This window comes from Kogia breviceps, chromosome 1 (genome assembly GCF_026419965.1).
Source record: "Kogia breviceps isolate mKogBre1 chromosome 1, mKogBre1 haplotype 1, whole genome shotgun sequence".
Taxonomy (NCBI): domain Eukaryota; kingdom Metazoa; phylum Chordata; class Mammalia; order Artiodactyla; family Physeteridae; genus Kogia; species Kogia breviceps.
Genome location: NC_081310.1, coordinates 47,716,613 through 47,860,791, shown reverse-complemented (window position 1 = coordinate 47,860,791; position 144,179 = coordinate 47,716,613). Strand labels below are relative to the sequence as shown.

Sequence of the window (144,179 nt, the reverse complement as noted above, 5' to 3'; positions counted from 1 at the left end):
ATGATGATTAGTCTATTTTGTTCAATTCTATATCCCCATCTCCTAGAACAGTCCCTAGTACATATCATGCATTCAATAAATATTTGAATGAATAGAGTTCAGGTTATATTTGGTATATCCTTACAGATTATGTTAATCAGCAGAGACTAGACTTGTCCTCTCACGCATTTGAGGTCTGACTCAGGCCAAGTGTCTCCCACTCTGATTTGATCTGGGATTCGGTACAAAACCTCAGCCTCATGCTTCCAGTAACCACAAGGGTCTGCTTCTGGAAGAGAAGGAGCATTTGCAGTCATGCAGGGGAGTGGCTGCCCAGTAGGAAAAGTTGATGTAATGAACATGGAAGAACAGGCCCGCACACGTGGCCACGTCACTGTAGAATACGATTGCCTGCGGGGGACAGCCGTGGTTACCACAGAAGCCTCTTGCAGGATTCTCTTTCTTCCTTTTGCTTCATTTAGTTATCCTTTGCCCCTCAATAGTAATAGGTTGGGTTTTGATTAATGTTGATTTTAATATGGGGGAAGAATCAGAGAGGATTGTCACCAACTAGTCCTTGTTGGTCATATTTGGATTCATTGATCTTGGTGATAATTGTTTCCTCTGAGAAGACTCAGACTTCTCAGATACAGACATGAATTTGTTCATCTTGTAGCGCTCTAACAAGGCCTAAAAAGCATTAGCTCTATTTTTTTGGATGGTGACACCAAAGCATGGACACTGACCTGAGGCCAGTAAAACCAGTCCTGCCCTTGTGGTCCTTTATCCCAATCCCCAGGCCCTCCTGAGCTCCTATTGCCAGAAAGCAGTAGGCCCTTGGCTTGCTGCTATTATCTGATGGAGACAGTAATGTGCTCTGTGATTCTAATATTATCTTGTTTTTTTACGACTTATGTTTCTTACCACTGGAATAAGAGCTGAGGCAAAAGTGATCATCTATAAAGTTCCTTGAATTTAGGATCTGCTCAATTCTACAGGGAAACAGAAGGAAATAGGGAAAATGAACTGATGGATATTATGTAGCTTTAAAAAGTTTAAAAATAATCAGGGGTCTCTGGCCCGTACACTGGGGGCACGCTCAAGATGCTTTGTCCTTAGTCTTCAGTCCTGAGGGTGGGATGTGTTAGAAGGTGCAGGTTTGGAGACAGATGGTGTTGGTTCCACCATCTACTCGCTCTGGGACTTTGCCCAAGTTACATGAGCTGTCGGTACATTGATTGAAGTCCTTACCTGTGATAGTACCGCCTCTCTATGTTATTGTGAGGATGAAATGATTTAGCACATTTCCTATTAAAAGCCCTTAAAACAGCACCTGGATGTTTGTGTTCAATAAATGCTCTATGATGATTATGATGACGATGATTTCCCTTCTCACTGTATGCCACTGTATCCTCTCCTCCAATATTGCCTCATGTCACAAAATGGCAATGTCTATATCTTGTTGACATCCAGATTATTGGACCTTACCTCAAAATGAAACTCCCTGGTCATTCCCAGCAAAGGAAAAGAAGAATAAGCTTTAGGAAGAAAGCAGGGGAATAGTTAGAAGGATACAAATAGAAAAAACTAACTAACCCTTGTGTTCACTCAGCGAGCTTTATTATTATCTGTTATATGCAAAATGCTCTACAGGACCTTGGGGAATATAGATTATACACCTGTGCATGTGTGCACACGTGCGCGCACACACACACACACACGTGAGCACACAATGTTATTTCTGCCTTCAAAACACCTATACCTGTCTTCTTCAGGAGGCTCTTTTCTGGGGACCCCAGATAGGGTTTGGGCTGTTCCTCTATTGGTTCCTAGTGCCCTAGACCTGCAGCATTCACTGTGTTAACAGACTTTTAGGCGCCTGTTTGTCTAGAATACTGTGAGCTCCATGAGTGCAGGAACCTTGTCTTTTGGATTTGCAGAACCCAGAAGGATGCCTGATGCCCTGTGTGTGTGTTGGACAGGACAGGACTGGGTAGAACTAGCAGAGGTTGTCTCTTTGGTGCATCTCTTCCCCTTTCACCCTGGCTTTGACACCATACCCTTAGCCTTAGACCTCACTTTTAGGGCTAATTATTATCCTTGACCCTTTCTTGGTCCCTCTTTACCTGTGACTTTCCCTCTCGCTGTTTTGCCTCCTCGATTTCACTAAACATATTGGGCCTCACCACGGAGTCAAGAGTCAAGAGGGGCCTGTCTTCTCCAATAAGGCACATCTTCTCAACTTTTTTTTAAAAAAATTGAAGTATGGTTGATTTCCAATATTGTGTTAGTTTCAGGTGTACAGCAAAGTGATTCAACTGTAGATTTTTTCAGATTATATTCCATTGTAGGTTATTGCAAGATACTCAATAGTTTCCTGTGCAGTACAGTAAATCCTTGCTACTTATTGATTTTATGTATAATAGTTTGTATCTGTTAATCCTATATTCCTAATTTATCCCTCCCGCTCTCCTGTTCCCTTTTGGTAACTATAGTCTATTTTCTATGTCTGGAGTCTTTTTCTGGTTTTTGTTGTTGTTTGTTTTTTATCTGGGGTATAGTTGCTTTACAGTGTTGTGTTAGTTTCTGCTGTGAAGTGAATCAGCTATGAGTGTACATATATCCCCTCCTCTTGGACCCCCCCACCCCACCCCTCTAGGTCACCACAGAGCACTGAGCTGAGCTCCCTGCGCTGTACAGCAGATTCCCACTAGCTATCTGCTTTACACTTGGTAGTGTATATATGTCAATTCCAATCTCCCAATTCATCCCACCCCTCTCCCCCTGCCCTGTGACCACACATCCATTCTCTATTAGTTTATATTATTTTTAGATTCCATATATAAGTGATATCATATAGTATTTGTCTTTCTCTGTCTGACTTAACTTCACTAAGTATAATATTCTCTAGGTTCATCCATGTTGCTGCAAATGGCAATATTTCATTCTTTTTTATGACTGAGTAGTATTCCACTATTAGATTCCATAATATTCCATATACACACTACATCTTTTTAAGCCAATCATCTGTTGATGGGCACTTGGGTTTTTTTCATGTCTTGGCTATGTATATAATATTGCTATAAACATTGGGGTGCATGTATCTTTTTGAATTAGAGTTTTCACTTTTTTCTGGATATATACCCAGGAGTGGGATTGCTGAGTCATAAGATACCTCTATTTTTAGTTTTTTAAGGAACCTCCATACTGTTTTCCATGGTGGCTACACCAGTTTACATTCCCACCAACAGTGTTGGAGGGTTCCCCTTTCTCCACACCCTCTCCGGAATTTATTGTTTGTAGACTTTTTTTTTTTTTTTTTTTTTTTTGCGGTATGCGGGCCTCTCACTGTTGTGGCCTCTCCCGTTGCGGAGCACAGGCTCTGGACGCACAGGCTCAGCGGCCATGGCTCACGGGCTTAGTTGCTCCGCGGCATGTGGGATCTTCCCGGACCAGGGCACGAACCCGTGTCTCCTGCATCGGCAGGCGGATTCTCAACCACTGCGCCACCAGGGAAGCCCTGTTTGTAGACTTTTTGATGATAGTCATTCTGACTGGTGCGAGTTGATATCTCATTGCAGTTTTGATTTGCATTTCTCTAATAATTAGTGATGTTGAGCATCTTTTTATGTTCCTGTTGGCTCTCTGTATGTCTTTGGAGAAATGTCTATTTAGGTCTTCTGCCCATTTTTTGATTGGGTTGTTTACTTTTTTGCAATTGAGTTGTATGAGCTGTGTGTATATTTTGGATAATAACCCCTTGTCATTTGCATCATTTGCAAATATTTTCTCCCATTTTTGTTTTGTTGATGGTTTCTTTTGCTGTGCAAAAGTTTTAAAGTTTGATTTGGCCCCATTTGTTTATTTTTGCTTTTATTTCTTTTGCCTCAACAAGGCGCATCTTGAGGACACTTAAAGGGATCAACCACAGGCTTCTTGTGCTTCAGAACATCAGCTACTCATGCTCTGGCTTTTGCATCCCTCAGAGGTGGCCTCTCTCCTTAAAAGCCTTCTCTGCCTGTTCACTCACCTTCCTCTAGAAGTGAAACTGGGGACTGGGGAGCGAGTTGACCAAAAGCTTGGAACAAAGAGCCTCCTATTCAACTGGGCTTACCTTGCTCTTTCTTCCCTATTCTCCCCAACAAGGCTCTCAAGCACAGAGTTCTCAGGGCCAGCCCATTTCCCCAAGGGCAGCAGACCTGTCCAGCTCATCTCCCAGCCAAGAATCTGCAGCTTCTGGCTTCTGTCAGTGGCTGGAACCTTAGGGCATTCTGAAAGCAACCACACAATGTGTGTCTGCAAAGTGTTTATGCCAAGTGTGTCTCATGCAGACATTCACAAACACACTGCCAGTTGCTAACCATCATTGGTACTCTTTCCATTGGTCTGAATTGCTGTTCATTTTTCCAATCTACACGGAGAGATGTAGACTTCTGTGACATGCATGCTCCCTAATATGCACTACCCACCAAGACATCTGCTGAGGCGCCTTCCTGGACATTCAGGTTCACAGATTCACCATACATCCTGATGCCTTATGCAAAGATCCAGCTCATCTTCCCCTCCCTCTGTGGTTATGTTTAGCCAGATCCTTAGTTTGTAATTGTTTTTGAAGCTTAGCTTCAAATCTCTCCCCAAACCACAGTGGTATGGTAGAATGTACAGCTGCCAGGGTTTAGAAGAGTCATGGTACCTGTCTTCCCTTGCCTCAGGCCATCTTCTTCTTCTTCTGGAACACTGTAATGGAAAGGAGGACAGACATTTTTTCTGCACTTGTCTGATGGCTCCTTCTGGAACATAAACTAACACATGGTTCATGTGGTGCCAAAGAGGCTATCACGGAGGCTATTGGAGGCACTGTGGTTGGTTTTGGAGTTGGCTAGACTGGGAGGATTCCTGGGGGATGTTTTTTGTCCTTTGTCTTTGCTGAGGGTCTGGCTATAAGAACCAACCAAAAATAATGATGGCCTTTGAAATTCTGGGTTGTACTCTTCAGCTTACTCAAGTCAGTGGTGACTTGGGTTAGATGACATTGTTTAAGACATATATTAATGGGCCACTCTCTACTTCCTGTCTCCAAGTCTTGACCATGTGGATCAAGATTTTGGACCCTTCACCTACTGATGTTTCTCAATTTCCCTGCAGGGCTGGGAGGCTCAGTCAGGTACAGCCAGAACATATACACGGTCACCACCACTAATCATGAAGGCTCTGGATAAAGAGTCAACTTCTTTACCTTGCATTCAAGGACCTCCAAAATCTGGCTTCTATTACCACTCCAATGTAATACTCCCTTATTTGAACTCTTGTTTTGATCAAAATGGCACTCCTTGTTTCATGTAATCTGATATTCTCACTCCTCTGAATCCCTCTCAATCTCTTTTTAGGGCATCTCTTCTTCCATAAATATCAGTTTCTCAAGGGTTTGATGTTGGTATCTTTCTGCCCTTCTCATTTTGTACATGCTCTCATTCACCCGATGGGTTCAACTACCACCAGTAAGTCTGCATCTCTGTCTCTGTCCAGAAATCTCTCATGAATTCTAGACCCCGATAATCTCATTGGATATCTTGGATGTCTCAGTGAACACCTCAAACTCAACATATCCAAAACTGGATTCATATTTCTCCTCAAGCTTGGTTCACCTTCTGTATTTCCTGCCTAAGAGAATAACTCCCTAACCCAAATTGGCAATTTCCCCTACATTTCTCCCCCATCGTTACTTTTCATCCAAAATTGCAACTCTTGATCCCTCCCTCCACAAATGCTTTTTCCATCTCAGGAAATTGTATCATGATATACCCAGCTGCTCAAGACCAAAACTCCTGAGGCCTTCTTGGTAGTTCTTTTTCCATCATTCTCACGTTTAATCCATCAGCAAGTCTTATAAGTTCTTCTGCCAAAAAATTCCCCAGACTGTTGCTTCTTGTTGAAAGAATCCAGGAAGAAGTCACTACGTTCTGCAGATTTGATATCATAACAACTCCACAGGCTGGTTCCTCCCCTTCATTGCTTTACCCTTTCTTTAGTTTAGTTTGTACAGGCTATCATAATCACCTTCTTACTAATCTGCCTGTCTCCAGTCTTACATCTTTTATAGAGGTAGTTGATCATTCCAACAATATTTATGGAATGACCAATGTACTTGGGAAACAGCTGTGAACAAGGTCAGTATGATGCCTTCCCTATGGGGATTACATTCTGATGAGAAAGATGGGCATCAAGCCCATACCTGTAAAAATAGCAAGTGGTGGGGGACACTCCCAGGGGCTGAGAGTGTCAAACATGGACACCTAACCTAGCCTTAGGGGGCAGGCAAGTCTTTCCAGTGAAGGACAGTTTCAACTGAAAATGGAGCAATGACTACAAGACAACAAGGAAGAGGAAGAAAGTGAAAGCAAAGGAAGGGTATCCCTACAGAAAAACATCAAATGACAAATGTGTGATGAATTTCTTTCACATTGTTACCAGTTTGATCTTTCTATCTTCTTTCTTAAAACTTTTTTTTTCTGATAAAATGCTATACACATTTATTGTGGGATATTTGGAAAATACTGAAAGATTTAGAAAAGAAAATAATATTTATTCACAATCTCACCATCCAAAGACGAGCACTGATTACACTGAAGTGCATTTCCTTTCAGTTGTGTCTATGCACATATGCATTTTCATAATGATCTCTTTACAACAAAAATCTCATCATATTATTTCCTTTCTTAGAAACAGTCGTGGCTCCTCACTGTCTAGAAGCCCAAGTGCCTAGCCCAATGCTTGACAATAAATATTCACTGAATGGATGACTAAATGCATGAGTCAATGAGTAAATAAATGTATGTCTACTCACTGCCATGTGTTCTTCCTCTTTTTCATTACCTATCTGATGAAGTCTTGTCTTGGGGTTTGACTCTATCCAAAGCCTTCTTCAAAGGCTCCAACTCTCATGCCGATCCTGATCTTTTTTCAAAACCTTATTATTTTTTATTGAGTTATAGTTGGTTTACCTCATTACTATATTGGAATATTATATTAGTTTCAGGTGTACAGCACAGTGACTCACAATTTTTATAGGTTAAACTCCATTTATAGTTATTATAAAGTATTGGCTAAATTCCCTGTGCTGTACAATAATCCTTGTAGCTTATTTATTTTATACATAGTAGTTTGTCTTAATGACAATGCTTGTCTTTAAGCACAGATTGTGCTGCTTCTCAGGTCCTTAGCACAGGTTAACTGCCTTCTAATGTTGTTTTTCTAAATTTACCTTAGAAGCCTTTCATGCTGAATTGTCTGTTGACAACTCAACATCATTCCATCCCTTCTATACTCTGCCCTTATCTCAGGGGTTGGAAGCCTGAGAACCACACTCCCCAGAATCCTCTACTGCCTGTGTTCCCAGTTGGATTCCACAAATGAGAAGCATTCGCCTGAGATTTTGAGTGAGAAAGACAGGCAGAAATGTTTTTATTGCTCCTCTGACTGTGGAAGCACTTGTGTGGCTGAGTGGTCCCCTGAGAATTTCCTACCTTGATGCTGGAGGCAGCTGGGATCATCAGTGTTGATTTCTTGGAGTCCTGGAAGCTCTTGATTTTCTAAAGGGTAGAGGCAAACGTGAGAGTTGGCCTTTGCTCTTTTGTCCCTTCCTCTTGCCTTCTGTTTTAGGGCTTCTGTTTTTCTGATCAAAGCCTTGCTGAGCTCTCCCATGGGCTGGTGTCTGGTGCCTCTTTGTACCCTCTTAACCTGGCTTATTTCCTCATGCATACTTGCTGCTGCTGTGAATGACAGTAAACCTGATACTTCATCACTGCAGGCAAAACAACTTACTTAGTGGACACAGCTGCATTTGTTTAGTGATTTCACCTTCTCCTCTACAGCAACATATTGAGGATATGTGTCCTTACACAAACATAACAGAAAAGTACTTAAGACAGGTGAATACCTGTCAGTGACTCAGCTCACTGAGGCTAACACCGATTTTGCAGCACAATAATTGCTCGAAGTACCCACCAATATTTTTTAACTATCTATTGCATGTCTAGAGCCTGCATTAGGCCTAATGGGGGGCTGGATGCAGGGGAAAATTAAAACAAACTCGTGTCTATTTGTTAAGTGCCTGTATGTACCAGGCATGATGCTAGAGCAGCAGCTGTCTGACCTTCCTGAAATTACCATCTAGCCATCTCATTGCTTGATGGTGTTGATGAAAATAATCAATAAACAGTCAACAGTAATAATAGAAAAGTGTTTTATTTGAGCCAAACTGAAGACTAGCCCAGAAGCCAGCTTCTATCTGAGAAGCTGCTCCAGAAAAGCAGGGTTTTCAGCTGTTTTATATCTTGTCAGAGTAAAGAATACTAAACAAGTCAGGGATACATTTCTTCAAGGTTTCAAAAAACATGTCAGCACATACACATACAGCATGGACAGTATGGCCTTGGCACCTGGGAAGGGAGCCTTATCATCAAAGAAATACTAGCATTGGCGTCCCAGGAAGAGGGGCATTTAATCTTTATTTTTAACATGGACATTCTTTACTTTTAGTCAATATGCCCTTTTCTTTAATAATTAAAGCAGATGTACAATGTATGTTTGATAGGCCACAAACAGGATGTTTCATTTAGCATAAAATTCAAGTTAACTCATGTGTAAGCCAGAATGACTTCCCTATATCTCAATATGTGAAATTTTCTTTTATCAATGGGTATTACTGAAAAGAAATGAGGCCCTTTGCTCACTATTCCCACCCCCTCTCCCTGTGACCTTGGCGTGAATGTCATCAAGCTTACCAGGCCTACTTAATCCCCAGCACAGCACTAGTCTTTCTAGGAGATGAGGCTGCAAACCAGGCCATGCCTGGGGTTCCCCCAGCTTGCTAACATCTCCATGGTCAGATTTGGCTTGGTCTTTTCAGCATTGCTTGCTTCTTGCTCAGCATTTCATTCATTGTGGAAAGCTAGCCTGAAAGCCATTGGCATTCAACCCTAAATACTAGAAAAAAGGCAAGGAGAGTAATAATGTGATTGTTATCAGGCAGGGTTGGGGGTTGATGAACTTTTACAAATGAAATAGAGCGGTATTCTGTGCCAGGACGCAGGGTGGAATACAGGGGATAGGGTAACACTTAAATACCATATTCTGAGATTTTTTTTTTTTTTTTTTTTGTGGTACGCGGGCCTCTCACTGCTGTGGTCTCTACCGTTGCGGAGCACAGGCTCCAGACGAGCAGGCTCAGCGGCCATGGCTCATGGGACTAGCCGCTCTGTGGCATGTGGGATCTTCCCGGACCGGGGCACGAACCCGTGTCCCCTGCATTGGCAGGCGGACTCTCAACCACTGCGCCACCAGGGAAGCCCATATTCTGAGATTTTTAAGGAAAAAGAAAAAGAAAAAGAAAAAAGTAAAAACCCATTAAGTAACTGAATGGTAGTGCAAAGGTGGCCATTCCATGGGCTTAGCTAATGTTTATTGTGTGCTTACTATGTGCCAGGCACTGTTCCCAATAAGTTACATCAGTGATTCATTTAACCCCACTCATGAGTATGTGCTACTATGATTCCCATCTGACAGATCAGGCCACTGAGGCTGGAGAGAGGAAGCACCTTACCCAAGGCCACTTAAGTAAGTGGGGTGTGAACCTGGGTAGTTTGATTAAAATAAGGGGACACATATGTATATGTATAACTGATTCACTTGGTTATAAAGCAGAAACTAACACACCATTGTAAAGTAATTATACTCCAATAAAGATGTTTTTTTTTTAAAAAGAATATGTAATAAATGCTATAAAAAATAAAATAAAAAATAAAAAGATGCTTGATTGGAATGGTAAAAAAAAAAAATAAATAAGGGGACACATCAAGTCCCCATCTTTTGGAATTTCTCCTGGTTCCATCTGAGCTAGTCTGATCTGGATGCTCAGAGAAAAGTGGTATTTATATATATTTTAATATTTATTTATTTATTTTGGCTGCATCAGGTCTTAGTTGTGGCACACGGGATCTTTGTTGCAACATGTTTACTTGCGGCATGCAAGTGGGATCTAGTTCCCTGACCAGGGATCAAACCCAGGCCCCCTGCATTGGGAGCGTGCAGTCTTACCCACTGGACCACCAGGGTAGTCCTAGAAGTGGTATTTTTAAAAGGAAGCTGTAAAGGGGTTGTAGATGGTTCCCATTACTGTTGGGATCTGAGAAGATGTTAACACTCAGACCCCAACAGTCACATTTATTCCCTGGGCCTAAACTTTTGTCTTAAAATGTGAATGTGCCATCTGATTGATAATTAACCATCAGCATCTTGGTGTGAATCACCACATGACTTCACTTTATTTTTAAGACATGGGGCTCAGAACAGATAGGTTGTATTGAAGGAAGAGGAGTGAGAAGGGACCAGAGAAAGAGGGGGAAGGAGAGGGATTTACTGAGCTTGTGCTACAGGATGTCAGGTGGCAAAACTCCTTCAAAAAAATGTACAGTATATCCTTGCAACTGCAGAAGCATCACCTTGAAGATCAAGATCAAAACAAGGATACCAGCTTTCAGTGCTTCTATTCACTTATGTCAAAAATTATAAAGATAGGAAAGAAGGAAATTAAATGGTCATTATTTAGATGATATTAGTCCCTATGTAGAAACTTGTGAAAATTTATGAAACAATTGTTGGAATTAAAAGAGAATAAAAACAAAAATATAAAGTACCTTAGAGTAAATCTAACAAAAGATCTATAAGATCCCTATGGAGAAAATTGTAAAACTTTCTTAACAGAAGATCTGGATAAATGGAGAGATAGCCTACGTTTGTAGGTAGGAAAACTCAGTGTTGTGACTCTGTCAATGTTCTCTGTATTAGTTTGCTTGGGCTACTATAACAATGCCACAGACTGGTTGACTTAAACAACAGAGAATTAATTTTTTCATAGTTCTGGAGACTAGAAGAGGTCAAGCTGTCAACAGGGTTGGTGTCTGCTGAGGCCTCTCTCCTTGGCTTGTAGATGGTCTTTTTTCTCAGTGTCTTCATATGGTCATGCATATTTGTGCCTTAATCTCTTCTTCCTGTAAAGCCACCAGTCATACCAGATTAGGGCCCACCCCATGATCTGATTTAACTTTACCTCCTTAAAGATTCTATCTCCAAATACAGTCACATTTGAGGTACTGGGTATAAGCACCTCAACATCTAAATTTTGGGGGAATAATATTCAACCTATAACATTCCCTAAATCAATCTACAAATTGAAGACTACCCCAGTGAAATCCCAGCAAGGCTTTTCATGGAACTTGACCTTCTGAATCTAAGTTTACATGAAAGAGCAAAGGTCACATATAGACTAAAATTATTTTTGAAGAGAAGAATTGCATGGTAGGGAAGGTCTGATTGGGTATTAAAACTTATTAGATCTCACCCTAACATAAAATTGTAATAATTAAGGCAGAGTATATTGGTATAGGAATAAACAAATAGATCAAGGGAACAGGATAGACAATTGAGAAGCAAACCCACAAATATATGAAAACTTGATAATTGAGAGATGACATAGCATATTAGAGGGGCTAACATGGCTTATTCAATAAATGATGCTAAAACAACTAGGTATCTGCATAGAAAAATAGAATAAAATTGGATGCTTTCTTTTACCCTAGGAAAAATAAATAAATTCCAGGTATACTATAAATCTAAATGTGTTAAGAAAAACTTTAAAACCTTTATAGCAAAATATAGTGATTACCTTTTTGACCTCAGGATAGGAAAATATTTCTTAAATAAGTCATAAAAAGAACAAATCTTAAAGGGAAAGACTGATACATTTTACCAAATTAAAATGAAAAACTTCTGCACATAAAAATACCAGAAAAAAGTAAAAAAGAGAAGCACAGATAAGAAGAAAATATCAGTAGTGCAATAAGGCAGACAAAGAATTAAGAACCAGGATACATAAAGAAGTACAAATCAATAAGAAAAATACACAAAATCCAGGACAGTTCCCAGAAGGAGAAAACAAAATATGAAAAATACTCAACCTCAGTATTAATTAGGGAAATAAAAATTAGAACCAGCAGATACTACTTCACACATATTAGACTGCCCATAATATAAAAAAATTAAAGTAATTCTGTCAATTTCAAGGGTAGGAGAGTCATACACTTCTGGGTAGAATGGAAATAGGTATAACTACTCTGGAGACTAACTTAGCCATATCTAGTAAAGTTGAAGATGTGCATACTTCAGGGTCTAGAAACTTTTTTCCCATGTATAGAAGAGATCTATAAAAATTATTAAGCACAACATTATTTATAATTGCAAGTAACTGGAATCACCCTAACATAATCATTAACAGCAAAATGGGTAGATTTTTGTAGTATATTCGTACAATGCATACAATGTACATAACAACAGAAATAAATGGACCAGAGTAACATGTATCAACACTGTGTCAGGTAGATCCTAGGCAGACAGATCTCAATAATTCCCATATACTTGTGTCCACACCTTTATGCAATCCCCTCCCCTAGAATGCAGGCAGAACCTGTACCTTGATTCTAATCAATAGAATATGACAAAATTGATGAAATAAATCTTATACATTACATGACTCCATTTTAGCAGACTAGAGTGAGAGATTCTGCTGGCCTTGCAGTGAAGCAAGCTACTATGACATGACCTGCCTAGGGAGCAGGCGACATGGCAGGGAAGTGGGTGTACCCTAGGATCCAGGACTCTCAGCCACACAAACTCAAGGAAATGAATTCTGCCAACAACCTGAATGAGCTTGGAAGCAGATTCTTCCCCAGTCAGGCCTCCAGATGAGAACGCAGCCCAGCCAACACCTTGATGGTGGCCTCATGAGACCCCGAGCAGAGGACCCAGTTAAGTTACATTTGGACTCCTGATCCACAGAAACTATGAGATAATAAATGTGTGTTGTTTTAAGCCCCTGCATGTGGGATAGTTTGTTACACAGCAATAGAAAACTAATACAGGTAGCTGCCTGGTGGTCTGGTGGTTAGGATTTGGTGCTTTCACTGCTGTGATCCAGGTTCAATCCCTGGTTGGGGAACTGAGATTCCAGAAGCTGTGCGGTGTGGCAAAAAAAAAAAAAAGAAAAAAAGCCTAATACAAACATGGATAAAAACATAATATTAATAGATATAAATCAAGGTTCAGGAAGAGACACACAATATTTATAATATCTTTAACATAAAGCTTAAAAATATACAAACCAATTCTGTATACTGGTTTTAGGCTTATGTATAGATGTATACAGTAAAAGTATATAGACATGCACTAGAATAATAGTCCCAATTTCAGGAAGGTGTTTCTCTCTTGGAAGGAGGGGAATATGATCAGAGAGGCACATGCAGAGACTTTAACAGTGTTTATAATGTGGTTTTTTTTTTTTTTTTTTTTTTTTTGTGGTACGCGGGCCTCTCACTGTTGTGGCCTCTCCCGTTGCAGAGCACAGGCTCCGGACGCACAGGCTCAGCGGCCATGGCTCACGGGCCCAGCTGCTCCGCGGCATGTGGGATGTGTCCCCTGCATCAGCAGACAGATTCTCAACCACTGTGCCACCAGGGAAGCCCATTTATAATGTTTTATTTCCTAAGCTGGGTAGAAGTACAAGAGTGTTTATAATACTCTTCTCTATACCTTTTTGTATATCTAAAATATTCCACAATTCAAAAAAAAAATTCTGTCTTCAGATTTAGACTCCAGTGGAAATGATGTTGTGTTGACAATGAATTTTTCCCACTTTCCCAAACTTGTAATTGGGAAGGAGTGGGAGAAAGAGGAGCCTGTAAGGCCTGGCTGGGGATGGATTTGGGATAATAGAGATGGAAGGAGATGGGAGGAGAGTGGGCCAGAGGGATGGCAGTCTACAGAGGTACCCTCAGTCACCAGGGAGCCACCCATAGACTCATCTCCCAGAGACCACAGTTGGCCTTAAATGGGTGACCTCAGCAGTTCCACAGTAAACCTTATCATTAGTTGTGGCTTTGCCCTTGCTTGCAATGGAACAGTTACTGCACAGCAGCCTTGCTGTAATCCTACACTCTGAGAATACAACAATTAAAAAAAAAAAAACCTTAAATGAAAATGCTGACAGTTAGGCCATTAGACAGAATCAAAGTTGCATTAAAAATAAAAACAAAAACCATAAAACAAAAGCCTGAACAGCCTGGCCTTAGACGAAAATTTGAGATAGGAAGTTATGACTCAGTTTGTGAAGAAATTGATTGAATTTTCCTATCGTATATCAGCAGTCAGTCATCTTCAGGGAAGGACAGTGGCATCTATATTTTCTTTGATTTACAGCCATGAAGTTTAGAGATGTTATGATATCTTGGTTGTATAAAGGAACCTCTAATCCCCAGAATGACCGAGAGAGGAATTTCCAGTGGTGTGCTGGTAACGTTGAACACCTGGTTCTCCAGAAAGAAAAAGCTCCTTGCGGATTTCCATGCTATAAATACTCTCACTGATTTTTAAGCTACCAATGTGATGTCACTGAGTATGGAACTGGGAAGAGTTAGGAACCTCTCAAAATCCCATACATGCTGGCTTCAACAAACAACTGAAATTTCCTTCCTACCATGGTGGTGAGTAGCTCTGGCTGGAGGTCTCAGCTGTAGGCAGGATGACTATTATCAGGGAGGAGACTCCATATGTATGGCTTCTCCTGGCTCCCTCTCATGCCAAAGATGTTGAGATTTCATTGTTCCACCTGGAACGTAAAAGCACTTCCTTCATAGCCAAACATTTTTAGAGCATAAGAATATACTAAACACATTAATACCATAACTATTCCTTTTTTAGAAAAGCTGTAGAGATGAGCTGTCCTTCTTGAGGAAGCCAGGGACTCAGTGCTGAGATGAAGTTCAACCTAGGTACAATACTTTTGCCATCATCATCAGCCTAGAAGGCAGGTCTGCTTGCAGATCTCAGGGAAGCTCATTGAGGCTAAGTTTGGAAACTCCCTTTGGAGAATGTCAAGTCCCTGGGTCACTGTGCTCAGTTTTACAGTTCCCTTAAAGTTTTGCAGTTTGAAGGCATTTTCTGTGAAGAGTCAGGAGGTCTAGGTTGGTTAGAATGATTTGAGTACAAAGCACTCTGACCCAGTTGGCTTAAAATAATGAAGAAATATATTATCTCAGATAATGAGAAGTCCCAAGGTAGGAAATCACCAAGATGGGTTAATTCAGGGGTTCAAGAATGTCATTAAGGACCCAGATTCCTCTCATAGTTCTGCTCTGTCATACATTGTCCTATTTAGCTCCCCTCACGGTTATAAGATGGCTGCCATACCCCAGGCAAGAATGGCAACAGCCTCTGGAAGGAGAAGGACCAGTTCTTCTGATACAGGAATATTTTTTCCTGTATCAGGAAAACCCATTTGACAGAAGTGGGTCAAATATTCTTTCCTAAATCAAACCATTTCACAGAGACTGAAATTACTATGATTAGCTTAGAATAAATCAGGATTTAACCAGAGAGAGAGGTAAACACAGACGATATTGTAGTCCTGTTTGATAGGCAACTGTCATCCCAAGGATTCTTTTACTGTTATTATCCTAAGACTGTTGACTTGTACAGGTCAGTTTGGTCCTTTTGACTGATTGGAGAGAGCCACTTGAATCAGGTCAATCAACTTGATAAGAAACAAGTTATGCTATGTTTACTTAAATTGATTAATCTCAAGATCAGTTTATCAAAAAGTATTTTTTAAAGACCTAGTGGGAACCTGGCACTTAAAAGTCACAACTATTAGGCACTGGACCCACAGATGTGTGGACATGGCCAATTGGACTGAGAGCTCCTAACCAACTGATAGAATAAGTAAACATTTCTTCCAGGTGAGCAGAGTTAAATACTCAAAAAAATACATGACTGTGATTTTCAAGATGGGTGCCAGGACAATTTAATTGGGGGAAAGAATAGTCTTTCTAACAAATGGTGCTGAGACAACTGGATATCCATGTGCAAGAGGGTAGAGTCGAACCCTTACCTTACACCATATACCAAAATTAACTCAAAATGGATCACTGACCTAGATGTAAGAGCCTAAACCATAAAAAACTTAGAAGAAAACTTGTAAATCTCACGACCTTAGGTTAGTCAATGATTTCTTATATTTGACACCTAAAGAATAAGCAACAGAATAAGAAATAATAAAAAATATTTTATTTTTAAAAATTAAAAATTTTTGTACTTCAAAGTACACTATCAAGAAAGTGAAAAGACAATCCAAAGAATGGGAGAAAATATTTGCAAATCATATATTTATTGAGTCTCTTGTCCAGAATATATAATGAACTCTTACAACTCAACAATAAAAATATAAATAATTCAATTTAAAAATGGACAAAGGATTTGGACAGACATTTCTCCAAAGAAGATATACAAATGGCCAATAAGCACATAAAAAGAAGCTCAACATTATTAATCATTGATGAAGTGCAAATCAAAACCTCAAGATATTACTTTACACACACTAGGATGACTATAATAAAAAAGACAGACAATAACAAGTGTTGGAGAGGACATGGAGAAACTGGAACTCTTATACACGGCCAGTGGGAATGTAAAATGGTGTAGCCACTTTGGAAACCATTTGACAGTTCCTCAAAAAGTTAAACATAATAAAGTTACCATATGGCCTAGCAAGCAATTTCATTCCTAGGTAAATATGAAGAGAAATGAAAACATACATCCACACAAAAACTTGTGCACAAATGTTCATAGCAGTAACATTCATTATAGGCAAAAAGTGGAAACAATCTAAATTTCCATCAATGGATGAATGGATAAACAAAATGTGATATATCCATATGATGGAATATCATTTGGCCAGGAAAAGGAATGAACTACTGATATGTGCTATAGAATGGATGAATTTTAAAAACACTATGTTAAGTGAAAGAAACCATTCACAAAAGGTCATATATTGTATGATTCCATCTATTTGAAATATCTAGAATAGATAAATTCGTAGAGACTGCAAGCATATTAGGATTTGTCATGGGCTGGGGGAGGGGGAAATGAGAAGTGACTATTAATGGATATAGGGTTTGTTTTTAGGTTGAAGAAAATGTTCTCAAAGTAAATAATAGTGACGGCTACACAACCTGATGAATATACTAAAAACCACTGAACTGTACACTTTAAAAGGATGAATTCTATAGTATTTGAGTTATATTACAACAAAAATATTTATAGGACTGTCTCAGGCCTTGGTGGGGGGGTGGGTAGAATTGGACAAAAAATATCAGTGGGCTAATAAATGTTTAGTTTGCAAAATTTACAAAATTCTTTTATGATTCTGAAATTTACACATTCCATTTTATCTCCTTCTGCCTCTTTGGTCCAAAGAATTATTGTGCAGACCAGTGGTTCTCAACCCTGGATGCACATTTTGGAAATCACCAAGGGAGCTTTCAGAAAACATAATACCTTGTTCCGACCCATGGCCAATCAAATCAGAGTCTCTGGTTTCCTTCCCCAAAGCCCTGGCATCTTATTTCATTAAAAACTCCCAAGTGATTCCCATGTGTTGCCAAGACAGAAATTAAAAAGTAGACCAAGATCTGGGCAGCACTGGTTCATAGTTTGAGGTGGTTCTTTAGCTGATTCTTTTTTCCCCCTTGAGTTTATTGAGAAATAACTTATATACATTAAAATTTACCCTTTTAAAGTATACAGTTTAATGAATTTTGACAAATGTATACAGTCCTATGATAACCACCACAATCGAGATAGAGACCGTTTCCATTACTCCCCCAAATGCCTTCATTTCCCTTTGTAATCAGTCCTTTCCCCCATGTATTAGATGCATGTACTAGAATACTACGCAACATTAAAAAGCAGGTCCTTGAAAATACATGTAAGAAAATGGAGAAAAAATTTATTGTGTAAAGTTAAGAGCAAAGAGCAGAAAAAATATATAATGTAATCTTAATTTAATCTTTTTTTTTACACGTGTGCACAGATATATACATCTCTTCATATAGGTATACATTTGTACAAAAAAAACCCAGTGGTTATCTCAGGTTGTGGGAATTTTAGGAAACGTTAATTTTCTTCTGTACATTTTTCTCCATGTTCTAGTTGGTCTATAATAATATTACTTTTATAATGAAAAAAGCAATGATATCTACAAAACAGTGATCTATGGGCAAGTGATACATGAAGAGCCTCTTATAGACCAAACTGCCATCCCCTACATGGTTCCAGGCCCCTAGCTGCAAATCTAGCCCTTTGACCCCATCCACTTCAGGTCATTGGCTCATAGCAACTGTTATAGCCAAAAGAGATTAATAAGAAGATATTGACTTCTACTGAGATAGATATCAAAAAATATTGAACCAGAGAAGAAAATACTGATGGAAGAAGAATCAGGGTCTTCCATTGCCTTGAAGGGAGTAATAAACCTGCCTGTTTGTTGAATGCCATATTCTGTTTATTTCGCAAACACTTGTGCATTCAAAGTCAAAGATGGCACATTCCTGTAAATGTTATTAGAATTCAGAAACTACCACGAAGGGAAAGTGTCCCTATGGGTACAGAACAGATATAATTTATAATGGAGAGAGTGAGCAAGTGAGTTGAGACAAGGTCTTGACAGTGGAGGTCTATTCGGGTTTGGTTTCAGTTCCTTTAGATTCAGCAGAATCCTAATTAAAGATACTAAGACATATTTTCCAACCAGCTCAAACCAGACCCAAACCAGCTGAAACCAGCTCCAGGTCTCCAAACTAGACACAATTGATTCAAGCTCCCTCAGAGCCAGCACACTGGTCTTCTGGATTTGGGGTGATTTCTTAGGACAAATAAAATTGGATATGACTGCAGTTGGCATGCTTTTTCCAACATTTTTCTCAAATAAAAGAAGATGATATAATAACATGTTGGTTGAACCACCATTTGATCCAGCAACTTTTTTTTTTCCAGGTTGTTCTGGAATGGGTTACACTTATTTGGATGAAATAAAGGGGTGAAATTAGTTTCTAGTTAAACTATTCCTCTAGCTTGGGTATAGGCTCTGTATCATTTTTCCATCGTTGCATAGCAAACCTGTCCAAAATACAGACTTAAAATAATTCCTTATTTGCTCATAATTCCGTGGGTTGGCAGTTTGGTGTAGGCTGAACTGGGATGGCTCACATAGTATTGGTTGGGCTCATTCATGTGTCTGCGGCCTCAGCTAGGATGGTGAGGCCTCTTTCTCCTTGTGCTCCGTCATCCTCAGAAGGCACTTGTATTCCAAGAGGGTGAGAGTAGAAGCTGCAAGGCCTCGTAAGGCCCAAGCTCAGGTTCATAGTGTCACATTCTATAGCGCAAAGGAAATCACAAAGGTAGGCCAGGTTCAAGTGGTGGGGAAATAGACCCAACCTCTTGCAGGGAGAAGCTGCAAAGAATCTATGGCCATTTAAAATCCACCATGGACTCTCAAACTGAAGGCAATACAGTGTACCTAGAAGAACAGAAAGCTTTGGAAATGGGCTTCCCAGACTCCAAGTTATGGCCTGTCCCTGGCTGTAATGATTTCTTCCTGGAGTTCCCTACATCTCTCTATGTTCTCAACAGGATGTCAATAAATCTCTTTGCTACCAAGAAATTAACTGAGCAATGTGGAATCCCTTAGAATGTTTTCAATTCTAAGAAACAAAATCCTAACTCAAGAAAGTTCTGAAGTAGAAAAACTTGAGGGGCAGTGAATTCAGTAGCTCAGTAGTGTCATAAAAAACCCAGATTCCTTCCATCTTTCTGCCTGGGCACACTTGATACATTTTCTTTGTCTTTGGCTAGGACCCCTTACATTTGGTTGCAAGGTGTCTGACACAGTTTCAGGCATTATATAAAGACGTAACGATGTCTGCCTCCTCTTTGGGTCATTTATTTATTTTTTGAGTGAGGACCTTTCCTTGAAGCCCTGCCAGTAGCCTCTCCCCACAACTCACTGATCCCAAATGCATTGCATGTTCCTGTCTGAATCAGTCAGTGGCAAAGACCATGGGATTACTGGTTGGTTTAGGTCAGTCAGAAGTCACCTCCTGGAGCCCAGGCTCCCCTGAAGCCCAAGATCAGGAAGAGGTGAGTGAATATCTAAACAAAATTGGGGTTCTCTTGGGAAAGAGGAAGGGCAAGGCTGTTCAATAGGCAGACAAACCAATGCCTTCCACTGTGGATTAGCCCTGATATGTTTGGGGAATTTGCTTTGTCCTTAGGCATCTTGAGGCATAAATGATGGAATTTAAGGGAACATATTATGTACTTTGCAATACCATAGATAGTGAGGGGAAAAGAGGAAAACTAAGTCCTTATTCTCCAGAAGCTCATATTGAAGTTACGGAGCCTCTGCATAAACACATGGAAAAGCCAACCAGCACTACGGGTCTCGATATGAGGGCTACTGAGAAGAAATCCTGTAACTCAGGTTCCAGCTGAAGTCACCTTTCTTAGAGAGTTAACTAAAATCAGCTCCAACGTCCCCCTAACAACCTGTGGCAAATCCAAAGCACCCTCTACCCCTGTTCCCATCACTAATCTCTGTGAATTCTGTCTTGGATAGGGTGAAGGGGCTTATGGCCTGTGGTCACATCTGGCTCTGGATTCTTGCTTCCTCTGAACTTGATTGCACTGTGTCTTACATCTTATGGCTGTTTCCTTCTCTTTGTGCAATGCTGACCTGATGAAGGACCCAACTTCTCTCCTTTAATTTTTTTCTTCCCTTCAGGCCAGTGGGGGAAAAAAAAATCCTTTTCAGGTTCTTTTCCATTATAGGTTATTACAAGATATTGGGGTTATTTTGTTTTTATTTTTTGGCCACATCGCACGGCACACAGGATCTTAGTTCCCTGACCAGGGATTGAACCCGCACCCTCTGCATTGGAGGGGCAGAGTCTTAAACACCGGACCACCAGGAAAGTCCCTTTTACAAGATATTGAATAAAGTTCCCTGTGCTGTACAGTAGGTCCTTGTTATTGATTTTATATATAGTAGTATGTATCTGTTAATCCCAAATTCTTAATTTATCCCTACCCACCCACCCCCGAAACTAACGTTTATTGAACCATCATTGTGTCCCTGGGACTAGTCAAAATTCTTTACATGTATCAATTCATTTAATCCTCACCATAACCACATTATTCCTCTTTTAGAGAAACATAAAAGGAGGCAGGAAGGCATTAATCAAAGGTCATTTGCAAGTAGCAGACACAAGCTTCAGACACAAGCAATCTGGCTCTGGACACATCCTCACACTTCTGGGGGCAACTCCTTGATCCCCTATCTCTCCTGTCCTCTTCCTTCTCCTTCTCTCCCTCCGACAACATTTGATTTCTATGGAGGTGAATGGAAAACACATGGGCTCCTTCCATCACGTTGTAGATCTGTGCTCCAGAATCTGCCTCAGGCAGGGCAGGAGAGGGGTGGAGGGTACGGCTGTGACCTGTTGGAATAGCTCTAGTTCATGGAAAGAGTAAAGGCCTGGCCATCTGATGGCAAAAGGGGAAGGGTGCTGTGAAAGGGCACCTCTATGCTTTCCTGGTGATGGGGGTCTTCTGTGGCTGGTGTGTGGGAGGCCTCTGGGAAGGGGTAGGCGTCAGAATGGGCTGTGGAATGGACTCCTTGGGCCTGTTATTGCTCTCAGGTGTCCTCAGAACCCCTCCACTCCCAGCTGTGAGCTGATGGAGGGAGGAGGTGGGGGAATCACAGGAAGTTCTGTCTCTGAGGGTCTCTGCTCATTTCTTTCTGTGATGAAGGTATCTTCCTATTTTAAAAATGGTAGGCAATAAATCCCAGAATGGCTGAAACAGAAAAAGAGAGAAAGAGACTTTATGACCGCACTTTCAAACCAAGCTCTTGGCCAGAAGACATGCAAACTCTTTCAATAACCTTATTCTGGACCTACTTAAATGGAAACAGCCTCCTGTATTTTTAGCTGCTGTGTAATTGAAGTAAAAATGAAGGGGGAAATGTGTATGCATTTTTTCCTTTCCTAGTTAGAGTAAGAAAGAGTTGCTCATTATCTCTTAATAGAATTTTTGCCTGGAAGAGAAGGGAAGACCCAAGAGTCCTTGTTGGCTCCTCTCCTCGTCTGGATGGGATTTAAACCCAGAGAGGGAAGCCAAGGAGAGGAGAGAACGAGGGACAGACAAGCATCAAGGTCTGCAGCCCTAGGAGCCTGGCTCCCGGGTGGCAGAATTGTTGGAAGTGGTGCCCAGCAGCCTCCGAGGTAAGAGCACCAACCTCTGAAGATTTTTACCTGTGCAAGGGAGGATGGTGGCCAGGTGGGATGAAATTCACGTGCCTCAGTTCCTGAGCCTGAATATCCAGGCAGTGTAACTGGTCTCCTATCACCTCCATAAGGAGTGAAAACTCAATTATGAAATATTTCCCAGGACCTGAGTAATGTGTCCTTAGATAGTAGTATACTTGGTTCCGCGACTGGGTTAAGTACAATATTCTTCTTACTTGGCCAGATGCAGTCTGTGTTGTAGGGAAATTTCTACCTGGAGTAATAGATTTTTATGTTAAATGTTTCTTTTAAGTCTAGCATGTTCTCATCTCTATTTTTTTTTGTTGTTGTTCGCTTCTTTACAATGTCAAAGATCTCTTTTTTTTTTGTAATTTATCTGTTATAGCTCACTTTTTAAATCCTAAAATGGCACTTTTATTTCAATTGTGATTAGGAAACTATTATAACTTTTCCTTTTTCTGGATTTTGTATATACCAATTAAGATGATGTTTGTGAATGTACTTGAAGAGCTTTGAAGTTTATTCAAATATTTAATTTTATCAGTTTTGATTCTTATTTGTAAGAGGACAACTTCTCAACATTCTCATGCTATTACCCTCACAATGCCGCAAAGAAAACATTTGGAAACATTTCAAGAAATGATATGGTGGGCTAATTTTTGGAGGTCTTTTTATTTATTTATCTATATATTTATTTTTATGTTTGAGAGAGAGCTGGGGGAAGGAGAGAGAAAGAATGAGTCAGAACAATCACTTAAAAGCACAAAACTGAGTTGCTTATATGAGCAATAAAAAAAGAACAAGTCCTAACATAAAAATGAGAAACTGCCCACATCTGGACATAGGTTAACCACAGCACCCAAAGTCCATTGGTTCTTGGAGAAGCCAAAGTATCACTAAAGTATCAGGTGACACTTGCTTAGCCAGGACTATAGATTGGTAGCTGGCAGAACACAGGATCTTCATGGAAAAAAAATCAGTGATTTTTCGCCTTTGGGCATTTGTTGGAGACTCAGAGTTAAGGTGTTGGGAGAAGGGACTCAGGAAGGAATAGAGAGTACCAACATCAGTATCATTTTCCCAGGGAGGAGGGCAAAAAACCACCTGACATTCTTTTATTCAATTCTGAATCCTGCTATGTCCCCAAGTATGTGGGCTGCAACTGACTCCTAGAAGAGGGAAAATAGGACAGCATGACTTCAAATCATCTTGTGGCTTCTGTTTCCATTCTAGCCCTGTTCTGTGGTTTGAAATGAAGGGTACACTGAGGTCTGTTCTTGAGAAGATGCCTGAGGAAATGGTGCCCAGACCCAGTGGAAACTCTTGTCCACCCAGTGCTCATTCCAGAGCCTTTGTTCCTATAGGGTCTGGATACAGACATGAGATCATGGTTTAGGTTCTGCAGCAGCATCTGGAGCTGCCAGTCTGTGAGCTGATGATGCTAAGATCTCATACCTGATCCCTGGATGGGCAGGGACTTTGCTGGGTTTTCACTGCAGTAGACTCACTGCTAATGCCAACCAGCCACCATCTGAATATGTGCTGTGGCTTCAGAGAGACCCAGGGAGAGTGGGTGGAGCAGTGCAAGTCCTCGGAAATTAACAAGGAAAAGCCTCTCCTCTTTGACAGAAGGCTGGAACTTTAAAGTTATTTCCATATGTGGAAAACCACACACTAAACTAAAGAAAGGAATTGCAACTTTTTCATCATGTGCCTCTCTTCATTATCAATCAGTTGAAGTAGGGTTTGTCATCAGATGCCCTAAGGACCATGGGGAATAAGGCTAATTGTATATAAGGTAATACTTAGTCATTTTGGATACTGGGTATTTGGTTTGATGTGGTTTGAGGTCCCTGAATTTTTGCCCTTGTGTCCATTTTATCTCCTCCTTGTGCATGAGCCTGTGCCTTCCCATGAAAGCAAAAGGTCTTTTTGTGACCTTCCTGTGGGATAAATGAACATCTTTGCCTTATGTCCAGGAAGAGCTTTTAAAAGTGCTTAGCACAGAGGTTGGCACATGATAAGTGCTTAGAAAATTGTAGCCACCATTCTCATCATCCATTTGAGCCTTTGCAAGGTGGACCAAGATTCAGTTGATAGAACAAAACAATCACACAAGCCTGTGGCCACCTGTGAAAAAGTGATTGAGTGCTGAGGCTGGGTCAGCAAGTGCCACCCTTTATCTTTTCCAGCCTATGGCATATGGCAGACTTGATGGAAAGAGTTCTTTTGGGAGAAGGGGTATTGCATGGTAGTGTGAGGTCTCCACAGAGATTTCTTGGGCATTCATTGGGTGTATTCTACTGAACTAGAAGAGTGGCCGGGGTGGGATTGGGCGGAGAAATGATGCCTGTAAGCCTTATCACATGAAATCAATTTTTCATTCTCACCCACACCCAGCTGCCTTGTGTCTTATAGGGCAGGGGTCCCCAGCCCCCAGGCCGTGGACCGGTTGAGCCATCCCCCTCATCGCTCGCGTTACTGCCTGAACCCTCCTCCCCCCACACCTTCCCTGTCCGTGGGAAAACTGTCTTCCACGAAACTGGTCCCTGGTGCCTAAAAGGTTGGGGACCACTGCTATAGGGAATGCCTGTGTAGAGAGTTCAATGTTGCAGAGATTAGAAATAAAAGTGTTGTATATAATTGGTCTGTCTGGAGTTGGACCCAACAGAAACAGTACGGCCTTGTGCATCATATGTGTTTGCAAACTGAAGGAGAAAGAGACCCAGAGGTGAAACCCGTTACCTAAGGTCTCCAGTCCAGGATGAGTTGAGCCAGGGCAAGTCCTCAGTTGCACGAGAACTTGCTCTCCTAGACTGAGTATCTGGGGCAAAAGGCCCTAGATTCATTCAGTGTCCAGGCTGTAGATCACTGGTGGAATACGCCCATGGGAGTTTGGGGAAGGAGTAAATTTTCCAGGGGACTTTTGTGACATCGATGTATCCCTAGCTACCCACCTCCTTCACTTTTCCTTCATAGTTCAGTGATGTCCACCCTGTCATTTGGGGATAGAATATCTTCTTTTTAAGTGATTCCACTAGAAACCCAAGATAATACAGTCTTTCTAAAGCCCAAAGTAGTGCTCTTATTTGCTTGTGGTTAACTGTAAGGGCAAGATGAAGTCATAAGGGAACCAGATAAAGCCCCAAATTTAAGTAGAAAGATCTGTAACGGTGGCTAAGGAATTGACTGCCACTGTCTTTGGTGTAAGTAGTATATTTTATTCCTGCCCTTCTTTGGAGAAAATGAGGTGACACGAAGATCATCAGCCCTGGGCTTCCCTGGTGGCGCAGTGGTTGAGAGTCCGCCTGCCAATGCAAGGGACATGGGTTTGTGCCCCGGTCCGGGAAGATCCCACATGCCGCGGAGCAGCTGGGCCCATGAGCCATGGCCGCTGAGCCTGCGCGTCCGGAGCCTGTGCTCCACAACGGGAGAGGCCACAACAGTGAGAGGCCCGCGTACCACAAAAACAAAACAAAAACAAAAACAAACAAACAAAAAAGATCATCAGCCCTAAGATTGGAGAGGACCATCTGGGATCAGAGTCCATCCTTCTCCTCTGGCCAAAGGCTTGGTTGGTAACTGTCCCTACAGACAGAAGTCTTTGTCTGCTTTGTGTTTCCTAGGAAGGGAATTTTCCAGCCTCTCATGAGAAGTGACTAGAATTTAACCTCTCTATGGGACAAACACTAATTTATCTTTCCAGGGGATCATCCTTGGTACTGCACAGAGAAAAGTACAGGCATAGGATTTAGTTACTGAGCAACTAATGTTTAACTGAGCACTCAGTATGCCTTGGGTTTCCTTTATTTCCATGAGAACCCCTCTCTTAAATATCCAGGAAGGAGGACATTTGGTCTCTTTTTCACATGTAGTAATCTTCTCATTGGATTTTTTTCATCTGAGGCAGTACATATAGCAAAGAGATAAAGAACACAGATATGGGGAATAGACTGACCTGGTGTTGATCCCAGCTTTGCTGCTTATTAGCTGTGTGTCCTTAGGAAACTTAACCTCTCTGAGCACCTGTAACAAATAATGACATCAATTGACTCCCAGGATTTTGAGGATTAAATGAGAATAATGTCTAAACTGTCCAGCATAGTACCTGTCATCTAATAAAGACACATGCAGAAAACCCAGTGGATATTATTATTTACACAAAATATTACTTAGACCGGGAATGTGCTGTGAGGCTGTGAATATACAGGGGATCAACACAGTCATGGCCACTGTCATCCCTGAGCTTACAGGGATGTCTGGGCTAGGAACTCATGCACAGATTTGGGAGCTGTCAGTGTCTGGCTGGAAGTTAAAGCCACAGGGGTAGATGTGGCTGCCAAGAGAGAATGAATAGGGCATAGATGTAGAGGCCAGTGACATCAGTGTGCCTTCAGGGCCGGACCAGGAGGACTGTCCACCCTTTTCATGGTGCTTCCAGTTCATCATCACCAGAACACACCCCAAAGAGCCTTTCTCGAAATAGCAATAGCAGACAGCATTTGTCCTGAGTCTTAATGTGCCCCGGCTTCCATTTCCCACATCACCTACCACCCGTTCTGCAGTCAGAATTAAAGACACGTTCAGTCAATGACACTGATTATTATTTTTTTTTTTTTCATGGTACGCCGCCCTCTCACTGCTGTGGCCTCTCCCGTTGCGGAGCACAGGTTCCGGACGCACAGGCTCAGCGGCCATGGCTCACGGGCCCAGCCACTCCGCGGCATGTGGGATCTTCCCGGACCGGGGCACGAACCCGTGTCCCCGGCATTGGCAAGCGGACTCTCAACCACTGCACCACCAGGGAAGCCCAATGACACTGATTCTTGTGGACGTCTGGTTTCCTGTGTGTACATTCCCAGCATGCAAATGCCCTTTGGTACATTCCTTTAGCAGTTACCTCTCTTTCCGCGGGAAACTATTCCTCAACAGAATAATCATCCCCATTTAGAAACTTCTTATCCCGCGTTTCTCTGGGTGACATTAGCTGCCCTCACCACCCCTCCCCATCCTCGTAGAGCTCGGTCTGTGGTCGCTGTGCATAAAAGAGTTGGTGAAGTCATTCCTTCCTTATGTCGATCCTCCTGCCATGTGTCGAAGGGAGAGAGCCAGAAGGCTTCTCCTGCTCATTACCCTTGACAGAAGTGCTAGGTTGAAGACTTCCCTGCTCTCATCTTCTTTGGAGCAATCACCCTGCCCAGGAAAATCTGAGCTCAATGTGTGGCATCCGAGAGGCTGTAATTAACGAGAACATCTTGCTATAACTCAGAAGGACGGGTGACAGTGAACTCTCCTACAAGGGCTTCTGGGGTTACTCCTATTCCAGGCTTCAAACACATACACTGTGAGACGGCTATGCACAGCCCTGCTGCGGCTTATGGCAAGAGTCCATGGCTTTTTTTGCATTCGTTCAGAACTGCTGAAAACCATCTGCACTCCATTTATATCTCGGAGAATAGTGAGCCACAGGCTGGGGTTGGGGGGTTGGATGCCAACAGTGGACAGAGAGGTCTGAAGCCTGCCTTTTTAGCTCTGTTGTTGCCTGGGAAGGGGAGTTTTGACAGTGCAGACTTGCGTGTAGCCCATCCATAGTAGGTGCTTTTCAGATCTATCGGTGTGGTTATTGGTGATGGCAGAGCGCCCAGGTGTTAACAGCTCAGTTAGCAGACACCATGTGTCTGGGTTCCAATCTGCGATCTTGCACTCTCATTGCATAATCAGGGGCACATTGCTTGTTGCCTCTGAGCCTCAGTTTCCATCCTAGGGAGCAAGCAGAGAATGAGTGTGTGTGACTGATTTATCATTGGGCTGAACTTTTGAAGACAGCAATGGTGAAATATCATAATTTTTATCCTATACCTGCCTTCCAATCATTCTACTGGTGCTCTTCACCTCCCCCATCCTCTGACAAAAGTCTCAAGCAGATTCCAGAGCTTTTCTGGTCATTTTGGGGTTTTGGAAGAGAGCCCTTTTGTGAAAGCCAGGTCCATTCCCCATATCAGAGCCTCAGTGTCCTATCCAGACCACGTCTTTTCTTTTCACCCAGTTTAGGCCGATGCTGGAATCCACAGATGAGAGGGAGAGCAGGGGACCTTGGTTGGCCCGGTGCTTTCTTTCCTGCATCCCCCCAGTCCAACTGGCATGTTGCTGAATAAGGCAGGGAGGGATATCAGAAGAGAAGGGAAAAGGTGTCTTTATTGAGCGGGGGCTGGTGCAGTTCCCTCTGGTTATCAGAAGCCCTTGTTATGGCAGCTGCTCTCAATGCTGGCTCCACCTGCCCCCTCTTTTATTCAGACAGTCCGCATTCTACCTTCTGTCACCCTCCTCTGGTAGTTCGCCCACTGGGGTGACCTGTGGGGCTGCACCGTAACTCTGGCCCCAGTGGCATTTTTTCTGTGCCATGGACTTGACCTATGGCAGGACTTAGATATCCTTGTCTCCCCACACTCTGGGGTGCAAGCCCCTCCCTCTGTGGCCTCCCTCCATTGTCTGCTATGCAGCCTGTTCCAGGCAAAATCTCATCTCTGAATTCCTCCAGGCACGGGGGCAGGCACTGGTCTCTTACCCTCCACCTCCTATTTACCTCAACCTCCCAGCCCCAGAAAAACCTTCGGTAGAGCAGCTTTCTTTAAACTGTGTGGACACTTACTAACTACTGTCCAAATCACCTGACAACAAGAAATGTCTCACTGACCATTCCATTACCTCTGCAAGGTGTTGCATCCAGTTTCTGGGATGTAGTAAGTGCTCAGAAAAGGTGAGCTATTACTATTATCAATAATACATGTTTCAGATAATAGAAAGAGCCAAGAAGGAGCATGGGGCAAAGGGGTAACATGAAGAAGAACTTTCCTTTGGAGTCATTCTGTTTAGTCCGCAGTGGTGGCATGACCTTTGGGTACAACATGCAGGACATTTTTCCAAAGGAGGGGATTGCATAGAAATGGTATACACTGAACTCATTTGTTCTTTGTATCAGAATGTCAGTCGTATCGATGCAGAACAAGCACAGGCTTGCAACCAAATGCACTTAAATTAGAATGCTTACTGTGCTGCTTACTAGTTGAGCAACTAGTGCCTCTTACTAGTTGAGCAACTTACTACTGGTAAGTGAGTTTACTTTCATCACCTGGTTCCTCACCCAGGGTAAGGAGAGTAGCACCAATCTTACATGAGGATTAAGTATGAGGATTAATGCAGGTAGCCAGTGCCTGGCATGTAGCAGCAACTTGACAAATAACATTTAATATTATTGTAATATTATTATTTTTTTACATAACAATTCCGCCAGGGTCCTTCAGCCTCTATTTCCTCCACTTTCTGGTACTGAATAAATTATGACTATTAAGAATTAAAGATTTTACACAGTATTAGAATTTGGTTTCATGACTAGGAAGTTTTCTTCCTTTTCTGAAGTTATCTGCCCAGGTCAATTCTTTTGATGATGTTTTGCTGACTTCAACTACGTATTTGGAGAAGAGGCAGCATCATATGAGGGCACATGGGGGACTTCTAGGAGCTAGCAATATTCTAGTCCTTTTTTTTTTTTTTTTTTTTGCGGTACGCGGGCCCCTCACCGTTGTGGCCTCTCCCGTTGCGGAGCACAGGCTCCGGACGCGCAGGCTTAACGGCCATGGCTCACAGGCCCAGCCTCTCCGCGGCATGTGGGATCCTCCCAGACCATGGCACAAACCCGTGTCCCCTGCATCGGCAGGTGGACTCCCAACCACTGTGCCACCAGGGAAGCCCTCTAGTTCTTTAAAAAAAAATTTTAACTGAAGTGTAGTTGACTTACTACATTATATTAGTTTCAGGTGTACAATGTAGTAATTTGATATTTTCATAAGTTACAAGCCATACAAAGCTATAAAATATTGACTATATTCCCTCTGCTGTATGTTATATCCTTGTAACTTATTTATTTTATACCTAGTAGTGTGTACCTCTTAATCCACTTCACCTCTTTCGTTCCTCCCCTAACCCCACACCCTCTGGTAACCACTAGTTTGTTCTCTGTATCTGTGAGTCTATTTCTGTTTTGTTATATTTATTCACTTGTTTTGTGTTTTAGAGTCCACATATAAGTGAAAACATACAGTATTTGTTTTTCTCTGTCTGACTTATTTCACTAAGTATGATACCTTCCAGGTCCACAATATTCTAGTTCTTAACTTGGGTGGTGGTTCCATGGCTGTTGCGTTTATAACAATCCATTAAAACTATACAATTTATGTTGTATGTTCTTTTCAATATTGATATCACCCTTCCCAGTAAAAAAAAGATACAGAGAAAAGGAAGTCATACTCAGTAGTTGATTAAAAACCAAACAAACCTCAAAACATTTATGGGGGGGGCTTCCCTGGTGGTGCAGTAGTTGAGAGTCCGCCTGCCGATGCAGGGGACACGGGTTCGTGCCCTGGTCCGGGAAGATCCCACATGCCGCGGAGCGGCTGGGCCCGTGAGCCGTGGCCGCTGAGCCTGCGCACCCAGAGCCTGTGCTCCGCAACGGCAGAGGCCACAGCGGTGAGAGGCCCGCGTACCGCAAAAATTAAAAAAAAAAAAACATTTATGGGCCCTTACTATGAGCTTTCCACATACAATGTAGTCAAGCAGGCACTGTCTTTCCCACTTTATGGCTGAAGAGACTAAAGCTTAGGATAAGGTAGCCTTCGTAAGGCTAGACACCTAGGACCTGTCCGATTTGCCCTTTCAGTACGTCGCAGTTGCCTTGCACGATGGGGAAGGAGAGCCCGGGCTTGCATGGGACACCAGGAAAGGACTAGGCTTCCTGACTTCTTCAATCTCTGGTCCAAAGGCTTACAAGTCTCAAGTTGGTCACAGAAGTCCATTGTCAAGAGGCAGCTCTGCAGATTGGTTTCTGGATGACAGCCTGACTGAGAGATGTCCTGGTGACTGAGTGCCTGTAAGTCAATGGGAGGCACAAACCCAGTCCCTGTGGTCTGCCCTGACTCGGCTTGTTAGTGGTCGAGGATGTGCCATCCCAGAGGGGGGCCGGGGGCACCAGGGGAGAGGGGTCCTCTTACACACTGATGGTGCTGGAGGCCCTCACCTCCTGCTGGCGGTAGAGGTGGCAGAACCTCACAGCCAGTTCTGGTCCGGATGGTCTGACTTACTAACCACCTGAGCGCTGGAGGAGTGGAGGCTAACTGAACCCCTCAGCACATGGGCCTCTGTGCTGCTGCCTTGGGAGGTCCCCGAAAGGAATTGGCCTTGGGTCCTGTCCTTAAGAGGCTTCCAGCCTCTTGCATGGACATGAGCTGCATACAAGAGTGATTACAACACAAGAATAACTGCCAAAAGATGAACAGACGGACCAATACATTCTTCTGAATGCTTAGCAGAAAGAGAGCTAGTTTCCAGCTGGGGTGAGGCAGGGGGCATGAGAGAAGACTTCGTGCAGAAGGTATTTTTATTAGAAATTCTCTTCTTTTGCTGGCTTGTGGGCAGAGGTGGTAAGCAGCACACTGGCCCAGGGGCTGAGTACAGACTCTGCCCTTTCCTACCACGGTACCCAGGTCAACGTGCTCTATCCCTTGAGCCTTTGCCTCCTCATCTGTGTGAGGCAGTATGATGTTATTGTGACCAGAACAGACTCTGGAGCCAGATTTCCTGGGTTCAAATTCTGCCACTCTCAGCCGTGTGCCTGCGGGCAAGTCATTTGAGGTAGCTGTGCCTCAGTTTCCCTATCTCTAAAATGGGGGTAACAGTATATTCCATGAAGGGTTGTTGTGATGATTGAATGAACTTATAAATGTAGAACATTTAGAATAGTGCCTGGCACACAGCTTGTGCTCTATGTGCAGCTATGATTGCTGGTGTTGTTAGTGTGGGGGTGGTATTAGGGTCAATGTATAGATCAGGGATTAGGGCGAGCAAAGCCTGGCACACAGTATGCCCTGACTACAAGACGTTGTTCTTGTTATTACTGCAGTGCAGGTGAAATACAGAATTAGAAATGAAGAAGAGGGGGCTTCCCTGGTGGCGCAGTGGTTGAGAGTCCACCTGCCGATGCAGGGGACACGGGTTCGTGCCCTGGTCCGGGAGGATCCCACATGCCGCGGAGTGGCTGGGCCCGTGAGCCATGGCCACTAAGCTTGTGCGTCTGGAGCCTGTGCTCTGCAACGGGAGAGGTCACAACAGTGAGAGGCCTGTGTACCAAAAAAAAAAAAAAAAAGAAATGAAGAGGAGGGCCTTGAGGGAGTAGGAACAGTGTCAGCAAAGACAGGAGGCAAGAATGCGCAATGTGTGAAGAAGGAACAAAAAATAATCTAGTTCAGGTCCTCCATACAGGAGGAAATCTCTCTTCTGGTTTCTCAGCTTCTGTGGACTCTTAGAATCTGTTAAAAAGGCCAATTTCCATTAGCTAATCTCCATGGCTTGCTTTTGCATGTTTTTCTGGATGCAGGCCTCCTGGAGCATCCACTCCCCATCACTCCAAGGATGGGTCTCCAGGGGATGTTCTGCTTCCCCCTGGGGCTCCTGTTTGGCTCTGTGCTCTTGGTGGCCTCAGCCCCGGCCACTCTCGAGTCTTCTGGCTGCAGCGAGAAGGAGCAACAGGTCACTGTCAGCCATACCTACAAGATTGATGTGCCCAAGTCTGCCCTGGTCCAGGTGGAGGCTGACCCTCAGCCCCTCCGTGATGCTGGAGCCTCACTCCTGGCCCCGGGGGAGGTTGAGGAACAGAGCATCGTCTTCAGGCACAACATCCACCTGCAGACACCCCAGAAGGACTGCGAGTTAGCAGGCAGCATCCAGGACCTCCTGGCTCGGGTGAAGAAGCTGGAGGAAGAGATGGCGGAGGTGAAGGAACGGTGTAGTGCCCAGCGCTGCTGCCCGGGAGCTGCTGGTGAGCTCACCACCTGGTATCCATTCAACAAACACTGAATGAGCACCTTCACGTGTTCCGCCAGCCTCACGAGCACCCTGCCTCTCACTCTGGGTTTTCTCTAGGGGGTGCCACCATTGGCACTTAGCTCCAGGGGTTATCTTCAAGCCTGAGAGGGGAGGGACCAGCGACTCTTAAAGTGAGTCTGGACTCTTGGGGCAGTGCTTCCAGATAAGAACGCTTTTGGGTGCAGTTTTACCTGGGGATCCAGTCTCTGTTGTAAGGGAAAGCAATGGGTTAGAGAGGAAAGCTTGGCCTTGGAGCTAGAGAGGACTGGGTACAAATCCCAGTTCTGCCATTCTTTAGCTGTGTGACTTTGGGCAAATACCTTAAGTTCCCTCAACTGTCCATTGAGGACAATTCTATGAGCTAGTCTAGTTCTGAGAACTACGGGTGATGTACAGAAGATTCCCAGCCATTAGCCAGAAAATTGTGAACTCTTTTGTCAGTAATAAAGTACTACAATTTGATTTTACAAATAGTGAGCCCCCCATCACCACATTTTCTTTTCAGCATAAACTGCCACGCTGATCCAAATGATAATAACCAGTGATACTCTGGCATATATTTTAATGCCTGAAGAAATCGCTACCGTTAAGAGCACCTATTATAAGCCAGACACAGAACTAGGCACAGAGGATGCTGTCATGAATAAAACAGCATGGAATTGACCCCGAGGGACCTCAATGTCAAAAGTTTTAGGAAGGAGAGAGGGTGTTCTGAGACAGGAGCTGGGGCTGGTGAAGAGACAGGGCTGACTGGCCCGCCCTCCAACTGCCTCTTGCTGTCTGGGGTTAGAGAGAGGAGCCTGGTTAATCCTCCCATCCATCACCCCCATAATAAGACTGGGCTATTTTATAGCTTCTGCAGGTCCACTTTTCCAGGCTTCAATTTGGGATCATTTCCCAAGAACCCAGTCTTGCTAGGTTCAGCCCCCTCCAACCAAGGCAAGCCCCCACCCAGCCTGGAGCTCCCCTGCCTGGCCCAGGAGCCCTGTCCCTTGGTGTAAGCTGGCCCCCTGACATCCAGGTTGGAGCATTTAAAGTGCCTTCATAGGAAGGTACTAAACAATTAGCACCTTTCACAGGGGAGGGAACCAAGAGAAGTCAAAGGAGTGCTCGGGATGAAAAGGGAAAGGCAAATGTGGTCCCTGTGGCTATTCAGGAATAAAATATATCAATAGATTTCGCAGGTCCTCCTCTGGCCCAGGTTGGAAAGGGCAGACTCCTTGTCTTCCCCATAGGCCCTACCCTCCTCCACAGAAAGAGCCGTGCAGGATCCTGAAATCACCAGCCTGCTCTTAGGGTCCCCAGGGAAGGAGATTCACCGCTCACAAGCCCTCAAGTCCCAGCTGACTGTTTTCCTCTCTCGGGCAGGTCTGAGCCGCCACTGCAGCGGCCACGGGACCTTCTCCCTGGACACCTGCAGCTGCCACTGCGAGCAGGGCTGGGAGGGCGCCGACTGCGAGCGGCCCGCCTGCCCTGGTGCGTGCAGCGGCCACGGGCGCTGCGTGGACGGCCGCTGCCTGTGCGAGCAGCCCTACGTGGGATCCGACTGCGCCTACCCCGCCTGCGCGGAGAACTGCAGCGGGCACGGCGTGTGCGTGCGCGGCGTCTGCCAGTGCCACGAGGACTTCATGTCTGAGGACTGCAGCGAGCGGCGCTGCCCCGGCGACTGCAGCGGCCACGGCTTCTGTGACACGGGCGAGTGCTACTGCGAGGAGGGCTTCACCGGCCTCGACTGCACCCAGGGTGAGAGCAGAGATGCGCCTTGGCCCGCCTCTCTTCTTAACTTGCCCCGGCGGTCCCCACGGCACCGTTTAACCATCAATTACATTTTGTCCTAAGAAGGGCACCCTCCACCTTTCGCCTATATCAGAATCCCCTGGAGGGCCTGTTAAAACACAGATTCCTGGGCCCCTCCCGGAGGTTCTGGTTCAGCAGGTCTGAGGCACGGCCCGAAAACTTGCATTTCTAACAAGTTCCAAGGTGATGCTGATACTGCTGGTTTGAGGACCATTGTCTTACCTGATGGTGTGTGCCTGTGTTAGGTGTTACTGAATGAAGTCTTATGGCCCCTGCTCGGGCCCTAGCCCTGCTGAGGCTCTCTGCCTGGTTAGGGGAGGGTTCTGGTTCTCGCAGCCAGTAACAAAACTTGAGCTGAAATCCGCAAAGCACAAGCTTTATTCAGTGGCCAAAGAATGGAGAAGTGGGACCTAAATTCACAGATCAGCTTCTCGCACACCTGGCAAGAGAGATTTAATCCTCATGAGTAAAGACAAAGGGAGTAGGAGTGAGGCTAATGGTGGGGAGGCCTATGCTTTAGTCTGCCTGAGAAGGAGTAGTGCTTTTCCAAGGGAGTGGGGAGCCACTCTCTTTTCATCCTTTTTTGGTCCTTAACGTCCCAGTCATGGCTGCTGGTAGGTGTGTCATTTAATATGCTAATGTAGTAAAATCAGCATAGAGTGAAACTCAGGGTCTGCCAGAGTTCAGATTCACCATCTTGGTCCCATCTGGTTCCATCTTTTTTGTTTGTAGCTTACTTTCTCATCCCTGGACCATTTAATTTGAAGATTTATGTTAACTCCTGCTAAAGGTGGAGGTTGGAGGGTTTTGAACAAAGACTTGGAGCAGCTCTGGCAACATAGGAGGTCAATATTAACTCCTAACCAGATAATAACTTTTGGGGGTCCACAATGGTGCCTTACACAGGCTCTGTATCCTCCGCACCCACCATCATAGTGTTAAGTATAAAGTAGGTGCTCAATGAATACATATTGGCTATGGATTCCCACCCTTCTTTCCTCACCGTCTGCATGCTTGTTCCTGTTCTGTGTGCAGTGGTCGCCCCCCAGGGTCTGCAGCTGTTCAAAAGCACAGAGGATTCCCTGCTGGTGAGCTGGGAGCCCTCCAGCCAGGTGGACCACTACCTCCTCAGCTACTACCCCCTGGGTAAGGAGCTCTCTATCAAGCAGATCCGAGTGCCCAAGGAGCAGCACAGCTATGAGATCCTTGGTTTGCTGCCTGGAACCAAGTACATAGTCACCCTGCGCAACGTGAAGAAAGAGATTTCCAGCAGCCCACAGCATCTACTTGCCACCACAGGTGAGGAAGCAGCCAGATGCCCCAGGTTTCCCAGTAGAAGCTCTGTTTTAAGCATTTTCTTCCATTGTCCCCACAAGTACCCTTCTACTACCCCAGGCCATTGCCCTGTTTCGGGGTTTGGAAAACATAGCTGCTGCAATCCTAGGTTCTGAAGAAAAGTCTCCATTCTTGTTCCTCTCTCTTTCCTCCATAATTATTGGGTCCTCCAAGCCAGTGATAGAGCCTGCTGGTTTGGGGCTCACAGCATCTTCTCCATCCCTGAGATTAGTCATCTCTGATTGCCCTGCACCCACATGCAAGCAGCCGTGGAGTACACCTGCATCCGCAGGCCCTCACTGAGCCACAGGGAGCATTCAGCAAGATCAAGCTGGTATGGATGGGGGTCTGCTGAAGTCACCGGTATCAATTAGATTCATCTCAGCAGAAAAGAGAAGGTACAAACAGGGTAGCTGAAGAAAGTTTAATGAAGAGGTTATTTATAGAGGTATATGTAGGGTTTGGATGATGAAACACTCCAGGACTAGCATCAGTGGGGATCCACCCCAGTCTGAAGGGGCAGGGGATGGAAGTTGGTACTGGGACCCAGAAAGGGCTTTAGGAGAGGGCTGCCTGATGGTAGAGAGATGCAGGCAGTCTACTGTGTCCCCACCAGGAGGGACTGAAGGAGATCAGTTGCCCTCTTCTGGTGACTCTCAATGGCTGAACATGACCAGAAACCAGAGGTCCAGGGAACCAGGCTAATGCATTTCATAGAGGTCATAATCTGGGATACAGAGCCGGAAGGAGGATGGATCTGGAGGTATGGAGTCTCCAGGGCACCACTAAATGCTATCAAAGTGCTTGGAAGGACAAGCATCATTGCTTATTCTTTAGAAATTCTTATTTTCTCATGAAAGTACTTGAGGCAGCCTAGATCTTCAAGGGTTTGGAGAAACCTAGTTGTTTGAGTGATTCGGATTCATTCCTTTTCTCAGCATACTTTATTGAACATTTACTATGTGCCAGGCACTGTCCTAGATGCTAATAAAAATGAACTGCCTCCATCTTTCCCTAAACTCTTGAGGGAAATCCAGGGACATCCAGGTGGATGGACCTTTGACATGCAGTGTCTTTGGAGAATCATCAGACTGCCTGTCCTTTTTGGTGGTAAGTGTAGAATAGGGTAGGGATAGCTCAGTGTTGGAAAGAGCCACAAAGGACTTGTCATGCTTAGGAGGGCAATTTGTGATTGCCCTCCAGCCAAAGACCCCTCAGGGCATCCCTGTAGTTGAACAAGTTGGGTTTATTGATGGTTGCAGCATCGGAGCACACACACCATGGGGGACCACGGATGTCTCAGTAAGACAGTGTAAGAGAGGACTGGTGTAGAAGTTGGACTTGTGTTAGGTGATTTGGGAGAAGAGTTAAGGAAGCAGGGATTTGCTTTGGATTGCATGCTGTCAGGAACTGGGGGTAATCCTTTGATTGGTATCTTAGTGAATCTTATGTAGAAAGAGGGCAGACTAGATGGAGGCTAAAGCTGTCATTGGTAAAAAAAGGAACAGTCACTCATACCAGTCAGGAGGGAGGAAGTTTAGTCATTTTTGTGAATTGGACAATGTTTCATTCGTGTTTTGCCTGGGTGCAGACGTGATCTTGGAATCGTCTTGTTTGGTCTTAATTTGGCATGGCCACAGAGCACCTTGTCTGCTGTTGATGTCCTGTAGAATTGTTTATGTTCAACAGGAGAACACCAAGGCCCACCTGTGAGAGCCAGGCCAGCTCCCAGCTGTCGGGCTCCTTTTCTCTTTCCCCATTTTTGTCTGTGGCTGCCTCTGCATTTAAACAGGACGGTGCTCACAGCCTCTCAATGAAAAGCTGAGACACCTGTTCTGAAAGTCTTAGCAACCCCTCTAGGCTTCTTGCTCTAGGGACTTGTAAAATCCTGTGACTGTGAAGTCTTCTTTCTAATCTGATTCAAGTGAAACCCATTCTTGTTTGCTCCTCGGGGAAGCCTCAGCCGGAGAGACACTTATCCCCATAATCGTCTTGAACATTTCCATTAAGATCCTGCTTTTTCACTTGTGAGCCATGTAGGGCCCCTTCTGTAATCCTTGAGTCACTTTCATTACTCGCCTCTTGACCTGTTCCCTCAAGGAATTCCCATCTTTGAGGGAAGAACCTGGAGGCGGGCAGGTAGAAGGCAGAGCTTGGGCAGGAGTGCTTCAGAGAAAATGCTCCGTGAGCTTCTTTATCCATAACAGAGGGAAGCAGAAACATTCAGAGCCATGGGACCTTGAGAGCGTAGAGTTCATCCCTTGACTGATGCACAAATTCTCTGTCCTACGTCCTTGACAAGGGGCCAGTAAGTTTGGTGGGAACACCTTCAGAACCAAGGCACTCACTGGAGGTGAGGAAGGGGCGAGGCTGAAAGTCTGGGGGCTTGTCTTTCCTGTTCCAAACTTCAGGCCAGGTGACATTGGCCTGGGATATGGACATTGGAACTCAAAGTGTTCCCAGAGACCCCAGACCCCTCTTCAACACCACCCAATGGTTCTTCCCACAGAGCCACATCAGCGATCCATTCCTTTGTAATAAGCATTATATTTTCATCTTTTTCTGAGTGGAGGGGTGAACATTTAGCCATTAATACTTTATTTTACTATGGGAGGTCCCTGGTGGTCTAGTGGTTAGGATTGCAGAGACCTGGGTTTGATCCCTGGGTTTAGCTCAGCATGGCCAAAGTACAAATGAAATAAAATAGAACACTGCACTCTCTTTAAAAAGTACTTTACTATGAATAAACGTGCACAGTAACTCTCTTCCTTCACAGGATGGACAGCTGAGGACACCAGGTACCTGGTGGAGGTGCTAAAATTGGTAGAAGGTGCAAGAAGAATACTCAGAATGACCAACTTAAAATTCTCCTACTTTATAGTTTTGCCTATGTTTAATCCTTATAGGAGAATTTGAGAGAAGGGGAAGGAGCTGTAATTTGGGAGACTGAGGAAAGAGCTGGTTGTATTACTAGTGTTATACTCCAGAAAATTGGAAATGCATTTCCCAAACTCTACATGGAGGGGCCTTGAGCTTCTCATCCTGAGGTTGAGTCTCTGTGGGCAGGGGCTCTGCAGCTAAAGGGTGATTGTTTAGTTCAGAGCTGTGTGAACCCTGGCCGAGTGGGTTGGATGGCTGGCCTAGGAGGCAAGGTTCAGGGCTTGGCCACAACAGCATGGACAGGGAGGACTGCGTGGTATCTGATGGGGTGGGATGGGGAAGAGGCTTTCCTGAAGGACAGTCTATCCTCCGTGGACAATGTGAAAACCAACAATTATTTGATCCTTTGGTAGTTCTAGGACACCTTCTAAGGACTGTGTCCTGGGGCTGAAGCCTGCTTTCAGTGTGTCAAGAAAGGGAGCTGACCTGGTAGCCAGTGTTTTGTTACAGACCTGCGGGCCCCTGCTGTTCACTGCTTTCTCTTGCCCTCCCTGACCCCTGCCCTAGATCTTGCTGTGCTTGGCACTGCCTGGGTGACAGATGAGACTGAGAACTCCCTTGATGTGGAGTGGGAGAACCCCCCGACCAAGGTGGACTACTACAAGCTGCAGTATGGCCCCCTGACAGGGCAAGAGGTGGCCGAGGTCACTGTGCCCAAGAGCAGTGACCCCAAGAGCCGATATGCCATCACAGGTAAGAGTCAACACTGGGGATGTGAGATGTTTGCTGGTGGATGCTGAGGCAGGGAGAGTGTGTGCAGAGGGGACCAGCATCTGTAGTGCTCAGGTGTGCACAGAGGGTCCTGGGGCCTTGGGAATCACCTGAACCCTGACCCGGGAACTCCCAGAGGTGAGCCCACTCTGGGAGCTCGAGATCTCTGCTCCAGCATTCCAGCACTGCCTCTGGAAGCTCGGAGCACCTGGGTAACACATTACACATCTGAAATGCTCTCTCAAGTCAGCTAACCCTCTGGAAGCCCCTGTCTGTGTCTCGGGGTGGATTTGATGGGACACAGACATTCCTTTTGGAAGAGCTGTGTGTGGTGTGTGTGTGTGTGTGTGTGTGTGTGTGTGAGAGAGAGAGAGAGAGAGAGAGAGAGAAAGAGAGAGAGAGAGAGAGAGAGAGAGAGAGAGAGAGAGAGAGAGAGAGATAAATTGGTTGACTGAGGTTGGTTTGTTCAGTGCCATATGTGGAAGGAGTTGAGATAGGCGGCCTGGGGTAGGGCGCTCCTATCCCAGGTGACTGAGCTAACTCTGGGAGAGCTGGAAATCAGACGGCTGCAAACAGAACGGGGCCACGTAGGGCTGGATAATGTTTTGTGACACCTGAAGTTTGTACAATTTTCAGTGTCCTCTTTAAGAAAAGTAATACACAAGCATGAATACTCAATTCAGCACATGGCCTTGGAAGGGGCTGGTGCAGGTGAGGGGCCCTGAGGCTTTTTAGCTCCACGGTGAGTCCTCCTCTGGGGCCTTGTCCTGCCATCTACTCCCTGCATTCTGTCTTGAGAGGTCATCTTGGGGTTCTCAATGTTTTGTGGGATGGCAAATCACACGTGAGCCTCATACATGCTGCTGTTTGCCTGCAGTTCACCACCAGAGTCTGAATATTTGTGTCATGAGGAACAATCATTCAAGTTGCCGCTACAGGGAAACAACAAACAAAGATAAAGAAAAAAAGAAAAAGAAAGGGCAAATTAAAGCAAAGAAAATAAAGAGGGAAAAATTAAGCTAATTATTACAATGGGGAGGAAAGAAACTTTTGAGGGAAAAGGATTGTTGGGAGCAGAAGAACATTTGGGCTGTAAATACAATTGGGAAATAAGTTCTCAGTGGTCCAAGGAAGGAACTGGAACTCCATTAACTTCATCTCATCCACTCTGGCCTGCGCTTCATGACTGATAAGCTCCGCAATGATGCCTCGTATTCCACTGGTCCTGCAGCTCTTTAGCTGCCTTAGGTAGATTGTAGTCTTGAGGACAGAAGCATAGCCCTCTCCACACCCTCACAGGAGAAATCCTGGGGAAGAGGAGTGCTGGGACTCGAGGGTCTGGAGCCTGTACTCACACCCAGCGCTGGCTGCTTGTTTCTAGGTCTGCAGCCGGGGACAGAATATAAGATCACAGTTGTCCCCATGAGGGGAGACCTCGAGGGCAAGCCGATTCTCCTGAATGGCAGGACAGGTAAGAACGACGGAGATGCACTATGAATGCATCTCATGTTTGTATTCTGATATTTTCTAGGCTGGCTCCTCTTTGGATAAAAACTCTGGGATCTGTGTGTAGAGACAGCCTGTCTCTTTGTGTACTGACATCTTTTGGGGGGCGGGAGAGGGGAAGCAAACTTCTTCTATTTCAAATATGTTTTGCCATTGAAAATCTCCTCCAGGATCCTGGAGTCAAGGGGAAAGGCCATTTCCAACACCTTTCTGCTTATTTTAATAGCTTCAGTCACTGGGTTATCTTTAAGGCATTTATTATCTTGGACCTAGGCACACAGCTCCACATTACTTAAGACAGGTGATTTATAATTTTTTTCTTGTCATTCCTGTGGTGTTTTCATGACAAACACACTCAGGGAGTTTGCTTTAAAATGTCAAAAGATATTAAAGACTTTCACATGGGAGTAGCAATAGATTTAGCATCTGCAGATTGAGAAAATATACAATGACAAACGTTGCTATAAATCAGTAACATTCGACAGTAGGTTTGTAATTTATTAATCAGAAAAGAATTTGAAATCCTTGTAGTTATATATGCAAGATATCCTATGTAAGTTTTAGTTTTTAGGCAGTGCTTGAGCCTGTATTGAATTGTGAGCCTCCTGCGGTCACCCTGTGCTCCTGCCAAGTCAAGTCAGGAGGTGGTGCTCTAAAGCCTACAGCCACCCGCTAGAGGCTAATCCTTGGAGCTGGCAAAGAAGGGATCTTTGAATTTTGAGACTTCCTTGAAAAGTTTCGTAGTTCTTTTCAGTTCAGTCCTGGCAGTAGCTGGTTAGGGTGGTGAGAATAAGGGTGAGATGGTGCAAGAATTGAATTCACTATTTCAGCTGCCGAATAGGTTGCATATCTGGAGTGTGAAAGAGTTATAGAGTTGGGCAATTATAAAAGATAAAATATACTTTAATTTTCAACCATACAGTATAGACTGTGTAGCCTGCCTGAATGGTGAACTAGTGAAACACGTTGGTGACTTGGAAAATGGCAAGTCCTTCCTTGCTTCTAGTGCCTTTCTCTTTAGCTGTAAATTAATTGAGAGTCTACCATGCACCCGGCATTATACCACTAAGCACGTCTCATAAATTATCTCATTTAGTTTGCATCATAATCCTGTGTGGTAGGTCCTATTATTATTTCCAAGTCACATATAAGACAACTGAGGCTTGGAGAAATTCAGCTCAAGGTCTCCCAGCCAGGAAATGATAGGGCTGGGATTTGCACCCAGGATGTCCACTTTGGTGGACCCAAAACTAAAATTCCACCTACTTTTACTTCTCTGTCCATTATTTCTGGTTAATTTTCATACTGTTTACTCCCTAACTAAAAAAAAAAATTCTGTGAGTCCTCGTTGTCTTTGGATAATATAGACTTCTTTTATCTTGGCCTCTGTGGACCCCTCCAACCTGGGCCATTGTTCTCAAAACTTCCCAACAGGAAGCCTTCCTGCATCTGGACTGTTCTTGGGGCTCCCTAACACAGAAGGCTTATCTCTACCTCGTGGGTTTGGTCATGTTGTTACCCCTGCCTAGAAAATTCTCCACTGTTATCTCTAACTATCAATTCATTCAGTTCAACAAACATTAATTGCAGAGTACCACTGGGTCCTAGAGACACAAGCCCTTTAGATACTTCCAAAGGTGATGAGCCCTGGTCCCTGCCCTTCAGGGGCTCGGAGCAGTAATATCACTCATCCTTCTGGGTCATCTCCAACGTTGGCTGCTCCACTGAGGCCTTCTAGGACAATATTAAATGGCAGCTATCTTTGCCTTTGAATTTCTAGAGCATTTAATTACATATGGCCTTGAATTGCTAGTTAACCTTTCAAGCATATTATCCCAACTAGAAGTTGAGCATTCAAGAAATGTTTTTTTATTGTCAATTCTATTCTAAAAGCAGGATGGGTTATTTTATTGGATGGCAAATAAATTTGTGTTATGTGTCTTACCAACATGAAAATAAAGGACACAATAATTTCTGAGGTCAGGAAGCACTCTCAAACCTGGCTAGACAATTAATGTAAGGGGGGAAAAATAAAGAATCTCTCTTTTCTCCAGGTGTTTTGCATTCCGTGAGATGGAAAAACACACTGGAATATAAGAATGGCATAAGCATGTGCAGGGAGGAAATGGCACAGTTCAGGTATTAACGAGTCACTCAGTGGAACTAATACCACGGAAGTGAAAGGGTCGATTGAAAACGCTCACCCTGTTAACATACTCAAAGTGCACTGAAAGGCACCTTCTAGAAAGGCAAGGCTTTAGAAACAGATCAGTTTCTGGAGAAGCAAGCACCGGCCAGGCCAGTGTCTCCAGGGAGAAATGTCCCTGAACTCCTCCATCAGACTGTCACAGCCACTTCACATCAAATGACAAGAGAGGCAGGCCCCTAACTAAGAGGTGATGCTATCCCTTTATTCTTCATTTCTCCATCTGTAAAATGAAAGGATGGACTAAATGTGTTTCAAGTCCCTTCTCTTGTTTTTTTTATGATTATGATTTTTTAATCATGTCTATAAGTCATGCCTTCCATGGTGAGTCTAAAACAAAGGACCACTTGCTTTGTTGTAATCTCCCACACTCCCACGCACAGCAGAGCATACAGCCTAGCATCTTTAATTGTTAACAATTTTCTCAGAACTTTTCTCCTTACACTATGTTATGAAATAGAAGTTTTGGCAACTCTTATTATCCTGTTTGCTTTTTATTGCTTCCCAAACACAATGCTTCATTTTGAAATGGCCCAGCCCCCAAAACTTTCCTTCTCAAACTCCTTCATGTTTCAAGATAAGCTCCTGTCAACACTCAGAACTCCTGTCTCTCATAGCCTCCCCACACATACTCCCAATAGCTGCAAAACAATGAGGCTCTCTAGCATTTGTGTGTTCTAGGTACCATGGGGCTTCATAAACATTGTATTCGGTCCTTCTAAAAGCATTGTAAGCATTATTATTCCCATTTCACAGGTGAGAAAATTGAAGCCTACAAAGTTTAGGAGATTCAGAGTGAACTAGTGAATGGCATTTGAATTTAGGTTCGCTTTCCAGAAGCAAAGCTAGAGGATAGCAGGAAGGGGGGTTGATCTCTTTGCATACATCCTCTACAAATGGTGCCTTTTGAATAATTTTATTACCACAATGAAAAGCAGTAGAGGAGACCAGAGAAAGCATAGCTACTATAGTCCAGAGGTACCTCTTCCGTGAACTCACCTTCAAACCAGTAGCATAGGCCCTGTCCCCCATCTCTGCCTCCAAACCCATAATATCCTCATGGATTTCAGACCTTGGTTGTTCCATTTTGCACTATGCCAACTGGGTGACTCACAAGTGGCCGTTGTGAATGGAGAAGGCTGTCCCTAATGCCTGTGGCCGTGGGTTGGAGTGTGGACCTGTGCTGCTGGGTTTGCCAGCGTAGACTGAAGACAGCCGTGCCCTACCCAGTCCTGTGGTGAATCTTGTTATAAAGTGGAATCATCTTTCCTGATGTGTCTAGAGCTCTTAATTAGCCTTTTCTGTATCCTCGGTTTCGTAAATTAAATCTCTGACATGGGGCTTACCTTTATTCCAATACATGCACTCAAAAATGAATCCTACCTATCAAGCCTCTTAAATCTTGTTTTAAATCTCCCTAACCTCAGTGGCCCTGAGAAAGGTCCCACCAGGGCAGCTAGTGTCCAGCAGGTGAAGTTGCAGCCTGAGGAGGAAGTTGGAGCCGGGGCGGCAGGGCCTGTCTCCCAGTTGAGGCTGCTGCTGGGACTCCTCTAGGATTTGGCCAGCTGCTGCAGCTACAAGAAGACTTTGTTCCACGGCAAAAACTATTTATGATCCTCACATTCCTTCTTGCCAGAGAGGGAGGTTTTGGTCCTGCTAAGCTGGCTTCTTCCAATGATGTGGAGTATTGTGCGGGGTCACAATATCACTGAGGCTTTCCTTCTACATCTGTATCTTGGTGTCTGATTCCCATCCTGAAATTTATCAAGGAGAAGAGCAGCTCTTTGAAGAGCCTCCTACTGACTTAAGTTGTTGTTGTTAGGGAGTTGAGAGAAAAGGGGCAGGGAGTCCTGAGTTCCAGGCTGGCCCAGCCTCTCACTGGCTTTATGGGTTTGGAGAAGTCACATCTCTCTGGGCTTGGTCTCTGTAACCCTGACATGGTGTGATTCTATTTTTTCTTCCTATCTTCTCACTCTTCATAGCCAAGATGCCTTTTCCTGGTTCTCCTCCATTCCTGGGGGTTCTGGGACTGTTGGCAGGGAAAGGAGCTTCAGGGCTATGTGTCAGAAATCAGGCCTTGTGTCAGAAATCTATACTCTCCTGAATCGCTTCCCATAATCACTGGTGGCAGCTTATCCCTGTTCAGCCAAGTGGGATGGACTGGCCTCAATCCATAGAAAGTGATGGAAAGACAACATTCAGTTTCTTCTTTGAGGGTCATTCTCTCATCTTTCTGATCTCTGCTTTCCCAGATGTTAGAGTATTATAGTGGCTGCCACAGAGCTAAATTGTGTAATTCCCAGAGATAGCCCTTCACCTCACGTTCATTCCTATGTGCTTTTTATCTCTAAGAAAAGGTGTGTTACGTAAGCTCACTTATTGCAAATAACCTACAAAACTCTAATGTGTCTAAAAAACCAACTGCCATTGATTGACCACATACTATGTGCCAGGAGCTTTTCATACATTACTCTATCAAACCTCATAATAATAACATAATATGTCCTCCATCCACCCAGGTGGATGTGATGGATCTTGAAAGTGCTGCACACACAGGCAGCCCTGACCCTTCAAAGGCATGGGCCTGTGCTGAGGGTCCTGGCAGCCGTGTTGGCACACACTGATCTGGGGCAGGGAGAGGTGTTGGGTTGCACTTCTGGGACTGCGGGTCGTACAGATGTGGGAGAGGATGAGGGCCAGGGACTTCAAGAGGCAGGACTTTCTGGGTGTTCCCCATCTTCACATTTCCAGTCCAAATGTCCCCACTCCCGATTTGGCACCAGTTTCCCCCTATTGACATATCACTGTTGCAGGCTCTCTTCATTACCTCCCCGTCATGTGCAGAATCCTGCTGTGCACAGAAAGGGACAATGGAATGAGGTGGGAGTCCTCTCCCCTGCTGTGTACACTTTCTTCTGAGCATCCTCTTAGAGCCTGCTCAAGCCCCTAGAGGCCCAGGACATGGCCCTGTTGGTGTCTGTGTTCTGACTGCACTGCCCTTTCATCCCAAGAGGCCCACTCTACCAAATGGGTATGAGGTATGACCAGCCTCTGTCTCCCAGAGGCAACAGTCTGGAACCATTTCCTCTTTCTAGTTGCCATTCCAAGTTCCAATCCACTAGTGCTTCTGGGTTTCAGGTTGCAAGAAATTTTCAAATCATACTTTCTCTATTTTATTTGTAGTTTAGTATTATCATTCTTAGTAGTAGTCATAGTTCCATAAGAAGAGGCCGATGGTAGTGCTGCTTAGCCTATAGTCGTATAAGGTGGAAATGTGTCGTCTTTGGTAGATAGGACTGGGTTCAGATCTTGGCTCTACCAGTTAATCTGTCCAAAAGTAAACCCTTGGTCCCATTCCTCTCCCTAGCTTCTACTGCAAACCCTGCCCTCCCTCAGATCTCCCCATCTCTGTAAATGGTCACCCCTTTCTGCACATTGCTAAAGACTCAAACCAACAAGTCATTATAGCCCACATCAAATTCATGAGCAGATTCTGGCAGCTCTATCTTTGAAATCTCCCCAACCCACTTTCATCTGCCACAGTTGTCCATGTTCCTGTCATCTCATGCATAAACTGTTATAGCAGCTTCCTAGGTGACCTCCACTCTTGACCTGTAGTAGTTTGTACTCCCTGCAGCAGCCAAAGGGGTCCTTTTATAAAACAAGTCAGATCATGTCATCCTCCTGTGAAAACCCCCCAGAAGCTTCTCAGCTCATTCAGTGCAAAAGCCAAGTTGTTACAATGACTTTCAAAGGCATCTACTTGCCTCCTCACCTCATTGGCCTCACCTCCAGCCACTCGACCTCCTCACTTACTCTGTCCGGATGCACTGGCCTCCTGCTATTCCCCACATACATGGAGCAGGGTCTTTGAACTTGCTGCTCCCCTCTGCCTGGAGTGAGGTTGCCCAGATTGCACATGGCTCATTTCATTTCAGTCTTTGCTCAGCTGTTACCTTCTCGCTGACCTTCCTTCTAAAATCACAAATATCTTTTGTTCCTCACTTTCTAATTCCTTTACCTTGCCCTATTGGGCTTCCCAGTACTGTCCCCACTTGTTTATTGTCTGGCTCTTCCAGGAGAACGTAAGCTCCCCGGTAGAGAGTCTTTATTCTCTTCATTGCTTATATTAGTTTCCTAGGGCTGCTATAACCAAGTACCAAAAACTGGGTGGCTTAAAACAGAAATTGAGTGTCTCACAGTTATGGAGGCTAGAAGTCTGAAATCATGATGTCAGCAGGGCCATGCTCTCTCTGACAGCTCAAGGTGTTCCTCCTTTGTCTCTTCCAGCCTCTGGTGTTCATTGGCAATCCTTGCGTTCTTTGACTTGTAGATGAAACACTGCAATCACATGGCTGTCTTCTTCCTGCTTGTCTTCATCTTGTCTTTCCTTGTATGTGTCTGTCTCTGTTTCCAAATTTCTCCCTTTTATAAGCACAGCAGTCATATTGGATCAGGCCCACCCTAATGACCTCATTTTAACTTGATTATCTCTAGAAAGATCCTATTTCTAAATGAGGTCACATGTTGATGTACTTACTGCGGTTTAGCACTTAGATATACCTTTGCAAAGGGCGGGGGACACAACTCATAACACTGCTGAGTCCCCAGCTCTAAGTAGGCACTCAGTGATTGTTTAAAGAATGAGTCAGGGACTACCATTTACTATCTGTGTGACCTTGGGCAAATTATCTAATCTCTCTGAGTCTTGCATATAATTAGTGATCTAAAAATGGTAACCAGGGATTCCCTGGTGGCGCAGTGGTTGAGAGCCCACCTGCCGATGCAGGGGACACGGGTTCGTGCCCAGGTCCAGGAGGATCCCGCGTGCCGCGGAGTGGCTGGGCCCGTGAGCCATGGCCGCTGAGCGTGCGCGTCCGGAGCCTGTGCTCCGCAACGGGAGAGGCCGCAACGGTGAGAGGCCTGCGTTCCGAAAAATAAATAAATAAATAAAAATAAAAATAAAAATGGTAACCATTATTAATTTCCCAAATTAGTACATGAAGAATCTGATAAATGCCTTATGTTGTTGCTATGAAGTCTGCTAAAGTAATGTATTAAAAGCACCTGGCACTTGATATGTGGTCAGTAAATGGCAGTTGATTTATTAAATAAAATATGTATTGTCTCTGATTATGGAATGTATTTCATTTCCTTGCACACAAATAGAACATGGCCACTGTGCTTAAGAAAGGTGCATTGTAGCTGATGTTAAAGAATGTAGCTATGTAAAGTTGTAACATCTCTGCTGGAAAACTCTTGGCCAAGAGAACTACAGCAAGATGGGGAAGAAGAAAAATGCTTAGGTTTCTGAGAGTAAGAGACTTTTTTGTGTGTCTTTACCCAAAAGGATCCCGATCTATTTGTAAGTAGGGTTCTCAGGGCAAGCATCTTTATTAGTGACCTTGATGGGTGCACTCAGATGGTCTGCAAATGATAAGAAGCTGGAAAGGAAAGTGGCCATGTTGGATGAAAGACTAAGTTATAAATGGAATCCATAAGATAAAATATAGCAAGGATAATTGGTGGATCCAGAACATGTATTATATGCAAAAAATGGGGAAGATGTGGCTTAATGTGAAGGTTCTCAACCTCTGAGGTACATCAGAATCACCTGTAGAGTTTTGCTTACTTGTTTTTATTTTATTTATTTTATTTTTTATTTATTTATTTTTATGCGGTACGCGGGCCTCTCACTGTTGTGGCCTTTCCTGTTATGGAGCACAGGCTCCAGACGCGCAGGCTCAGCGGCCATGGCTCACGGGCCCAGCCGCTCTGCGGCATGTGGGATCTTCCCAGACCGGGGCATGAACCCGTGTCCCCTGCATCGGCAGGCAGACTCTCAACCACTGCGCCACCAGGGAAGCCCTACTTGTTTTTAAAATAGAGATATCAGGGTGTATTTCAGACATGCTGAAGTAGACCCTCTGGTGGTGGTATTTAGTAGGTGTCCAATGTTGGCAAAGGTTGAGCGCCCCTGGGGTAACTGGGACAAGTATGAAAAACTTAGGGATTTTTCTGAGACTGTGGGATGAGGCTATGTTATTGGGGGGTAAAGTGTCTGGGACATGGAGGGCATTTTGTTCTGGGTTGGTGCTTCTAGAATATAAAGTCTTCATGAGCAGGGATTTCTGACTGTTTTGTTAATTGGTGATTCCTGAGTGCCATCACATGGCCATGGCATGGGATGGATGCTCAGTGAATTGTTGAACGAATGAACTGAGTTTTGGGAATTTTTCTCTGAAAAAGGAAAGACAAGAGCATGTTTAGATATAAGTGCCAGGTCTAGAAACTCTAAGTTGGAAGTTGATAATATAAATTTATAATATAATATAGTATGATATGATATAATTATTTTTATAAGTTGGAAGTTGGGAAGTTGATAATATAATATAATATAATTAATATGATATAATTAATATGATTAATATAATATAATATATAATATAATTAATATAATATAATAGTTTTTAACTCTTAAGTGCATAAATTAGCGAGGTGAAGCTGTTTAATTAAAGGAGAATTAGGAAGGAGAATGAGAATTATTCTTGAATACTTGCTGGATGGTCTCCAGGAAGAGGAATCAGGTGTATTCTATATGCCCACTGAGGGCAGACATACTCGAAGGAGTAATACTTTAAGTGGCCACACTTGGAGGAGTTTTCTCTAACGTGCTCAGTGATTATAAAATGGAAGTCCATCAGGAAGACTTTTCTCAGCTTAGGGTTCAAGCAGAGGCCAGTTGTCCACCTGTCACAGATGATGGAGGGGGCCTCTTGTATTGCATAGACTGTGGAACCAGGTCACCCAGATGCACTCGATCTTGAAACATTTGTGATCTTGACCAGCCAGATGCCTTCTCTAATTTTTCTTTCTCATACATTTTTATGAAGAAATTGATAGTCCAACCAATGTGGTCACTGATCGAGTGACAGAAGACACAGTGATGGTCTCCTGGAACCCAGTCCGGGCTGTCATTGATAAGTATGTGGTGCGCTACATCTCCACTGATGGGGAGATGAAGGACACAGCTGTGCACAGGGAGCAGAGCAGCACCGTCCTGATGGGCCTGAAGCCGGGAGAGGTGTACAAAGTCTATGTGTGGGCTGAGAGGGGCAACCAGGAGAGCAAGAAGGCTGACACCAAGGCCCTCACAGGTAACAGGAGGATGGGAGTCTTCTCTCATTCTTACTGTCTCCCATCTCTAAAGAAACAGGTTTCCTCATGGCAAGGAGAAGATTGATTTTTGAATCAGGAGGCTGATGCCCACCTAGCATCAACCTTTTTGTTTGCAGGTGTTGGGGTGGGGGGTTGCAAAAGCAATTTCAAATTTTATAATTATGAATTTTTTTCCTTTTTAACCTCAAGCAAAAGAGTCCATCTTTTTTATTTGATACAGAAGGTCATACTTATTTGGGTTGGAATTCCATATGCAACTACCTTGGAGTAGAGGAACACTTTCTAATTTTCATTTTTTGGACGTTAAAACTCAAAACATTTGGCTGACAGTGAATTTGAATGCTCACCTCAGTTTGCAGTGACAATACAGGCATGTTGCATGTAATCTGGAGCTCTCTTTCAGACCATGGAAATGGTTTGCCTCCTGAGTCAACATTTACCAAATGTACCAATTCTGACTTGAAGCTTTCAGAAACTGTGAGGGCTCCCTTACTCCATCCAGTTGTTCTGCCTGACTGGGGCCTGCGGGTGTGCTGAGGCTGCATGGGGGTGTATCCCAGACATTCCTTCTGCTTAAAACCTCCTCTGGCGCTGTCCCTGAGTTCAGAGAAGCCTAATCCTGGAGTCCACTTGAGGTTCCAAACACTTGACAGGAATCATAGAAAACAATTCGCATATTGATTGGCCTTTGTTGTGGACACTTAGTGTAGAGACTCTCAGAGAAGCTGATAATTGGTTAGGAATATGGTTTCAGAAGCTTGACTGTCCAATTTTAATCTCACCTCTACCATTTACTAGCTGAGTGATTTGGGGCAAGTTGCTTCACCTCTGTTCCTCAGATTCTTGTCTGTAAAATGGGGCATATGAATGTCTACATCACTGGGTTAGTGTGAGGGTTACATGAGTTAATTCATGTAAGTGCCTGACATAGAGAGTGCTACATAAATGATAGTCATGCTTATTTCTTAAAATGTGTCTTAGTCTGTTCGGGCTGCTATAGCAAAATACCATAGACTGGGTGGCTTAAATAACAGAAATTTATTTCCAGCAGTTCTGGAGCCTGGAAAGTCCCATGATCTGGGTGCCAGTTGGTTCATTTATTGGTGAGAGCTCTCTTCTTGGCTTACAGATGGCCACCTTCTTCCTTACATGGTGGAGAGCGGAAGTTCTGGTCTCATCTTCTTCTTAGGAAGGCACTAATCCCATCGTGGGGGCCCCCATCCTCATGACCTCTTCTAAACCTAATTACCTCCCAAAGGTTCCACCTCCAAATACCATCAAATTGGAGGTTAGGGCTTCAACATATAAATTTTTGTTGGGGGACACAGACATTCAGTGTACAGATATGTTAATCTGCATTTGGCCTTGAAGCACTTTGTGTTGCATAGCCTCCTGGGGCCAGATGGGCCTTGTCTCCTCCAGGGGAAGGAGAAGTTGACAGTAAGGATGGTGAGACCTACTTTGTTTAAAGTCGAGGTCAGGAAACCTTCTGTAAAAGGTGAGATGGTAAATATCTTCAAGTTTGGGGACCATACAGTCTCTGTTGCAACCGCTCAACTCTGCCATTGAAATGAGAAAACAGTCATAGACAGTATGGAAATGAACTAGCATGACTGTGTTCCAATAAAACTTGATTTATAAAAATAGGCAGTGGGTCAGATTTGGCCCATGGGCTCTAGATTACCAGCTCCTGGTTTATATTACACACGGACCTCCATTCACTAGGATTTTGAGTGCTGTGAAAAGAAAGAGCATGTGGGTCAGCCTTTTTAAGACAGTGGAAGTTGGAATGGAGAAGAGGCTTCCCCTTTCGCAGATGGGCATGGTGCAAGTAAAGCACCCCAGATCACGGAGAGCCACTGGGGTGTGGTATTGCTGGGGGTGTCAGTCACAGAGCTAGGCTCTGGGGGTACAGAGGTAAAAGCACAGTTTGTGCTCATATGGCATTCACAATCCTCTGGGTAGAGGAGAGAATTGAAAAAGACAAAGTGCAATGAGTTATGTTCCAGAGCAAACAAATAACCCTGGAGGTATGGGAACCTGAAAAAAAGTGGGGGTAAGTGGCAGCCTATAGGAATAGGTGACCTCTGAATGGAATCTAGAAGGATGTACGGCTGTTAACAGTGGGAGCAGCATATGCAGGGACCTAAGGTGTGGGAACATGACAGGTTGGTTTTCTGTCATGTCTTAATATGCATTTATGTTAATAATGTCATCTTTAGTGGTGTTTATGGTGGGTAGGTCTGTGAGGGGGTGGAGTAGGGAAAGATGAGGCTGGGGTGTTGACGCCAGCATAGAATCCCAGGGTAAATTGTTTGTCCTTTCATGTCAGCTGTCTGTGTGTCTTTCATGTCAGGTGTCCTGTGCTCCTTCTAGCAAGGCCTCCTTGGCTGTGTATCCCACTGAGCTGGCCTGGCTGAGCTGGCAAGCGATGGTGCACAGGTTTGAAATGCAGCTGCTATCACAGAAAGCTCGGTTTTTCAAGGAGGTGGTTTTTGAAACAGGATCATAAAGGCATGCTAATCATTGCACCCAATTCCTTGTTTTATTGACTTTTTAAGAGTTTATATTTTTGAGGAGAAAGTGATATTTCATACCTCAAGTGATGTTAGTAATAAAAAAGAGCTCATATTTTAGCACTTACTGTGCAATATTTCATGTACTATTCACCATAACCCAGAAGTAGGTACTGATAGTTTCTTCTTTGTAGAGATGAGGAGACCAAGATTTAAGTTATACAGTTTGTCCAAAGTTAGCAACCAGGAAATAGGGTAGCCCACGTTTCAACCCAGTTTAACTGCCTAGAAACCCAGACAGATTCTACAAGTAGGATTATTTTTTATCAGCCTAGACCTCAAATACCTTCACTTTAAAAGTCTCCCATTTCTCTGGCCTCAGACATAATGTTTTTTATGGAAAGAACTGACAGGTCCTACTTCTGGGATATTTTTCTTCCAAAAGAAAATATTAAAGCAGATGCACAGATTTATTGAAGTATAATTGCTTTCAGGTACAAGGAGCCAGGAACTAAAAGAGTTTATTATGTAAATCCAGGGTAAAGGAGAAATTTGTATATGAAGACGAATTCTTTTTATCCAAAGGCAACTTGTGGAAAAAGTTTATAGTGTTGAGACTGAATATTGGCTTTGTCTGAATGCAAATAGCTCATTCTTAGAAATTTCAGACCGCTTGCTTAATTAAACCCTTAAGTTATCCTAACCATTGGCATATAACAGACTCTGAAATTTGTTGAGGTCATCATTTTGATTGTTTGTGTGCTGGCCTTTCACGAATTACAGAGTTGGCAAATCATACACTCTTTCATCTCTCTTAAAGAAATTGACAGCCCCCAAAACCTGGTGACCGACCGGGTGACAGAGAACACGGCCACCGTCTCCTGGGACCCAGTGCAGGCCGTGATTGACAGGTACCTGGTGCGCTACACCTCTGCTGATGGAGACTCCAGGGAGGTTCCGGTGGGGAAGGAGAAGAGCAGCACCATCCTGACGGGCCTGAGGCCAGGCGTGGAGTACACAGTCCACGTGTCAGCCCAGAAGGGGGACCAGGAGAGCAGGGTGGCTGAAACCAAGGCCCCGACAGGTAATGGAACATGCATCATCACTGTGTCACTGCTAAGCTGATGTCCGTCTAGGTTGGTTTTCCTTCTCTGACCTTGGCTGAAAGGGAGGCTCAAGGATGAACAGGCTGGTATCCTTGCATAGTAAATTGTGTACCCCTTTCTTCCATTGAATGGCTTCTCTTAGAATGCATAGCTTGTCCTGTTTGGTTAAAGACCAAAGTTTGGTCTTTAAACATTGACATTATTGCTCATTGTCCTTTGTTCTCTGCCTGTGCACCTGCTTTGTTATTAACGCCTAAATCCTTCCCCTTCATAAAGAATATATACGAAGAAAGCACAAGTAACTATCATGCTGAGGGATGGTTGATCCAAAACCAAATTTTCTTCACTCCTCACCGGTTTTAAAGCCTTTCTGTGAAAGACCTACAATAATAACCCCAAAACAATTAAGAAAATGGTAATAGGAACATACATATCGATAATTACCTTAAATGTAAATGGATTAAATGCTCCAACCAAAAGACATAGATGGGCTGAAAGGATACAAAACCAAGACCTGTATATATGCTGTCTACAAGAGACCCACTTCAGACCTAGGGACACATACAGACTGAAAGTGAGGGGATGGAAAAAGATATTCCATGCAAATGGAAATCAAGAGAAAGCTGGAGTAGCAATTCTCATATCAGACAAAATAGACTTTAAAATAAAGACTATTACAAGAGACAAAGAAGGACACTACATAATGATCAAGGGATCAATCCAAGAAGATGATACAACAATTGTAAATATTTATGCACCCAACATAGGAGCACCTCAATACATAAGGCAAATGCTAACAGCCATAAAAGGGGAAATCAACAGTAACACAATCAGTAGGGGACTTTAACATCCCACTTTCACCAATAAACAGATCATCCAAAATGAAAATAAATAAGGAAACACAAGCTTTAAATGATACATTAAACAAGATGGACTTAATTGATATTTATAGCACATTCCATCCAAAAACAACAGAATACACTTTCTTCTCAAGGGCTCATGAAACATTCTCCAGGATAGATCATATCTTGGGTCACAAATCTAGCCTTGGTAAATTTAAGAAAATTGAAATCATCAAGTATCTTTTCCAACCACAACGCTATAAGACTAGATATCAATTACAGGTAAAAATCTGTAAAAAATACAAACACATGGAGGCTACACAATCCACTACTTAATAACCAAGAGATCACTGAAGAAATCAAAGAGGAAATCAAAAAATACCTAGAAACAAATGACAATGAAAACACAGCAACCCAAAACCTATAGGATGCAGCAAAAGCAGTTCTAAGAGGGAAGTTTATAGCAATACAATCCTACCTCAAGAAACAAGAAACAGCTCAAATAAACAATCTAACCTAACACCTAAAGCAATTAGAAAAAGAAGAAGAGGGGCTTCCCTGGTGGCGCAGTGGTTGAGAATCCGCCTGCCGATGCAGGAGACACGGGTTCGTGCCCTGGTCCGGGAGCATCCCACATGCCGCGGAGCAACTGAGCCCGTGAGCCATGGCCGCTGGGCCTGCGCGTCCGGAACCTGTGCTCCACAACGGGAGAGGCCACAACAGTGAGAGGCCTGCATACCGCAAAAAAAAAAAAAAAAAAAAAAAAAGAAAAAAAACAAACCGCAGAGTTAGTAGAAGGAAAGAAATTATAAAGATCAGATTGGAAATAAATGAAAAGGAAATGAAGGAAACGATAGCAAAGATCAGTAAAACTAAAAGCTGGTTCTTTGAGGAGATAAACAAAATTGATAAATCATTAGACTCATCAAGAAAAAAAGGGAGAAGACTCAAATCAATAAAATTAGAAATGAAAAAGGAGAAGTAACAATGGACACTGCAGAAATACAAAGGATCATGAGAGCTTACTACAAGCACCTAAAGTTTACTAAAATGGACAACCTGGAAGAAATGGACAAATTCTTAGAAAAGCACAACCTTCCAAGACTGAACCAGGAAGAAATAGAAAATATAAACAGACCAATCACAAGCACTGAAATTGAGACTGTGATTAAAAATCTTCCAGCAAACAAAAACCCAGGACCAGATGGCTTCACAAATAAATTCTATCAAATATTTAGAGAAGAGCTAACACCTATCCTTCTCAAACTCTTCCAAAAGATAGCAGAGGGAGGAACACTCCCAAACTCATTCTGTGAGGCCACCACAGCTCTGATACCAAAACCAGACAAAGATGTCACAAAGAAAGAAAACTACAGGCCAATATCACGGATGAACATAGATGCAAAAATCCTCAATAGAATACTAGCAAACAGAATCCAACAGCACATTAGAAGGATCATACACCATGATCAAGTGGGGTTTATCCCAGGAAGGCAAGGTTTCTTCAATATACGCAAATCAATCAATGTGATAAACCATATTAACAAATTGAAGGAGAAAAACCATATGATCATCTCAATAGATGCAGAAAAAACTTTCGACAAAATTCAACACCCATTTATGATAAAAACCCTCAAGAAAGTAGGCATAGAGGGAAGTTACCTCAACATAATAAAGGTCATATATGACAAACCCGTAGCCAACGTCATTTCAATGGTGAAAAACTGAAACCATTTCCTCTAAGATCAGGAACAAGACAAGGTTGTCCACTCTCACCTCTAGTATTCAACATAGTTTTGGAAGTTTTAGCCACAGCAATCATAGACGAAAAAGATATAAAAGGAATCCAAAGAGGAAAAGAAATAAAGCTGTCACTGTTTGCAGATGACATGATACTATCCATAGAGAATCCTAAAGAGGCTACCAGAAAACTACTGGAGCTAATCAATGAATTTGGTAAAGTAGCAGGATACAAAATTAATGCACAGAAATCTCTTGCATCCCTATACACTAATGATGAAAAATCTGAAAGAGAAATTAAGGAAACACTCCCATTTACCATTGCAACAAAAAGAATAAAATACCTAGGAATAAACCTACCTAAGGAGACAAAAGACCTGTATGCAGAAAACTATAAGACACTGATGAAAGAAATTAAAGATGATACAAACAGATGGAGAGATATACCATGTTCTTGGATTGGAAGAATCAACATTGTGAAAATGACTCTACTACCCAAAGCAATCTACAGATTCAATGCAATCCCTATCAAACTACCAATGGTATTTTTCACAGAACTAGAACAAAAAATTTCAAAATATATATGGGAATGCAAAAGACCCTGAATAGCCAAAGCAATCTTGAGAACGAAAAACGGAGCTGGAGGAATCAGGCTCCCTGACTTCAGACTATACTACAAGTCTACAGTAATCAAGACAGTATGGTACTGGCACAAAAACAGAAATATACATCAATGGAACAGGATAGAAAGCCCAGAGATAAACCCACACACATACGGTCACCTTATCTTTGATAAAGGAGGCAAGAATATACAATGGAGAAAAGACAGTCTCTTCAATAAGTGGTGCTGGGAAAACTGGCCAGCTACATGGAAAAGAATGAAATTAGAACATTCCCCAACACCATACACAAAAATAAACTCAAAATGGATTAAAGACCTCAATGTAAGGCCAGACACTATCAAACTCTTAGAGAAAAACATAGGCAGAACACTCTATGACATAAATCACAGCAAGATACTTTTTGACCCACCTCCTAGAGAAATGGAAATAAAAACAAAAAGAAATGGGACCTAATGAAATTTAAAAGGTTTTGCACAGCAAAGGAAACCATAAGACAAAAAGACAACCCTCAGAATGGAAGAAAATATTTGCAAATGAAGCAATGGACAAAGGATTAATCTCCAAAATATACAAGCAGCTCATGCAGCTCAAATCAAAAAAACACACAACCAAATTCAAAAATGGGCTGTAGACCTAAATAGACATTTCTCCAGAGAAGATATACAGGTTGCCAATAAACATGTGAAAAGATGCTCAGCATCACTAATCATCAGAGAAATGCAAATCCACACTACAATGAGGTATTATCTCACACTGGTCAGAATGACCTTCATCAAAAATCTACAAATAATAAATGCTGGTGTGGGTGTGGAGAAAAGGAAACCTTCTTGCACAGTTGGTGGGAATGTAAATTGATACAGCCACTATGGAGAGCAGTATAGAGGTTCCTTAAAAAACTAAATATAGGGCTTCCCTGGTGGCACAGTGGTTGGGAGTCCGCCTGCCAATGCAGGGGACGCGGGTTCATGCCCTGGTCCAGGAAGATCCCACATGCCGTGGAGCGGCTGGGCCCATGAGCCATGGCTGCTGAGCTTGCGCGTCTGGAGCCTGTGCTCACAACGGGAGAGGCCACAGCCGTGAGAGGCCCGTGTACCGCAAAAAAAAAAAAAAAAAAAAAACCCAAAAAACAACACACACAAAAAAAACTAAATATAGAACTATGATACGACCCAGCAATCCCACTACTAGGCATATACCCTGAGAAAACCATGATTCAAAAAGAGTCATGTACCACAGTGTTCATTGCAGCTCTATTTATAATAGCCAAGACATGGAAGCAACCTAAGTGTCCAGTGACAGATGAATGGATAAAGAAGATGTGGTACATATACACAGTGGAATATTACTAAGCCATAAAAAGAAACGAAATTGAGTTATTTGTAGTGAGGTGGATGGATCTAGAGACTGTCATACAGAATGAAGTAAGTCAGAAAGAGAAAAACAAATACCATATGCTAACACATATATATGGAGTCTACAAAAAAAAAAAAAGGTTCTGAAGAACTAGGGGCAGGACAGGAATAAAGGTGCAGATGTAGAGAATGGACTTGAGGACACGGGGAGGGGGAAGGGTAAACTGGGACGAAGTGAGAGAGTGGCATTGATATATATATACACTACCAAATGTAAGATAGATAGCTATTGGGAAGCAGCCGTATAGCACAGGGAGATCAGCTCGGTGCTTTGTGTCCACCTAGAGGGATGGGAAAGGGAGGGTGGGAGGGAGATGCAAGAGGGAGGAGATATGGGTATATATGTATATGTATGGCTGATTCAATTTGTTATACAGCAGAAACTAACACACCATTGTAAAGCAATTGTACTCCAATAAAGATGTTAAATAAATAAATAAAGCCTTTCTGGGGTGCTTAGTTTTGTTTCTGCTCTTTGGATGAGCGTTTTATGCAGAAATAATAATGTTTTATTAGCTCAAACTAAGCAAATGTCTAGTCACTTTTAGCCTCAAATATGTATCATTTTAGTAATTAACATGTCTACATCCATGTAATTGTACATACTTTATGTAACTTTAAACCTGCTCCTCTCCATCATCTTGGGCCATTTGTGGGCTAACTGCTTGCCGTTGAAGGGGGCGTGCTCGGCTTCTCTTGTATTTCCAGTCCATTCTTTAAGCACTGTCCTTCCAGAGTGCTAACTCGAGTTCCTGACCCATTTATGTTTGGTACGTGCGAGGTAAGTGGTGTAGGGAGGAGGAGAGGTGAGGGATCTTGCTTGACAGTAATAGTCACAGCTGGCTTGGGTCTTCCATGGGGCCTAACAAGGGTTAAAACTAACTTTTCTTTCATGGAACACTTCCTCGTGTTCTTCAGAGACACCACATTTGTCCTCTTTGACTGTAGTGATTCTGTAGATACATGCATGTCTCCTACTGGTTTCCTGCTCCCCTCTGCCCATACATGTGGGGGTGCCCTCCAGTGCCCTTCTCTGGTGAGGGGTGAGGTGACCCCACCTCACCCCTCTGGGTGATCCTCTTGGACAGCTTCTAAAACAGTCCCAGGTGGGCTTTCCTTTCTTCGGCCCATATCTGGTCCATGGGGAAGACACATGCATCCTTTGTCCACGCAACCAGATGTATGGGTCTGTTGCAATGCTGCAGCCTCTTGTTGCTCTGCAGCAGCAGAACCAGCTATTTTCTCACCTCTCAGATATTTTAGGCACATGTCAGACACCAGCCCATGGTGTTCCCCAAGCTTTGGGCAGGGTTTCTCAACCTCGGCACTGTTGATAATTCTTTGTTGCAGGGGTCTGTCTTGTGAATTGTAGGATGTTTAGCAGCATCCCTGACCTTTACCCATATGATGCCATGAGCCTCCCCATTCCACAATGAACTGAGAGAACCAAAAATGTCTTCAGACATTGCTGATCACCCCCGGTTGAGAACTTCTGCTCTGGAGTATACATAAGCAGCTCTGTAAGGGATCCCATTGCAACTGCTTATTCGAGGCTTGGCTCTCACCCATGGGACTCACGGTGTAACTCTCTCCAAAGAAATCCACTCTTTTCAGTCCCACCTGTTTGTACTCTCCAGCCTCTTTCGTAGTCTGGAGTTGGTTGGTCAATCAAAGGCCACAAAACTGTTGGTCCTGCCTTGGCTGTGGGCCCTCAGGTTGGAAAGTAAATACCAATTTTCTTGGGAGTCACAGCCTAAACCAAGATAAGAATAGTCCCACTTGAACATACCGTTGCATATATGTGATAGGACCTTAGGGTAATGACTTTTGAAATGAACTGTAGGCATACCTCAGAGATGTTGTGAATTCAGTACCAGACAACCACAATAAAGTGAACATCACAATATAGAAAGTCACATGAATTTTTTGTTTCCCAGTGCATATAAAAGTTGCATTTACATTGCACTGTATCTATTAAGTGTGCCATAGTGTTATGTCTAAAAAAGTATATAGCTTAATTTAAAAATATTTTATTGCTAAAAAATGTTATTCATCATGTAAGCCTTCAACAAATTGTAGTAACATCAAAGATCACTGATCACAGATTACCATAACAAATAAAATAATAATGAAAAAGTTTGAAATATTATGAGAATTACCAAAATGTGACACAGAGACTCAAAGTGAGCAAATGCTATTGGCACATGCAGAATGGTGCCAATAGACTTGCTGGATACAGGGTTGCCACAAACTCTCAATTTGTAAAAAGTGCAATATCTTTGATTCATAATAAAGAGAAGCACAATAAAATGAGGTATGCCCATATGTGGAACAAAGAAACGCTATTATTTTCTTGGTGAATACATGTTCGAACACCTTCCCTGTGTGTGGTATGGAGGAACATAATCCTGTACATTCATAAAATATCAACAAACTGATATCATTTAAAATAGCTTATGGTCATTGGACATCCACTCTGTGCCAGGAGCTGTCGTAAGGGGCATGTTATTAATTCACATAATACCCATCTCTACAGAGTATACACTAATATTATCTCTGCCTGCTTTTTTTTCCTATAATAACTGTGATACTTTAATATTTTCAAGGCCCCTTTCTTCTTATTTATTTGTTTATTTATTTATCTTTGGCTGCATTGGGTCTTCATTGCTGTGCACGGGCTTTCTCTAGTTGCAGCGAGCAGGGGTTACTCTTTGTTGCGGTGTACAGGCTTCTCATTGCAGTGGCTTCTCTTGTAGCAGAGCATGGGCTCTAGGCATGCAGGATTCAGTAGTTGTGACATGTGGGCTCAGTAGTTGTGGCACCCAGGCTTAGTAGTTCCACGGCATGTGGGATCTTCCCGGACCAGGGCTCGAACCCGTGTTCCCTGCATTGGCAGGCGGATTGTTAACCACTGCACCACCAGGGAAGCCCTCAAGGCCCCTTTCTACATGACATTTTTTGTCTTGGTTTTCAGAACTACTCAGAGAGATATGTATAATAACTATTAACAACTCAACATTACAAATGCGGAGAAGTGAAGTGCCTTGCCCAAGTTCACAAAACAAGTTAGTAATTTATGAAATGAGATGCATGCATGGCACATTAGTTCTTGAAGGAACCTTGGAGTCCATCCAACCTGGAGTTCAGGTTTACAGATCAAGAAACTGAAGCCCAGCTGGAGGCAGCAGAGTTGTCCAGGGCCACAGCTCTTCTGACTCTGGTCCTACTACTCATTCTGCTGTCCTGTTCTGCCTCCTTGAAAACCCACAAGTCCAGATGTAGAAAGAGGTCTACATCCATGAAACAATTGGAAACTGACATGTGAGATAGGAAGATTTTAAGAAAAGGAAGCTGCCCCAACCCAAACAGCATGGCCACAAGATCTCACTCTAGTAATAGTGTTTTTGATCCTCATTTTCCTTTCAGACATTGACAGCCCCCAAAACCTGGTGACCGACCAGGTGACAGAGAACAGGGCCACAATCTCCTGGGACCCCGTGCAGGCTGTCATCGACAGGTACCTGGTGCGCTACACCTCTGCTGACGGAGACTCTGGGGAGGTTCCGGTGGGGAAGGAGCAGAGCAGCACCGTCCTGACGGGCCTGAGGCCGGGCGTGGAGTACACGGTGCACGTGTGGGCCCAGAAGGGGGACCGGTGCACGTGTGGGCCCAGAAGGGGGACCGGGAGAGCAGGAAGGCCGACACCACGGCCCCGACAGGTAACAGGAGAGAAGAGAAAAGCAAACTAGGGTTTTTACTGTGGGCTGATATACTACTGTTGAATTATTGGCACTGCTGCTTTTGTGGCCCGTGACCTCAAGGACTGTAGACTATTTTAGGAGAGTTTGCTGTAAAAAGAACTCTGTTCACCTAAAGAAAGAACAAAGCACAGTAATGGACTCAGTACTGAGCAGTTCCATGAATGTCTTAAAACTGTTTTCCAAAGCCTGTGTTTTTAATCAGTTATAGGAAATCATAGGGAATAAGTTAAAGCCAATATAAAATTCTTAAAAACACTGGGTTAAAGTACTTTTTTGTGGCAAGCTATTTTATTTTTTACTTAATATATGGTGCTTAGTTTAAAGGAACAAGTGTTACCCTTGGCAGCTGGAGCTCTGTGTTCATTTCAACCCGTAGCTAAATTTTAATGAACATTTATAAGTGCCAGGCCTGGGCTACAGCAGTGAACGAAATAAATATGCTTCCTCCTCTCTTGAAGTCCAGTGGGAAAGACAATCAACAAGCAAACACATTTATAAGTATAAATTATAATAAATTCTATGAACAAGTTGAACATGGTGTAGGTGTAGAGAATAACAGGGCAAGGATGGAATGGGGGAGCAATAGTTAAGATACACATTGACAGAAACACCCAAGTAACAGTGGCTTAAATAAGAAAGAAGTTTATTTCTCTCTTGTGGAATGGTCAGAGTGTAAGGGACCAAGGCCGATAGGGTATCTCCGTGGTACAGGAGACCTATGCTCCTTCTGTATTGTTGCTCAGCCATTCCTAGGGAGATGCCTGCATCTACATGGTCATCACCTATCCTCACTCCAGCCAGTGGAAAGGGGTAATGGAAAGGGAAGAGCATGACTGCACTGCACACATCACTTCTCACATTCCACTGGCCAGATCCAAGACACAGTGCCAGACCTCAGTACAAGGGGGGCTGGGAAATGAAGTCTTTAGCTGGAGGGCTGTGTGCCCAGCTTACAATTCCGTTCTACTATCCCACCCAACACAGTGGCCACTAGCTACATGTGGCTCTTTAAATTTTAGTTAATTAACAAAAATTTAAAAATTATTTGCTCAGTCACACTAGCCACATTTCCAATAGTCAGTAGCCACATGTGACTAATTGCTACTGTATTGGGCAGTGCAGATTATGGACTATTCCCATCGTTGCAGAGAGATCTGTTGGGCAGTGTGCTTGCAGAGGAAGGGGAGAATGCGTATTGGGGAAAACTAGCCATTTGGGGAAGAATATGTGTGATGGCCCTGAGCTGGAACAGCATGAGATGGTTGAAGAACTGAAAGGAGGCTGGTGTCGCTGGAGCATAGAGGATGGGAGAGAAAGTGGCATGAGACGATGGGGGGAAGGAGGAAGGGTCAGATCATGCAAGACCACATGGAACTTCAAAGAGGGAGCGTGCTACATTTATTAGAACAAGAGTGGCATGATGCGATATTCATTGTTAAACAGTTATTCATGCCAGAGTGAGGAGAATAAATGGAAGAAATGATAAGGGTAGAAGGGGGAAGTTTAATAAAGTCGGGGGAGAGGTGGTGATGATTTGGACAAGTGTTATGGCAGTAAGGATGAGAAAAGGGGATATCTGGGCCCATATTTTGGAGGCATAAATGACAGTATTTGTTGATGGATGCGGTGTGGGACAGGAAGAAATTGAGGGACCAAGTATGACCTGTGTTTTTGACTTGAGTAACATGGAAGATTGGGGCATCATCTTCTGAGCGATAAATAGGTTTGAGGAGGAACGTTAAGACTTTTAGATATTTGAGCTTGAGATACTCATGAGATTCCTTGGTTAACTGAGTGACTTATTTATTGATTCCACAAATATTTATTGAGTGTCTAATATATGCTAGGCACTGTGGTGGATATGCTGTTGTAGACACAAGTCAAGAGTTGATACATACTGGGGAGCTGTGAGCATCTGGCTGGTATTGAAAGCTGTGGACATGGGTGAGATCACCTGTAGAGAGAGAGGGAGAGAGGAAACCTTGGGCACCCCGACATTTTCAGGTTGCTGATGAAGGAGACTGAAGAGGAGGAGTTAGGGCTTAGGAGAAACCCAGGGGAGTGTGTAGTCATGAAAGCCAAGAGCCGAGAGTGTTTCAAGACAGAGGGAGTGGCTCAGCTGTGATAAATGCTGCTCAAATGTCGAGTAATGTGAGGATGGCAAGTGTCCATAGGATTTGGCAACATGAATTTGTTGGTGACCTAGACTAGCAGTTGTAGTGGTGTGCTGTAGAAAATGCCAAACTTCATTGAGGTGAGGAGTGAAACTGAGATATGCAGACGGTTCTCCTGAGAAGTCTATCAGTTATGAGGAGCAGGGGGATGAGAGATCTAGAGCTTGTTTTTCTGGGAATAATGGTAGAGGAGGAGAGCTTGATGCTGCAGATAAGAGGGTAGATGAAAGGGAACAAAGTCCTTGAGAAGGTGGGAGGGCTCAAAATTCCTAGGTTTTAACACAATAAAACAGTTGGATCTCGGAGTCTTTTCATTTTGCTGGGTCTCCCTTCTCCTCCCCTTTTATACAAGAGAAGAAGCTTGAAAGATGTAACTTCTCAGCTCTCAAATTCTGTGAAACAAGATAGCTAGATACCATGGAGATAACAAAAGAGGTTGTTTCAGTCGCCATTTGGGTGGCTTATCTTGTTGCTCAGGAGATTTTTATTTTCGTGGGAACTAGAAAGACAGAAAATTTCCATGTTGATAAATTTGGAGAAGATCTAATTCCTTCCAGTTTTAATATCCAATGGCTTGTTTCCCTGGAGAATGTTTTCAGTGGAATTGTATTGTTAATAAAGATAACGTGAATGATGATGGGGAGGTGGGATGTCCCCACTTGGCTCTAAAGTTCAGCCTTTCCTTTTTAAAAAGAAATCGACAGCCCCCAAAACCTGGTGACTGACCAGGTGACAGAGAACACGGCCACTGTCTCCTGGGACCCGGTGCAGGCTGTGATTGACAGGTACCTGGTGCGCTACACCTCTGCTGATGGAGACTCCGGGGAGGTTCCGGTGGGGAAGGAGCAGAGCAGCACCATCCTGACGGGCCTGAGGCCGGGCGTGGAGTACACGGTGCACGTGTGGGCCCAGAAGGGAGTCCAGGAGAGCAGGAAGGCCAACACCACGGCCCTGACAGGTAATGGAGCATCATTCTTTGAAAATGTAAGCCGTGTCATACTGTCTATGGCAGGTCAAGTTTTGTTTTTCTGTTCTAAAACTGGCAGAATTGATGATTTATGGAAGAGCAAGATGGTAGACTCCTGTCAAACCACACACCAACCCTCACTCCGTTTTTACACATTATATCATAATGAAGAGCTCATATTTGGCCATGTACTTTGATCTTGTGAAGGTAAATGGTGATTGGTTTTATCCTCCCACTGTTCCTCCAATTGTATATTTCCTTTGTGATCAATCATTAAATATATCTTCTTGAAAGGGAAGAAATAAAAAGAAACCACATGTTAGGGTCTGTGAGCTAAGTACTTTAGGGAAATGGCTTTTGCTGTAATCTCTTTGGAACAGCGAAGTGCTATTGCTTTCTTGGTGGATAAATCCTCTTTGAGTACTGTGTGCTCTGTTCTGAGGATCCTAAGCTTGCATTTTTATACAGTAACGGTTCATACTTTTTAAAGTTCTTTCATCTCTGTTTCCTCATTTTTTAAGAACAGACTTATTGAATTATAATTTACATACTATAAAATCTACCCTTTTAAAGTGTGTAAGTCAGTGGTTTTTAGTATGTGCAGAGTAGTGCAACCATCACCACTGTCTAATTCAGAATATTTTCATCACCCCAGAAGCTAACCCCATACCATTAGCAGTCTTTCCCATCCCTACTTCCCCCAGCCTTAGGAAACTACTACTTTCTATCTCTAGAGATTTCCTTATTCTGGACATTTCATATAAATGGATTCATATAATATGTGGCCTTTTGTGACTGGCTTCATTCACTAAGCATAATATTTTCAAGGTTCATCCATGTTGTAGCTTGTGTCAATATTTCACTTCATTGCTGAATAATATTCCATTATATGGATATAATACATTTTATTTATCCATTTGTCAGTTTATGAGCATTTGGGTTGTTTCCATTTTTTGACTATTATAAATAATGATGCTACGAGTTTTTGTGTACAAATTTTTGTATGGACATATGTTTTCAATTCTTTTGGCAGTATACTTTGGAGTGGAATTCCTGGGTCATATGGTAATTCTATGTTTAACTTTTTGAGGAGCTGCCAAATTGTTTCCAGTGCGGTGGCACTATTTTACATTCCTACCAGCAAGGAATGAGAATTATATTCCTCATGTAGTTGGTACTCAGAGGACTTTGTTGAGATGGGTAGAGCAAGAGTCAATATGCCCATTTTACAGTTGAGAAACCTCAGATACAGAGAAGTGAATGATTTCTACAATTCACAAAGTTAGCTGATGATTCATGGAGTCAGATTTGTGGAATATTCATGGGATATTATGGTACCTTAAAATCTGTTTGGCAAGGCCCACATTTTACAAATGAGGAATGGACACCCAGCCAGAGGCAGCAGAGTTGTTCAGGGCCACTGCTGTCTGATGGCAGAGCTGGGCCTGGTTCCCTGGCTTCAGCCCAACGTTCCTCCTGCGCCTCCACTCTGCCTCTCAGGCTGGGACTGGAATGTAGCTCTTGTGACTCTGATCTAGTGCTCATTCTGCTGTCCTGTGCTGCCTCCTTGAGGAACTAAGAGTCCAGCTGTGTGAGATCTACAGCCATGGAACAACTGAAAATCCACAAAGGAGATGGGAAAAACATTAGAACGGAGGCTACCTCACCCAAGAAACATCGTCTCACTCTTTGGTGCTTATTAATAGTGTACTTTTCCTTTCAGACATTGACAGCCCCCAAAACCTGGTGACCGACCAGGTGACAGAGAACACGGCCACCATCTCCTGGGACCCGGTGCAGGCCGTGATTGACAGGTACCTGGTGTGCTACACCTCTGCTGATGGAGACTCCAGGGAGGTTCCGGTGGGGAAGGAGCAGAGCAGCACCGTCCTGACGGGCCTGAGGCCGGGCGTGGAGTACACGGTGCACGTGTGGGCCCAGAAGGGGGACCAGGAGAGCAGGAAGGCCGACACCATGGCCCTGACAGGTGATGGAGCATCTTTCTTCGGGAATGTAAGCCCTGTCCTGTTAAGCCGATGGCTGGTCATGTTTTGTTTTCCTGAACTCACACTGGCAGAGTTGATGATTTATTGAAGAGCATGATGGTGTTCCTTCATAACAGACTACAAGCCATCTCTTATTTCCCTTTAACTGGTTTCTTTACAAGTCAGGTCTACTTGGCAATCTCCAAGCTACAAGTCTTCCATGACTGCATGGTATGTCCAGCCACTGTTCCTCTGAGTGTATGAATCTTTTGTTCAGTATTGAGGGTCTCCTATTGAGTTTGTGATTGGAAAAAGGAAATGAAGTGACATGTCATTAATATTAATCAGAATATGTTCAAAATTCAAGTTCAAAAAAGTAGACCTTATATACACCAAAGTGAGTAGTTGTATGTGGTTTACTTTACTGTAAATGAATCATATGATAATTCTAGTTTGGAGGATAAGGGTAATTTCTATGTTATGCTCTATTTTTTTTAACATCTTTATTGGAGTATAATTGCTTTACAATGGTGTGTTAGTTTCTGCTTTACAACAAAATGAATCAATTATATATATACATATGTTCCCATATCTCTTCCCTCTTGCGTCTCCCTCCCTCCCACCCTCCCTATCCCACCCCTCTAGGTGCTCACAAACCACCGACCTGATCTCCCTGTGTTATGCGGCTGCTTCCCACTAGCTATCCACCCTATGTTTGGTAGTGTATATATGTCCATGCCACTCTCTCACTTCATCACAGCTTACCCTTCCCCCTCCCCATATCCTCAAGGCCATGCTCTAGTAGGTCTGTGTTTTATTCCCGTCCTACCCCTAGGCTCTTCATGACATTCTTTTTTTTCTTAGATTCCATGTATATGTGTTAGCATACGGTATTTGTTTTTCTCCTTCTGACTTACTTCACTCTGTATGACAGACTCTAGGTCCAACCACCTCACTACAGATAACTCAATTTCGTTTCTTTTTATGGCTGAGTAATATTCCATTGTATATATATATGTGCCACATCTTCTTTATCCATTCATCTTTCCTTTTATTTCTTTTACTTCTCTGGTTGCTGTGGATAGAACTTCCAAAACTATGTTGAATAAGAGTGGTGAGGGCTTCCCTCTTGGCGCAGTGGTTGAGAGTCTGCCTGCCGATGCAGGAGACACGGGTTCGTGCCCCGGTCCGGGAGGATCCCACGTGCCGCGGAGCGGCTGGGCCCGTGAGCCATGGCTGCTGAGCCTGCGCGTCCGGAGCCTGTGCTCCGCAACGGGAGAGGCCACAGCAGTGAGAGGCCCGCATACCGCAAAAAAAAAAAAAAAAAAAAAAAAAACAAAGAGTGGTGAGAGTGGGCAACCTTGTCTTGTTCCTGATCTTAGTGGAAGTGGTTTCAGTTTTTCACCACTGAGAACAATGATGGCTGTGGGTTTGTCCTATATGGCCTTTTTTTATGTTGAGGAAAGTTCCCTCTATGCCTACTTTCTGCAGGGTTTTTTATCATAAATGGGTGTTGAATTTTGTCAAAAGCTTTCTCTGCATCTGTTGAGATGATCATATGGTTTTTCTCCTTCAGTTTGTTGATATGGTGTATCACGTTGATTGATTTGCGTATATTGAAGAATCCTTGCATTCCTGGAATAAACCCCACTTGATTGTGGTGTATGATCCTTTTAATGTATTGTTGGATTCTGTTTGCTAGTATTTTGTTGAGGATTTTTGCATCTATGTTCATCAGTGATATTGGCCTGTAGTTTTCTTTCTTTGTGACGTCTTTGTCTGGTTTTGGTATCAGGGTGATGTTGGCCTCATAGAATGAGTTTGGGAGTGTTCCTCCCTCTTCTATCTTTTGGAAGAGTTTGAGAAGGATAGGTGTAAGCTCTTCTCTAAATGTTTAATAGAATTCGCCCGTGAAGCCATCTGGTCCTGGTCTTTTGTTTGTTGGAAGATTTTTAATCACAGTTTCAATTTCAGTGCTTGTGATTGGTCTGTTCATATTTTCTATTTCTTCCTGGTTCAGTCTTGGCATGTTGTGCATTTCTAAGAATTTGTCCATTTCTTCCAGGTTGTCCATTTTGTTGGCCTACCGTTGCTTGTAGTAATCTCTCATAATCTTTTGTATTTCTACAGTGTCCGTTGTTACTTCTCCTTTTTCATTTCTAATTCTATTGATTTGAGTCTTCTCCCTTTTTTCTTGATGAGTCTGGCTAATGGTTTATCAATTTTGTTTATCTTCTCAAAGAACCAGCTTTTAGTTTTATTGATCTTTGCTATCGTTTCCTTCATTTCTTTTTCATTTATTTCTGATCTGATCTTTATGATTTCTTTCCTTCTGCTAAATTTGGGGATTTTTTGTTCTTCTTTCTCTAATTGCTTTAGGTGCAAGGTTAGGTTGTTTATTCAAGATGTTTCCTGTTTCTTAAGGTAGGATTGTATTGCTATAAACTTCCCTCTTAGAACTGCTTTTGCTGTATCCCATAGGTTTTGGGTTGTCATGTCTCCATCGTCATTTGTTTCTAAGTATTTTTTGATTTCCTCTTTGATTTCTTCAGTGATCACTTCATATTAAGTAATGTATTGTTTAGCCTCCATATGTTTGTATTTTTTACAGATTTTTTCCTGTAATTGATATCTAGTCTCAGAGTGTTGTGGTTGCAAAAGATACTTGATGATTTCAATTTTCTTAAATTTACCAAGGCTAGATTTGTGACCCAAGATATGATCTATCCTGGAGAATGTTTCATGAGCACTTGAGAAAAATGTGTATTCTGTTGTTTTTGGATGGAATGTGCTATAAATATCAATTAAGTCCATCTTGTTTAATGTATCATTTAAAACTTTTGTTTCCTTATTTATTTTCATTTTGGATGATCTGTCCATTGGTGAAAGTGGGGTGTCCCCTACTATGATTGTGTTATTGTTGATTTGCCCTTTTATGGCTGTTAGTATTTGCCTTATGTATTGAGGTGCTCCTATGTTGGGTGCATAAATATTTACAATTGTTATATCTTCTTCATGGATCGATCCCTTGATCATTATGTAGTGTCCTTCTTTGTCTCTTGTAATAGTCTTTATTTTAAAGTCTATTTTGTCTGATATGAGAATTGCTACTCCAGCTTTCTTCTGATTTCCATTTGTATGGAATATCTTTTTCCATCGCCTCACTTCAGTCTGTATGTGTCCCTCCAGTGATGCAATTGGTTAGCGCGCGGTACTTACATGCTCTTTTATTTAATCGAAGTATAGTTGATTTACAATATTGTGTTATTTTCTGGTATAATTTCTAGGTTATATTCTCATTTTATTGTGAAAGAGATGTATGATTACATTTCTGTACCATGATTTAGCCAGCAAACCAGCATTACAAGTGAATCTATATATGCTAAAGGATATTAAAACTCGATTTTAATTTTGCTAATTCACTTAACAACATATATTGAGAATTTTCCATGGGCCCTTTTCCTTACTAGGCAGTGGGAACCCCGAGGGAGTAGAATACAGCCCTCTTCCTCTGGGAGCTTACAATTGCATCTGGCTGGTAGAATCTTCTTGTATGAAATGGGAGGTCTTCGTTGACATGATGCTAGAAACAAAATTATCAGTATTAGCTGCTTGTGAGCAGAGAACATGTCTTCTTGAACTGGATCCTGCACACTGCCTGGGCTTTTTTTGTTTGTTTGTTTTTCCTGTATGCAAGCCTCTCACTGTTGTGGCCTCTCCCATTTCGGAGCACAGGCTCCGCACGCGCAGGCTCAGCCACCATGGCTTATGGGCCCAGCTGCTCTGTGGCATGTGGGATCTTCCTGGACTGGGGCAAGAACCCGTGTCCCCTGCATTGGCAGGCGGACTCTCAACCACTGCGCCACCAGGGAAGCCAGGCGTTTTGACATATATTTATCAAACGAGAAAAGAAATTTGTTTTGCTGAACTCTTGGTAGAGGTAATAGTATAGTTGCTTAGATTTTGGTCTACTGTGCTTTCTCCTTGAGGAGTCAAAGTCTTTCTGGGGAGAGAAGACATATGTCCATGATGCAGTTAGAGCATGCAAGATGGAAAAACCACAAAACAGGAAAGAGTGTCACCCCAAGAAAAATGGCCGTGAGCTTCTACACTCTGTGGCCTATAAATAGTGCATATTGATCAGCATGTTTCCTTTCAGACCTTGACAGTCCCCAAAACCTGGTGACCGACCAGGTGACAGAGAACACGGCCACCGTCTCCTGGGACCTGGTGCAGGCCGTGATTGACAGGTACCTGGTGCGCTACACGTCTGCTGATGGAGACTCCGGGGAGGTTCCAGTGGGGAAGGAGCAGAGCAGCACCGTCCTGACGGGCCTGAGGCCGGGCATGGAGTACACGGTGCACGTGTGGGCCCAGAAGGGAGTCCGGGAGAGCAGGAAGGCTGACACCACGGCCCCGACAGGTACTGTCAGGGATGACGGGAATATCAAACTCTTTTCTCCTATCAGGAAACAGTCTTCCTCCACCTCGGCTGGGGAGGGGAGCAGGGAACATGGTGTTTTACCTGTGGGCATTCTTCAAAGTGCTTCCCTTTTCACCTTTTTAAGGTAATGTATGTTGTCCGGACAGTTCAGATGAACATGAAAGAGTGTAGAGGAAGTGGTGTGAAAGAAAGACTGTATGACTCTTCAAGATGGCTGTGCAAAAGGTAGCCTCTCTTCCTACCCCCCTCACCCAGCCCAGCTCCCAGGCTCTCTGCCCTGGCTATGAGAACCTGGCTGGGCCTCAGTTTAGGGAAGAGGGAGGCAAGCAGCCTCTTCTGCTTCCATCTCCAGACTGGGGGCAGTGGTAGAGCATCTTCATCCCCTTACTACAGTTGGTAACCAAAGGAGCCTGGACTGCTTGTCTTTTCTGTGTGTGATGAGGCCCCTGGTGTCGCCGAGCATCACGGCGATTAGGCCTCAGAGGGACCTGACGGGATGACTGAGCCCACCCTGAAGTCCATGGGCCTCTTTAGACAGTCTGGGCAAGGCCTGGGCCGTCCCCTGTGTGGCAGAGTACGCCATGTGTGGCCACTGGCATTAGAGGTGTCTTGACTCCTTTATTATTTTTGTTAGTTGCAATGAACAGAAGTTTTTAATCAAAGAAGTAATACATGCTTATAGTAAAAATTTTCAAACTAAGCAAAGATATGTAGAAAGAAAAACTCTTTTCCACATCCCATTGCTGATATCCAGTGCTGCTATCCCGAGGCAACCAGGACCTTCCTCCTTCCTTCTCCCCTACCCTTCCCTCCCTTCCTCCTTCCCCTCTCTCTCTGTCTTCCTGTCTCTTCTTCTTTCCTTTATTCCTTCCTTCCACTCTTCCTTCTTTATCTTCTCTTTGCTTCACTTTCCCCATTTTTAAAGACAAAAATATTTCCTCTTTCTACTTTGTAGAAATGTGGAAATAACTAAGACGACATCTGAAGTTCATAACCCAGGGATGGGTGGGCAGTCAAAGAGGTAGCAGAAGCCAACTTGAGATATTTAAATAGTTAAGATTTTGCTTTGATTTTGAAAGCAGGAAATTCAGTTTTTCCGTGTGATGGATGGAAGAAAATCCATACCAGGTATTATGTTTTAGAAAGTCACATTAAGCTGATGTTACGGAAACTCAACATTTGTCAAAACATACTAATTCAAAGCAACAGCTGCCTGATTTCTATTAAAATAGTGCAATTCAGTTCTCAGCTGAAATGCTACTGCGTAGAAAATAGCTTGGAGACGTCTTTTTTGGAAACTTCTAAATTAAAATTACCTCCTATGATAATGATTTTTCAAAATGGAAATTTCCATTCATATCTTGTTTGGTTAAAAAAATGAGTCATCTGACCAATTATTGTGGTGTTGACTAGAATTTTTGCTGAGATTTAGTTTTCCTGATCTACAGTGCACACACACACACACACACACACACACACACACACACACACTTACTTTCCCTCTGGTGTTTAAGTGGGAAAGTGCATAGCAGCCAGAAGAAATCTCTGCTTTTCCTACATCTCTACTACCCTTCCTTTCTCTCCTCCTTTATACAAGCACCTCCCCCACTTCCCCGTTCTGTACAGGGTATGCAAGTTAGACTGCATACTTAGTTATATAAGACATAGAACTTTATATATATATATATATATATATATTTTTTTTTTGGCTGTGCCACCATGAGGCTTGTGGGATCTTAGTTCCCTGACCCGGGATCAAACCAGGGACCCCTGCGTGGAGTTCTAACCACTGGACTGCCAGGGAATTCCCCCAACTTTATATTTCTATCCCAACTTAATTTCCATCATAAGCTCCCATTCTGCTTGTTAGTTGGAAATCTCAGGAAATTTAGGGTCACGCTCCTTCCCCAGGGCTGTATGTAAGGTCTTGGGTGGTTTTCCAAGGCCAGGGAGTCCCGTCCAGTATTTTGGTCATCCTTCTGGGTAGCTATTTGCTGAGTGCCTCTGTGTGCAGGGACCTTCCAGATCTGCCTTCCCTCATCCTTCTTTGCCACTTTGGGAGCCCTGCCATCTCGGGGAATCTGTCTGCTGATAGAGATTGCTCATACCCACTGCTCTCTGGAGATCTGCTGGGAAAGTGGGAGCCCAGGTTCACTCCCTCAGGGACTCACCCAACTCCCTGTTCCTTAATCCTCTTGTCCTCAGCGGGTTTTTTTTGTTTGTTTGTTTTTTTTTTTTTTTTTTTTTTTTTTTTTTGGTGTGTGTGTGTGTGTGTGTGTGTGTGGTACGCGGGCCTCTCACTGTTGTGGCCTCTCCCGTTGAGGAGCACAGGTTCCGGACACGCAGGCTCAGCGGCCATGGCTCACGGGCCCAGCTGCTCCGCGGCATGTGGGATCTTCCCAGACTGGGGCATGAACCCGCGTCCCCTGCATCGGCAGGCGGACTCTCAACCACTGCGCCACCAGGGAAGCCCCGTCGGCGGGTTTATACTTTTAGAAACACGGATCCTAAAGGCCTTGTGGCAAGGAAGAATGGAGCCTGCTACCTGCTTGATGGGAGGAAGAAAAATGGGAGGATATATAGGGAGAAAACATAAGCCAACACCTCAAAAATTACCTTTTCTCATTACCTTAGTAATAATAATTACTTGGTGTTTTATATACAGACATTGACCCGCCCCAAAACCTTCATCCGTCTTTTGTAACACAGTCTGGTGGGGTATTGACCTGGACACCCCCTTCTGTTCAGATCGATGGCTATATTCTGACCTACCAGTTCCCAGATGGCACTGTCAAGGTACTGGATGCTCCTTGTCTTTTCTCTTCTGCCCCTGCCCAGCCTCTCCCTCTGAAGCAACTCACTTGGGCCAACCAGCTTGATAGGTGGCCCCATGGCAACCTGCTGATGAACGCGTTGATCCTTATTGATCACCATCTATGTGCAAGGGACAATGCTAAACTTGGTCATTTGTGAACAATTTATGTGTGGTCTCATTTTTTTAAAAAATAATTAATTTATTTATTTATGGCTGTGTTGGGTCTTTGTTGCTGCATGTGGGCTTTCTCTAGTTGTGGCGAGTGAGGGCTACTCTTTGTTACTGTGCACGGGCTTCTCATTGCAGTGTCTTCTCTTGTTGTGGAGCACAGGCTCTAGGTGCGCGGTCTTCAGCAGTTGTGGCTTGTGGGCTCTGGAGCGCAGGCTCAGTAGTTGTGGCTCATGGGCTTAGTTGCTCCGCGGCATGTGGGATCTTCGTGGACCAGAGCTCGAACCCGCATTGGCAGGTGGATTCTTAACCACTGCACCACCAGGGAAGTCCCATGTGGTGTCATTTTATAGGACTAACCTTTGTGCCTGCTCCTTCCTAGCTGACCGTCACATATCTGCTGGCCACACAATCTGCTCCGTATTATTTTGTTTAATGTCTGTCTTCTCCAATAAATGTTAGCACCATGAGGACAGGGAATTTTTGTCTGTTTTGACTATCTAAAGTGCTTGGAACTTAGAACATGGTTGGTGTTCAATAAATATTTATTGAATGAATTGATTAACCCTTATTTCAAGAATTATACCTCCCATCTGGGATCTGAAGGCCAGCACATTTTCGTAACTTGTCCAAGTGTAAAGTTATTATTCTGTCTCCTTCACAAGGAAAAAAGAAGGGAGGGAGGAGAGAAGGAAGGGCCCCTTGATTTATTCATTATCTCAGTTATTGCTTATGACAGTCCTGCCAGGAAAGTTCACCCTATGTTTATAGAGGGTGTAAGAGTTTCAAAAGAAAGGTCAGTGAAAAACCAACTATCTCCCTGCCTCACAGATAACCATAGCCCGCTTCACCTTCCCCATTAACTTCTCAGCCTGGTGTTGCCAGCCTGTTGCTTCCAGTGGTGGCTGAGGTTGGTGCCCCAGCATGTATCTGGGGGGCAGAGGTCACCAGGACACCTAGTGGGTGCTCTCCCAGTGGCAGTGCCAGGTGCTGGTTTCCAGCTAGAATTCCCAGAAGTGCTGAGTCTCCATGGCACAGCCCTTCAGAGAAGCAGCTAGAACCTACTTGGATTCTGGGTTGCCAATGAGCCCTCAAAGAGACAAAACTCTACCCTCCCAGGGAGCTTCTGTCATTAGCACCAGGGAATGTTATTGACACCTAGGGTGCTGGGGGTGATAAATGAATGTCTACTGTCTCCTTTGTTTGGTAGGAGGTGCAGCTTCGAAGAGGGGACCAGAGGTTTGAGTTGCAAGGCCTTGAGCAGGGTGTCACCCTCCCTGTCTCCTTGGTTGCCTTTAAGGGTGATCGCCGGAGCAGGAGTGTATCCACCACCCTTTCCACAGGTAACGTGAGCTCATGCACTCTGAATAAGAATGCAGTGAAGGACAAACATTGGAGGGGCCAGAGAGGTGTCCAAGGAAGAGCAAGTGGCTACAGAATTCTGGATTTCTCTAGACAGGGGGAAATGGAAGTGGGGTCATGAGTTCAAAAGAAATCCATCCCATGGTAGAGAGACAAAGGAGGGGAGTGAAATAGAGTGTTACTTGGTGAGAGGGGAGTTGGGTTGGAGGAGGAGGAAATGATGTGAACTTGACCTTATTTCTAATACATTTGGAGGGTTTGATGAGAGCAGAATGAGTGAGAAAACAAAAGATGTGAGTGAAGAATTGGAAGAAGCAAAATAGTAGGAGGTTCCAAAATAATTTCTAAACATAATAATGTTAAAATAGGGGACAAGCCCCACTCCCCTCCTCCCTTGCCCTTCTCCCAACGACACTGTCCCTCTGCTTGGCTGCCAGTTGGTGCCCGTTTTCCACACCCTTCGGACTGCAGTCAAGTTCAGCAGAATAGCAACGTCGCCAGTGGTCTCTATACCATCTACCTGCACGGGGATGCCAGTCGGCCCCTGCAGGTGTACTGTGACATGGACACGGATGGAGGCGGCTGGATCGTGAGTCACACAGAGCCCTGGGCAATGTCTTGTTTCTCAGGCCAGGAAGCTCTATTTCTTCTTCATACATGGGAGGGAGGAGCTTTGGTGGCTTGCTGCTGTTTTTAAAGAGATCCCACCCCACTGGAAGAATAGAGCCCAAAGTACTTCACTCCTGGGATAGAGCAGGCTTTGTAAACTAAGGCTGATGATTGGGAAGGCTTGTGGGTTTATCACTGTCTACTAATGACCTTTACCCTTGTGTTAACCTACATTTTACTCTGTGCAAAGAACTCTCATAAACATGACCCTCACACATAAGCTGTAGAGTAAGTGAGAGAGATTATTGTTCATATTTTATAGATAGGGAAATTGAAGCCCAGGAGGAGAAGTGCCTTGGCTAAGTCGCATGAGTTAATAACAAAGTTGGGACCAGATTTTAGGACTCCAGCCTCCTGGGTCATTGGTCTTCCCAATGGGTCATCTCAGGCCATCCAAGATGGAAACACATGGCCTCTTTGTGGGCTCAGTCCTCTGAATTGGAGCCGTTGTCCAAGTTCTGTATCCTGGCTCCACAGTACAGAAGCAAGGCCTTTGGAACTTTGATACGAAAGGCTAAAACCTGAGAGAAGGAAACTTGGCAATGTTCTGACCGTCCCTCTTCCGTGTGGAGGTTTTACTCTCTGTGGGCCAGTAAACCACATGGTACCTTCTTTGATTGCATCTGCCTGATCCAATTATATGATGAGCTGCTTTTGAGAGTTTCAATCTGATCTTTCCATCTCCCCCACCCCCTTCTTCCTGTACCCGAACAGAGAGAGGCTCTCACTGCTCCAAACCAGCCTGCAGTCTTACCCACTGTGCTTCTACCACTCGCTGTGGGGAGGAGAAAGCATGATCTCACAGAGCTCCAACTATGTTCATTTACACCTTTGCTCAGGGGCCTGCAAAACCAAAGACACTTGAACAGCCACGGATAAAATGATACCGCCTAATCAGCAGCAAAGAAGAAAACTTATTATCCACACAGCTGCATCTGATGGCTGAAAGGCAGTAATGCGATTGGATGGGGGAAATTCCTGACTGATTTATAAAAATAATGGAACAGAATGTAACATGGGAGGCCTTCCACCTGACCAGACTCCCAGGGCTGTACCTGCTGCTTCTCATCAGCACCATTGTAACTCTAAGCATTCTGTCCCTTCAGGCTTGAAGCCAGTTCCCTGCGTTTGTGCCCATAAATGTCCATTGGCAGGATGTTTGTACTGTCCAGTGTGACCTTTTTGAAAGCCAGCCTCGCACAGGGCAGGAGGTGTGTGTCTAGAGCAGCCTTTCAAAAGAGACCTGCTAGTCTGTCTGCCTGGGAGTACCCATGATTTTTCCACAAATATTTATTGAGTGCCTACTATGGTCAAGTACTGTTTTACATACTCAAGAACCAGCAGTGAACCAGACAAAAGTCCCTAACCTCAAGGATCTTGCCTTCTACATCTTGCCCATGCAAGTGACCTTTACCAGAACACAGACGTCAGTTCCAGAAATAACAAAATCACTCTGGGCTCTAAACAATGCCAGTCCCCCACCCCCTCCCAAGCCTTGTTTTCTCACCCAGACTCCTGAAGATAATACATGAACTGAAATTCTATAGGGTTCTCCTCAAAGCTACCACACTCCAGAAAATATATGGAGTCCTGAAAACTTCTCTACCAAATCTTTTACTGACGGTTTCCATGTTTTGGGGGGTTCAGGAGTCTGCTGTCATTGAAAGATGATCATCATATGAATACATCGCTCTTCTAAATTGAGCTTCTCAAATCCCTTTAAGGAGATTCTTCTCCATCCCAGGAAGCAGAAACCCAATTTGATTAACAGGCCAGAACTCTGCCGTGAGCTAACTGAGGCTATGGGTGGGAGGCTGGAATTAAGACCATCAGGGAACACTTAAGTGTCTCAAATATTTCCATCTTTGTTTTCCATCTTGCAAGTCCTAAGGACTACATGAGAGGCTCTTTCCACAGGCATTTAAATGAGATTTTCATTTTTCCCTCTTGGTTTAGTCATTCAGAACTGTGAGTAAGTTCTAGAGGGCAGTGAAACTCTGTTGTGTAGAACCAGGCAGAAAGAGATTTTTTTCTCCTTTGAGACTTACTTGCTAAGGGGCTTTTGTTACCCCAGATAGTTCATTATAAGGTATTTTCACCTCACAGAAGGGAATAGACTAAATTCTGATTGAGTCAGTTAAGGCTGACTGATCAAGATGTACAAATGATCCCCGTGGGTCAGTTCATTTGGAATCTGATATCATAAAATGCAAGCTAACATTTATTGAGATATAATAATCACTTATTATATCTGTATGTGCCAGACTCTGGCCTCTATACTTTATGATTTATCATGATCGATGACCTTGCTGAAGCCTTGATTTAAGAGAATGGCAAATGGGCTATTAACATCTTGATCTAATAGTTTAGAGAAGTGAGGCCTGTCAAGGTTAACTAACTTGCCCAAGGACACCGCTAGTTAAGTATAGAGCTGGGTCTAAACAGTGATGCCAAGAGCATCAGAACCATTTTTTTTGGAGTTCCCCTAGCCAAGCTGAAGCATCAGTAAAACAAACAAAGAAAAAAACAAATAAAAAAATGCTTGAGCACTATGTTCATTGATTAGAGATAGAGACCAAATGCCTTTGTAAAGCCTATGACCTAGGAGGACAGGATCAAATTTGAGACTGACCTTATAGTATAACTAATTATATCAGTGGGAATGGAATTTGATGCAAGATGTGTGGAACCAAACATTGGTGCCCACATCTGCCCTAGGATTCCACTGTCGGTGATACAGGAGTAGTCCCAGGTGCTAGGAAATTAACAGTTAGCCTCAGAATCTTACGACATGCTTTTTGAACAGCAGGGTCCGTAGAACTGTTTCTTTCAGACTTTCTCATGGAAAGATGAGGAGGCGGTGTTTTATCTTTGCATCAGCCACTGAATAGTTAGCTGTGTGTGACTCTGGCTGTTTGCTTTTCTGAACTTGCACATCAGTAAAATGGCATTGTATATTCTTGCCCTGGAGTCAGCGCTTAACAAATGCTCAACAAGTGATTGTTACACAAGTGAATAAATGAAAAAAAGAAACAAAGGAAGCCAGAAAAGGAAGGGGACGTCTCTAAAAGACGGACACGTGAAACGATGGGAGAGGGAAGAGCAGTGTTAGTGCAGTGGGTCGTTGTTCACCATGACCATCCCTAAGTTCTGCTCAGAGGCTCTGTATCCTTTTCACGTGTCCTGTCTCATGAGTCCTCCCAGCACCTCTGAGGTAGACACCTCCTTCCCGCTTCTAACCTGTTGGAACACAAGCTGACTGAGGCTCAGGAATAGAAATGATGGACTCGCCAACCCCCTGCCAGGACTCTCACCCATTGCCATCTTCCTTCAGTGCCTCCTGGGCCAGCAGACCGGGATTGGTGCTTCAGGAGCTGGCGGTGAGCTCCCACTTGGAGCTCTTGGCATTGTTGTGGGCAAGCTGCTCTCTCCTCCCTCCCCGTCTCTTCCCAAAGAAACCAACCCCAAATTTCAATTATTTAACCCATAAAGGGTTTTTTCTCATGTGTGCAAAGTCACTTGTAAGTGGTGACTCAGGAATTCAGGCTGATTACAGCTTGTGGTCCTGCCCTGTCATCATGTGGCCTTCACCGTGGCCCCGTGGCCCAGGGCAATGGAAGAGAGAGTGTGGAGACCCCCAGCCCATAAGCTGTGCTGCTTACAGTCTCGTGGTTGGAACAAGTCATATGGTTCCAGCTGAGCTGCAAGAAAGGCTGAAAAAGAAAGTCTCCCTGTGTTCCGGGGGTGAGGAGAGTGAAAGGGGACTTGCTGAGCACCCAGCACTGTCTCAGATACACAGTCACCTTCTAAGTCCAGCCTGGCTCTCTCCTGAGAACTCTAGCCCTTATTTTCAGTGGTTTCTATGGCATCTTCGTTCACCAGGATACCTCAGAAGTCACTCACACTTACCAGGTCCCCAGATGAGCTCTGCTGCACTCTGTCCTCTCTCACAGCCCCTTTCCCAGCGACTGGCTGAGTGAAATGCCCTCGGCGCTGTGAGCCCAAACCACGAGAGGCAGTCTTGACGTCCTCCTCTCTCTCTCAGCTCCACTTGCAGTCCACCGCCACATCTGTCAGTTTTACCTTCTGTCCTGTCTGCCCATCCTCAGGGCAGCCCCAGTCCACTGTGCTGCCCTCTGTCACTCAGCCACGTCTGTCCAGGTATGTCAGACGGAAACTTCCATCTCCCTCTTCAGGTCTTCCAGAGGCGGAACACTGGGCAGCTAGATTTCTTCAAGCGCTGGCGGACCTACGTGGAAGGCTTCGGGGACCCCACGAGGGAGTTCTGGCTTGGTATGACCTTTGAGCATCCATAAAGGCTGAGGTGCAGAAGGGAGATTCCCCTCTACAAAGCTGGTCAGGCAGCTTGAGGAAGCTCACCACGTTCAGGAAGAGCTCCAAGCCACGGGGACTCTCTGAGGAACCTGCCGACCACGGCGTTGGTGTGACCGTGTCGCTGGGAAGGTTCTCATGTGCTCTGGGCGTGTGAGAGGGTGGGACTGTCACAGGTGGGTGGGCTTTATGCTGCATCTAAGGCCCGCACAACCTGCCTGCGGCCTGCACTTTTCAGAAACCCCAAGAGGAGAAAAATAGTTGATTGATCGGGACTCTGGGCTCTCACTGGGAGGTCATACGAGTCCCTGAAATTCTGCTAGTAATGCCAGTCGTTATGGCATTGTTTTTTCCCTTTTACGTCTGCACTATTCTGGAGCAGATGTTCGTAGAGAATGAAGTAGCCAAAAGCATCAATTGGGAAATGACGAATTAAAAAATCATAATCTGGATACTCAGCATCTGATAGAGTAGATGATGTTTGCGGTTTGCTTGGTACAAAAGTCCCTTCGGTGACCTTAGAGTCAGTAGGTGATCTCCTCTCCCACTTGGTGAGATAAGAGGATGATAAATAGAACAGTTTCTGCTTGAGAGAGAAGGAGTCAGTGGGGGCAGATTCATCCCACGATTAACCCCTCCGCTCCCTCCTAGAGGATGTGGTTTCCACACTCAGAAGCATGACTGTGCCAGAGACATAATGGGATGAGAAAATGAGCCCTTCAGAAGAGATGCTGTAGAGAAGGCCCCCATTAGCAGAGGAGGTAAAGGCTAAGGCAGCTTTGCAGGCTGAAAGTCTCCGATGCCACTGGTGGGTGCTCACACACCGATCGATTGGTTACCGGAATTCCATTCCTGATTCTTAGGACTTGACAAGCTACACAACCTCACCACAGGCACGCCCACCCGCTATGAGGTGAGAGTGGACTTACAGACCGCCAACGAATCTGCCTATGCCGTATATGACTCCTTCCGAGTAGCCTCCAGCAAGGAGCGGTACAGGCTGACGGTTGGGAACTACAGAGGCACAGCAGGTAAGACAAAACATGCCCTTCCTGCTGGGGTCTCCTGCTCTGTGTGTCTGAGGATTGGTCGGCCACCTGCCATTGGGTCTTGCGGGGATGGAATATTGTTCTGTGAAGGTGAATGGTCTTCACTGACAAGTGAGTCCCCGCTCCCTGCAGGGGATTAAACAGAATCATTGAAGCAGTCTTTGACTATCATAAAATTGGAACTTCTGTACATTACACACTGATCCCACACCAGTAAAATTCCTCCTCTTATACGCCCCCAATTCGGGCTGTTGTACATTAGCTGATGAACCCACATTCTGAGAGATTTCATGATGTCTGCCCACCACTCATTCAGCTTCAGCAGTGTGACTGCCATTCTGGCATAGCAGTGTGTGTATTACTTAAATATTTTGTGGCACTTTGCCATAAACAAAGACAGAAGAATGAAAGTGCTGATTCAAACAATAAGAAGCATAGGTCTCATGAACTCCACACAACTGTGACAACACAGAAATGAGCAGTTCAGCTGAAAGTAGGGGAATGTTAGCTGCTCGTTGGATTCAAGCCAGGTGATGGTGTGTTCGGTCGTGAAGGAAAAGAACAAAATTAAGCAACGTGACAGAAATACTGGAATTATATCACTGAGTATTTTCTTTAAGAGGCAAGGCGTGGTTATTATTTTACCTAGTATACTTTAAACCTGTATTTATGGTCTTTAAACCCTAACAAGTAAGTCTGGTGTTTGAGTTAGATTGTCTTTGACGTTGGTGGAACTATGTAGGAATGTGTTACCAGCCAAATCGACTGACGGTGTAAGACATGGTCTCTCCCCTTAGACGCACACGTAAATAGATAAATAATGATATAAGGCAACTTCTGCAATGAGTCAAATAAGGGGTAAGGAGAAAAAAGAGCTACAGGAGTGTGAGGAGGTGGGTACATTAAGGACTGAAGGGATTGCCAGAAGCTCCCTGCAGGACAGTGGGCTGGAGCTGGGTCTGAAAGGCTAGAACTTTCAGATCGAAGGAAAGGGGGCGGGGGGCTCTCCAGGCCTGGGGGAGTCCAGGGGTGAGGAAAGGCTGAGCAGACACAAGGAAATTGGAGTGTACCCTTGAAGCCTACAGACATTCTCAAAATTGTCTACTTGAGAACCCCCTGATGGTGGAGGACTGTGAACAGACACCCCTGAGTGTCCGGAGCCTTGACTGGAAGTGGCCAACTACTGATGCAAAATTTCTTTCAGGTCTTGTAATTTAATTTTTTTTTTTTTTTTTTTTTTTTTTTGTGGTACGCAGGCCTCTCACTGTTGTGGCCTCTCCCGTTGCAGAGCACAGGCTCCGGACACGCAGCCTCAGCGGCCGTGGCTCACGGGCCCAGCCGCTCCACGGCATGTGGGATCCTCCCAGACCGGGGCACGAACCCGTGTCCCCTGCATCGGCAGGTGGACTCTCAACCACTGTGCCACCAGGGAAGCCCTACCATTCAGTCTTGACCATCGTGATCAGTTAGCCTTCCTTTCTCAGGCTGAAGAATCCCAGTCTTCAGAGACTCCATTCATGGAACCTTCTGCAGACAAGATAACGGGGTTGGGCTGTTTCCCTTTGGCACCTGTGCTCACATCTCTCCCTGAAACCCACTGCCCTCATGGGACTTATGCTGGGGACCTCACTCAGGACTGCCCTCCCAGGCTACCCAATCCCCTTCCCTCTATTATTCAAATGTACCTTTTCTGAGGCCTGTCTTAATCCAGTAAGTCAACTGATGCTAATGAGAAAATGAGTGAAGAGGAGTCAACATATTTGTGAATTCCTGTGATTCTCCTCCCAGGGACTCTGCATTTTAACCATGATTAGGGTATAATTCCCATTCTAAGGTTGTTCAGGCCAACAGTGCTAGTCAGTGGAGAATGTGCTTTTTAATAGGAAGCCTTGAGAGACTTTGAACTCATGCAGCGTTTAGACAACAGTCTAGTCTTCCCCTGTGTACTATCATTCTTATTTTTAAATTCGGAATTACAGCAGCGGGGTTAGTGGAGTTTTAGCTTTCTTTATATGTGCTGATTGGTCCCCGAGGAGGATTTGGAAAGTCAGGAAGCTTCTGGGTACTCATGTCCTAGATGATGAGGTACTGTTTAGAGGGCATGGCATTCAGATAGAAAGTGAACATTCTGATATCTCCAGGCATGTGCCAGCTCTCCCCAGCTTTTAACCCTGTTATAGCTCTTTTTGGAACTAGAGGTGTACAGCTCTGGTGGGAAAGTGAGGTTTTAGACTCTTCCCCTAGTCAGACTGTCCAGGTGGGCCCTCAACTTTTGCTTCCACTGAAGTCAAATCAAAAAGCCCATGATTCCTTCCCAAAGGAAACTCCAGCAAGGTAAGGCCATGTCAATTGACTTTCTGATTCTGAATCTTGGAGTGAGACGGGTAGGACAGTCTATGAACTCTACCTTCAAGAGGCTGCTATTCATCAATTTGGAGATTATAATGAAAACATAAATAGCTAGACATTCGGGGTGGTGCAGAAGGCCTTCTGTGGGCTAACCAATCATTTGCAGCTGATTTCAAGTCCCACTTGCCGGAGACTCAGAGCTGCTCAAGCAGGGATGGCCCACCCCCCCGGGGGCGCTTAGAAATGTGCTGGTAGACTGAAGGACTCTACCAGCATTCAGTGGGCTGGGGCTAAGGATGCCAAATACCCACAGTGAAGGATTGTTCCACCCCAAATGCCAGTGCCTTCCTAGCTTTGAAGTGGATTTTTAAGTACTGGCACTTAGAAAGAAAACATTGGACAGATTCTTAGAAAACAGCTCTGGGAACTTATGCGCAGGTCAGGTAATTGTTGCTAAGGGAACCATTGTGTAGTATTTGGAGCTGTAGGGAACTATCTGCAGGGAATCTGAGAGGGGGACATGTCTATGAATAGATGTGACAATTTGCCCTTCTTTGACTGGAGAAAATAAACGAGGGCAGAGGTTTTGCTGTGTCTTAGGTGAGGCATGAAGGAGCCACTGTTTGATCTCCCAAATCAGAGGGTCAAACTGGGACCTTCCCTTTACACAATGTGTTGTCAACTATATATCTGTCCCCAGCCACCTGCAACTAAGTTCTTGAGAGCAAGGACCACTGTTTGTATTCCCAGAGCCTAGCATGGTGCTGGGCCATAGCAGGCATACCTGATGTTCTCTGAGTGAATGAATGAGGTTGCAGGACAAAAGTTCTCAAGCTTTAGCTGGCATCAGAAGGGCTCGCTGTCATCTGAAGGGCTTGTTAAAGCACAGACTGCAGGGTATGACCGTGGAGTTTCTGGTTTTGTATGTCTGGGGTGGACCTGGGACCGTGCATTTCTAACAAGTTCCAGGTGCTGCAGCTACTGACAGTCCAGGGTCCGCTTTGAGAACCATTGCTGTAGATGGTCAGAGACAGCTCGTCCTTGTTAGGCAGAATCAAAGCCTGCTGTTGAAATAAGGAAGCTTCCTGTGAATCGGTGTCTCAGAAGGAACTCTGGGCTTGGAATCTCAGGTCGGAGATTTGAGTCCTGGCTCTGCTGCTTGCGGACTGTGGGACCGTGACAGATTCCTAGAGTCTAACCTCTGTGAGTTTGTTTCCTTATGGGATTAAGAGCTGCCTGACCCACCCCGCAGGCTTGTTGTGGGCATCAGATGAGAATGTATATGTGAAGGTGATGGATAACTCAGAGATCAGATTAAATGGAAGTATTGTTATTGTAGGAACAGAACTTGATTAAGCTTGGGATTGACAGGAGCCCTTATTGCCTTTTATGAGCTGAATTAAAAAGTAAACTTATAGGGGCCTTCCCCGGTGGCGCAGTGGTTGAGAGTCCGCCTGCCGATGCGGGGGACGCGGGTTCGGGCCCCGGTCCGGGAAGATCACACATGCCGCGGAGCGGCTGGGCCCGTGAGCCGTGGCCGCCGCGCCTGCGCGTCCGGAGCCTGTGCTCCGCAACGGGAGAGGCCACAACAGTGAGAGGCCCGCGTCCCGCAAAAAAAAAAAAAAAAAAAAAAAAAAAAAAAAGTAAACTTATAAAAGGATGACAGATGTGATGAGGGAAATAGTAGAATACAAGTAAAATAATTAAGGCAGATTTCTAGATAGGCTTAACGAAGCACTTAATTGTACCTGTGTGCCCAGAAGGGCCCTAGAAGTCCAGGCGTGTGTGTTAAGAGGGCGTGTGGGAGGATTAATAAGGAGAATCTTCCTCAGGAGTGAGGTTGAGCTGGGCTTTGAGGAATGGTGAGGATTTGGAGTGATGAAAGGCAGAGAGAAACAGGTGAGCAGACACATGGAAGATGGATGCGTCCATTTCACACGTGGAGGGCGCCTGTGGGGATAGTGGGCTATGAGACTGTGCAAAGGGTACAGCCAAGTTACAGGCCTGAAAAGCCTGGAGGAGTAATTCACTCCATGTGGGAGGAACCTCGCAGGCTTGAGATGATGAAAATGGACGCTTAAGCTTCGGAAGAGCTAGGAAAGCTGTTGTGTTAACACAGGCCTGGAGAGAGATGAGAACAGCCCAGGGTGGCAGCCCCACGTGGGTGCAGGGGGGGTGTATAGGAGTGATCTGCAAAAGGAAGGGCTTGATAATGGGGTACACAGGATTGTCAAATGTGGCTCGGGGGTACCCAGTCTGGGTGACTGAGAGGATGCTCAAGCAGAGACAGGAGCACAGAAAGGGGGTTGGTTGTGTGAGGGTGGTCAGGTACTATGGGGAGTGTCGAGGAGTTTGGTTTTGGGTGTTTGGATATTTTCCTGTGAAGCCTCTAAGTGAAAATGCTTTTAAAGCTATTGGAGAAACAGGCCTGAAGTTTGGGTGACAAGCCAGGAAAGAGAATCTGTTCATCTGTTTCGTGTTCTCATCTTGGCGATTTTGAGAGAAGAGTGGCTCCTGGTGGCCTAACTGACTGGATCCCTGGCGTTTTCATGCCTGGAGGTTTTCCTGCCCCCAGTCCCTTTCAGGCCAGAGTTTGATCACACCCTCAGGGGTGAAACTTGGGCTCTCCCCTCTCATCCCTTCTCTCCCGCAGGGGATGCTCTTACTTACCACAATGGATGGAAGTTTACAACCTTTGACAGAGACAATGATATCGCCCTCAGCAACTGTGCCCTGACGCATCATGGCGGCTGGTGGTACAAGAACTGCCACTTGGCCAACCCTAATGGCAGATACGGGGAGACCAAGCATAGTGAGGTAGGTGACAGGTGAACATCTTTTTTGTCCCAGGCTTTTCCCATATTGTGTTCCTAGAGTGACACCCTCCAGACTGGTTTGGCTGACCCTTTCCTGATGCTAGCAGTCAGGGCAGTAAGGCTTCTTCTCCAGGCTCCGTGGCCTTGAGGTCAAGGCCCTCCCTGCCCATCTGCTGCAGCCCCTCCCCACTCTACATTCCCACCAGTGCTGCACCCTTACTCAGTGCAGGGAGGTACTCAGGCTGCCCACTGCTTAATAGAGATGATATGGGTCCCATACCATCTCACTTTACGAGTTTACACATGCACACTGTCTTGGTCCGCTCAAGCTGCTGTAACAAAATAATATAGCCGGCATGGCTTAGACAACAGACATTTATTTCTCATGGTTCTGGAGGCTGGGAAGTCCAAGATCAGGTTCCCAGCAGATTCAGTTCCTGATGAGAGCTCTTTCTGCCTTGTGGATGGCCACCTTTTCACAGTGTACTCACATAGTGGAGTGAGAGAGAGAGAGAGCGAGCTCTGGTCTGTCCTTCTCTTCTTATAAGGGCACTGATCCCACCATAGTTGACCTACCCTCATGACGTCATCTAACCCTAATTACCTCCCAAAGGCGCCATCTCCAAACACCCTCATGTTGTAGGTCAGGGCTTCAACATATGCAATTTGGTGGGGGAGGGGCACAAACATTTTATCCATAACAGACACTTCAGAATTCTTTCTAGTCGTTCATCCAGTTAAACCAGAGCTATTTTTCTCAGTCCTTTGATCGCAGGGAAAACAAAGTTTTCTGTCTTATGTCAGACCCACCCTTGGATCCACTTCATCCAGAGCCACCCAAAGTCTGCCCAGAGCATTGTGCTAAATTGGTTTCTCCACTTCAGGAGTGTGCACACAGGGCCAAGAGTTGGCGAGGGCTCCTCACCCCTCCCTTGCTCTGCAACTTTCCAATCAGTGATTTCTTGAATCCTCTTGCCCCGTGAACATCATCTTGATTCCTCACCAGCTTCCAGGCATCTCCTGCCTGCTCCCTCACAGCTTCTTAAAAATTGCATCTTTGTTCCTACTCATCATTAATCCATCCCCTCCATGAACTCTCCCCTTCCTGGGTTTCTCATTTCCCATCCTGGATCTTGATCCTAGCCTTCAGGAAGCCACCTCTCCCCAGAACTCATACATATTGTACCAATATGACTGTAAATATTAGTACATCTAAAGTCCAGGTACATTTTGATTCCTTTGGTCCTAACCATGCAGCAGGGACTCCCAATCCTTATGTGATTTTTCAAAGGGAAGAAGAAATTTGTCCCCAGGGGAGCCATGGAGGGTGTGCCCATGAATCATGGTGGCAGCATGTGGGCTGAATCAGGGAAGCCTGTGATCAGAGATCAAATATTTGAAATGAGCAGCCAGCATGCCCTAAGCCATCCCCATATTTGCTAATAAAAGACATTCATCTGGTTAATGTGCTTTTCACAGTCTGCAAGGCATTTAGCTTCTTGTTTATTATTTACCTCACAAATTAAAATACATAAAATTGGTCACTTGGGCTCCTTATTGGCCAGGTTGCAAGGTTATTAAGTGAATTAAATATTATTGTGCTCACCAGTCAAAAGTCGTAAAATGAAATTTAGTTTTCAGCAGGCTATTTATTACCCCAGAGCTAATATCTAAACAGTCTAAATTGAAAATGATTTTCCACAATTGGCCAATTAATATGTTTACTGTTGCCTTTAATTTTTGGTAAAGGAAAAGAGTGAGGCAAAGATAATTTGATCATTGCTGGCCAGGTTGACCCCGTGTTACCTTTGCTGCTGCTCTGGCCTCACCCGCCTCCTGGGCTCACACCCCTCCATCCTCCAACCACAGGGGGCTTCCAAATTGTCATCCTGTCTTACCTCAGCTGCCCAGCAGAGGGAGCACGCTTCTAGAGTCCTGTCTCACTTCCTTTATAAACACCCCAGTCTCTCCCCTAAGCAGGGAGGGAGTAATTTCCCTGGCAAAGAAACATTCTTCGGTACCAAAATCCACCCCACCCTCTCCCAGGTGCCTCTTCTTGATGTTGGCTTATTTATTTGTTTTATTTATTTAGTTATTTATTTAATGTAGGGGGTGAACTGGGAGCCATGGAAAGGACATGAATTCTCCATTCCTTTTGTGGAGTTGAAGATCCGCCCTCATGGCTACAGCGGGGAGCATGTCCTGGGTAGAAAGCAGCGAACACTGGGAGAAAATTCGAGAACATTCTGACGGTCCATTCGTGCACTTATCGCACAAGAGGAGACCAGCCCGCGGTTGGGGCCTGTGTAAGCATGGGGTGGGGTGGGTACTGATGACTGGCTAATGGAAGTTTGAGGGGTGCTCATAGCCCCTGGCTTCTGAGATGGCTGGATAACCTGCAGGACAAAGCATGTCACCAAGCTTCCAATGATATAGCTCACTTCCTTGTCACCTGCATTTTGCCCACCTGTATTGTGGGCCTGAAAATCAACACAAAAATAGCTACACAATGTGTATGGGAGAGACAGCACTGGAACTGCAAGGTTTTCTGCTCTATCTTCAGTAACAAATATACGGGATTAGGGGGAAAAAAAAGGGGGGGGTGGATAAAGAATCACCTAGTACTTCTTCAGTTGGAAATCTCTGGAAATTGGTATATATATATTCAGGGCTCTGCTAATACAAATCTTCTGTCTAAAAAGAAACACCGAAGAGGGGTTTGACAAGGGGCTGAGGTAGCCTGAAACTTACCTTCCATTACCACTGGAAAATTGGTAAAATCTTTTTTGGGGAAAAAGGCATAAATCTTCCCCTTTTAAAAATAATTGCTGATGTTATGAGGAAGAATAAAGGGAACCAAAAGGGACCAAGAGGGATTTGAATTTTGCTGTGTTCTGACCAGTATCCGGCATGCTGGAAACCCCAGCTTCCATGTCACTGCTATTTTTAAGTGCCCCCTTTCCAGCCATCTGCATTATCACTCTTGTAGATCTGCATATGTTGTGAATAAATTCTCACTTATTTCAACTTTAAATAATTTGCCTCTCTTGGTAATTGTTGCCTCCCAAAGACCCTTTTCTGTGACTCCCTTTCGTACTGTCAAGTCCTCAGCCTCCCTCCTCTCTCCCTCCTGCCCCTGCCCTCCCCCTACCCCACCCCGCTCTGTCGGACCCCTGGGTTTCCTGAAAGTGCTCAGCACCAGAGGCTTATTGTTTGAGTGGCCACTTGGCAAGGTCAGATCCTTTTGGCTTATTTTCCTATCACTTTGGAAGGTTCTTCTTTGGCAAAGTCAGCGACCATTGAAGAAACTTAATTTTCCTATTCGAGAAAAAAATAAAATAAACTACTTGATTAAAAAGCATTTGCCTTGTGTTGTTTTCCCCACATAAGTACACTTGAATTCTAAATTTAACCTAAGTGCAAGCAAAGGTACAATCTGTGCATTATAATGGAGTTTGGCTGGCTGTGGCCTCTGACTGGTGTGATGGCCAATAATGGTATTTGGAACCAGGAGAAGTGGGTGAGTGGGGAGGAAGACAAGTGCCCTAAAAGCTGCGGTCCTCCTCGAGGATGCTGGAGCACTTTATTGCCCCGGGTTCTCCAGGTTTTAACCTCTGTCCAGATGCCAAGCCATACTTCCGAAACAGTGTTTGTCAACCTTTAAAATTTTCAGCATCCCCTTGGCTCCCTATACACATGCGCTGAGCAATGCCCTGGTAACTTCTCGGTCTGATAAAGTGTGGTCTGGATGAAGTACAGTGTCAGTGTTGGGGCTAATGGTTAAAAAACGTGCTTGCACCTCTCTCGTCGATTCAAGGAGAATTTAAGTGTCTGCCTGCTTATCAGGCAGTGTTCTGGGCACTGGGGAGCCAGCAGTGAGCTCACAGAGGTAAGCAAGCCAGACATGGTCCTTGCACTACTGGATTATGTGTGCTGTCATTCATCCACTCATTAACTCATTCATTCAACAAAAATTGATTAAGCCCTATTCTGTGCTGGGTTCTACTCTGAGCCCTGCTGCTATAGAAGTGAACCAAACACAAGATTCCTGCTGTTGTGCTTATATTCTACTTGTGGAGACTGACAATAAAAAACATACACGTACAATTCCCAGAAGTGATGAGTGCCATGGGAGAAAATTATAGGATTAAGAGATGGAGGAGGAGATTGGTGGCAGAAGTGGGGACTCCATGGGCCTCTCTGAGGAGTAGATATTTGCAGAGACTGGCCAGATGTCTTTAGTTTGATCCAGCTTCCTCAGGGCTGGAGCCTGAGCTAATTTCCTTGTCCGTTTTAAAGCTCCCTTTGCACAGCTAAACTGTGCAAAAAAAAAAAAAAAAAAAAAGCTCCCTTTTCTCAGCTCCGAGGCCTCTGGTCTCCTGTTTGCACACAGAGTTCTCACCTTGGTGGCTCAGGAGCCCTGTGCTTATCCCAGTGGGTGCAGCCTTTTTAGAAAAGAAAAGACTCCTTTACAAAGTGGATCAAACCCTGGAATGATTCAGAGCGGGGGTGGGGTTGGGTGCATCGTGGGTGGTGCTTCCCAAATTTAACTGCACTTGTCACATGTGCCTGGTGGAGCAGGATTGCTGGGCCACAGCCCTTCTGACTCAGCAGCTCTGGGCCAGGGCTGCTGTTGGATGGGTGACCGCTCTCTGAGTAGCTCTGGCGGCGCAGGGGGCACCCTCTGATGGCCTGTTTGCTCAGGAGGCGTCTGATGGTGGCAGCAGCACAGCCCTGTCCATGTTCACCAACTCTGGTGTTTTCCCACTGCTGGCCAAGAAGAGGACTTGTGGGAAACTGGAGTTGTTTCTTGCATTCTTTTGCCTGTAGGGTCCTTGCTGCCCTGAAGGGACAGGACACAGAAAACCTCAGTTGACCCTTCAAGGATTCCACTGGGGCAAAGAAGAAAGTGCAGGAGGTGGGAAGCTCATTTTCAAAGGATGTTTGTCTGACTGGGGAGAACATTCCAGACCTAAATCTCTGTGCCCAACCTCATTTTAACATGACCATCTCTGGGCTTTCTACCCTGTTCCATTGATCTATATTTCTGTTTTTGTGCCAGTACCATACTGTCTTGATTACTGTAGCCTTGTAGTAGAGTCTGAAGTCAGGGAGCCTGATTCCCCCAGCTCAATTTTTCGTTCTCAAGATTGCTTTGGCTATTCGGGGTCTTTTGTGTTTCCATACAAATTGTGAAATTTTTTGTTCTAGTTCTATAAAAAATGCCAGTGGTAATTTGATAGGGATTGCATTGAATCTGTAGATTGCTTTGGGTAGTAGAGTCATTTTCAGTATGTTGATTCTTCCAATCCAAGAACATGGTATATTTCTCCACCTATTTGTATCATCTTTAATTTCTTTCATCAGTGTCTTATAGTTTTCTGCATACAAGTCTTTTGTCTCCTTAGGTAGGTTTATTCCTAGATATTTTATTCTTTTTGTTGCAATGGTAAATGCGAGTGTTTTCTTAATTTCACTCTCAAAACAGAAATATAGATCAATGGAACAGGATAGAAAGCCCAGAGATAAACCCACACACATATGGTCACCTTATCTTTGATAAAGGAGGGAAGGATATACAGTGGAGAAAAGACAGACCCTTCAATAAGTGGTGCTGGGAAAACTGGACAGCTACATGTAAAAGTATGAAATTAGAACACTCCCTAACACCACACACAAAAATAAACTCAAAATGGGTTAAAGACCTAAATGTAAGGCCAGACACTATCAAACTCTTAGAGAAAAACATAGGCAGAACACTCTATGATATAAATCACAGCAAGATACTTTTTGACCCACCTCCTAGAGAAATGGAAATAAAAACAAAAATAAACAAATGGGACCTAATGAAACTTAAAAGCTTTTGCACAGCAAAGGCTACCATAAACAAGACCAAAAGACAACCCTCAGAATGGGAGAAAATATTTGCAAATGAAGCAACTGACAAAAGATTAATATCCAAAATTTATAAGCAACTCAGGCAGCTCAATAACAAAAAAACAAACAACCCAATCCAAAAATGGGCCAAAGAACTAAATAGACATTTCTCCAAAGAAGATATACAGATTGCCAACAAACACATGAAAGAATGCTCAACGTCAGTAATCATTAGAGAAATGCAAATCAAAACTACAATGAGATATCATCTCACACCGGTCAGATTGGCCATCATCAAAAACTCTAGAAACAATAAATGCTGGAGAGGGTGTGGAGAAAAGGGAACCCTCTTGCACTGCTGGTGGGAATATAAATTGATACAGCCACTATGGAGAACAGTATGGAGGTTCCTTAAAAAACTACAAATAGAACTACCATACGACCCAGCAATCCCACTACTGGGCATATACCCTGAGAAAACCATAATTCAAAAAGAGTCATGTACCACAATGTTCATTGCAGCTCTATTCACGATAGCCAGGACATGGAAGCAACCTAAGTGTCCATCAACAGATGAATGGATAAGGAAGATGTGGCACATATATACAATGGAATATTACTCAGCCATAAAAAGAAATGAAACTGAGTTATTTGTAATGAGGTGGATAGACCTGGAGTCTGTAATACAGAGTGAAGTAAGTCAGAAGGAGAAAAACAAATACCGTATGCTAACACATATATATGGAATCTAAGGAAAAAAAATGTCATGAAGAGATTAGTGATAGAATGGGAATAAAACACAGACCTACTAGAGTATGGACTTGAGGATATGGGGAGGGGGAAGGGTAAGATGTGACGAAGTGAGAGAGTGGCAGGGACATATATACACTACCAAATGTAAATTAGATAGCTAGTGGGAAGCTGCCGCATAGCACAGGGAGATCACCTCTGTGCTTTGTGACCACCTAGAGGGGTGGGAGGGAGGGTGACGCAAGAGGGAAGAGATATGGGAACATATGTATATGTATAACTGATTCACTTTGTTGTAAAGGATAAACTAACACACTATTGTAAAACAGTTATACTCCAATAAAGATGTTAAAAAAACAAAAAAAACATGACCATCTCTGGCAACTCCTGCTATGGTAGCTGAATATAGGCCCCAGAATAGATTTCTGGATAGACCTGCTTTTTCAAGGGTCAGACACATTTCTTAGAGCCAGGTTATGAGCCATCAGGGTTTTGAAGCTTAAGGGACAATTTCTACTGGTTAGGACAAACCAAAGAAAACAAAAGCTGTCATAGAAGGGACAGATGGCACAGCCAGGCACTAGGGTAAAAGCGAGGATAGAAGTATCACAAGCAGTTGATAAAGTCTCCGAGCCATTGCCTGTTCCATGCAAGATACTAGCAAAGCCTCCATGAGCAGAACACAGCCCCCGCTCACAGTGTGGTGGGGATGGCCCCGGGGACAGACCACGACACTGCGACGGGGACAATGCTGTGAGCAGAACGGGGGGCCGTAGAAAGCATTGTGGGTATGGTGTCAGCATTACGTCCGGAAGGAGGAGTCTGAGTTTGCCAGGGGAGAAATGAGAGGCCTGGGGGAGGCAGGGCACCTTGGGATGAGGACACTTGATGACAAAGATGAAAAAAAGGTGGCATGTGGTGTGTTTGAGGGAGGAAGACAGTTTCTAGGTGGGGTGAGGAGTGGCTGGTGGGGAGCCTTGCTGGAGAGATGTGCAGGGACTGGTCTCGGCCACAGCCACGCAAGCACTGTGGTCTCAGGTTGCATTGTTTAGCACAATCAGCTGTAGCTGCTACCAGCCAGATCCTACTTCACCTCCAGAGACACTGCTTCAGTGAGTCTCAGCTGAGTCCTGTGCCTCTGAGTTTTTTAAGGCTCCAGGGGCTTCTAACGTGCAACTGGGGCTGAGGACCGTGGCTAAGATGAGAAAGTGGGGCAGTGGAGAACACTCAGGGGTGTTTAAACCTTGGAGTGACACTTGTAGTGAGGCTTGTATTTTGGAAACATCAGTCTGGTGACAGCATAGAGAATAGGGGGAGGAGTGGAGGGCAGTTTTAGGGAAAGAGTGGAGATTCACAGACAAGGGTTATTGCAATAGGCAATAGGTACTGACTTCCTTGGCCTGTGGCAGAAATTGTGGGAAAGGGAAGAAGAGCATAGATTAAATAATATTTCAGAGGAAGGATTAACAGGATTTGAGGGGGGTGGGTGGTAAAGGGAGGGGAGGGATCCTTTCATGCAGAGTTTAGAGCTGGTTGTTCTTGACAGTAGCTTCCTCTGGGAAGAGGGTCCCAACTTTTATGTTTGTCACATGATGTCAAGAGTTCTACTTTTGGGAGTTCCCTGGTAGTCCCGTGTTTAGGCCTCTGAACTTTCACTGCTGAGGGCTTGGGTTCAATCCCTGGTCGATCCCCACCCCCCACCCCCTGCAAGCCCTGCAGCCAAAAAAAAAAAGAAAAAGGAATTCTACTTTGTGTGTGTGTGTGTGTGTCACGCGGGCCTCTCACTGTTGCGGCCTCTCCCGTTGTGGAGCACAGGTTCCGGATGCGCAGGCTCAGTGGCCATGGCTCACGGGCCCAGCCGCTCCGCGGCATGTGGGATCTTCCCGGACCGGGGCATGACTGTGTCCCCTGCATCGGCAGGCGGACTCTCAACCACTGCGCCACCAGGGAAGCCCCAGGAATTCTACTTTTTAACTTGGAATTCTCAAGGATTCAAGGATCCTTAAAGCTAGGAAATGCTGGAGGGAGAAAGAAAGAAAAAAAAAATGACCCAAGGAACTGAGATCAAAGGGATGACGTGAAAGAAAAGGACCAGGTATGGTGTGTGAAGAGAGACAGGCTGTGGACAGAGTGCAGTGTCAATGCGGGTACAGCATGGCAGTGGAAAAACAATTATAAATAATGAAATGCTCTCGGCGAAACATAGTCATTTACTGGAGAAAGTCTTCCGCTAAAAGAATTTCCAAGTCGTTCCCTTAAGCCCTTCCCCAGGGCTGTGGAGAGGGTCGGGGAAGGTGTTTCTGTCAATAAAGAGCGCGGATCAATCAATAACGTTTGAGGGCAGCCTCCCAGCGCAGCGGGGCGCGCTGTACGCAGCCGGGCCAGCAGATGGCAGTGTGGTCCTACCGGGAGCCTCTAGCCTCAGCGCCACTTTCCTCTCCTCCAGAAAGGGAAGTTCTGGGGGTCTTCACGTTCCTTCCTTCCTGGGTAGAATGACCTGGAGAGTCAGCCTGTGGGGTACGACTCAGCATCCAGCCACTGCTTGGTGGTTGCGCAGGCAGTGTTGCTGCACGAGACAGGTAACTGGGAAACACTTTGAAGAGACTGCCTCGTGAGACGGGGACTCTGTCTCCCGACCTGGTCCACTGGGCTGGTGGTCCGGCAAGGGGATGGGGGGGGGGGCACCCCTGGAAGGGGTTTTAGGCAGTTCCTAAAGTGCAAATGAATCTACTTCCAAAGTCCTTCTGTTGGTTGGATGTTGCTACGGGGGAAATGGGTTGAGTTCCGTCGCCAATGGTATAATGAAGAAGTAAGGTTCTCAGGCTAGCCCAGAAAAGCCTGTTCATTCTATAATGCAGATAAATTGCAGTGCACTTATAATGACAGAAATAGAAAACAAAGGTATTGTAGTATTGCAATTTAAGTAAAAGAACGGTGAAGTGAAACCAGTTCTTTATTTTGGCAAGTGAAGAAAATTAGATTTGATTAGAGAAGGACAGGAGGCAGATGAGGCTGTCTGTGTGTTCTGGGCTGGTCTCAGCCTATCAATACCCAATGTTTTGGTTGGACTGGCCCTTGAGTTCTTATTATAATTGTAAGATACCCTTCAGCAATAGCTGTCAGTAACCTTTGAAAAGTAAAGGTTTATTACTTGCAAGACCTGGAAATTACAGGGCACACAGGAGGCCACATTGTGAGGTTGTGTGTGGGAGGGAGAGAGAGAGGAAATGAGCTCAAGAGAGAGCGTGCACCTAGGGTTCTCCTTTTATTGGAGTCTGCAGTGGAGGCCTAGGATTTTGAGGGCTCACTCAACTGGTGAATTTAAAACATAGGAGGGGGAATTTCAAGTGCAGGAAAAGAAGAAAAAAAATCAAGAAGCCCAAATGATTAGTTATTGAAATCAACCAGGATCTCTAAAACAAGGGAGCCACAGTGTGGGAGGTGGCCTGGGTCCTTGTCCAGCTGTGTGGCTGGCAGTGTGTTTATCCTGCATAGTGGTCTTTGAAGTGGGTGCCTCTTTGAAATGGATGCCTCTGCAATCAAAGCTTAAGTCTGGTACTTGGATTACAAAAAAGAAAAAACAGAACTGTCAGGGCTCATGCTACACGGTGGAACATCTGAAGGAGACAGTTGGGTGTCTGAAAGCTTGTGGGCAGAGCCCATTATGGGATTCTGTAAGTTTCTGACCCAAAGGAGGTGCTCCTGCAAGTTAACAGTCTCTGAGGAGGCCAGATCAGCAGAATGGCCTGGATCCTGATGCCCTGTGTGCACAAGGGGCACTAGGACAGGAGTCTGAAGACTTTGGTCTTCAGGTTTCCAGGTTTGCGTGAGTTGCTTACCTTTCTGGGCCTCACTTTCTTCCTTTATAAAATGGGGATGATGTTAGTCCCTGATTTACTCATTGCGTCAGTTGCTGCAAGAGTCAAATGAGGTATTGAAAGTGCCCATAATTATGAGGTAGAAGCACTCTGGAATGGTAAGATAGAGGCCTTGCATCTTTAGTCTCCATAACTTCACTCAGGGCTTTTGGATTTTTTTTTTTTCCCCTTGATAGAGGTGTATCCCTAGCTAGCTCTAAGGTATATTTGCTATGAATAACCACCAAAAGGATTATTATGGCTCACAGAAGAAAGAGAAAGGGCAGAGTGAGAAAGAAAGGTTTGTAAAGGTAAAGGAGAATCTCTGCATTTTGAAAGGGGTTTCCTCGGGGATGATATGAATTGAGGTGTTAGCAGTAAAAGATGAACAGATGAAGCATGGAGGTACACAAACCCTCCATGGCAGCATTTCCCAGACGGTGTTCCTTGGAACCCTTGCTCCTCCAGAGGTGCTGAAAGAAGAGGTCAAATAAGCTTGGGAAAGCTGAGTTACACCATTTCCTTATTCCAGTACCCATTAGAACCTTTAATGTGATACCTGCATTGCACATTCCAAGGAGAAGTGGGAAAGTCATGGTATGCAGTGCTTTACAAATGTATTTGATGACAGAATGCTTTTGGTTTCTGAATATCTAGATAATATCAATATTTGTTAAGGTATGGTTCAAAGAATACTGTCATTTACCTAGAGTTTTTGTTAGAAGAGCAGCTTGTCTGGTCTCGTCCAAGATGTACTAAATCCAGCAGAAGGGCAGAGAGGGACTGGGTCTCTGCACTTGTAAGAAACACCCAGTGATTCTCTTTCTTTTTTTCCCCTAATCAGTGCATTTATTTAGCATATAGTACGCACCAGTCTCCACGCTAGGAACTGGAGATACAGTGCTGAATAAGACAGTTACAATTCTGGCCTCATAATGGCAAATTCTAATGCAGGTGAGAATGGGCTAGAGTCCTGGGAACACAGGAACATGGTTGCCATACAGTCTGATCTTGTTGTGATGGGAAAACTTGTGTAGTTAGGGAAGCTTTCCTAGGCAGTGATGTAAAATCTGGAATACTTCACGAGAAATATGTTTTAACAGCAACTAAGACTTAGGGTTATGAAAATCCCTTATCTAGCAAATGAGCATGGCATCATCATTGTCCCTGACAGGTTTGTGACTATCACATAAAACCCAGTGAGTCTTTAGCACATTTAATTTGAGGACCTGTGACATAGCTGGATTGATGTTCTAAGGCAAACACTGTTGTAAGGTGAAAAAGATGTTGACTCAAACTCTCTCCTGATCTGGCCAGGAGGCACTGTCACCCTAGGGTGGCTTGAGGTGAGGCAGGATAGCTACTTAAGAAGTTCACCTGTCACATACTGTAAATTGGGAGCCCTTAATTCAAAGAGTATTAATAATACTGTGGACAGTGCAGTGTGTGGTGAAATTAAGGAACGTATTACATCAATGGGAATAGAAGTACATTATTTTCAGCCCCTATCTCATTTGGCCTGTCTGCACCATCTGACTCTACAGACTCTGGCTTTCTTCTTGAAAGTTTCTTCTCCTTTGACTTCAAGGACACAACTCTCTCATGATCTTCCTTCTGTCCTTAATAATAATGAATATTTACTGAGCACTTATAGTAAGCCAGGCCCTGTGCTAAATGCTTGTATGCATTATCTCATTTAATCCTCTCATCCCTGTGAGATAGGTACTGTCATTAATTCTACACGGAGATTAAGTCCTGGGCCTAAATTACACAACAGTGGGAGTTGGAGTTAGCCTCAGAGTCTGTACAGCTCCAGTCCTAGCCTCCCACACTTACAGTGGTCCTCACCAGGCTGCACTTTCAGGTTGTATGTAGATGCAAATGGTGCCCTCCTTTCCCAGTTGCCTCCTCTGCAGCTCTCTTCTCGGGGACAGCTTCTGAGTGACGCCTCCCGTCTCCCCACAGCCTGCCCTGACTCCAGCTTTGAAACTTCCCTCTTAGGAAGCAGTGACCATACTGTACTATAATGGTCTCTTTGCTTGTCTGTTCCCACAGCCAGGCTATGAGCCCCTCCAGATGACTTTATATTGCTGCCACCTGATGTGCTTGGCACATACTAGAATCAAAAATGTTAAAGGTGGGACTTACCTAGTGGCACAGTGGTTAAGAATCCACCTGCCAATTCAGGGGACACAGGTTGGATCCCTGGTCCGGGAAGATCTCACATGCCACGGAGCAACTAAGCCTGTGTGCCACAACTACTGAGCCTGCACTCTAGAGCCCACGAGCCACAACTACTCAGCCCACGAGCCACAACTACTGAAGCCTGTGTGCCTAGAGCCCGTGCTCTGCAACAAGAGAATCCACCGCAGTGAGAAGCCCACGCACCACAACGAAGAGAAGCCCCCGCTCTCTGCAACTAGAGCAAGCCCACGTGCAGCAGTGAAGACCCAACACAGCCAAAAATAAATAAACAAATTTATTTTAAAAAATGTTAATGGAAGAAATAGCCTCAAGACGGAGTTGGATACCTGCACGCATGGCTGTTCCTGAATGAAGTATCACAGGTATTTGAAAACGTACCTTTGAACCTATGGCAGAGACTGCAAGCTGTGTTAAAGGGACTCTTCAATCCTGTAATCCTGTGACTTTGAGTCTCGGAATAATACTAAGGGCAAAGGGCAAGAGGTCAGTGCAGAGTGTTCTGGTGAGTTGAGAATGCTCATAGCATTGTCCAAATTTACATTCACACCACCAAGGTCAGGGCTGAGCCTGGGCAGGAGCAGCTGATGGCATTGAGCTCTGGCATCCGCTCAGGTGTGCAGCAGCTGCCTCTCCCCCAGATGCTGTCTGGGCAACGTTCCTTCCCCTAGGGTGGAAAGTTTTAGAAGTCCTGGAGGAAGGATCAGAGAGCTGAGTGAAGGGTCTCTGTCCTCAGCTGGTCATGGGATGTGTGGTGATGGGGAAGGGAGCCCAGGGATCAAGTACAGCTACAGGAATAATCAGCCTGCCTCGGAAGAGATGAGGCTCGGGGCTGCCTAGGTGCTTGAAGTGCAGTAAACATGGTGCTTTGCCAGCGTGTTTGACCCCTCCCCCCACAAGCTTCTCGGCCCATGTTCTCCAGGATGGTAGCCACCAACTGTGTGTGGTTGTTGAGCAAGTGAAATGTGGCTGGTGTAACTCAGCTACTGGACCTTTAACTTTATTTAATTTTATTTAATTTAAATAGCCATATATGGCTAATGGTACCATATTGGACAGGGTAGGAAGATTTCCATCATTCCTAGTTCTATTGGACAGCACTGCTCTAGATAGTTTCTGCTTTAATGACAGCTTAGCATCATCACGGGAGGAATCAGGAGCATCTAACTCATTACATTTCTTAACCAATGCAAAGCTATGGCCTACTTGAAAAAGATACACATTTATACATTCGTACACGTGTGTGTCTGTCTCTCTCTATTTCTATATCGTCCACCTACTCTCCTCTATTTATCTATCTGTCTCCCTTGCAGCTACTATAGAAGCTTTTGATCTCTCCCCTTTCCAGCACCATATTTAACTCAGAAGTCTGTTTTTACTTAGTCTTTGCTATTTTCCTTTAAGAGGACATTGATTGACCTCATTGATGGGAATGTTCTCTAAGTGTTGCCAAGGAACATCAGTGTGTTTTTCTGCACCTGGCACCTCTGAGGGTGCCTAGTCTTTGAGGTGTCTGCACTGCAGGTAGTGGTGCGAGAGTTCATCCCTGGTCCTTGGACCTCTCACTCTGCCGGGGAAGGCAGTGCCTGGGGACGGCTGGGCGCTTGGTGTCCCAGAGGAAGTCATTGCATCCATCATTCTGAGTGATGTCTGGGAGACGGTAATCTCCAATGTCAAGAAAATAACTATCTGATTCCATAAGTAAGGGAGACAGGCATGGCTTTTCATTTTCAAAGTATTTTATTTAAATAAGTTCTTCTCTTGGTGTGTTTGAATTTTCCAGAAAAAAAAAATACTGACAAATACTATACAACTTGGACCATTTGTATTCTTCCTGAAGAGGTAACTGCCCTTTTTTCTACATCTTCCCCTCCCGCCAAGAAACCCAAAGCGAATCCATTAAGCAGCGGGAGAAAGACCTCTTCTGACCATTCAGAAGTCCTGGGCCTGGGGGATCCTCCCCCAGCCTGGACTGGTTTAGGAGGCCTCTTCTTTAGCATCCTTTTTGCCCTCTGTTAGCTTAACCTCCCCAAGATGGGCCAAGCAGGCTCAGTCCTGAGGCACCCCTGGCTGCCAGTGGCAGTTCTGGGACAGAGGCTGGAAAGGAGTAAAAATGGAGAGGGACAGAGGAATGGAGCCGGGGTGGTGCCCAGAGAGGAGGGGAATGAGATAAGAAAACAGGGAAGAGAAATATGAGAATGAAGTGGGAAGGAAAGGTAGTGGACTCCAATGATTGCTTTGAGCTCCTTTCACGCACCCCCGTATTCCACAAAAATTTGTGGGCGTATCACACTCTGGGACTATTCTGGGTAATCCAGTGAAGGTTTTCGGGGAGGTTGGGTGGGAAAAAGATAAGCCTCTTTCAGGGTTTGGGTCTCCAAACCTGGGTACAGAAGCAACTGAGAAGTGTGTTTCTGGGTGTTTCATACCTGGACGTAGAGCAGGCCCATTCTGTGAGGAGACAGTGGGTACTGCCCCTGGAGACAGAGGCCTTGTCATGGCAATGACGACAGACTGCTCTCTTAATTCAGACTAGCAGCCGGTTGTCAAGGCAACCATGGTACTTGTGCGGTCCCTGATCCCGGACATCCTCTCTCCTAGATTATATCTGACAGCAGTCTCGGCCATCAGCCTCCACGTCTCCCCGAAGTTATCCATTTTACGGAGGCTGAGAGTTGGAGACTGAAAGAACAACTCACCCTGCTGGGCAGCGGGGTATGTGGGGAGTCACATGCATGTTGTGTGGGGAGAAGACAAGTCATCCTGGGATGTGAAGGGGACAGCCAGATGCTCCACTACAAGTCTCCATATGACAGGGGGACAGAGCATCAGAGGGTGCTTCTTTCTCTGGTCAAAGAGGTTTATGCATGAGGAGCCTGCGTGCCCAGGGTATTTAAGGCCACTTAAGGTGAGAGGGTGAAAATGACAGGTTTTAAAATATAAGCAGGCCTGAATTATGCTTCACAGGGTCATCTGTCAGAAGACCTTGGTGCAGCAGTCGCTACCAGACATCTCCCCTCCATAGGACTAGACCTGGACTTTACCTGGAGGGCAGTTGAGTACCAGCTAGCCCAAGTGAACAAACAGAGTACATTTTTCCATGAACACAATCTTTCAGAATTTAGCTTTTGCTTCTATAAATATCATAGTTTAGCTACATTGTTAATTAAATTGCAATTTTACCACCATTTAGAAGAGCTTCCTTGGGAAAATATTTCAAGAGAGCTACCCAGCAGATTTGCAAATGAACTTTTCGAGCCCAACCTGCTCCCAAGTTGGAAATTATCCATCTTTGTGATATGGTCACAATACAATCAAAATACCAACTAGTTCACCCCATGAGTGGATTAATTCGGCCCCCCAACCTCAGCCCAGTGGGAAGACACTCTCCTCAACTCACCGCGGACCTAGCTTACATGTCCTCATGGCTCTCAGGGCACACTTGTCAACCCGACCCTTGGTCCTGCATGCAACCCCCTCCTGCAGAATTCAATACCCAACTTCCATCTGTTGCAGCAATTAGTGGGCTCACTTAGAAGAGAAGGTCACTTGGGGGAATTGGGAAGGTATTACAAGTTTACCCTTAACATCATCACATATCCGACAGCATCCACAGACAGTTGTGAGTACCGACTCTGTGCAAAAGTCACTTGCCTGAGCTTCAAGATAAATATTGATCAACCTCTGTATAGCTTCGTCCTACTTTCATTTAAACTCTGTAACTTCTGGATCCCATCTGCAACATACCATGCATCCATGACAACCTTATGAAATTGTTTCCAGTGTGCCTTCTGTGAGACTGTACCTGTGATTGTCTTAATTCCTTCCCTGCTGAAAACCTTTGGTTTCCTAGGGGATCACTAGCTCAGGGGTAGCATCCCCTTCCCATCAGTGAAACATATATTGCACAGGTACACAACGGTAGTCCACTGAAGTGGATAGCATACACCTGGTCTCCATAGCCTCCTAGCCGTCACTACCAGGAGCCGTTTGTCCTCGCTTGGAGAAGGGAGCCTTGCTGAGTGGTTCTGAGGGTAGCATCTCAAAGAGAGGTCTTGGACTACATTAAACACCCATCAGTGGTGTTGAGGACCTTGTCATGATTTGCAAGACAATAGCTTTCGATGAATTTTGATCCATCACACTGTAAATTTTTCCTCCCAGGTGAGAGGTCAGAAGCACAGGAACTTGGTGTGTCTGTATCAATATACAGGAACGGGGACTGTACCAGGTTGCTGGAATGTCCTAATATGAAGATCCCCAGTAAAAGGCTATGTAGGGATGAGAACAGAAGAGCATACATCTCTAACCTGAGTGGTGTATGGCATTGACAGCGCGTAGGCCTCTTGTCTGGTTATGTAATTGTGCACGCACGTGTGCCCGGGTCTGCCAGGCTTTCCTATGAGATGTTTTTCCAAGAGCAGATAATGTACTGCCTTGTTTAGTGCCTTGTACAAAGTAGACATTCAGTGACCATTTGATGAACAGTATATACTTGCCCAGGTACCTGTTGCCTGAATTTGTGTGTGTGTGGTGTGTGTGCATGTGTGCATTTGGGAGATATGTCAAGATGTATGGATAAATGTTCCTTGTGCTTTTGCATATGGAATGTGCCAGAGGTGGGTGGAAGGCATGCCTGAGTCTGTAGTAAAGAGCATTGCTATTGGACACATAGATGCTGAGACAGCACCCAAGACTTGTCCATGTGTTCCCCGGGAGTGCCCTCCATGGGGATACTCAGTCTGAGGTTTGCTCCTTGGTTGAGTAGCTCCTCTGTGGATGTGAGTTCATCACTTCAGGGATTTCTGCTCCCTACCCTGTGTGTGGTTGGAAGTCAGCTGAGCCCCCAGGGGAGGACACTTCTGCCTCCTGTCTAACTAGATGGGCAGTGATGGCCTCTTTTCCATCTGGAGAAGCTTGGGCTGAGCGGAGATCCAGAGGTCTTCTTCAGCCTTCTTCTTTTTCTTTTTTTTCTTCCCCTTGTTTCGCTCTGGCTGTTGGCCACTTTTGCCTGCCCGGCTCCAGCAGCAGTGGCAACAGATGAAGAGGAGGGAGATGGTCACCAGTAGGGGCAGCCCCAGGAGGATGCCTAGACAGATGCTGTTGAAGAGGCCCTCTTGGTGTTTGGCCGAGATGGTGTCCCAGATGGCGCTAAAGAAGGCGCTGATTTTCTCCATGGTGCTTGGCTAAACGGGACCAGAGGAGCCTCTCAGCTCACCAGCAAGGCCTGGGCATGACAGGTTGCAGAATTGCCCACTTGTAACTTATTCCTCTACCAGATTTGGGTTTGGGCATGCCATGGATAGCACCTAAAGAGAGAAAAACAGATAATTTAAGAGATACTCAGTGGGAATGGTCTGTAATTTTTAATAATATCATTGATTTTAGGCTTAGGAAATGGGAGGAAATCAAAGGTTTCCAGAGTTCACTGAAATCGTACTGGGACTCTATAAACAAGATAAACACATGCATTTAGTCAATTAAGTATTAACTAATTCTTGCTATGTACAGCTGTATGGGGCTTAGGATATAAAAATTAATAGCATATCAGACCTGGCACATAGTAAGTGCTCTGCAATTGTCAGATAAATAAATCAATGTGTGTATTCACAGTGTTCTGGTTAAGGGGTTGGCTCCCTGGACCCTCTACAGGAGCAGCTCTCCACTGCAGCTCACCTGATAGGTGTTGAATACATACTCCCTACAGGACAGCTCCATATCTGACCTTCTATGAACTTGCTATTTTCAACACTAATTAAAGCTTAAGCACAAGATAGAATGTCCAAGTCTTGCTGGCTGTCACAGGGGACTTGGACCTCCTCAGGCTAGGAGGTCATCAGTCCTCATCCTGCCTCACTCCTGCCTTCCTTGCTGTGCCTTCATGCTCTCTTCCCTGCTCTGTGTCTCCCCACTCCTTATACCCCACTCCTGTGCCTGGCAAGGACTCATCATGCTTTGGATGGGAAACCAGTTCTCTCTGTTTCTGCCTTCCTCTCCCTCATTACCCTTGTCTCTGCTTTCTGTCCCCCAGCCAAAGATTCCCAAGTCGCCTTCCCTGCCTGTTCCCTTTCTTTGCAGCGGAAAGAGTTTTGCAGGCTGATCAGTGATGGTGCTTGGAAACATGGATGAGGTTCCCTGGATGTCTCTCTACTCCTATTCTGAGCTCAGCTTACAGCCTGGACTGCTCTGGTTGCTTGTCCAGAGTGGCCCCTCTTCCTGTGGCACCTTCTCCAACTCTCTACATATATCTCAGGCCTCAGCTCTCAAGTATAAGGTCTTAGAGGTGCCTTCAGTTCTGGAATCCACAGGTTCTCGGGTCTAAACAAGACTTGAAGGACAGGGATAATTCAAAGAAATTGAAGAGACCTCTTGGCATAAGACATTGCTCAGGAAAATAAAATAAGACATTGCCCAGGCTGTAGACCTTATAAATCATCCTGACCAGCTCCCTCACTTAAAGATGCAGAATCTGAGGCCCATAGTGTTGAGGTGACATGTTTGAGGACACACAGAGCTGTGATGAACACCCAGACCTCTGAACAATGGGTCCAGCACTCTTCTAAGGCTGCTGGGCAAGCAGAAAAACTAAGGATGATGACTTTATATTTGTATTTTATTTGATACTTTTCTAAATCACCTTCAAGTAAATTACTTTTAAGTGAGCATTGGGATGGTGAGTTGTGAATGGAGGGAAGCACTGGGGACCTGGGTCCAGAATCATTTTGAAGTCTGGGCTTCATTGGGTTGTCCTGCACTGGAGCATGAATGTGTGTTACACACCTGGGCGGTGTGTTACACGTGGTGTCCCAGCGGTTGTCCTTGGGGGTCTGATTCCTTGGATAACACACTCTATAAGTGTCCTACATACCCAGTGCCCATGGATCCATCCAGGCACACCCAGGATCTCCATCCTGCAGGCATGTGGACCTATCCCCTCATAACATTATTTATACAGTTTATGCAATTGTATAAATTGGTACCTGTGCCATTTGGCCCACGGAGCCTGACATCATGCTGTAAGCTGGCACTTATTATATGCCAGGCACTGTTCTAGGCACTTTGCACCTATCGACTCATTTAGTCTTCATCACAACCTTATGAAAGAGGTGCAGTTACTCCCCCCATCCTGCAAGAGACGGAGGCACAGGTCACACAGTGAGGGTGTGGCAGAGCTGGCCTTCTGGATTCTGGGAGGTTTGGCTCCTGATCCCCAAGCGGTGAGCCGTTCACAGGTATTGCTCTGGGCCTCCTGTTCTTTTGTGTGGAATTAACCCATTTCTGGCAAGTAGCCCAGAATTTATAGAATCTTACAATCCTTTGCTATCCCTCAGGTTGACTGAAACATTTATCCCCGTCTGTTGCAGAAGACTACAAAGAGATTTATCTCCCATTGTCAGACACCTCACAAATGCATGAAGATACATACAGGAAAAATCCAGTCCCACCCAAGGGGAGGTTTTTAGAAAGCATATGGCACCTGAACTTAAATTCAACATGCAACAAAGAAGAGCATCCTGAGAAGTTATGTCTCCTTGCTGGAGGCTTTGCCTGAGCCCCTCTTAGTATCTGGGAACATGTCACGCCACAGACCTGCCCACACACCATCACACATACAGGCTTTTTATAGAGGAAAGCCACCCTTGGTCTCCCCATAGCCCCTCAGTGAGGCCACTTCGCTGCTTCCTCCTTCTCACACCACTGGCCTCTTCCCTGGGTTCTCCTTCTCCCTTTGCTGTAACCTTTGCTTTGACCTCAACCTTGTATGGCCCAGTATTCTTTGGCCCATCCAGAGGGATTTTTCTGCTCTGTTGTGAGGTGCTTTTCTCTAACCTGACCCTGCACGTACACTTTCGGGGACCAGATGCTCCTTGCACTGCATTTCTGTGATTCAGTTAGACAGCAGCAAACAACACTTGCTGACAAACTTTGCTGTGCCAGGGGTCGTGCTGGTCTCTGTGGGGAGCATATGTGAATCAGAGCCCACTCTTGGGTTCAGCCAGGGAGAGAGAAGAAGGGCATCAAGCCCTTGGAGAATATTAGGGCAGTTTCGTAAAAGTAGAGCCACTTGAGAATAGAGCATCTTAAGAGATGAGTAGGATCTTGACAGAAAAATGTGTGAGAAGGATGTTCAAAGATTCCAGGCAGTGAAACTTCTAGAACATCAGCAGGAGAACGAGGGGCCTTCTGGTGAGCCTGGAGCTCAGGGTGGGAGAGGGAAGGACTGTAGGCTGTGGCCAAGGTAGAGAGGGCCTTCATAGGGTGTGTTTATTTGGGGGGCTTTATAACAGGAGGATGTTGTGATCAGAGCTGCCCTTCAGGAAAAGATAACAGAATCTGAAAACCTCTGGTAGGTGTTTTAAGAGAAGATGTTTCATCCATTTAGCAGACATTTATTGAGCACCTAATATGTGCCACACACTGTGTTAGGTATTGAGGATTCAGGAATGAATGACAAAGATAAGGTTTCTGGTATCATGGAGCCTTGTACATTCCAGGGATCTTATTATCATTGAGGGATCATGCCAAAAGGCAAATAGAAGAAGCAAATTCCAGCTTAGGATGCTAAGTTGGATGAAATAAAAGCATGCATTTGAATTGTGTCTTTATTTCAATGTTCCAGGCCCTCCCACCCACCCCAACCTTTGTCTCAAACTCATCCATCCCATGGCACCTAAAATAGCCTGTGAACAAACAGATTTCTTTTCAAGCTAAAGCTAAGTCAATAATTCACTTCTGGATTCCTAAAGGTACTTATTTGAGTCTACTCTCCATACAGCCAAAGAGACTATTCATTAACAGTTGGGAACCCTGTCTGGGGAAAATTCAATTAAAAGGTATTCTTTATATTTTTTAATCTATGAATTCTCTTCTAGGCCCGCCATGTTACTTGCTGAGCTCTGCTCATCTGTAGTGTTTCATTAGTATTTATGAGCTTTGCATTATTAGCATTTCCAGGAAACAATCAAATATCTCCTTGGTGGTATGAATTAAAAGTTAGAGCTTCTATGAACATTTTTGCAAAAGGAGCCACACTTTGAGCCTTAGAAATGCTCTCGGGAGACCCCATCCTTTGGTTGGCTCTCAAGTATCACAATTGTTTGAAAAACAATTCATCTATTCTTGTAAAACCAACAATAGATGCTAACCGACCTTGATTGTGGTTGTGGAAGTGGTTATGAGGAGGGAGAAGAGGGGAAAAGGTCCTTTCAGTTTTCTTGAAAGTGAGCAGTATTCATCTCTATATCCTTCATAGTATCTAGCTGGGAGAGAGTCATTCATCCATTCTTTCTTCCCACAAGCGTCTGTCTGCCTGCATGTGAGGTGTTGATGGAGAACACAGATCCTGGAACCAGAAGACCTGGGTTTGAGCCCTGGGTCAACTCTTGTGACCGTGGCCAGTTACCAAACTTCAGCTACAAGATGAAGCTAATAAGCTTCCCTTGTAATGAGGTTGTGAAGATTAAGAGCTCAATATGTTTAATGCATTTCGTAAACTGTAAAATACTATAAAACATAATCTATAAAATAGCGAGTGATCTCCCTGTAACAGTGGACTAATTCTAGCCTTGAGCTCTTCTTCCCCATCCCTCACCTGTAGCCCAGTCTTCATGGCCAGAGAACCATGGACCCCCTCCACACCCCCCGCCATTCAAATGAAAAGGGCTTCACAGATGACCTCCCCGCTTAGAACTGGTCTGCAGTTCTGTGGCTGTAATTCTAGACTCTGGCATCCAGCAACAGGAATGGAAAAGGGTCGCTTGGGGAACATCTGATGGTGTCTGGAGGACTGTTGAGCTCATAAAGTGAGACCTGGGGAGAGCACCTAGCCCTCTGCAGGCCCCAGCTTCCCTCCAGGCTTTGGAACCCCTGGAAGTGTACTGGGATGGCTCCTGCCACAGGGATGTCTGATCCATCTCTGAGAGCCAAGAGCTGCTCCAGAGTTGTGACTAGGGCTGGCCCTCAGACTGCTGTTGCTTCTGGAGCTCCCCAAGAAGGGGGAAGGGCATTCTACTTTGCACCGGCCTCTTGTAATTTCTGCCTGTCAGGTGAAATAATACATGTGAAGCTGAAGAATAGTGTCTGTTAGATAGCAAATGCTTTCTAGAAATGTTAATGATAAGGATCATGATGGCACCCAACTGAAATCCCTGAAACCTTCTCCAGAGTGACTTCCAAATGGTTTAAATCTTTAGCCTTCTTGTAGGGAGTAGGGTGAAGCAGGAGGGTCAGGTTTCTCTCAGAGCCTTAGAAGATTCCTCTGCTGCAGCTGCAGACTCCTGGGTATGTGTGGGGGGCCACCTCGTATTTGTAACTTGGGGGCAAAGAACTTCCCTTGGGCCTTTCCTCAAATGTTCCATTGACCCCGTACCTTGTGTTGTGGTCATCACTGTGCTTGCTTTATCTCCTCACCCAAAGATCTCAGGTGATGGCAGGATGGCCTGGCCAGGGAAGGGAGTCACCAAGTGTGTCACCAAGGGATTAAAGGATGCAGGTTCCCGAGTTACACTCCTGGAGACCCTGATTCAGTAGGTCTACGGTACGGCCAGGAATTTATGTTTATAACAAACAACCCAAGTGTTTCTGGACAATTATCAGGTTCAAAAACTGCTGAATGAGCAGGTTGAGCTGATGACCCTTTTCTGTAAGCTCAGAAGCCATGTGCTGAGTGAGAGGATGCATGGATCATGGGCGAGGAGAGGTGGGAAAGAGGTTTATTTTCATACACAGCAGCAGCAGGGCCTGCTGCAGGGAGCCTCCTTGGGTGTTACTTCTTGCTCTTGTGTAGTCAGGGCATCTGGGCCAGAGCTACTCTCGTGGAGGTCACAGTTCAATGCAATAAACGTTCACGGAACACCCACTATGTGTCTGGCCTTGTGCATTCAGATCCTGAGTTCCTCCCTGTCTAGTAAGGAGCGGAGACAAAAATAGCAGAAGCACGGTGTGATCAAGGGTCCTGTGGTCAAACTCTGTGTAAAGGGCATGGGAGCGGCACAGGGGAAAGAGTAAGCAAGCTGTCCTGGAGGGGATTAAGAGGTGAAAAGGAAATGACAATCAGGACAGAGTCTGCTCAGTCATTCCTTCAGGGACTACTTATGCAGCACCTAGTACATGCTGGGAATTGTGTTGGGTCCTGGGTATCCAGGAGAAGGCAGGCTCAATCCTTGTCCCTTTTTTGCTCAAAGTCTGGTGTGGGAAGCAAACACTCATCAAAGAACCCCGCAGACCGGTATGTAAGTATATAGTTGCTATGAAGGAGAAGCCCGGGGTGCTGTGAAAGTGAGTGATACCCATCAGGGAAGCCAGGGCAGGCTCTGGGTGGGGATGGCTTCACTAAGATCTGAATGACAAAAACAGCAAACATGTGGTCAGCGTGTCTGAAAACTCTTGAGGACATAGACTAAACTTCTCTAAAGCACTTTCAGGTAATATGCATGATGTGTTTTCTTTCAACTCTCCAATACCTTTTCAGATGAAGTGCCTCTAAATTTAAAGCAATGAGTTCAATTGTTAATACATGATAAATTGTCCCCTCCCCCACCACAAAGTCTGGAAACACAGGAAATAATGTGTTCATTGTGTTTTTTTCAGATGAACAATTGGACCTGTTGCTTCTCCTGCAGAGGACCTGAAAGGACAGTGTGGCTGGACGCAGCAGCAGTGAGTGGGGGTGACAGTGGGGTGATGTGAAGCCCTCGAGGCAGGTGGCCCTACACCTTCAGGGACTGCTAAGCCATGTCAATGGCTGGTGTGTACTGTAAGGGCCATGGGATTTCAAGCAAGGAGGGGACAGAATAGATCTGTGTTTCATAAAGAACACTGTCAATGGGGTGAGAGAGAACAGATTGGCAAGTGCAGGAGCAGGAGGAGACGACTGCAGTTGTTCAGGGAAAATGGCACTGGGACGAGGCTGAGGGTGGTGGCATTGGGTGGGACAAGCGCCTGACTTGGGTGTTCTCCAGCGGATGTGGTGAGAGAACTGTCAGGCAGAGGGACATGAGGACTGTCTCTGGGCTGTGCTCTGCTCTTCTTCTTCTAGCCCTAGTCTCCTCTCTGGTATCCAACTCTGCTATATTCCTAAAATAGGAATCCCATCCAACAGGCTCTACCTGACTCTCACCATCTCTCCTGAGGGTTTAAAACATCTTTTTCAGCCCCAGGCCTCTCCACTCTGCCTGCCCAAACCTTGTCCCAGCTCCCCAAACCACCCTGCAGTCCTTGCAAAATCCCTGTGGCTACAATATCACACACTTCAGAAACCAAGGCTCTCTGGCAGCTAGGGCACAGGTGGAACCTCGGTCAGCAGTTATTAACTCTGCTGCTCTGGATATATATTTTCTTGATGTTTCTCACCTTGCTAACCTGGCATGCTCAGATGCCCTCTAATAGATGTAAGTACTGTTTTGTACAAAAATTGTCAGATTATAGAAAATAATCTGCTAGTGGAATATTACGCTTATAACTTAAAACCTAACTTAAAAAGGCATGATGAAATAGATGTCTGTATTTCCCCCAATTTAATTAATTGCTTCAAGTAACTAGTCCAAATACAAAATTGGAAACTTTTTTTTCCCCCCAGAGTATGCATACATGGTGTGGAACTAGATATTGAGTATTAGAAGAAAATAGATAGTATTTTCCCTCAGAATCAATGTTATAATTATGGTTGCAATTTTGAACAAAAGCACAAATAGGTCATCAGTACAGAAACGATTAAGGTACCATGGTTATTAAAAATAATAAAATGATGCTTTGTCATGTAGACATTCTGAATTGGAAGAATCCAGAGATGGGTCATCTGGTTGGGTTCCCTCACTTTATTGATAAGGAATCTGGGACCAAAAGAAGCTGTGACTTTCTGGAGGTCACACAGTTGACAACTGGTGGATTCAGGGCCAGAACCAATGTCTTCTGACTCCCAGCACCCCTCCTGCCAGGTTTCCCCTGCAGAAGTCCATACAGGTAACTACTGAGGCAGCACTAGGCAAGATGCCCACCACGTCCTCATCCTGGGCTCAGGCTAGTCCATGCCTCTCAGCCCCCTGACACCTCTGGAGCTGTGTGACTGAGTTCTGGCCAAAGGAACATGGGCCTGGCTCCTGAAATCCCCCCCAAGGGCCTCCATGTTCTCTCTCTGTTTGCTCACTGGCTGGCCAGATGCAAAGGGCCCAGGGGAGGACGCCAGGGCCTCTGGGACAGCAGAGATGGAAGATATTCCTGAATGATTGCTAGCAGAGCACCTCACTGACCACAGTGAACAGTGAAATGAATGAGAAAGAAACCTTTGTTGGGGGAAGCCACTGAGATTTAAGCAGCTCGATAACAAAACAACAAACAACCCAATCCAAAAATGGGCAGAAGACCTAAATGGACATTTCTCCAAAGAAGTTATACAGATTGCCAACAAACACATGAAAGAATGCTCAACGTCAGTAATCATTAGAGAAATGCAAATCAAAACTACAATGAGATATCATCTCACACCAGTCAGAATGGCCATCATCAAAAAATCTACAAACAGTAAATGCTGGAGAGGGTGTGGAGAAAAGGGAACCCTCTTGCACTGTTGGTGGGAATGTAAATTGATACAGCCACTATGGAGAACAGTATGGAGGTTCCTTAAAAAACTACAAATAGAACTGCCATACAACCCAGCAATCCCACTACTGGGTATGTACCCTGAGCAAACCAATAATTCAAAAAGAGTCATGTACCAATATGTTCATTGCAGCTCTGTTTACAATAGCCAGGACATGGAAACAACCTAAGTGTCCATCAACAGATGAATGGCTAAAGAAGATGTGGCACATATATACAATGGAATATTACTCAGCCATAAAAAGAAACGAAATTGAGTTATTTGTAGTGAGGTGGATGGACCTGGAGTCTGTCATACAGAATGAAGTAAGTCAGAAGGAGAAAAACAAACACCGTATGCTAACACATATATATGGAATCTAAGAAAAAAAAAATGTCATGAAGAACCTAGGGGTAAGACGGGAATAAAACACAGACCTACTAGAGAATGGCCTTGAGGATATGGGGAGCGGGAAGGGTAAGCTGTGACGAAGTGAGAGAGTGGCATGGACATATATACACTACCAAATGTAAAATAGATAGCTAGTGGGAAGCAGCCGCATGGCACAGGGAGATCAGCCTGGTGGTTTGTGACCACCTAGAGGGGTGGGATAGGGAGGGTGGGAGGGAGGGAGACACAAGAGGGAAGAGATATGGGAACATATGTATATGTATAACTGATTCACTTTGTTGTAAAGCAGAAACTAACACACCATTGTAAAGCAATTATACGCCAATAAAGATGTTAAAAAAAAAAAAAGGATTACTCGCTCTAGCAATTAGCCCATCCTACCTCATACAAGGGACAAAAAGCTAACTTGGCAGTGATCATAACAAATCTGTGATACATTTAACAACTCTTCTGTGGTGCAGCTTTGATCCAAGAGGGGTTTAGCTAAGTGCTTCAGAGTGCCGGTTCCGGGACCAAATATCCTGGGTTCGAATCCTGATGCTGTTCCTCACTAAGTCTATCACATTGGGCAGGTTACTTAAACCCGGGGCTCACTTTCCTCATTTGTAAAATGGAGCTGATAATAGTAGGCTGTTGTGCAAACTAAATGAGTCAGTAGATGGAGAGCCTCTTGGAGCCACGCCTGGCCATACATGTGTGCCCTTATTATTTGACCCAAAGGAATAGGCTGGCCAAAGTAACACCCTCGACTTCTTAGCTAATGATGATTTTGTTTGCCTTTTTAGAATTTGGGATGGTTCTGGAGTCATGACTGATTCTTTAGGTCTCCTTTAAAACGCATTTTTTTTTCTCCTTTCTCTATAGTTTTCCTGTAGTAAGGAGACTCTTACTACACTCATCATTCTTTTTCAAAGCAACCATTTCAGAATTAAAACATGTACAGGCATCACTCAGAAGCAGCACTATCAGGGTGTGGGTACGGCCTTTTCACCCGCCGTGGATCTCATATCACTGGGCAGAGTGGGACATGAGCCTCCATCCTTCCCCCACACCAAACTGTCTTTTTGTTCCTTCCCTCTCTCCCTTCTTTCCTTCTGCCAATGCATTTAATGAGCTCCTATTATGTGTCAGTTCCTTCCCAGGCACTGCATCTATAGTCACGAATGATGCGGATATGGTAAAGCTACTTACTTTCCGCAGGGAGAAGGCAGATAGTAAACAGGTGCACAAACAAAGAAGCCAAGATATGCTGTTGGTGCTATAAAGCAAACAGTCGGCATGGCCTCTGAGGAGGTGACTTTGAACTGAGGTTCGGAGGATGACCGGGGTCCGGTTGTGTGCAGGTGGCAGGAACAGCAGGGTGAAGGTCCGGAGTGGGAAAGAGCTTGGCATAATCTAGGAGAGAGCTGGAGCCCAAAGGTGCCGAAGGTGAAGCAGGGTTCAAGCCAGGCAGCTCTGGTGGCATGAGTATAGCGGACAGAAGGTGGAGAAGCAGAGAAAGGGTCCCGAGGAGCACAGGCACCCTCCTCTTCACCCTCGTTGTTATCGCATTTGTCCAAGCCCTCAGACTGGTCTCTCGTTTTCCTTCCTTCACTTCATCTTCTAAAATCCAAATGGGGTCATGCTCCCCCCGCTCAGCCTGTCCTTGGCTCTTCGTCACTTGCATGATCATCGCAACTCCTTAGCAAGGGGGCACAAATCGCTCGTGAGCTGTTGGTCTCTGCTCTCACCCTAGCCTCGTCTCCCACCACCACTCTTATTGCCACGTTTCTTCAAATTCTCCCGAGCATCCTGCTCTCTCACACTGCCATTCTTTGGCACGTGCTGTTCCACCTGCCTGGAATGTCTTCTCACCTCTTCCCTTGGTCCGTTCACAGGGAAACTCCTTGTCCTTCCAGCCTCCTCTGGGAGGTCTTCTGTGACTGTCAGTCCTTTGCCTGCAGACCTCCCTGAATCCATTTCTTTCTCTTCTGAGCTCTCATGGAGCCAATAACCTACCATCACAGCCCTTGTTGACTATATTGTAATTATTTGTTTTCTTTGAAAAATTAAAAGAATACAGAAAAGCACAAAGAATCATATATATGTATATATATATGATATATTTCTATGTTCCTAACCCCTACCTCAAAATATGACCTTAGTTGGACACAGGATTTTTGCAGATGTAATTAGTTAAAATGAGGTCATACTGGAGTAAAGTGGGTCCATAATCCAATATGGCTGGTTTCCTTATGAAAAGGGGAAATCTGGACATAGAGGTAGACTTGCACAGAGGGAAGGCAATGAAGGGGCATTTAGAGAAGATGGCTGTTGACAAGCCAAGGAGAGCGGCCTGGAACAGATCCTTCCTTCACAGCTTTCAGAAGGAAAGCTGTTGGTTCAGAAGGAACCAACCCCGCCAACACCTTGATTTCAGATTTCTAGCCTCCAGAGCTGTGAGGCAATACATTTCTGTTGTTTAAGCCACCCAGCCTGCAGTACTTTGTCACGGTAGCCCCAGGAGACTCATGTACCCCTCTTGCTTCACACCACTCCCGCCCCTCAGCTGGTCTCATCCCTTCTATCTCCAGAATATATCCCGCATCAATCCACTTCTGTCCATTTCAAGGCTAGGTCACCATCACCCCTCACCTGAATTACTACACAGCTTCCTAACCAGTCTCTCTGGTTCTACTCTTCCCTCTTTATAGCCTCTTCTCCCCACACGAGTCTCCCCTGCCCTACCCCCACTAGGCCCTTGCCTGTCTTATTCTGTGTAGATGCTCAGAGTCGGGAATGTCCCTGAATGAATGAATGAAGTCATGCTGGTTAACCCAAGGGTCCTAAAAGAAAAGAGATCTTGAAAAAAAAAAAGTAAATTGGTCAACCGAGGTCATTGGAGAGAGAACAGGGGCAATGAAAGGCATAGAAAAGAGGCCATCAGTCACATCTGTGGCCAGACTTTGATGACAATTATCCACCATTTAGCCCACCATCCAGACGGATCTTCCAGCCAAGTAACTCATTTAAGGAGGAAATAATGATCAAGAAACTCCCATATCACTGAAAGCAGAAGGGAGTGGGGAGTGTGCTTTATCAGCTCCTAAATAATCATCTACCTTCCTTTTGCTCAGTTACAGAGAGCTTATTGTGGCGGGGACTTTCTGATGACAAGGGATCCTTTCCTAATTACTATATGCTCTATTTCAGGTTCAGCAGAAAGAAAATTAAAAAGCTCCGTTTCACTCCAGGTTCAAATGAGTCAATCTTTCAATCAGTCAAGTATTAATTAAGCTATGCTAGGAAATACAGAGGAGGAAAATGACACCTTCTCTCTACTCAAAGATGATGTGAGGAAAATAATTAGAGAATAATTTAAGAACAATGAAAGGAGTTTAAAAGGTTTTTCATCCAGGCTTCCTTTGACTTTCTGTTATGGATGGCCTAAAATCTCTAGCCACTTTATTCTCCTTTACTCTTTCTCCTGCCCTCTTCCCCCTCTCTTCTTCATTCTCTTCCCTAATTACATTGTCTCCAAAGGGTCCATGTCATAGACTCTGACAATAATTAGTTGCTTTCAGTCACTGTTAGGATTAAACACTAAAATCGTGTTTCTCCGATACTCTGAAAATTCCAGCTGTGCTAAATGTGATCAAATGCAATACCCCCAGCCTGTTAGCAAGTTACAGACTTCCTCATGTTTATGTCCCTAAATCATCATGATAACTTCCTGATTTTTCTCCTAAACCAGAAAACATGCACCAAGAGTTTTGCCTCCTTGGGGATATATGTATACATATAGCTGATTCACTTTGTTATAAAGCAGAAACTAACACACTCCATTAAAGATGTTTAAAAAAATGATGTAGTAAGATGAAAAAAAAAACATAAAGTTATCCCTCCAAAAAAAAAAAAAAAAGAGGGCTTCCCTGGTGGTGCAGTGGTTGAGAGTCCGCCTGCCGATGCGGGGGACACGGGTTCGTGCCCTGGTCCGGGAAGATCCCACATGCCGTGGAGCGGCCAGGCCCATAAGCCATGGCCGCAGAGCCTGCGCGTCCGGAGCCTGTGCTCCGCAGCGGGAGAGGCCACAACAGTGAGAAGCCCACATACCACACACACACACACACACACACACACACACATTTCCCTCCTTTGCTAACACTGGCGTGGAGTCTGGGCAACATCCACTTAAGCACTTTGAGTTTAGTTTTCTCTTATGTAAACAGAGATATGAACACACTTCTCAGAGGGCGAGGTGTTTTTTCCACTGTGCTGCATAATTTTATTCTTTCTTCCCAGAACAGTGTCTGGCAGGAAGTGGGCTGGCAATAAGTATTTGTTGAATGGATGAGTGAATGAATGAACGTGTGTGAGTGAATGACGTGTGTAAAGATAATGTGTGTAAAGCATGTAGGCTAAGTACATTTCACACAGTGGGGGCCTTCAAATTGCCTTGAAAACCACATAGCACCCTATTTGTTATTATACTACTTATATTGTGTGAAAGGCAAAAGCATCCATTCATTACAGAATTCATAAGCAGAGTCTGATCAATTTTTCTGCGAACCGGTGGGAGTGAGTCAGCCAACCCTAGGAATCAGGGCAGACCCATTTGCCTTTCCCCTGCTTTCTTGCTAATTTTATTTCCATTCATTCTCAGCTGCTGCCCCTCTTTCAGCCCTCCTGACCTCCAGGATCTAGTTTCTTAGGGATGCCTTGTTCTGTCCATCACTATCAACTTTCTCCTCTTCATTTCAGTTAGAATGCTCACTTGTTTTCCTTTGACTGGCCTCTTTTGACATAGATACCTCAGGAGGCCAAAGCCTCAAAAACAGAGGCTTGGCATAATGTCTTATCACCTTTCACGGGAACAGGGAATGACCTATTGAATCCAAAAGCTACCATTTGTTGTGTTCTTACTACGTGCGCAACTCTGCATGTGTAATCAAGGCTCTACAGACATTGCCTCCTTCAGCAACTCAGGAGGTGGGTCTTTTAATCCCCCATTATACAGATGAGGAAACCGAGCCTATCAGAGACTAAGAAATTTGCCCAAGGCCATAGAGCTACTAAAGTGCAAAAGACCCTGCTGTAACTGCTATGCTCTAGAGCTGCCATTCTCCGGACGGACTGACGCTGAGGACCTCTCTCTTCTAGGACAAAGGGGTATTCACCAATCATTCATCTGTCAAGCATTTGAAAGCCTGCCACGTGTGCCACACCCTATGGATACACTCTTGATGGACTAAAACACCTTCTGTGACCTCAAGGAGCTCACATTTTAATAGGACCAAAAATACAAGAAGAGAAGGGCAATATGTTATGTATGACAGTGGGTGCTGGGGACCCAAAGGCATAAAACTCCTTAGACTACTCGCTGGCAGCCCAGGAGCTATATCCAACCCATAGGCACTTCTATTTTACCTTTTTTTTCCTCCTCTTATTTCATATAAAATTCTCAGTCTTCAGCGAGTCCTAAAATTTGGTCACACTAACCTCCCACATAGCTATAATCTGCTGGAGCTTTAGAAGGACCGATGTTCCCCCAACCTGTACCCCAGTCCCCACCCTGCCGGCTTCACCCAGTCCTGACACCTACCTGGTCCCTGGAGGCATATTAAGCCTGTAGCCCCTGGACCACACCCTCCCTCCAGAATAGGGACGACATTACCTATTCTTTGTGCTGTCATCCATGAAGGGGAGAACCATGCAAGGGGCTTGAGAAAGAGATGAGGACAAAAGACAAAAGGCAAGACTTACTTTCCAGTTGTCACCTCCAGTTTAATGGATTGATCCTGGTCTCTGGCTAATTAGACAAATAATAAGGATGAGGGATGTTTGCAAGAGGAATTAATACATATCATAATGTCCCAAGCAGAATACAAAAGGCTGGCAGAAGGGTACAGTGGAAAGAGTATCAAGAGGACCCAGTTCTAGTCCTGTGTCCTCCAAGCCTCTGACCTTGGGCACATCAGTTAAGCTTCCTGAGCCCTTTTCTCATCTGAGAAGTGAGGCTATTAGCCATCTCAGATATCTCTCAAGATTGTTGTGAAGAACAGACAAGACCTGTGAGAAAACATCGAGAAGGGAAAATTGCAATCTAAATGCAAGCAGTGGCATATTAGAGGATTGCTTTAAAGCTGAATTACAGCTAAAATTAGAACCCTGACTTCTCTTACCAATGCAGCCCTCTGCTCTCTCTGACCCACTGCCACCATCCCCACCTCTACCCACCCCAGGTCCTTTATGAAACATACTCATTAAGGACTACATTTTCAATTTGGAAAGTTCACGGGCACACACTCTGACACCACTCAGGCTTGTGTTTGCCGTCTGTATATATCCAGTCTGACCACATCCTGGTATTAGTGCTAATAAAACTTGTAGCCATGGTTATAGTGACATACCTGGGTTATACTGTTCTTATTTTCGCCCTTTGAAACTATTTGGTAAAAGATTTTAGAGCCAATTTTCGCAGGTGTGGTAAAGCACTGAGGCAAGTTTTATTTTTGGAAAGTGTGAGTTGAGGCTCTGAGGTCATCTTCAAGTTAGAAGCAGTTGGGGAGGGCTGGTGACTTCTCTGGTCCCCAAATAAAGGGGACACTTTGTGGCTGACTCCAATAACTGATGTTTAAGTCTTCCAATGTCATATCTGCTTAGAAGGAAGGTGTGTTTTTTTAAAAAACAAGAACATGACCAAGCACTTGTGTGGTTCAGGGTCTCCCACAGGTGGTAATTTAAAAATAGACTCAATTTAAAGGTGCATCATTCTCTTTAATATTAGAGAATAGAACTGAGAATTTGGCAAACTTTGCAGTGATAACCAAATGACTGACTTATTTTCCTCGGTGGTGGTGGGGGAGAGGTTTATGGGCTGGAATAGTTGAAAACTAATGGGGTGGCAAAAATACAATTATACAACTCAAAAACAATACAGATACGGTTTTACTTTCTTTTCCATTTCCTCCCTTCATTTAATGTTAACAAAAGCTCAGGGCAATTAAAAGCCAAAAGCTACCTTACTGCAATATTGAGGCTTAAAATGTAAAGGCTAAATCATGGAGTGAGCAGAAATATTCTCATTCCAATCATAACTCACCCCTGCGGAATGCACAGTGTGGAATATTTCAGGATCATCAGACTTCGGGTCACAGTCTCCATCCAGAGGGCGGATAGTACAGAGTTGATGTTGCTGGAGAATGAACCTTCACTTTCTGAGTGTATGCGTTTACATCTGTATCCCTAACGTTGCATGTAGATGTGTTTTTTTTTTTTTTTTTTAAAGTTTTGATAAATAACTGTTGGTGAATGCAGAGGACATATATGAGTGTGCTTAAATATTTATCGAGCCCCCACTCAGGCAAGTAGCACCCCCTTTTTTGCCTCAGTACCCTATTTCTCTGATACAGATGATATTTGCCCAGTCTCATCAAATGCAGCTTTAGGTGATTCTGTGCAAATAGACTGTTACCTGTAAGACCCTGTTCTAGAGAAATTCTGCAACTGCCACTGGCTTCACCTCATCCCTGATGCCCTCAACTTGCCTGCATTTGCCCCCAAATATCTTATCTTCCTCTCCACCCCTGAAATGACCTTCCCAAAGGAGGCTGCAGGTATTGCCCGTGAGTGATTAGGGAGTATGGATGGAAGAAACTGCTGGGGACTGTGGGCTAGGGGAGTTCCCCATAGATACCAAAGTGTACACACGTGTGTGTGTGCACGCACGCGCGCGCACACACACACACACACACACACACACACACACACTCGCTCTTCCCTCAGCCCCACCCCATCACTCCTCCCCATCCACCACCCCTGCTCCATTCTTGCCTGGAGGCCTCAAAGTTTTATGGAAGACTCTCTGGAAAGCACATGGGGCCACTGGGAGGTGGGGGGATGGTGGGAAAGGCCAGGGAATTCTGATCTTGTCTCCCAGCTCTCTATGTGTGGCCTCAGGCCTGGACCACCTGCAGGCTCTGTACCAGCCTTAAGTTTTATCTTTCCTTAGCAGCCCAGAATGTGTGTGTGTGTATACATATATACATATATATATATATGTACACACACACACACACACACACATATACACATATATATTGTTATCAGACCAACCCTCAAAGTATCAGGGTCTTGAAGAAATAGGACATTGGGTGGGAACACTTTGATAGAGCAAAACGGTCAGGTTGTATGGTCCTGCCCCTGCTAGGTGGAAGGCAGGAGAGAGTCCTAGAGATGGGATTTGGCTTGGAGCAGCCAGAGAAGGGGCTTGGAGTGCCCTGAGAGGGGCAGGCAGCTCTGCTTCTCAGTGGACAGCCTATAGAGCTCCAGCCCTCCAGTTCTGGCTTTGACATGTATCTGGTTTTATTTGTTTACATGCTTGTAGATTTTCATGAGCTGAATTCTTGGCTAAAATATAGCCTGGAGTGCAGGGGAAGTTCATAGTGGTGTGAGAAGCCAGTTCTAATTCTCACCCGTGACTTACTCAGTATGCGTCCTCGAGAAGGTCACTCAGTTACTTTGGGCCTCAGCTTCTTCATCTCCAAAATGGGGGAAATCTGGGAAGAGACACAAGAAAGTGACAGATAGCATGCTTGCCTCTACGGAAGGGCATCGGGGACAGGGCTGGGAGGGGGTTGGCTTTCCTCTCAGTCCTTTGGTACAGTTCTGAAGGTCTGACTGTATGCAGGTACTTTCCAAAGTCAACAACCAACTGGAAGTGACTACCTGCCCGGCAGGGAGGGTCCTTGTATCAAAGCAACAGTGCATGTGAATGTGCTCCTAGGCTGTTAGGAACTGTACAAAATTGAGAGTCATAGTTGGTATTATTCCAGGTAGATGTAGGGACATGGCAACAAACAACACTCCTCAATTCTGCCAGGTAGTCACAGTGGCCTGAAATTCTTAGAAAATTGGCTCCCACGCTGGGAGGTCTTCCTACCTCCAACCCAGAATGGATGGATGGACCCCACCCTTACCCCACCCCAACCTTCGAGGCTCTTGCACCTGGCTCTGCAGCGGTTCTGGGCAACCTGGATCCTCCATGTGCCCAAATGACTCCAGATTTCCAAGGGCTAGCCCAGCATGTCCACCCTGCCAGGCAAGTTCTGATAAGCACATTCCATCGTTTGCCAGGAGGCAGTGGGGCCGTGCTGCTTTGTGCGAGAGCAGATGGGGCAGAACCTGCATAAGTGGCTGCCCTCTGATTGACCCCCGGGAGCAGGGGTGGGGACATTTGTATAGAACACGTGAGAGCCTCCCTTAGGTTGTTTACTGGGTCACTATAATAAAAATAATGCTGCAAGCATACTGTTCTTTATACATGAAGAGGCTAATAGTACTAATAGCAATGATGTGCATCAATGAAATATGCCATTCCAATTATTTTTCCGGAGTTGCTTATGGATTTCATTTCAAGAAATGTTAGTTAATAACTATCTGCTGTGTGATCAACATGGTGCTGAGGGTAAAAAAGACGTTTATGATCTGGTTCCCATCCTCGGAGAGTTTCTTAATGAAACTTAGAACATGGTAAGTCCTGAGAGGCGACAGTGCAGTTCCCCGAATCTCCAGGCCTCAGGTTCCCCATCTCAGATGGGAAGATAATAATTCCACTGACTCCACCCACCATCCAGTGTTGTTGTAAAAGTCAAATAATATATACATGAGATTCTTTATGGACTGATAATGCTCTTTACAGTTTAATTTTCAAAAATAATACAAGCAATTAAAGGCTAAGGTAAATATCAGGAAGTGCCAAAATCATGCACGGTTAGAAAGGAGAGGGATCAATGTTGGCTTAGGTGTTTTTTGTTTTTTTCTTTAATTTATTTTTTATTTTAATTTACTTTTGGCTGTGTTGGGTCTTCGTTGCTGCGTGCAGGCTTTCTCTAGTTGTGGAGAGCGGGGGCTACTCTTCGTTGCGTTGTGCGGGCTTCTCATTGCAGTGGTTTCTCTTGTTGCGGAGCACAGGTTCTAGGCGCACGGGCTTCAGTAGTAGTGGCTCGCAGGTTCAGTAGTTGTGGCTCGCAGGCTCTAGAGCTCAGGCTCAGTAGTTGTGGCACACGGGCTTGGTTGCTCCGCGGCACGTGGGATCTTCCTGGACCAGGGCTCGAACCCCTGTCTCCTGCTTGGCAGGCGGATTCTTACCACTGCGCCACCAGGGAAGCCTGGTTTTAAGGGAGAGGCCACCTGGAGGAGATGGAGGTTGGGTGGGGCCCCTGTGCTGGGTGTTATCACATGGAGGGTTGGACATTTGGGTGGGAGAAGGGAATCTGGGCTGAGCTGGTTAGGATGGGAAAGCAAGAGTAGAGGTCCAGAGGCCAGCACATACAGAGTTTGGGACTGGGAAGGCAATGAAGAAACCTCCTGAGGAAGAGTGGAAAATGAGGTGGTACCGGCAGGGCTGGTGAGATTTCAGGGGGCTGGGAAGGCTCAACATAGGTTTGGTGTACAGTAATGGGCCCCAGGGAAGCCCTGAAAGTTGATGAGCAGAAGACAGGTAGCAGCGTCAGTGTTTCAGAGGCTACATTCTCTTACGTGATCCCTCTTGTAATTCGAAGTATGCCTTGGCCAGAGCAGGATTAAGCCCCACCCTGGGCTCATGGCCAGTCTGCCCTAACTAGCGAGGCTCAGTAATCACAAATATTACAATTAAAAACAAACCCTTTTATTAATAGCGTACTTTCTCCCTTAGACAAAATCGGATTATGAACTGAAATGACATATCACCAAACCAATCAGAAGGAAACTGCTATTTATCTCCTGATCCCTTGGGAAGGGAGGAGGGGCGGGGGGGGGGGGGGGCGGACCCTGATGCAATCACTTCTCCAGTCTGAATGGGCTTGTGTTTATTTATGATTGGGGAAAGTCCTAGCAAAGACCCTGCACTTAATTACTCGTTTTAATTTTTTAACAGCTTCTGCAAACATTTCTTCATTAAATCCACTGTAATGTGAGGAGAGAAGGGATTTCAATTTGCCCTATTTCACAGGTGAATAAAGAACAGAAATGGGTGTTCAAAATTTGTTTAAAATTGCAAAGCTGGTCAGTGGCCAAGGGCAGACTGGGTTCTAGTTTTCCCGTTTCCCAGAGTGATAGTCTCCTTACTCCACTAACTCCTAAAAAGCAGCAAGAGAGGAGCAAACAATGGCAACAAGTCACTTTTTCCGTTTACAAAACCTTCCATTTCTCAGACTCCCTGAGATTTGTGGTCCCTCCTGCTTTAGAGCCTCATGCAAGCTTCTTTATCTGAAACCCCCAACTCTCTCCCAATCCCACCCCAACCAATACCCCCCACTCTCCTGGTCTCTATGCATTTAGTCTCTGCTGAAATATCATCCTCCTTGGAAAACCTTCTGTGACCTCATTATGTTTAGAGCCCCTGTCCTGTGCCCCATCACTGTCCCTATACTATTACCATAGCCCTCAACCCACTTTAGTTCATTTTATTTAATCCTCTTTCTTCCATTCTAGACAGAATCTATTCCCAGTAGGGCATCCAGGGACCTGTTTTGTTATTGGAAAGTATTTGCTGAATTAATGAATGACCATATTTATAGACAAGGAAACTGAGGTTCACTGGAATTAAATGAGTTGCCCAAGGTCTCACAGCTGATCATGGAAGATGTGGTGGTTCTACCCCTAAATATCCAGTGCTCATTCCACTCTGCTACCCCGGTTTCTGGGTTCTCACCCAGCATTGTGGCCAGATAGAAGATACTCAGGAAAAGAAAAAAATCTACCAATTGGAATTTCAGTATTCTGGGTTTGGAGAATTCATTCAGCTTGGGCTCAGAGTGTGCTCAGATGCCAGATATTCTGGGGCATTCCAGACTGCAAGCACACTCTGCAGGCCTCTTTTGGTGACTGGCTACTTTTGAATCTCCAGTGAGGCTTTCAGTGCCAAGAAACAGAGATGACAGCAGTGAGACCTGACTTCCAAAGATCACTGGCCTCAAATGGATATGGGCCTTTGCCTCACGGGGTGCCATATTGAATATTATGATTATATCACTTGAAAGTGAGGTTATTGCCACTCTGGAAAGCCCCAGTTGGCTGTGTTCCTAACATATTTTGGTGTCATGAATTGATATCATTCCATTTGGTAATTTTCAGATGCCAAGCCGACTGAGTAGAGTACGTGTGTGTAGCATTCAGCGTCTCACTGTCTCACTGTTATTACTGCAAAAAGCTCTCCCTGTTTTTTTTCCAGAGGGAGGAACTCTTTGCTGGCTTTTTTCTTCCTTCCCTGAACCTGGGTTATTGACACAATTGAGTCCAAGGAGGCCAGGAACCGCCCTCTCCCCTCTCTGCAGCACAGCAGCACACAATTCAATTCAGTGCACATTAGTTGAGAACCTATTATGTGCACAAGGAACTTCTCTCTTTTCTAGGGCTCTCCCAGCTAATGCTGCCTAACAAGATGTAGAAACCTGCCAACAACCTGGGTAAGGGATTCCAAGCTGAAGTAAAGATGTAGACTGTGAAGTCAAGGAATTTATTTTTTGTTTGGGAAATGGATGAGCACAGGGGAACTATGAAGCATGACTATTTAAGTGTCCCAGGGGAAATGCCAACAAATGGTTATGGGAACAGCACAGAGGAAGCTGTTAATTCCAATGAGGAATCTAGGCAAGGCTTCAAGGAGGGTGTGATTTGAGTTGGCACCTGCGGGAGGAATGTAATGATTAAATGCAGTGAGGATGAGAAAGAAGAGATTCCAGACTGCTCAAGAAAGCACAGCTGGCTCAGAGAAAGAATCCAATCAAGGTGGCCTAGGCACCAGGCCAAGATCTGGGGACTTTGAATCTCCCATTGTTACCATGGCAACAAGCAGCTCACTCCTGCTCGGCCCTCTCCCAGCCAGCTGCTCTAATCCATGACATTCCAGTGGCCTGAGGAGAAGGGCTGCTACTGGGAGACCTTCTCTCCCTGCTTACCTTCTTACTTATTATGACTTGAATGTTCAAGGACAGGGCAGGGAGTAACTGATGATACGCTGGGCCAAGGACCTTCAGGGGATGTTTTTCATGTTTAACCATGAAAGCAGATTATTGTGTAAGAAAATTTGAGTGGATAGTGAGTTTCGTGCCTCCTTCCCTCTCAACTCCAAACACGCTTTATTCCTTTGTATGTTCTTAAATTTGGTGATAATCCTGAATTCAAATCTGGGGCCACAAGGGTAACCAAAGCCGGTTCCAGTTGGCACAAGTTCATAAGGATCTCTCTCTCTTTCTCTCTCATACACACACACACACACACACACACACACACACGTAGCCTACCCATGTAATAATACTGGTAACATTTAGCCCAAGGTTGGTAGAAACCAAATGAGATTTTTGTGCAAGAAGGGCAAACCTAGACCACAGGTTGCAAGCTGGAAGCCCCTGAGGTGGATGTGACCAGTGAAGAGAGGTTGTTTGAACCACAGCTTCCAGCACAGCCGGTCCTGCCCGTATTCCCGCACCGCCTGTGTTACTCTTTCAGGCGGATCAGCTTGGGTCAAAGGTTGCCCCTCTTGCATTCACTAGCTGTCTGACCTTGGAAAGTCCCTTTACCCCTCTGTGCCTCAGTTTCCTCAACTATAAAAGAAGAATCAGAAGAGATTCTATGTCATTGAATTGTTATGGAAATCAGATGAGTTAAATCATCTCTATCATGTCGTTAAAGCAGCACATGGCACAGAGTAAGTGTTCCATAAATGTTAGCTTTATCTGTCAGGCCTCGTGGGTGTTGAGCTTCTGAGCCCTGCTATGATCCAGCGGTGGGGAGTTCAAGGATGCAGAAGGGACCACAGTGATTGATGACTGCTGTGTGTAGCATGGCAAGACGCTTTGGTTATTTCAGGCAGAGTCAGTGAGGAATGCTCTGGCCTGTAGAACTGCAGCAGAGATTGACCTGTGTACCGTACTGCCCCCACCAGATAGGGTAAGAGAAAGGAAAATTTAGTGGCCTGGGGCTTTTCCTGCAACCATGGGTTACACAGAGATCATCATGGTTGAACATTTCTGTCCCTCTCTCCTACATTACCTCCTTGACAATGGGTGAAAGATACTGTTGGATACTTGTGTTGTCTTACTATTGTATTCTTATGGTACAGATGCTGTTCATGTCTGCTTTCCCACTTGACTATAGACTGTTTGAGAGTTCTTTCCTCTAGTAATCCCCCATGCCTAGTTCATGGTTGGCACATAGGAGATGCTCAATAAATGCTTGTCCATTTGATTAGTGAACTGACTGAATGGTTATGTGATGGAAAAGACCCAGAGTTGAGAGTGCCTTTGTGAGGCTGTATATTACTTCCTGCAGGCCCTGGTGCCCACATTTTCATTCCTCGGAGACTGAGTCCTCATATCTCCACAAGCTTTGCACTGGCCTCTGCAGGACCAGGTCACGGGTGCTATTACAGGGTGGAGTTACAGCAGTGGATGGGGACCAGGACTGGGGCCTGTGCAGAACAAGAAGGGCTTGCTTTCACAGTTGGGGTAGGAACCCAAAGCAGCAGCTGATGGCTTAGGTAAGTTGGTCAGAGCCTGGGGAGCCACCTGAGCAGGGATGAAGCAGGTGTCAGGGATGCTGAGAGTCACACCATACCAGAGCCTGGGTGGTGGGTGAAGAGAGGGTGGCGCCAGCAAGCAGAGATGCCAGGACAGGCGCTAATCCCAGGGGGGAGGCTGTTTCTTCCACCTCTGGATGAGGGGGCAGGACTACCGCTAAGGGCTAGCAGGTTCCTAGGCATAGGAAGTAGGCCTCTGCAGGTGGGATCTGTGCCTGTTTTTGTTTTTTAAATTCCCAACAGCCTCCAGTATCGTGTCTGGCACACACAAAGACATTTAAGAAATGTGTATGAAAAAAATGCAGCCAGAGCCACGCTGGGACAGCTCCTGCCTTCTAAAGCAAGGCCAGCAGGGCTCCTATGAGTTTTTACAGTTCTCCTTTTGTAGAGAGGTGCTGAACGTGAACCAGTCTCACTGAAAACCCCTGAGAAAGAGGAGTGAGAATTATCAACTGGGGAGAGTCTAGACCTTCTGTGAGCCTACTGATTCTTGTCCCTGCTGGTGAGGTGAATTGCCCCAGATACCAGATAGCTATGAGCTAGGAGTCTTGAAGTAACAACACAACCTTGAGATGAAATGGAGAATGTACAGTTTGGTAAAGTGGTTTAGCAGTTCATTCCAGTTCTGCTTCAGGATCCCAGGCACCTCTGCAGAGTCCTCACCTGGGTGTGGGGAGATGTCTTCACAGTCCCCCTGTCTTCCCACCCTTCTTCCCCTGTCTTCTCATGTACGCGAGCCTGTTCAGATGTAGAGAGAACAACAGAAGCCCTTCTAGGCTTTTTCTAATTTCCTTCTCCTCGTGCCTGGGCCACAGCTTTTTTGAGAAAGCATATGAGTTGAGTTCCAGGCGTTGGAGTTCCGTAACAGTGTGACAGGGGCTGGAAGTTCCATCTGCAGAAGCACACGTGTTTATTAACCTGTGTTTAATGAGCAGCTACTGTGTGCCAGACACTGGGCATTAGGAATGATGAGGTGGTGTTGCCAAAGGGAGGATGGGGGAGGGTCAAGCCTAACCAAGGGCCACAAAGGCTTATTTATTTATAAATGAAATAACAACTTTGACTTAGATTTTGTCTCCTCTGGTAAGTGTGTCACCTAGAGCTGGGCTAAGTGTACTTCCTCCCTGTTGTGACACCTATCATAACATTGATGACACTGTATTATAATTGTCTCTTTATCCATCCATCCACCAAAGTAGACTGTAAGTTCCCAAGATATTGAACAGCTTCTGATTCATCATTGGTGGCAGTTGCAGAATTTCTTTGTAGGAGAGGCTTACAGATAATACTCTGGAGCCAGAAGAAGAGAACTTTGCTCTTGGTAGAAACCTTAGTTTTCCTCTTCTGTAAAATAGGTATCATAGTTGAACTGTCATGAGGGTTAAGTGAGAAGTATGTGACTTTCTTAATGCAGTGCCCGGCATACATAAGGTCCTCCATAAATGTTGCTGGTGTTATCTGTTGCTTACTACTCAGCTACACCAAGAAGGATTTAGAGTTTACCCAAATATTATCTATCTCAAGCATCCAAATAACTCTGCATCTATAGGACCACAAGAAGCCAGGTTTAATATCTTTCCTTAAAGCATAAGATTAAAGGCAACAAATAAGGGACCAGGTGTGGGAAAGCATGCCACTTAATATGCTCTTTATCCTCAAGAAAGGAAAATGAATTTATAAATATGTTGATTAAAATGTGGGAAAAGAGGGCTTCCCTGGTGGCGCAGTGGTTGAGAGTCCGCCTGCTGATGCAGGAGACACGGGTTCGTGCCCCGGTCCGGGAAGATCCCACATGCCGTGGAGCAGCTGGGCCCGTGAGCCATGGCCGCTGAGCCTGCGCGTCCGGAGCCTGTGCTCTGCAACGGGAGAGGCCACAACAGTGAGAGGCCCATGTACCACAAAAATTAAAAAAAAAAATTAAAAAAAAAATGTGGGAAAAGAGAAAACAGTTTGGTCGTTCCTCAAAAAGTTAAACATAGAGTTACCCTATGATCCAGCAATTCCACTGCTGGGTATCTACCCAAAACAATTGAAAATAGGTACTCAAACAAATCCTTGTACCTGCATGTTCACAGCAGCACTATTCACAGTAGCCGAAAGGTAGAAACAACCCAAGTGTCTATCGACAGATGAATAGGTAAACAAATGATGGTACATACACACAATGGAATATTATTCAGCCATGAAAAAGCACGAAGCACCAATAAATGCTAAAACATGAATGAACCTTGAAAACATTATGCGAAATGAAAGAAGCCAGACACAAAAGGGCATACATTTCCATTTATAAGAAATATCAGAATAGATAAATCCATAAATGCAGATTGGTAGATGCCACGGGCTTGGAAGAGAGAGAAATAGGAGGTAACTGCTTAATGGGCATGGGGGTTTATTTTGCAATGATGAAAGTATTTTGGAAGTAGATAGAGGTGGTGGTTCTACAGCATCATGAATGTACTAAATGCCACTGAACTTTTCACAGTAAAATGGTTAATTTTATGTAACGTGAATTTCACCTCAATAAAAAAAGTGGGAGGAAATAACACAAAATTTCTTGAAAGCTGATTGATGGTTAAATGGAAAAGAATGGTGTATTTTCCATTATTAATGGTTTGAGAAATATAACGTCACTTATAACGACTTATGACGACTTATAATGTCGTCATTATCTTTTTAGTGTGTATTTATTCATTCACTCCAATACCAAATGTTGAATGACCACATACCTCAGTGGTTGAAGTATTCCTTATTGAAGGAATAATATTTTTTAAACCACTGAAGACTTATTCCTGGAAAATGTGAGTCAGGACCATCAGACCTTCTTCCCTGTGTGTCACATGCTCTGTGACTGTATCCCTTCTTGTCCCAGACAGGGAGGGGGGAATGCAGTATCTCTGTCTGGAAATGAGATATTCTTTCCACAACCAGCCGTGGAAACCTGTGCCATCCATCCATTGAAAACACAGTAAAAATCAGCTCTTTCCTCAGAGGGGTCAATAATGTCTTCATGAAAAACTACAAAGAACACAGTAGTTGGAAATCAGCAAGTGTCCTAAGGCACCTGGTGCATCATTGCTTTTTTCCTGAACCAGAGAAGGCTTTGGGCCAAAAATCCCACAGGGCAGGGTCTGAGTTTCCAATTTGGAAACCAGGAGAGCTCTGAGCAAGCAGGTCATGTCTGGGTGGTGTGTGCTGTGCCAATGTGCTCCCTTCTCCCAGGGGAGGTCTCATTATGGGATGGGGTGGGTCACCCACGTAATGAGTCTGGAGGTTTTAATCTAGGCCATGGCCAGGTTGCACTGGCAACTGCTACTCAGCCGACTGTGGGCCTTGGGCAGGGACAGGGGGATGTTTCAGGTCAGGAATGGAAGGAGGAGTGAGGGAGGGGAGGGTGGGAGCCATCAGTCACTGACAAGAAAGGAGTTTGACAGATGGGGTAGGTCTGCAGGGCTGGCCCTGAGAGTGGAGTGTTCTCTTCCAGCCTTGCTGCTTCTCCCCAGCATGATGTTGAGTCAACCACAGTGATGTGCTCGTAAGGCAACCTGGTGGGTTGCTGGGAGGCAGCAGTGGCTGTCATTTTTGTGTGCCTCAAATTCTTAGCACCACTATTCAGCAAATAGCTATGGAGAGCCTAGTGTGCACACTGCAGATTCATGGGAGCAAGAAAAGCTGGATGGACATTTGTTTGCTCCCGGTCCCTGATCACTGGGAAGGTCACTTTGACCCCAGTGTTAGTTCCTGGGTGATTTCGGGCCCGTGTGCCTGAGTGGCTCTCTGGAACGTCAGGCTACGGTGGGACTTTTACAGCAGAAGGGCTTTTGGAAGCCGGCACCTTGTCCCATTGGTGGAGCTGCATAGGAACCTAAGATTGTAAACCTAGAAAGGACACAGCCTCAGGATCTTCCTTGGGTTGGAGTGGGAAAAGCAGGCTCCGGACTCGCATGCAGCTTTTCTCTTCTCTTATTTAAGGTGGCCGCGGTCACACCTCATTTAGGGTTAAGACCCAGCATGTGCACGGTGTGCCATTCTGTTCCCATTAACAGTAAAGCTAATTGAATGTCCCAGTTTCCCCTGCCTCTTTCTCCGTCCCCAACCCCCAGCCTCCATACACATCTCTAAACCTGTGTACCCCTAACTTTTCCTTCTCAGGACAATTTGAAGACTAAAAGAACTGTAACATACAACTATCCTTATTGCTATTACATTTTTTCCCCCTTCTCTTCAGCCAGTTTTCTCTTATGACTTGCTTGGAAAACGAAAAGAAATTGCTGATGGGCTGTCCGGCTTGAAATTAGGATTGTATCTGAGGAGGATAAAAGTCTACTGAGAAACATCCTAACAGGAAGGAGTTATAGACAGTTAAGAGCAAGGGCAAGTCTGCAATGACTTACAAACACAATCTTCGATTTTGACGAAGGAACACGGCTATGATTCGGTTTTCCTTCATTTCTTAGCAACAAATTCCATGGAGCAGTTTGCTTACAGACGTGGGAAGAAGTCTCTTCCCAGGTCCAGGATTTGGTTCGGACACTGCCATAGCCCCTTGGGAGCTGCCCTAAGAAAGGAATCTTGTGTTTGTGTGAAGTTTGTTTTGGAACTCAGCTACCCTTGCCCGGTCTCCACTAAGGGGCCACTGACGTCCCCAGGTGGTGCTCTGTTCAGATGGCTCGGGCTGATGTGGGAGAAATGTCAGAAACCTGAGCTAGTTGATGGCCCTGGGGATTGCCCATCCAAAAATTTGCTGTAGATTTTCCTTTTGCTGCTTGGAGAGGGAAAGTCTGTCTGTCACGGTTTTATCTCTTACTGTGCCTGTGATGAGTCTCACGAGCTCCTGTGATTCGCTTAGAGCCTTTCTCATCGAATGGTCAGTTGAATATCATATTTGATGTGTAATGCTGCCGCACCCACTGGTCTGGAAACAGTCTTCATGATAAGTTTCATGAAACACTAAACAGGCTTTGGTTCATTAAGGCAACCGACGCTGTTTTCCTTCTTGAGGGATCTCTGGGAATTCTTGAGAACAGTTTAAGGATTGACATCAAGGAAACAGAAGGGATGGGTGTGGTATAGAGATTGTTTTAAAGGAGGAGATCTGCCCACATCTCCTGAAGGTCTGCTCCGGGTTATCCCCAGAGACCACTCGGGGAAGATTCAGCCTTCAAGTAGAATCTTCTCGCTTTTCCTCTCTGCCAGCACTTGAGTGCCTGCGTGTGTCCCTGTGTGTGAGGCACCGAAGGTCCAGGTGATAGAAAGTCCAGAGAGTGTTTGCTATTCCTGAACTTGGATTCTGGTCCCTCCATTAACCAGCTGTTGACCTGGGCACACACTTCCCTCCCTGAACCTTGGTTTGCTCATCTGTGGAGTGAGGGGAGGGGCTGGCTCATCTCTAAAGTGTCTTTCCATCTGAAGTCTCTGAGTCTGTGGTTATTTCCTTTTCTTTATTCAACAACCAGCCCCTACAGGGAGTCTGTTTACTTGAAAGTTTGGATGTTGGCATAAAACTTGAGCTTCACTGGGTTGGAATATGTCAGGTTTCTCTGGCTGGGAGAAGACACAGAGACATCTAAGCCATCAAAAGATGCTCAGATTCAGGGCCACTACTGGTTCAACTCGCACATTGGTGAGGATTAGGAAAAAAGTGTCCCCTCTGGGTGGACTTGGCTGCAAAGGGGGTGGGTCTGTGGCTTAGCAAGTGGAATCCTGACTGCTTTCAGCCCCACGTGCTCCCAGGAGCCCTTGTGCACCGCGCAACCTGCATATGCTTTAGGAGAGCATTTATTTCTTTGATCTCTGACCACGTTAGGTAAGGAGTAAAAAGAGAAGTGGCCAGAATAGATGCATGTCATTGCTCTGATGGAAGGAGACTTTTATAATTACTGCCTTAAAATATTTCATGCAGTTAAAAAGCTGCGAGTCTGGGCCTAAGACGCTGCCCAGAGCCTGCACCTACACAGTCCATCTGATTTGGTAGCTTCAAGAGGAAAGACTAGTACTACTAATAAAAACCCCTTACATTTTTATAGAACCTTACAATTTATGTGGCCCATTAAATGTACTTTCTTTTTCAATTTGATTCTGATTCTGACTGTTGCCCTGGTGAGATATAATTATCTCCATTTTAAATATAAGGGAAATGAAGCTGAGAGATTCAAAGACTTGTTCAAGGGCAGCTAGTAAGTGGTCAAGGCAAGAATTGAACCCATGTCTGTCTAGTTCCAAGTTCAAGGTTTTTTTTCTTCTACACCAGGACACATAAGATCCTGATCTGGGCATTGGCAGCCAGACCTAAAGGACCACTCTATAGCAGTTTAGAATTAGTCTGAGAAAGTTGTCCTTCTTGTTTTAGTGAAGGTAGGACTCTCCCACACAGGTGCCATGACTAGACTTGGGGTATGAGTTCCAGAGATGTCTCTGCAGATTTTACAATTCAACTAAAGTATTCATTTCTCACATGGGGGAGTGATTCTTGGGGATTTACTTGTTCGGTTAAATGCATCTGTACCACCTGTGTGCCATTTTAGGGTTCTCGCCAACATTTTAGGTATCACCGTGCAAGGCATCTGGGGAAAACCTTGGGAGTCTAGAGAGAGTCATCTGGAAGTCACTGTGTAGTATGAAAATAATACCTGTAGGCCATTACTGACAAATCCAAGACTCTTGAGGGTCCAGCGGTCTCACTGACAGTGTAATCAGGCCTCTTTAGCTTCCTTCGACGCTGCTTTTTTGTACAGCATCTGAGATAGTTACGTTGGAGCAGCCTCCGCCTCTCCCTGGGCTCCAGACCTGTGTGCCCACTGCCTCCCATATATCTTCACCTGGACATCCCCTGAGTACATCCAACTTAAATGTGTCTAAAGTGTTCATCGTTTGCTTCAAAAATCTGCTTCCCAAGCCCACTTCTCCCCTAGTTCATGTGGTTTCCATTACAAGCATCATGGTGCATCTCCCCATCCCCAGCACAACACCTTATAATCCTCTGTTCCACTCATTCCTCCTTTGCCACGTTCACTTGGTCACCAGGTACCTTTGACTCTACTTCCTAAACACTGCTAAAGTCCATGCCCTTTTCTCAGTTCCTTCTGCCATTATCTTAGCTGAGGTCTTCTTTATCCCTCTTCTTTATCTCTCCAAGTCAGCCTCCATCTGGCCATCAGTTCTCTCACCAAACCCAAATCTGACCATACTGTTTCCCTGTTTAAAAAATGACTTCCCACTGCTACAGGAAAGAGCTCACCATTCTTGGTACAGCAGTGTAATCCCCATTACTTGCAATTCCCCCAGCCTGCCATTGATTTTGCAGATGCTCTTTCCTCTGTCTGGAATACCCTTTTCCTGGGAATGCCTCATCATTTTCAAAACCTGCTCATCCGTCATTTCTGCAGATAATTCCTGGGAGATATATTCACTCCCTCCTTTGGATTGTTTTAGTGTCCCGTAGCTATTGCTATGATGATGTGTATTATTCTGAACTGTAGTTTGTTTCTCTGTCTCATTTACCAGATTTCATGTCCTCAAATGCAGAAACTGTATCATGATAATTGGACTCCAAGGCCCCGGCATACTGCCTGGCACACAGCGGGTACAGTAACTGTTGAACGAATGGATGGGATGGATGTACATCCCTGTTTGATGAAATCAGTGACTCTGCTTGTTGAGTGTTCATTACTCTCTTGGGGTTAGTTTTCAGGGAAGAGGACAGAAAAGATCCTTTCTTTATTCCACAGGCTAAATATTAACAAAGTTTGAAGGCTGGAGAAACATTTGTTTTGCAATACATTTCTTTCCTAAAATTGTATCTGGGGTGGGGATGGGGAGCCAGAATTTCAGATGAAATGAAGGACTTGATCAGATTTTTTAATACAGCTGCCTCCCCAGCCCAGCACAGGTGGAAAGGTAGACACATCACACCAGGAGGTTGATGGTGACGTCCTTGCTGAATCCTATAGGCGGAACTTGCAAACCATTTGTACAGGGGTTAGGAACAACCTAGCATCAATGCTGTCTTCCAGTCCTGTTCCATATAACTCAAGCTCTCCTGTTATCCAACAGGACTTCAGAATGAGGGTCCCTTCAAATTAGCTGCAGGTTCTTATGAACTTCAGCTGAGTGAATGAAATGCAACAGCTTTGGAAGGAAAGTGCTTCTCAGATGCTCAAGTGTACCACCCTTCCTCATTCAACAGAGTCTGTGGAGCAGTCCTGCAAGGCAGCTAGCATGTGGGCTGCCAATGTTCTCTAAGAAATTAGGGCAGTGCCTGTCTGCTTCAGTTTCCCTTTCGGTTAGGCAGGACTGGTGTTCCCACTAGCTAATGTCCATAACTTAACTCTACTATAATTTATTCCTGTGAAACTCTTCAAAATACTAGGGAAACAGGTCTCATTGTGTCCTCCATTTCACCTTCATGGGTGGGGTGAGGGACTAGGAGTGGGACTGTTGAGAGAGGTGAAGAAGTTAGCAAGCAGTCTGTGTCAAGGCAGATCCCCCCAGAGGCTCGGGGAGGAACAGACAGGTTCCCATTCCAGCCCTGGCTCCAGGCCATATTTTCGCGGTGTCCAGTTTCTTAGACCCCCTTGAAAATTTGGTTTCACCTAGGATAATTTAGAAACCTCTGAACCTGGGGTGATTTTTGGAGGGTCTCAGGTCTTGACTTTTTTGTTAGCAAACTGAATGTCCCTCTGTCCCTTTCAAGCCGCTCCTGCCGGGAGCTGTTGTCAACGGGAGGAGAACTCCACCCGAAACCCCACTAGGAACCCATGTGGACTCAGCCCAGAAGCAGAAGTAAGGCTGCCAAGAATCCTCGCAAAGCGGGGGAACACTGGAAGTGAAGTTGCGAAGGGGCAAGAGGCTGTTTGGAAACAATCCTTAAATTTCACTTATCTAGGGGGCTAGTCTCAATCTTCTAAAGAAAGGAGGGAGCGGGAAGCCCCTTTGCAAAGGGAGGGCAGCTCAAAAAGTGTTTTAAAACACACACACACACACACACACAACCACCACAAAAAAATCTTGAGACTCACCCTTGAGTCCACTGGAGGCCTTCCTGCAGGCGTGGTTGCTCGGGGGTCCGCCGGGTGCTGCCTGTGCACCAGCGATAGGGCGCAGGGGCGAGGTCCTGGTGTCTCGTTGGAAGCCCCTGCGGGTCCCGCGCGGGCCAGGCCCAGGTGAAGGGTCAGCGGGGGCCGCCCCGCGCTGCGCGTACCTGCCTCCGGCTGCGAGAAAGGCGCCCTCTGTGTTCCCTGCCCTCCCGCTGGCCGACGCCTCGCATTTTTGAGGTTTCACTCCAACTCCGTCCTGCCCCTGATGTCAGAGGCTTGCCTTCCTGAATCAGACTCGCTCCTTCTCCCGTTCCCGGGGCTCGGCCCAAACTCTCCACCCCGGTGCCCTTGGACTTGGGCGCACACGGCCGGCCCAGACTCGCCCTCCCTCCCACCCCGACTTCCCGCCAGTTACCCCCTCCCTGCCCCGCCCTTAAGTGTCGGTGCCCTGTTGATCCCGGAACACGCCTCCTGCAGGACACAGCCTCTCAGGAGCCTGCGGAACCAGTCGCAGTCGCTTTCACGGAGGCACCAAAGTTCCCAGGGATCTGAGACCTAATTCGGGGAAAAGTGGGCTTAAGTGAAAATAGCCCAGCCCTTCCTAATGGAGCAGCCTTCTTGGAAAGGGGGTGGGAGGTGTTGGAGAGGGAGGCCATGGGGCAGATTGGGTGAAGGCTCCAGTGCCTTATCTGGACAAAGGACGTGATGGGCTCCCCTGGTCAGCACGGTGTGTTTGGTGGGGTGCACGCAACACCTTGGAGAAGCCTCTGCACTGCTCACCAAAGGCAATAAGAAACAGTGTGCTCCAGCAGGAGCTGTCAGAAGCAGAGATGGAGGGGAAAACTGCCTTCACAAAGTTTTGAGGTGCTTCCCCTCTCATCCTCAGTTGCCCTCTACCCACTTTTTATTCAGAGCTGGTGGGTCTGGAGTCCAGCACCTGGAAAGCTAGGAAATGAAAGAGCTGCACCAGTGTGGGATGGAGGACTCCAGGCACAAAGCTTCTGATTACCCATGGCAGGGAGCTCAGTGTCTCCCAGGTACTGTGTGTGTGGGGAGGGTGGGTTGGTGACAGAACCTGGCCCTGGAGTGTCTAGGGGCCTCCTCAGAGGTCATTCCATGACATGGACCTGGGATGCTTCCCTCTCGACTATTTTTGCCAGGTGCCCAGGTGCTAGGTGCTGAGCCCTGTCTTGCCCACCAGCTCCTGTGCTTGAGTGCTGGTGTCCTTTGGCCTCTGCGTGTGGGTGTGAAAATGACTAGTGCAGCCAACCGTTTCGACTGAGGAATAAGAGATCTGTTTCTGTTAGCGATGGAGAAACCAAATGGCTCTGAGCTGAAAGACCAAAGAGAAAACCCAGCCCTCCAGTCAGAAATGCCAAAGATGATTAAGGAGAGAGAGAAAAGAAAGTTTTCCTCCAATGGAAGGAAATTAGATGAGACCTTCTTCCCAGAAACCCAGGTGGAGAAAACTTAGTCTGGATTTGAACAAGAGGGGGAAGGTGGGTCCCAGAAGCAGGTGGGCTAACAGGTGGTCAGGTAGGGCCAGCAGAGATTGGAAGATTGGGCTGAGGAGATTGCTTAGAAGTGTCCAGATGAGGGGCTTCCCTTAGTAGATGTGCTAACCAAGATGGGAGACGCTCAATCTGTAACCATATTTTGAGCTTACAACTGTTTACCTACATAGAATTGGTTCCTCTGACACTCCCGGAGTTTAAAGCCAGAGTCTAACAGAGCCCTGAGCAAGGGATGGGGGTAGGGGCAGGGGGCAAAGTGAGGCCTTGAATGCTGGCCTGAGAGTTTGGGAGTGGAGATTTCCTTTCATGCTAAGGACACTTGGCACTGTGCCAGGAGCTTTGCCAATAACATATCATTCAGCCTTTCACAAGTTATGAGACGTAGTATCATCCTCGTTTTACAGATGAGGAATCTGAGGTTCAGAGTAGCTAAGTAACTTCCTCCCAGTCACATAACTCATAAGTGGTGGAACCCAGATTTGAGTCTGCTTCCAACCCCTCAATCCATCCTTTTACTACTATATCATCAAGTAGAGGAGGAAGTCACCTTCTGTTAAGGAATTCCACATTTGAGCAAGGGTCATGTTCAGGCCTGGAATGAGGCCTATTGAGGAAGGGTTACAGAAGATGCTTTCCTAGAAATCTAGAGCAACATTACAGATTGGCTCTGGCCTACATGACAATTTTTAGGGTTGCTTTTAAGAGAGAATGGGAAGAAATTAAACAAGAGAAACTGAGGCAATTGAGTTGAGCTTAGGGCTTGATGGACATGCCTGTCAATGGTGGAAAGAAAATCTCAGGCCTATCCATAAGGTGGTATCTCTGTAATGTCTCAGTAAGTGAGGAAGGCCAACAGCTTCTGTGGCAGAGAAAGCAGTGGGCAAGATGGCGGATTCACTCACATTGGTTTGCCAAGGCTGCCAAGTCTGTTGAGGGGCTGGCATTACTAGGAAGATGCAATTATGGTAGAAGTAAAGGAGTGGGTGACTGGCCAGGATGTTCTCACTCTCACTCTGGGCGGATGACGCATCCCTTACAAAAAAGCATGTTAGAGCACCCACCTACTATTTTATTCTCTTGGCAGTGAAATCCTAAGTCTGATGACCTCATGGATGGCCCCAGGCCACATGGTGCTGTTACATTTTGCTTAATCCTCATTATTTTTCACATTTTTAGTAAAGATATTTGAGAGTGGTCAAGAGGTTAGTGGGCTCTAAATGGGGTGAAACAGAGCATTAACATCTAATTAAGAAAAAAAAAGAAGCCGAAATAAGCAGATTTGTGAACTGAGACTGGAGATTTGAGTGACTTCCCCCTACTATCTCTAGCACCTGCTAAGCTCTGGTTTCACATCAATATATTGGGGACAAAAGGTGTTGCTTGCCTCTCAGAGGGTTGTGAAAATCGAAGGGGTATTTAGCATAGAACCTTAGCCTGCTATGAAGGCCAGGACTGCCACACTAGCTTTTCTTTCTTGAAAATGCCCCGTATGAGACAGGTTGACTTTCACTATTGGCCTTGTGCTGCCTGAAGACACTGTCCCATCAGTTTGCAAACCCTCCGAGTCCAGAAGCCATGTTGAATATAATGTGTGTGCACCAGGACAGTGCTGCGCCCAAATGGGCCTATTCTTCAGGGAGGGAAAATATTAAACTGAGAACATTATCTTACTCTCACCTTAACCAGTGGTATATTCTTGCCTGCAACACTTGGGCAAGGGTCTACAAGTGTACACGGGTACTTCAGAAAGTACCTGAACAGCAGCCTGGATCCTTAAGGCACCCACTGGAAGTCAGAAGCGCTGTTGACAAGATGCAGGCTGTTAGGAGGAAATGGTCAGCCTATAAATAGTGTGGATGGGATGAGCACAGACTTGTGCACCAGATCCTGAAACGTAGCAGCACTGAGGAACCACGAGGGAGGCAAGTTCAGGAGAAGTCAGTAGAAATACTATACTGCGCAGCAGGTAGTGAATTTATGGGATGGTTTATCTCCCAGAGGTGGCACAAGCTGGCCACATAAATGGATTCCAGAGGGGGTTGGACAGACAGGTGAATGGCAGAGCCGTAAAAGAGTGCTGCAGGAAGCTGAGATGGACTCCATGTGGTCGGGAGTCAGGGTGGCCCGACGGGCCCTTTCACCATGTGTACATGGGGTCTTTGTGGACAAGAGTCCTGGCCTGGTTTTGAGCCAGTGGGCATCCCTAATTCTAGTCTCCATGGCCTTTGCCTCATGAAGGTAGCAAAACCTTGTTCTTTTTACCTTAGCCAAGTATTTTCTGCAGATGCTATCTTTTATTTTTAGTCTCATTCGTGTTCAGTTTTAGCAGGTTATCCAAAAAACAGTGAGTTTTCCAGCTAAATTATAACTATTCTGAGAAAGCATTTCCTCTCCCCGTCTCCGCCCACCCCTCACTCCTGCCCACCCCTTACAGCCCTTTTAAAATGCATTGCTTTTTCATTTTGGCTTTGGACTTCTAAACAGATTTTGAGAGCCTGTTTTCATACCAGTTATTATATTTATCTCTTGCAATTAGATCTCTGTTCCCTAAACTGTCTAATTCTGACATAAATTACTCTAATTATGAAAGCTCCTCTAAAAAGAGCAGTGACAATATACTTTTCTTGGGAGCTCTTTTCCATGCAGCATCCAAAATGTCTTCAATGCTGCATCCGAGATGCCAGGGAAAATATTACTTTTATAACTGTAGCTCCAAATCTTGACACTGGGGGAAGTTCAGGAAACTATTAAATGTCTCCTCTGATAATCACCACATCTCCCCACACACCTGTGCCCCTCTGCTCCACGTGCTTTATGCTTTCTTGAGCGCTCCTGTAAGTTCTAGAGATGGCGCACCCCTTTCAGCAGTGGGGCTGGTGAGGGGTGGTGATAGTTCGGAAGGCCCTTTGTTTCTACCTCTGGGGCATGAAGGGGCTCAGTTTTCATTTTCTGTTTCTGCCTCCCAGCCTCCTGGGGCTGTGTCTGGAAAGCTATTTTTCCAGCACTGTCTCTGGAACTGGCAGCATTGCACGGAGTGCTCTTTGTTGGGATTCATCACTGGCTTAGTGCACATGCAAACAAAGGGCCTCAGGATTCCATTTTTCTGGCAGGGGTCTCAGGGTAGGAGGAGGGCTCCACAGAACTCTCATTTCGCCTCTCTTTTTGGCTCCCCTTGTCTCCTGCTCTCGGTTTACTGATCAATTTATTGAGTGAGCCCATTGTGTGGGTTTCATATGGCATTTCCATGGCCTAGGTAAAACATTTCTTGTCACTTTGTCAGAGAGACTTCTGGAAAACCCCAGCTTGCCCTGCCCAAGCATATTCATTCTGGAAGAAGTTTTTGTGAAGACTGGAATTGTTTATTCCTTTTGCCCTGAGGGCCCACAAAGTAACTGTGCCTTTGAAATTTGCTTCCTTAACTAGTTCAGTGACTCAGAACATCAACCTTGCTGCAAACAACCTTCCTTTCCCTAGGCTGGCTCTTTCATAACAGGTAAAAGGAAGGGCTGACAAAATCATAAAATAATAGTTTAGCGTTCATTTACCAAGTTGCAGAAATACACTCACCCTCTCCCTCTGTTTTAACTGCGGTTGACTTATTGCTTCCTATGTGCCAGGCAGCTTATGCATTTTTAACACTATGAGATACTATTATACTTATCCAAGAGATAAGGAGACTGGGATTTGGAAAATTTTTAATTTTGCCAAAGATCAGATAAATGATGGAAGGCAGAAATCTCAATAAACAGAAACATTCATTCAGCTCATATATATATATATATATATTCTAAATATTATGCAAAACATGAGATATATAAAAATGAATGAGACTCTAGTCTGGTGGAGCTTACACTAGAGTCAGGTTTCCACCTACAACTTTCTGAATTCAGAGCTGCACTGCTACCCACCTTAGTCAACAGGACAGGTTTGGGAAGCAGCCTCTGTGCCCATGGGACACAATCAAGTTCACTGATTCTGGGATGATAAAGACAACCATAATAAAACCTGAAGCTTGCACATAAATTTCAGTTTACAAAGACATTTCAAATGTATTATTTAATTTAACCCAAAGTTTGTTGGGAGGGCAGAGTAGATGAGAGACTGGGGCTTGAAGAGGCTGGTAGCCCATAGTAGTTGCATAACTGGGCTGGAACCAAGGTGTTCTGGCTCCTAGACCAGTGATCTCTGCATTGTTGTATGCAGGATGAATGATACCTTTCAGGAACATCTCTTGGTGGGGTATAGACCTATTGGCATCTGCAAGTATCTAGAAGCAAAGCCTAAACTGATGAACTCAAGCAGTGTCTGGATGTCAGCCTTGGATGGAATTCCTGCACTTGGAAAGGGATGGGCTGCAAAAGTGCTTCTCATACTTTTCCACCAGAGTATTCCCCCAAAGGAGGGCATTTTTGCTTTAGGAAGACATTATTTAATATCTTATGACTTCATATACACTTGACTTACTTTTCCATAT

The 144,179-nt window shown here is 45.0% G+C and overlaps 2 protein-coding genes across 2 annotated transcripts; one reads left to right on the top strand and one right to left on the bottom strand.

The window, feature by feature from the left end:
- The first annotated feature begins 32,690 nt into the window (after window positions 1-32,690).
- TNN (tenascin N) lies at window positions 32,691-90,197 on the top strand. Its single transcript, XM_059059916.2, has 19 exons — window positions 32,691-33,096; window positions 34,512-34,886; window positions 35,976-36,239; window positions 39,723-39,908; window positions 41,308-41,397; window positions 50,532-50,795; window positions 54,154-54,417; window positions 62,483-62,711; window positions 62,747-62,775; window positions 65,686-65,949; window positions 67,682-67,945; window positions 72,103-72,366; window positions 75,053-75,183; window positions 76,581-76,713; window positions 77,170-77,321; window positions 81,598-81,694; window positions 82,597-82,764; window positions 87,785-87,948; window positions 90,057-90,197. Exons 1-19 carry the CDS (start codon window positions 32,691-32,693, stop codon window positions 90,195-90,197), a joined length of 3,885 nt encoding a protein of 1,294 aa, XP_058915899.1.
- A 15,146-nt stretch (window positions 90,198-105,343) lies between these two features.
- KIAA0040 (KIAA0040 ortholog) lies at window positions 105,344-138,577 on the bottom strand. Its single transcript, XM_059066122.2, has 3 exons — window positions 138,174-138,577; window positions 123,085-123,157; window positions 105,344-105,942 (listed from the first exon to the last, which is right to left on the bottom strand). The coding sequence occupies exon 3, from the start codon at window positions 105,808-105,810 to the stop codon at window positions 105,511-105,513; it is 300 nt and encodes a 99-aa protein (XP_058922105.1). The 5' UTR covers window positions 105,811-105,942; window positions 123,085-123,157; window positions 138,174-138,577; the 3' UTR covers window positions 105,344-105,510.
- Window positions 138,578-144,179: the final 5,602 nt, after the last annotated feature.

Coding starts and splice junctions, on each gene's coding strand:
- TNN (XM_059059916.2), top strand. CDS start 32,691: ATGGGTCTCCAGGGGATGTTCTGCTTCCCCCTGGGGCTCCTGTTTGGC. Junction 39,909..41,307: donor GAGCCGATATGCCATCACAG/GTAAGAGTCAAC, acceptor GCTTGTTTCTAG/GTCTGCAGCCGGGGACAGAA. Junction 62,712..62,746: donor TGGGCCCAGAAGGGGGACCG/GTGCACGTGTGG, acceptor GGACCGGGAGAG/CAGGAAGGCCGACACCACGG.
- KIAA0040 (XM_059066122.2), bottom strand. CDS start 105,810: ATGGAGAAAATCAGCGCCTTCTTTAGCGCCATCTGGGACACCATCTCG.